General features: G+C 42.8%; 2 protein-coding genes across 5 annotated transcripts in view; one reads left to right on the plus strand and one right to left on the minus strand.

The window, feature by feature from the left end:
• Positions 1-33,223: 33,223 nt before the first annotated feature.
• Positions 33,224-66,864, minus strand: tnfaip2 (TNF alpha induced protein 2). 3 transcript variants are annotated; one of them, XM_033027093.1, is made up of 13 exons: positions 66,565-66,862; positions 59,016-59,122; positions 55,336-55,545; positions 51,905-52,550; positions 50,695-50,806; positions 50,415-50,537; positions 45,236-45,336; positions 42,796-42,894; positions 41,823-41,949; positions 41,365-41,487; positions 39,343-39,498; positions 35,040-35,161; positions 33,224-33,623 (listed from the first exon to the last, which is right to left on the minus strand). In XM_033027093.1, the coding sequence occupies exons 2-13, from the start codon at positions 59,038-59,040 to the stop codon at positions 33,467-33,469; spliced, it is 2,001 nt and encodes a 666-aa protein (XP_032882984.1). In that variant the 5' UTR covers positions 59,041-59,122; positions 66,565-66,862; the 3' UTR covers positions 33,224-33,466. The 3 variants fall into 3 exon arrangements, with proteins under 3 accessions (XP_032882984.1, XP_032882985.1, XP_032882986.1); XM_033027094.1 differs by lacking the exon at positions 35,040-35,161 and having other exon boundaries at positions 66,565-66,864; XM_033027095.1 differs by lacking the exons at positions 59,016-59,122; positions 66,565-66,862 and adding an exon at positions 57,392-57,496.
• Positions 66,865-103,185: 36,321 nt separating this feature from the next.
• The window catches only part of arhgap5 (Rho GTPase activating protein 5), a 44,166-nt gene continuing 3,172 nt past the window's right edge, over positions 103,186-144,179 (plus strand). Inside the window, exons 1-7 of one of the 2 annotated variants that reach the window (XM_033027097.1) lie at positions 103,186-103,944; positions 105,299-109,207; positions 109,978-110,113; positions 130,906-130,983; positions 131,599-131,730; positions 132,161-132,266; positions 141,844-141,973. In XM_033027097.1, the coding sequence (XP_032882988.1) occupies positions 105,482-109,207; positions 109,978-110,113; positions 130,906-130,983; positions 131,599-131,730; positions 132,161-132,266; positions 141,844-141,883 (4,218 nt within the window). In that variant the 5' untranslated portion in view covers positions 103,186-103,944; positions 105,299-105,481 and the 3' untranslated portion in view covers positions 141,884-141,973. The remainder of the gene's footprint in view (positions 103,945-105,298; positions 109,208-109,977; positions 110,114-130,905; positions 130,984-131,598; positions 131,731-132,160; positions 132,267-141,843; positions 141,974-144,179) is intronic. The other variant, XM_033027096.1, reaches the window with a different exon arrangement.

Genomic DNA, 144,179 nt, shown 5'->3' on the forward strand with positions numbered 1-144,179 from the left:
GCCTCTGCAGTCCGTCTGCGTTTTTATTATTTTATGTCTATGTTTTTATGTAGTTTTTGTTATTTTTTGTTGGGGTATGTGTGTGGGGGTGGTGGGGGTGGTGTGGGGGGGAGGGGGTAACTTTTAAATCTCTCCTTGCACGGGAGACCCGACCTTTTCTTTGTCGGGTCTCCGTTGTCATTGGGGCTGCAACGAGGAGCGGCCTCCAACAGGAAGACCGGGGGCTGTGGTGCCGACTACTCACCTCACCGTCGCGGAGCTGGCCGAGTCCAGAGCGGGTGGAGCTGTGGTGGACGCTGCTGCGGCCCGACCTCCGGAGATTCGGTGGCTGCAACTGCGGGTTTGGCGGACTGTGACACCGGGAGCCCGCGGGTCCCTGGAGGGAGACCGCTTTTCGGGGCTTTCGCAACGGCGACTTCTCCCGCCCGAGTTGCGGGGTTGAAAAGCTCCTGGAGCGGGGCCTTACACCATCGCCCCGCGCGGCTTGGAATGGTTGCGGGACTGCGAGCGCCCGCCGGGGGCTCTAACATCTAGAACCCGGTGTGCGGCCTTGCATCACCCGATGTGGCTTTAATGGCCACGGGACAATCGCCATCGCCCGCCGGGGGCTTTGACTATGACTCTGACATCGGGGGGGGGGGGGGAGTGCAGGGGAGAGATAAGTTTTTTTGGCCTTCCATCACAGCAATGTGATGGATGTTTATGTAAATTATGTTGTGTCTTGGGTCTATTTGTTTGTAATGTATGGCTGCAGAATCGGCATTTCGTTTGGACCTCAAGGGGTCCAAATGACAATAAATTGAATTGTATTGTATTGTATTGTATTGTATAGTGGACCGAAGGACCTATTTCCATGCTGTATCTTTAAACTAAACTAAACGAAAATCGGATTTAGATGTACTTGTGGTATCAAATGGCCTGTGTGGAATGTCTTCCTTCTCCTTTCCTACAGTAGAAAATTCCCCATCCACAAACCATAAGAATCCATAAACTAACCACTAGATCATGATTCTCGCCATATCTGTCAGTGTCGTCAACAAACATACAGTTCCATGACTAAGGTCAGCAAATGGCCAATTCGGAATAAGCTACAACTGAATCGTTTTGGACTGCCCTCCATTGTTTAAGTAAATAATTGAATAACCTTGCGTAAAATGTTTAGGCCAAATGAAATAATTCATTTATTATTTGTGCAAACTGAGAATTCAAAATATTTTACTAGACAGCGTTATATGGATTGTTGGTCACTCAATACGAAAGTTCAAACAAAGCTTTGAATAAGCTAAATCCCATTTCTGGAACAAACTGAGCTGACAATAAGCTGACATTCCACATTGTTTTCACAGGCATCATCAGCCCTTTCCTGTCCAAATATTTGAAGAATATGTTTTGCAAGCAGCAAAGTCAATAGTAGTGCTGTGGATCTTAGAACAGATGAAGCTCCAAAATGAGTGAAAAATGAAAATCAACATAGAAATTCACCTTTTTCGTCACTCTAACATAATTTTCAAATAATTTCAAGATTGCCCTATTGCAAATATGAAGGTTATGTGATAGATGCTTGCTAATTTATCATGGTTTAGAATTAAATTATGGAGACACAAGAAACTGTAGATGCTAGAGTCTCAAACAAAATGTAATGTTCTGGGGGAATTCTGCGGTTCAGCATCTTTGTAGAGAATAGACAGACACATTTTCAGGTCGGGATCCTTCTTCAGACTGATTGGAGTAGGGAGGAGGAAGCTGGAAAAGAGAGGCAGGGGGTGGGACGATGCTTGAAAGTGATGGGTGAATACAAGGAGTGGGGGCATGATAGGCAAAGGGGTGGAATGAGTGACAAAGGCTAGAGGTGAAAATGGGGCAAAATTATGTCAGATACATGATGTTCATGTCATCATAGCAGAAGTAGGCCATTTGGCCCATCAAGTCTAGTCCACCATTCAATCATGGCTTATCTAGCTTTCCATCTCAACCATATTCTCCTGCCTTCTCCCCATAATCATTGACCCTTACCAATCAAGTATCTGTCAATCTCCACCTTAAAAATACCCAATGAAGAGGAAAAGGGAGGCATATGGATGGTAGGGGACAGGGAGGAAAAGAGGGTTAATAGAGATCTAATTTCACTTACTCCACAAATCTGATGCATAGGAAGTGTAGCAATGTTACAACATTTTGAGATTTTAAAAATCAAGTCTGCAATTTATCCCATCAGATAAAGCATAAAAAGAAGTTTAATTTGACACCTAATCCACTTTCTTATCTTCAGTATTAAAAAAATTATGGCCATTTTCACACTCGGAAATTAGCATCTTGTTCCCTATTGCTTTTCCATTGACTTAGCACAAAAGCTGTGATCGAGGACAGTCAAAAGCCCATAACTTTCTTAAAAATTAAGAGAACTGAATGAAATTTTCAGTTATTATAGATTGACGCATTCTGAAACAAATATAAAACATCTTACTTGGATGACCTGAAATTAAAGCATATAATTAGTTAGTTACCTAATTGTAGCTAATTACAAAATTGACCGTTGTGATGGAAATAGTAAGCCTTGCCTTGAAAATTCAAAAATGTGATATTCTCAAGATCAGAACTTTAATATTATTGTATTATATGCTGTAAGTCTGTAACAGATAGGTAAATAAATAACAATTTCTAGCAATAGACCAAGTCTTTATGGAGAAGATCAGTTGCTACCTGGTACATTGGCATATCATAATCAATAGCATCACCATACTCCTCAGATTGTAACCAATAAGCAACTCTGTACACCTTGTTTTTCCTCAAGTTTCAATTTTGGCATTGTAAACTACAAGTTTTTGCTCTTCAAACCACGCATGACATGCCTTTCTGCCCACTACTTTCCCATTAAGAATGTCCTGTAGATTCCATTTCTTAAGAAAAGGATAATTGTTTTAAATAGCCTAAGTATCCAAATAATAAACTAATCCCATTCACACAAGAATTCACAGTATAACATGCTTTTTAAATCTCACTGTCATGAACATATGCCAGATGGAAGGAATTTAATGTTTAATTCCCATAGATTAATCTGGAAACATCTACTTTCAATATAATCAAAATTATTATTTTTTGCACAATAAATGTGGCTAAAGCTGTTGTGTATATTTAGCATTAAAATATTGATTATACAATTACACAAAATAAAGACGATTTGGATGTTCTTATGATTGTCCAAAAAAAAGAGAATTTTAATCATCTTGCGAGTGCGTGTTTCTGGATTGGAACGTTGCATTTGTGGTGAATTTGAACGCCATATCGGTAGGAAAGATATTGCCGGTTCGTATAGGGCCCAAATCACATTTTTGCAACGTAAAATTAGATTAAAGCCACCCCAAGAAGCAAGATTATATGTAAAATAAACGACTTACCCTTTGTTTTGTCCCGTTCTTGCGATCCATCACATTGTAGGCATTGAGGGTGTTAGAAGTTGCTTTTTATTTTAATCAAATTATTAAATTGTACAGCGATTTAAAAAAAAAACGGGAACGGAAGTCCGATCGATTTTTCTTCATCGACTCGCAGCCCGAGGAAATCCCTCTCCGAGTAGCAGTACAAAACCGGATTTTAATCCCGCCCCCCCTCCTCAAAGGCGCCAAAGTCGCGCACACGGCCAGTGGCAGAACTGCAGCACCGTTGAAGGTAGGTATTGTAACATCGCTAGGAAGTGTATGATGCAATTTGCAATTATTTGAGTGACATCTTGCAAATTAAGTGTGTGATTACCTATACAAATGGTTCCTAGTTCCAGTCACATTATGACTGGTGGCAAGTTACCTTGTTACGCGGGCGAGGAAAATCACATGGAGAACATAATAGGTCTCGAGGAGAGGGGAGATAGCTGGGAGAAAGAGGTGAGGGGAACTAAGAGCTGGTGAGTACTAGGTGGATCCAAATAGTTAGGGTTTGATTGGCAGATGAGCCAGTTGGGGGAGAAAAATGGGGAGATAATCACAAAGGTTGGAGGCAAAAACACAAATGACTGCAACTGATCTTAATTTCTTTTTTCATTTGTATGCCAATAAACATGGGGTAGACAATAGACAATAGGTGCAGGAGTAGACCATTCGGCCCTTCGAGCCAGCACCGCCATTCAATGTGATCATGGCTGATCATCCCCAATCAGTACCCCGTTCCTGCCTTCTCCCCATATCCCCTATTTTTAAGAGCCCTATCTAGCTCTCCCTTGAAAGTATCCAGAGAACCTGCCTCTGAGGCAGAGAATTCCACAGACTCACCACTCTCTGTGAGAAAAAATGTTTCCTTGTCTCCGTTCTAAATGGCTTACTCCTTATTACATTTGTAAATATTTTTACAATCAATTGAAATTAATTTCAATTTTAATGTTATTTTTCATTGCTCTTACAGAAAATGCAGAACTTCATTGCCAAGACTCAAGAAATTAGCAAGGCACCAGAACAGAAGATTCAAAGGCTTTGAGCTGGTCAACTGAATAACTTCTTGCAGACATCAGAACATTTCTATAATTAAAATTTATAGATCTGTAATTTAGAGTCATAGTGATACAGTGTGAAATCTGGCCCTTTGGTCTGACTTGCCCGCACTGGCCAGCATGTCCTACCTGCCTGCATTTGGCCCATTTCCCTCCAAACCTGTCCCATCCATGTACCTGTCCAACTGTTCCTTAAACGTTGGGATGGTCCCTGCCTCAACTACCTCCTCGGGCAGCTTGTTCCATACACCCACCACCCTTTATGTAACAGAATCCTATTAATATTTTCCCCTTCACCTTAAACCAATTTAATCTGGTCCTCGATTCACCTACTCTGGGCAAGATACTCTGTGCATCTACCTGATCTATTCCTTTCATGAACTTATACACCTCTATAAGATCACCCATCATCCTCCTGCATTCCAAGGAATAGAGTCCCAGCCTACCCTCCCTATAGCTCAGATCATCTAGTCCTGGCAACATCCTCGTATATCTTCTCTGTATCCACTCCAGTTTGACAACATCTTTCCTATAACACGGTGCCCAGAACTGAACACATCTCTAAATGCGGCCTCACCAACGTCTTATACAACTGCAACACGACCTCCCAACTTCTATACTCATATAATTTCATAGAATTATGATTTAGGAATGAATGAAGATTGAGCACAGTTCTGAGATGTGTAAAATATAAATAATAATGTTTAGTTTTAAAGGGACTTTAAGAAGCCTTTGTCCAAAATTAGTGATTAAATAGCAATGAATAGTCAGTGTGAAAATCCCACTTCAGAAGAAAAGATTGTTATTTAACACACATGCTAGGACATTCTGTGTTAATGTGTTATTTAATTTTTTTTTTACCAACTTCTCATTAGAAACCATAATCAGTAGATAGCCTTCTAAAATTGGATTCAAGATTCAAGATAAGAGAGTTTATTGTCATGTGTCCCAGATAGGGCAAATAAATTCTTACTTTGCTTCAGCACAATAGAATATAGTAGGCATGAATACAGAACAGATCAGTGTGTCCATATACCATTATATAAATATATACACACATGAATAAATAAACAGATAAGGTGCAAATAAACAGATAATGGTCCATTCATGTTCAGAGTTTTGTTTCGTTTGAGTTTAATAGCCTGATGACTGTGGGGAAGAAACTGTTCCTGAACCTGGACCGTGCAGTCTTCAGGCTCCTGTACTTTCTACCTGCAGGTAGCAGGGAGATGAGTGTGTGGCCAGGATGGTGTGGGTCCTTGATGATGCTGCCAGCCTTTTTGCAGCGACTGCGATAGATCTCCTCGATGGTAGGGAGGTCAGAGCCGATGATGGACTGGGCAGTGTTTACTACTTTTTGTAGTCTTTTCTGCTCCTGTAGTCTTTTCCGCTCAAGTTGCCGAACCAAGCCACGATGCAACCGGTCAGCATGCTCTCTACTGTGCACCTGTAGAAGTTAGAGAGAGTCCTCCTTGACATACCGACTCTCCGTAATCTTCTCAGGAAGTCGAGGCGCTGATGTGCTTTCTTTATAATTGCATCAGTGTTCTCGGACCAGGATAAATCTTCAGAAATATGCACGCCCAGGAATTTGAAGCTCTTGACCCTCTCTACCATCGACCCGTTTATATAAATGGGACTGTGGGTCCCCATCCTACCCCTTCCAAAGTCCACAATCAGTTCCTTGGTTTTGCTGGTGTTGAGGGGCAGGTTATTGTGCTGGCACCATTTGGTCAGTCGGTTGATCACTCTTCTATACTCTGACTCGTCCCAATCAGTGATACGTCCCACAATAGTGGTGTCATCAGCGAACTTAATGATGGAGTTCGCACTATGACCGGCTACGCAGTCATGAGTATAGAGTGAGTACAGCAGGGGGCTGAGCACGCAGCCTTGAGGTCCTCCCGTGCTGATTGTTATCGAGGCTAACACATTTCCACCAATACGAACAGTCTGTGGTCTGTGAATGAGGAAGTCGAGGATCCAATTGCAGAGGGATGTGCAGAGACCCAGATCTGAGAGCTTGGTAACCAGTTTGGAGGGGTTGATTGTGTTAAATGCCGAGCTGTATTCCACTCATATCAAAATGGTTTAGATAATAATAGTAGTTTTTACACAAAATATGCAATATCTACATCTAATGTTTCCATCTTTGAAGATGATATGGCTAGTAGCACTAGTCACAAAACAGTTTAGCAATTTCTTACAATATTTGAAATGTTATTAAGCCTAAAAGCAGAAATGAATTATTATCATGTGCCCCCAACCACAGCAACATACGTTTTCCATGAAAATATTAATGCAAAGAAAAATCTTGGATTAGGATGTGAAAGTGTAATTGACAATTTGACTGAGTCAAATTCATGTGAGTCATTTATTTTTAGTGAAATTATTCACTGCTTTTTCCAGGCACTGGACTGAATGTTTATGTCACTCAGTAATCTGATAAACACCCATTTTTAAAAAGAATTTAAATGTTTTGTCTTGGAATTTGGGTTCTGATATCTGCTGCAAAAACATCATAAAATAGAAAAAGACATCTCTATACAAATAAGTATAAATTATTGTTTTAAAAGCCACTAATATTTTATATGACAGGATATGGTGATGGAAAAAATGAGTCAAACTTAAAAAAAAAAGTTATTTACATTCTATGACTTTGGAAAAAGTCTTGGGAATTAAAAAAAAGGATATATTGCTTGGAGAGGAAGATGGGCAGTCCCAGAAGGTAGGCTTGTGCTAACAGGAAGCCGGGGAAAGGCATGGGCAAGATTATTTAATCATGTTGGAAATTCCCATTGAGTGTTTTATTAAACTTTTTTTGGCTTATGCTGCATATGTTGCAACAGTATATGTTAAATATAAAAATAGAAGTTAGACACATTAAGCTGGAGTAACTCAGTGGGTCAGACAGCATCTCTGGAGAAAAGGAATTGGTGATGTTTCGGGTCGAGACCCATCTTCAGACTGAGAGTTGGGGGAAAGGGAAACGAGAGATATAAACGGTGATGTAGAGACATATAAAACAAATTAATGAAACATATGCAAAAAAGTAAACAATGATGAAGGCCATTGTTCGCTGTGTGTTAGGTGAAAACAAATACAGACAATGAGACTCAACACAACGACTGCGAAACTGTTATGATTTTGATGGGGAGGGATGGGGAGAGAGGGATGGGGAGAGAGGGATGCAAGAGTTACTTGAAGTTAGAGAAATCAATATTCATACCACTGGGTTATAAGGTGTCCAAGCGAAATATGAGATGCTGTTCCTCCAATTTGCATTTGGCCTCACTCTGACAATAATATACTGTTAATACATTTTGCTATTGAAACTTTCTAGAACAAATTGAGAAATCTGAATGTCTACCCTGCAGCAACAACTTGGAAATGATAATATGTTACATTTACTTCAGCAATAATTTGACATGAATGTCACCCAACAATCTTTACAGTTATAAGATTATCCTAAAGTTTAGCATGTCTTAAGAAAGATGAAAGCAAAGAATATGACTACATATTGGATGAATTTCTCCATGATGCCATGGTTTAGAAACAAAATTTCTTATCAACTATTGATTATTCATTAATTCAGTATATGTTCAGTAATCAGTGTACTGTTCGTACTGTATATTTTACATAGTAAGAGCGTTCAGGGGGGTAATTATCTACTCGTTGTAAATTATTATAAAGTTGGTCAATTTTTTAATCAGCCACCAGGAGGAAACCTTGAGCAGTTTAGCAATGAAAGATAATTGCTTAACTTTTTAAAATCAGCATGAATGTTGTAACTTCCACCCCAGCCCTACATGGACTAATAAAATTGTAATTACTGTCTTTCACCTATAACAGTGCTGAAAGATTCTGGATTCATGTGTTCTAATTCCACAAATTGACCTACAGATAAACTCCAATCTACTCCTCTGCCTTGGTTTTTTAAAGTATATTTTCCTTATACGGTCAGACAGCACAGAAACGGGCCCTTCCGCCCAACTCATTATTGCCGACCAAGATGCCTCCCAGAGCTAGTCCCATTTGCCTGCATTGGGCACAAACTATCCCTCAAAACCCTCCTATCTATGAACATGTCCAAATATCTTTTAAACTTTGTAATTGTAATCACCACCATCACTTCCTCAGGCAGCTTGTTCCACCATATATGCAGCACGTCTTGCATGAAAAAGCTGTCATGATCTGCCATTATCTTATTGAATAGTGGATCAGACATAAAGTCCCAAATACCTACTCCTATTTGTATAAGTTCTGCCAGATCCTGTTCTTCCTCTTGCTTACCAATCCAAGTTTCCCCAGGATTCCCAAACCCTATCCTTAAATTGCATTTTTCTCCCATTTCTCTATTTTCTCAGCGCAAACCTTACCTGATCTCCTCTTATCATGACATTGGCACTGGTTTCTTACACTAATCTTACACTAATCCCATTAAACATCTACTATCCCTTTTTGGCTCGCATGCTATTTTACATTAGAATTGGTTTCCACCCTAAGAGAACTCTTCCAAATTTGCTGCCATTAACCCCTTTCTAAAAAAATAGACCCTTTTTTCTTCTTTCCTTACAGATTACTGTTGCATAGGCAGCTGCTCGTCCATCCCATGGTCTTTGACTGTGATGCCTCCCAAATCTGTGTCTCCCTTCCTGTGACTCCAGATTTCAATTTTCCCAATTCGGTTTTTATCCAAGCCATGGACATTGAAGATGCCCCAGGTGCAGTTGCAAATAATATCCTCCAAGACTGCAACTTTCCAAAAAGAAAAACAAAGCATCAATAGATTTGATCAGCAATCTTTCAATTCTGTGTTATTAATATGTTTCATCTGCATTTTCTCATGGAGAGTGAATAAAATTAGTTTGCAATTTTCTTATATTATTTTGCCACACAACCAAACATGACTGAAAGATCCATAGTTTGTTGATGAATTTCACGGATCAATAAAGATCATAATTAATGCCTACATCAATACAAAGCAGAATACGAATAAATGTATTGGTCAAGTATGTACACGTACAAGGAATTTGACGGTGCTTTGCTCACACATGGTAAAAAAACAATATACAGCAGACAATTAAAAACAACATTGTAATTAAAAAAAAGGTAAAAAATAAAGTGCAAGCGTAAAAAGGGGCAGCTTTGCTCTATATTGCACATGTTGATATCTAAAGTGCCCTCAGAGAGTTCTTAAGTGTTTGGCTTACAGTAGTGGTGTAGTGCGGGAGTTAAGTAGAGCTATTGCTCGTGGGAAGAAGCTGTTTTTGTGTCTGGATGTGAAGGTTTTGATAGTCTGGAGTCGCCTTCCAGAGGGGAGGACTTCAAAGAGTTTGTGGCCAGGGTGAGAGGGATCAGAGATGATCTTACCCGCTCCCTTCTTGGTCCTTGCAGCGTATAGTTTGTTGATGGGGGAAAGGTTGCAACCAATAACTTTCTCAGTTGAGCGAGTGCTGCAGCTGCCGTGTGTCATGTTTGGTGGCTGAGCTGAACCAGACCATGATGGAGGTGGTGAGGACAGACTCTATGATGGCAGTGGAAAACTGGACCATCATTGCCTGTGGCAGGTTGTGTTTTCTCAGCTGCCGCAGGAAGTAATCCTCTGTTGGGCTTTTTTGACTGTGGAGTCGATGGTGGCCTCGATGCTGGAGGATGAAGTGTAGGCCTAGGTTCACTGGGTCATCCACTGAACTGCAGCAGGTCCAGCAGTGGAAGGGTTCTGTTGTCCTTTTCAGGTGGGCCAGCACAAGTCTTTCAAGGGTTTTCATGATTACAGAGGTCAGTGCGAAAGGCCTGTAGTCATTAAGACCAGTAATCATTGGCTTTTTGAGTGCAGGAACAATGGTGGAGACTTTGAAGCAGGCAGGGACAGTGCAGAGTTGCAGGGACTGATTGAAAATGTCTGTGTAGACTGGTGCCAATTGTTCGGCACAGTGCTTGAGTCCTAAAGTGATAAGACTTTAGACTTTAGAGATACAGCATGGAAACAGGCCCTTCAGCCCACCGAGTGGGCCGACCACTGATTCCTCCATACACAAGCACTATCCTACTCAATAAAGGCAATTATACCAAAGCCAATTAACCTACAAACCTGTATGTCTTTGGAGTGTGGGAGTAAACCAGAGCACCCGGAGAAAACCCACGCAGTCACGGGACAAACATATAAACTCTTGGCAGACAGCGGCCATGGTCAGGTTCGAATCCGGATCTCTCGCGCTGTCAGGCAGCAACTGTACTGCTGCACTACCATGCTGCCCCATACAATGAAGGCTTGGAATATACACTCTTTTGATCATAATTCAGGTACGTGGAAGAAGTTGACATGCAATTCACTCTGATGGCAACCTTTGCTAATCAAAAGTTCTAACATTTCTCAATCTCCCCCTGTTTCTGGAGACTCATGTTCATGTGCATTTACTTTCAACCATGTTTTCAGTCAGTGGGGATGACTAGTTTTCTCAGGTCTTCTGCACACTCTGGAAACAGTCACTACTTTCTTCAGTGATGGCCTTCAGGGAATACCTACAGCAGCCTTTCTCAACCCTCGCATAACCCTTGAAATAATTTTCATGTCTCAGGGAACTCTTACATAAAAATTATTTTTATCTTTATTATTCTCTTTCTTTCTCTTTCATAAACTTAAAGTTCATTAGGCAAACATTATATATATTTCTGATAACTGGTTTAAGCAGAAAAATAACACGCTTTTCTCAAGTTTATTGACAATGCAAAAAAAACTGAAATCAAACTGCTTGTACCTCAACTTTTGATAAACTAACAAAAATAAACATAAACATACTTACATTTAAAAAATTCATACAACATCCCTAAATGATGGGTAAAAATTACTAAATAACTTGGGTGAATGAGGGACTGTACCTGCACGCCAGGAAGCCCGTGTCGACCAGCAGAGGCCTTAATGACTGCCGACCCCGACATCCGCCGCACCGGCCTTCTCGTCGATAACCGCACCGACCACCTCGACGACCGGCGCCAGATGCATTACGGATGCCTCCGCTCCGTCGATAAAGGCTCCGGCCGCGTGTTCCTTCGGCCTCCTGGAAGTCGTCTGCTGTCGCGGTTTATTAAAGTCGGTTTATTGAAGGTCTTCACAGGCAGACACAAAATGCTGGAGAAACTCAGCGGGTGAGGCAGCATCTGTGGAGAGAAGGAATTGGCGACGTTTCAGATTGAAACATCGCCTTAAGACTGAAGGCCTTAACAGTGTGCACTGACAAGGACTCTGATTAGCATATTTATTACTATTTCTCTTGGAATCCCTAGTGACGTCTCGCGGAATCCTAGCATTCTGGGGAACCCCGGTTGAGAAACGCTGACCTAGAGAAAGCATTAAAGTTAAGTGCACAAGTAGTGCTCCTTACGTTGGGTAGTGTTGATGAGAGAGGGTGTGTGGCAGATTGTGCGAACATCAGTTTACACTCTGAAGAGTCATTTGGCAGAATGCCAAAACTAAGTGTTTTGACTTCTGGGTTTTTTGTATAACAGATCTCTAGCCTCTTATATACGAGGATCTCTTTAAAAATGCCATGAGTAGCTAAACTGATGCTGTTCCTCTGGGGATGTCAGTTGTAATTTTAAGAGCTTGAGTAATTCTTGGAAACTCTCAGCCATGACTAACTGACTGGAATGTGACTTCATGACTAAAGCGGCTTTTTCACGGGGCGACTTGACACAAGAGTTAACCAGAGTTTAACATCGTGGGAACCTCGTGCGATAACAGTACGGCATTCGTGGACCACCGTGGACCACCGTAGCGCTAACGGCAGGTAATCGTGTAACTTGGTGACTCGGGAGAAAATTCAAGCAAGTTTGAATTTCTCCAAGAGTGACTTGTACACTTGTGGTTGAGTATTGCAACATTATATGAACGTAGTGGCCAGTGCGTTATCCGTGCGATATCCGTGATAACTCTTGCGGTTACCGTGGGAACTCCTGCGAACGGTGAACCCGGAAGCTGGACAGAGGGGACAGAAGGTGAGTAAAAATTGTCTTCTGTGGGATTGAATTTAAAAAATAAAGATTTGCATCCGCATATGGACATCAACTTATTCATGAGTTATGTTAATGAGATTCCAGAAAATAACTATAATCTTTAAAAGGGACTTTAAAAGGGACTTTACTGAAAGGTCCCGCATTTTTATGGTCCGTGAGAAATTTTTCACATGTACTTCTTTGAGAGATACAGCTCGGAGTCCTCGCCGACTAGCGATCGATGCCTTTCCGAAGCAGGGTCCGGAACGCTACCAATCAATGTTCTCCAGAGACCCGTGTAAGGAGTGAACTGCTGGTTTAAACCGAAGACAGACACAAAACGCTGGAGTAACTCAGCGAGTCAAGCAGAATCTCTGGAGAAAAATAGCTGATGTTTCGGGACGAGACACATCTTCAGACTCAATTCCGATTGGGATGTCTGAAGAAGGGTTCCGATTCGAATCGCCACCTACTCTTTTTCTCCAGAGATATCGAGACCCTTCTGATATGCTGCCTGTCCCGCTGAGCTACATGTTGTGTCTATCTTCGTTTTAATCCAGCATCTGCAGTTCCTTCCTGGCCGAACCCGATTGAAAGATGAGAGGCTGGGCGATAGAGCACTGGGTGTGACAAGGATCAGGCTTCAGTAAGCAAAGTAAAGAGAGGTGGCAACGTTATGGAAATGAAGCGGGTAATCCGAGTGATGGCGAGACGGTATCCTCTAATGTGTCGGAAAGAACTGTATATGTTGGTTTGCACCGATGATAGACACAGTAATACTGGAGACAGACATAAAATACTGGACGGGCAGCATCTGGATAAAAGGAATGGGTGACGTTTCGGGACGAGACTCTGAAGAAGGGTCTCGAACCGAAACGTCACACATTCCTTCTCTCCAGAGATGCTGCCCGTCCTGCTGTGTTACTCCAGCATTTCGTGTCTATCTTCCGTATGCTCTGTGATGGTCATCTCGGAGTCAAGTGGCAACTCTGGTCTGTAGACACGAGGAACTGCAGATGCAGGAATCACGAGCAAAACACAGAGCGTCGGACGAGCCTGACCCTTTGAGTTCCTCCATCACTTTGTGTTGAAGTCAGGTCTGGACATTGCTTGGCTCAGTCTCAGGCGCCGGCTAACTAGGAAGGTCGAGTCAAAGTCCAGCACTAACACTCAAGAAATAACGTTTGCGGCCTGATGTTCCCAATATTTAATTGAAATCATTAATAAAGTAAATAAATAGATACCGGTCTAATCAGTATCTACGGGATTGGACAGGCTAAGTGCAGGAAGAATGTTCCCGATGTTGGGGGAGTCCAGAACCAGGGTCACAGTTTTACAGTCTACCGTGGGAACACTTTAACTCAGTAAAGTAAAGTAAAGTAAAGTAAAGTAGCCTTTATTGTCATATCAGCGCACAGGCAGCAGTTGATTGTTGCTCTATTCAGTTTCCCAGGGGGTCGGGACGGGACTGGAGTTGGGAGGGAAAGGTGGGGGAGTCGAGGGAGAGGAGGGGGAGACAGATGGGGGTGTCTTCATTTACTGGCTGCGGGTGTCTGTCACTGAAACAGGCAGGTGAGATTTCACATCCACCTTGTGTGTGCCTCTCTCTCTCTCTCCCTCCCTCTTACACAGGCTGAGAGACTCTGCCTCTGTGAGTGTACGTCTCTTTCTCCCCTCTCCCACACACAGTAAGACCGAGGTACTGTGCTCAGTCCATCTGTGTCTCCCACATACACAGTAAAACATGTCTCCAAATGAGCCAATTCAACCAAGGGAGGATATTTATAGTGTGTGAAAAAAAAAGTTACATCATTTGTGTCACGTGTAGTTCACGATGTTCATTCAAGATTTAACGCGAAAGCTCGGGAGACGGACAAGTCACTCGCACAAATAACAGAAATGCCGAGTACCGTGGGAACTCTTTATCTACCTCCCGTTATATCGTGCGAGACTCGTGCTGGATCACGACCACTTCACTCTGGTGACATCTTGCGTCAACTCGCCCCGTGAAAAAGCCCCATTAAGGATTACCAAGAGTCACCACAGCAGTACTATTCCAACATCTCTACATATCAGGAAGGGGTGAGGAACCTCAACTCCTCAAGATAAATATCATACTAAAGAAGTTTGGGATTAATTTTTGGTAATATCTTTAATCGTTTGCTAATGCTTACAAAGTGCTCATCAGCAGTCCAGCTGAAGTAATAAGCAACGCTTATGTTAATTTTCAACACATATCCCCTTATTTCCTGTCACAGGAAAATAGGAAAAACAGGAAAATAGTTTGAAGCACCAGGGAATGAACCAAAGTTGATCAAATTTCACAAAAGAGTTAATAACATGAGCTGCCTAGGCTTTTCAAAGCAAATCTTCACTAGAAGTAAGAGTGAAAGTTGCTCTGAAAGTATTCATGGTCAAGGGATTAAAGAAATATTAAGTTATAAATATTTCATTTTTATCCTAAATGGAAGCCAGCTTAAATTCCGTTTTGCTTGACATGTGCCCTCTCATGCTGATGCAAGTGATAATTTAATTGTTCTGTTGTCAGTAAATATGACAATGAAACACTATCATGATATCTATTCAACCCATCTTTCATCCATTTGAAGAGACAGGCCCTTCCACTAGACTCTCCCTGCTTTTCTTTGAGGAATTTCCTTATTTTATATTATTTGTATTTTGTTACAACGGAGAAGAAGGCCTAACATCTCTGCCACCTTTCAGAGCATTCCTATCAATTATTTCTCTGCAACCTATTCTCTCTCACAAGCTTGCTAATTGCTCCCAATTGTTTCTCGTCAAGTCAAGTCAAGTTTATTTGCCACATACACATACGAGATGTGCAGTGAAATGAAAAGTGGCGAAGAGAAAGTATTCTTGCCATCTCTTGCCATCTACCCACAGTGGTGGTGATTCACTGTGGTCAATGAGCTTACTGGCCAACACATCTTGGGAGGAAACTGGAGCACCTCGGAGAAAACTGCTCATGGGGAAACGTGCAAACTCCACACAGACAGCACTGACCTGGGCTCAATCCCAACCTTAGATGCTGTCTATGTGGAGTTTGCGCATTCTCCCCGTGACCACATGGGTTTCCTCTGGGTGTTCCGGTTTCCTCCCACATCCCAAAGACTTGTGGGTTTGTAGGGTAAATGGCCTAAATTGTCCCTAATTTGTAGGGAGTTGATGCAGATGTGGGATAACACGGAAGTAGCACAAATGGGTGATCGATGGTGATCGGCGAAGACTTGGTGGGCTGAAGAGCCTGTTTCCATGCTGTATCTCTAAACTAAAACAAATAAAAGATTCCCAATCGCTCTGCGCCATAAAAGCTGAACAATACTTGTTAACCATGCCAGCTACATCCACATCTCCTGAACAAATGAAAATAATAACACAATACTGTTTTTTAGTAAATCTCCATATAGCATAAGGCATGAAAACAGACAACAGGTAATTCGTCCCTGAAGTAATATTACTTCCTGGAACTCTAGAGAAGTACGTGATTTATGTTCTTTGGAATACCCAGAATTTTGCTTGCATGTTTATAGGTTGTGCCTCAGGCTGTGGAATCTGTGTAACTCTTGACCTTCTGCCGGTATGAAATCGGCAAGTCTGGATATGAACTGTGAGGAATTATACATTAACCAATTATTTGGTTTCTCAAAATGCGGATGTGGTTGTTGATGACTCATTGTATATTTGAATTAATATAGTTTTATTTATCTACTGTATGTTATTTATTTAGTCTTTTTGAATTAATAGTTATTTTCAATGGCTTATGCAAAGAAAACCTGCCCAGTATCTTTGTGTGTCTGAAACCAATTGTATTGATCTCCTCAATCTCCAAACATTACATTAAAAATAACTGGACTCTTTAATAGCCACCGTACGTAATTCCTCCGATGTTTCTCGTTTCTTTCATTCTTCCTGCTAATGTCTCCCATAGGAAACCACATATCAGCGAAAAGAAATGCTCATCAAATTGAGGAAAAATGAACATTAACTGAACAGCAAAGTCATTTCTTTAGCAGCGAGAAAAATTGTTGCCAAAGAGCAAATAAATTAAACATATTTTTAAGATATACTGAAATGTAACAAAAGATTAAAGAGCTGCGAAGCTGTGTAAGAGCTCCAATAAATGACTGATTAGTTGAAATAAGTCACGGATATATGCAGTACATCAACATAGAACGGCACAAGAAAAGGTCCTTCGGCCTACAATGTCTGTGCTGAACATGATGCCAAACCCAACTCTTATCTTCCTGCGCATAATCCATATCCCTCCATTCCCTGCATATTTGAAATACCACTATTGTATCTACATCAACCACCACCCCTGGCAGCGCAATCCATACACTCACCACCACCTGTGTAAAAAAACTTGCCCCGGACATTTTGCTTTAAATGTTTAAAGCCATGTTCTCCAGTTTTGATTTTCCATCCTGAGAAAAAGGTTTGGACTGTTTACCGTATCTATGCCTCTCATCATGTCATATATCAGGTCTTCCCACAACCTCTGGTGTGACAGAGAAAAAAAATCTAAATCTGACCAACCTCTGTCTTGCAGCTAATTCCCTCTAATTCAGGCATTATTCTGGTAAACCTCCTCTGAACCCTTTGCAAAGTGTCCACATCTCTCCTGTAATGGGAAGACCTGAACTGCATGTACTACTCAAAATGCAGCCTTACCAATGTCTTATAAAGATGCATCATGACCTCCTGACTCGTATACTCAATATCCTGAGCTATGAAGACAAGCATAATAGGCCTTCTTTACCACTCTAGATAGGGTAGATGGTCAGAATCTTTTTACTACGGTGGAAATATCAAAGACTAGAGGGCATAGCTTTAAAGTTGGACGGGCAAAGTTTAAAGGACATTTACGGGCTAAGTTTATTACACAGAGGGTGGTGGGTGCCTGGAACATGCTACCAGGAGTGGTGGTGGAGGCAAATATGATAGTGATGTCTAAGAGGCTTTTAGGTAAACACATGGGTCAGCAGGGAATGGAGGGATATGGATCATGAGCAGGATTAGTTTATCTTGGTATCATGTTCGGCTTAGACATGTGGGCCGAAGGGTCCGTTCCTGTGATGTTTTAAATACGATGTGTAATTTGTGCTTTTGTGTGTTTCTGAGTCTCTATGCCTGTGATGCTGTTGCAAGCAAGATTTTCATTGTATCTGTACCTCACCATACTTGTACATATCACTTGACTTGAAACTGTTCCCAATAGAAGAAGGGTCAAGGATCTGAGGTGTGGAATGAATGCAATTGGCAAAAGTGATATGAGGAAACATCTTTTCACACGTGGAATGTTTCTAATCTGGAATGCACTGTCTGAAGTGAGGCAAATTGTGAAGGCAGTTTCAGTTGATGCATTTAAAAACAACCTGTTAAATACTTGAAAACAAGATATCTGCAGGGCTGTGGGGAGAGGGCAGGTGAGAGGGACTTATTGAATTGAATTGAATACCTTTATTGTCATTCAGACCTTACGGTCTGAACGAAATTTCGTGCCTGCAGTCATACATACAATCATACAATAATAAACAACAATAAACACAAATTAACACCACCACAGTGTATCCTCCAAGCACCTCCTCACTGTGGTGGAGGCAAAAATCTTAGGGTTACTGTCTCTTCCCTCCTCTTCTCCCTCTGCGCTGAGGCGATTCCCCACCGGGCGATGGCACAACAGTCCCGCGGCTCACCGAACCCCGCAAACGGGCCGGCTCAAACACCGCGGCCCGGGGTGGTCGAAGCTGCCGTCCTCCAGTCCAGCACACGCAGCCGCTGGCCCGCGGCTGAACCCCGGACTCAGGTCACCGCCTCAGAACGCCGTCCCAGCCACCGGAGCACCGTTCCAGCCCCGAGCCGGATCGCCCTCACGTGAGTACCGTTCTCCCTCGGGCTGGGCCACTCCGACGGGAGTGCCGTTCCACCCTCGGGCTGGGCCACTCCGACGGGAGTGCCGTTCTCCCTCGGGCTGGGCCACTCCGACGGGAGTGCCGTTCCACCCTCGGGCTGGGCCACACCAGCCTTTGAAATGAGCTGGCATGGGTGAAAGATTTCTTTACATGCCGTAGCAATTCTGTGATTGTATGATTCTGTGACAATGGAATTGTATATTCCCACAGTAAATTTTATAAATTCTCATTGTAATAATAAGGAACTGCAGATGTGAGTTTATAACAAAGAAGGACACAAAATGCTTGAGTAATGCTGGAGAAAAGGGGAAGTAGTAGGGATTAACAGGTCCCTTTCAGAATGGCAGGCAGTGACTAGCGGGGCGCTGCAAGGCTCGGTGCTGGGACCGCAGCTATTTACAATATACATTAATGGTTTAGATGAAGGAATTAAAAGTAACATTAGCAAGTTTGCAGATGGCACAAAGCTGGGTGATTGTGAACTGTGAAGAGGATGCTATGAGAATGCAGGGTGACTGACCAGCGGCTGGTGGTCCGTTTCAACAGTGACAGGGTTGCCAAAAATAAAGTCATTGAATTTCCTGCAGGCAAAGACCACAGCTAGCAGTTCCTTCTCAATGTGTGCGTAGCGCTGTTCTGTGTCAGTCATGGTGCGGGAGGCATATGCAATGGGTCTGTGGCCTCTACCATCGTTCTGGAGACAGGCTGCTCCCAGTCCGTATAGGGGGGCGTTGCAAGTTAATGTGACAGGTAGCTTGACATCGAAGTAAGCGAGTGTTGGAGCGCAGGACATCTGTTGCTTAAGAGTGTCAAACGCCCTCGTGCCAGGACCAGTCTGTGTCTTTGTGAGCTAGTTGCCTTAGTGGGGCTGAGAGTTAACTGAAGTTCGGGATGAACTTTCCCAAGTAGTTTACCTTGCCAAGAAACCATTGTAATGCAGTCATGTTCGTGGGCACTGGCAGCTCGTTGATAGCGATGGTTTTCGAGGGGTCTGGTTTGAGACTGTCACTGGTGAATACATGACCCACAAAGTTCACTTTGTTGATCCGGAACCTGCATTTTTGGTGGTTAAACTTGTGGTAGATTGCTCTGGCACGGTCCAGAACCAGCTTTATGTTTACATTGTGGTCCTGGACATTCTGTCAGGCGACTAGGATGCCATCTACATTTATAGCACATGGGTATCCGGCAAATAACCTCACTAACCGAGTTTATTCCAAATGGCATGCGTAAAAATCTGTAGCGTCCGAACGATGTGCCAAACGTGGTCAACATGGAGGATTCATGGTCTAGTGGAATCTGCCAGAATGAGTTCTTTGCATCCAGGACTGAGAACCAACAAGAGGAAGTTGGCCTTCCTAACAAGAGGAGTTGAGTATAGGAGGAGAAAGGTCCTTCTGCAGTTGTACAGGGCCCTGATGAGACCACACCTGGAGTACCGTGTGCAGTTTTGGGCTCCTAATTTGAGGAAGGACATTCTTTCTATTGAGGGAGTGCAGCGTAGGTTCACGAGGTTAATTCCCGGGATGGTGGGACTGTCATATGATGAATGAATGGAGCGGCTGGGCTTGTATTCAATGGAATTTAGAAGGATGAGAGAGAATCTTATAGAAACATATAAAAATATTAAGGGATTGGACACGCTAGATGCAGGAAACATGTTCCCGATGTTGGGGGAGTCCAGAACCAGGAGCAACAGTTTAAGAATAAGGGGTAAGCCATTTAGAACTTAGATGATGAACAACTTTTCACCCAGAGAGTTGTGAATTTGTGATATTCTCTGCCTCAGAAGGCAGTGGAGGCCGATTCACTGGATGTATTCAAAAGAGAGTTAGATGGAGCTCTAGGGGCTAGCGGAATCAAGGGGTATGGGGAGAAGGCTTGTGGATGATCAGCCATGATCACTTTGAATGGCGGTACTGGCTTGAAGGGCCGAATGGCCTACTCCTGCACCTATTGTCTATGTATCTATCTATGTAACGCAATGGGTCAGGCAGCATCGCTGGAGAATGTGGATAGTTGACATTTTGGGTAGGGACCTTCCTTCAGATTGATTCAGGAGAGTGGGAGTGAAAGCTGGCAAAGAAGTAGGGGAGGGCAGAGCATGGCCAGTAATAGATGAACACAGGCAAGTGTCTTTATGTGCTAAGCAGAATGTTGGACAAAGGCCAGGGATGAAAAGACAGATGTGAGCCCAAATACGAAAAAGAGTTGCAAACTGTTACGCTCGGGATAGAAAATTAGCAAATTTGCATTGGAAGGGATGAAGTGGTTCGGGGGAGGGGGAGAAAGTGGTGCAAGGTCACCCAGGGTTCCACGTACAAACAATGAGAGTTGCATGCTTTCAAATAGTGAGACCTTTCCTTGGTTGTGTAGGGGTTTTGCGTTTCCCTTTACTCCACAAAAAGGATTCCCCTAGGTTCTAGACCTCGGAATTATGGTGGGATATGATAAAAAGGGTGAATTGACCAGAGTGTGCCGATGAGAGAAAACAGAAACCAAGATGGACTCAAAGCAAGTCTAAAATTTACAGGCTTTATTAAACAATGAGAAATCGAATCTCACCAACACTACACAATACGTGGCTAAACTTATGCTATAAACTAAGACTATGGACGGAAAACTATCGGGCACATCGTAAAACTTACTTTAACAATTTTACTCCCCTTTCTCAACCTCTATCCTAATTCGGGAAGTTCACCAGGTCACCAGGATACTCACAGCTTAGGTCGATGCAGGCTCACGGGCTGTCCAGCAGAGCAGAAAGAGCAGGAAGAGCAGGAAGAGAGAGAAGAGAGAAAGAGTTCTGGCTTGACTCCTGTTTTATACCTGAGATTCCTTTGAAACCCCCAGGTGGTCCTCTGGATAAAAGGGGTTCTTTTGATGTTTCCCAGTTTCGATCTGGCATGAACAATAGGCTTCCAATGATAAGGGGTTTGCTGATGTCATGATCCCTCAGCCTGATCGTTATCATCCCCGATGGTGATTGTGCTTCTGCTGGCCTGTTTACCACCGTCTGCTGAGGCTTGGTTCCTTCCTTTGTGTATCCAAGAGAATCTCGTTATCTCCGTCTCAGCCTTTCCTGTTCACACCGTTGTGTGATGTCCAAGTCCACAGGCCAGATGGGTTTGAAACTTGAAATTGATTCTTTCTGTGGATTGGGGTTTTTTTTCCCGTTGCATCCAGCTAATCTGTCTTTTTAAAATATCCATGTCCTTATCCAAGTTCTTCCATAATTTTGGAGGATTTGCCCCAATAACTTACAGTTGTCATTTTCACAGGATGTACCTCTGACATCTCTACACTGGGCTCAGATTTTCTTTAAAGTTGCATCAGAATAATTATTCTCAATAATTTCCCAGTCAAACTATCAATCTCTAAACCAGCAACACTGATAACAGATTTGTTACCAACCCGCAGTGTGTCATTATCAACACTTATGTGCAATGACTGTAAGTCATCAAGTTATTATTACTGTTTGCTGTTTGTTGGAAGTTGATGATTGGCTGCCAAATTCCTACTTCTTCTTTGACAATCCCTGGTATCAAGAATGACTTTGGTTTTGTAGCTTGAGGTGGAAGATGAGATCAAGGTAAGAACTGTTGACCATTCCAAGATTGGGGCAGGTCTCTTCACATGTGGTTGATAGCTTGTTAGGTGATGGCCTCCCTCCACTTCCTATCCAGAACTTTTGTGTGTTCCTGTTGCATGAGCTCCAGGTTCTCAGTACCAAGTTAAAAGCGGCTTTGAATGATCATGTGCTAGCGGGTTCCAGGAATCAGTGGAGATGTTACATTTTTCAGACAGCACTATGTCTATCCGCCTGATGATCTCTCAATGTGATAGAAATCGATGTTGAATATCTTTTTCGGAAGTCTGTATTGAATAAGCATGGCTTGCCTAATATTATGGACTGAGAATAGCTAGGACCTCGATACTGGGAAGTTGCTGTTTTTTTGTGGAATAGTTTCGTTACCATGTCAGGATATAATGAAGGGCTTGATAGAGTGGATGTGCAGAGGATGTTGCCAGTAGAGGGATGGTCTTGGACCAGCGGGCACAGCCTCAGAATTAAAGGATGTACCTTTAGAATGGAGATGAGGAGGATTTATTTTTTTTAGCCAGAAGATGGTGAATCTTTGGTATTCATTGCCACAGATGGTAGTAGAGGCCTAGTCATTGGGTATTTTAAAGCAGACATTGATAGTTTCTTGATTAATAAGGGTATCAAAGGTTACTAGGAGAAGGCAGGAGAATGGGGTTGAGAAGGAAAAATAGATCAACCATGATGGAATGCCGGAGCAGATTCGATGGTCCGGATGGACTAATTCAGCTCTATTTCTTATGAACTTATGAAACTTTGAAATGTTTTACAGTGGAGCACAGAGCTAGTTTCACTTTGAAGGAAGTGCAATAGATACCCTTGACTCATCAGAAATCCAAGGTTTGATTTTGGGTGAACCTTAGACCTTGAAGGATCTACTAAAATGTTTAGTATTTCAAGTCTCAATTGACTTAAATAAAATGCCAGTCTGAAATTAGGCCCGTCTGCCTGACCTGCTGAGTGTCTGCAGCATTTCTGTTTTTATTTTATGTTCCGGGCATCTGCAGTTTTTTGATTTTCAGTGCAAGTTATACAATTGATTTCTGGAACATTAGATTATTATGTAAGGTCCCATGGAAAAATATACTTCAAGAAATATCCAAAGTGATTAAAAATGTCATATTTGTTTTAAAACTTTAAGTTGTACACCAGGAAATATATTTCCTCCATTTCAGGAAAATTAGAAAATAATATTCTGCCACATTGTGGCATTGAAGAAACCTAATGTTGATGTTCTGTCTGGTTGACCAAGTGTATCTCATCAAAATCAATCAGATATTGCTGAAGTTGGGTGACTCAAAATAATACCCAGCCGTCATTTTGCTGCAATGCATAATTTCTTAAAAAAGTAATAAATAAATAGATGTTATTACCAAAGATTCAGTATTAGTAACTAATGTAGACAACCAGACACTGTTAATGTGGAGAGTGCCATGTTGATTGGAAACTAGATGATAACATTGGGAAGTTCAAATAACAAGAATGCCAACCAGCATTTGTACTTTTCATTGGTGGAGTTAACCATCATAACATCATTACTTCCAACTACAAGATATTACAGATAAGTGAGGGGAAAGCTATTACAAAATCACATTTTTGTAACCTTCTTCCAGATAAATGTATAACATTGTAGAAGTAATATTAGGGCGCATATACTCATGTATACAAGCCTGACATAGTAACTAACTTTACAATATGTTGCCTGTATCATTTTTAGATTTGTTATAAACTATGCAAACATTTTTGATGCAGTAAATTCCGAAACCAGAGTATTTGTGTTGCTATTACTATACGATGAACATGAATGTTATCTAAGCTGAAGATCAGGAAAATGTTTAAAAACCATAACAAGACATTGAATCAAATAGTTTTATTATTCACATTTGCTGACTTGTAATTCGTGTATGCTATTAATTATAATGGCAAACAGCAATGTTTCAAATACAGTATAGTGCTTAGAAAATACTGTTATTGATATCTGTAAATGCTTAGCATTCTCATTTTATATTCTTCTAACTACTATTTTAGTAGAAGCAATCAGCTTCTGCTACAATATTGAACAAAAAAATGTCCCCAGAAAGTGCAAAAAGTTATTCAATGCTTAAAAAAAAGACATTGGTTCAGAATGAAATGAAAGTACGTTTGCTTTTATATTAAAAAAATAGTTATTCCTCATCTATTCCTTTCTCCACGATAGTCACAGATTGGTTCATTCAAGAAGCAATAGATTAATGAAAAATTTAAAAAACACTGTGTAGACTGGAAATCTGAAATAAAAACAGAATCAGTTCAGCCACACAGGCTGGACCTGAAACCTTTACTGCATTTCTCTGCAAGTGTGCCGTCTAACCTTCTGAGTGCAGCATTTGCTGTTTTTGCATTTGGTAACTGTCTTTGTTGTCATACAATATGCCACACAATGTCTGTGAAAAAGCTATGGAATATAATTTGAAGAATTATAACTTCACAAACCAAACTGTTGAGTTAAGTTCTGCTCAGGCACATCCATTATCAAATTAAATCAAGTAACAGAAAGTACAATGTTGGTTAGCAAAGAAATACTAACCTGAGGTCAGTATTACAACAAATCAGAAACATGTTTTTGAAAGAATGTTCAAAATGAATGATGCATCAAAGCAAACAAATAAGTTTTGCTTCATGGTTATAAAGCAGAAACTAGTGTTAAAGGCTTAGTAAAAGAATGAGTAAATTATGTTATTTAAGAGCTTAGCTTCAAAGGAATGTTACGCAAGACCTTTTGAATGTTAATGTGCATTAAATTAGTTGTTTTACTTATAATTAGATGTTTCTCTGTGCCACAACATGTGAAGTAAATGCTTAAAAATAGCTTTAATTACAGAACTGTTAATACTGGTATTGTGTATGCTAAAATAAGCAGAATATACATCAACATGGCCCTGAGTTCAAGATATCTTTTCTGATATAGTTTGCTGTACTGTGCATCATACTAAAGGAGAAATATTGATTTTCACATCTTTTAGAAATGAATGGGATAAACTTTTTCTCAGTTAGTGTTCCACATGTTTGGGTATGTTTGGATATTTTAGTTCCCACTCACAAACATGTGCAGCACTGTGTTTTGCACACAACAAAAACTGACTCCACTTCAAAGAGAATCTATCAATTGTTGCTGCCATTCCGATCTCCATTCTCTTGTTCAATGGGGTCACAGTAACAATGCTGCTTGTGAAATGAGGCAAACATTTGAATGCATATTGTTTAAATCTCATGAAAGGCAGTCTGAGCGAGATCAGGCCAAATGTGAATTATTAAACTGGTTTATTATTTCGCATTTGACCATGGAGTACCCAATGACATCTTAAATAACCACTCCATTCAGCTGCAGCTTCAGCTTTGCTATAGGAAATATCAATGTACTATACTTTCAGCAGTCATAATTGTGCTTTTGGAATATCTTTCTCACCAACAGCTCGTTACAAGAAATTCAATTGTGTGCCTTTCACGTTCAATTCAATGTGGAAGCCCATCTTAGAGACTAATCTAACTTATTTACTCTCTAGTTCAGATGAAGTGTCTTTAGCTGAAATATTAACTTTGTTTCTCTTTTCACAAATGCTACCTGATCATCTGAGTGTTTCCAGTATTTTCTGATCTTATTATTAGTATTATTTCTTGTTTGCCTGCCTCCCTCCCAGTTTTCAATCAAATTGACTACTCTTCCCCCAACTCAAGAACAAATTCAGACAATATAATCTGCCACTCCTTGCTCACCCTCATGAATAGGGTTGCACAGCAGCAAATAAATGTTCATATTCCTTCCATTGTCGGCAACTTACCATCTGAAACATGACCTCCAGCTCCAAGGCTTGTTGTCCAATTAATTTACCTACTGAGAGCCAAAATCAGAACCATACCATTTTTAACATGCATTTCCCAAGCTCACAGTGATAACTTGTCCAAAAATGCATCTTAGTTTAAATCTTTTTATTTGAATTTTGAATTTAACAGCAATTTGCATACATACAATGATAACAGACAGTGATAATCAGGACATAATTGTACAACAGTATGTAAACGACCCTCAAAACCCTTACCCTTACCCTTACCCACCCTCGCCACCCGGGAACAAACAACACTCACATACGTACACATCCACACAAATACGATTAAAAAAAAAAAAATTTTAATTAAAAAAAAAAAGATAAATAAAAATAAAAAAATAAAATAAAAAATAAATAAAATAAATAAACAAATAAATAAATTGTGGGGAGGGAGGGGTTGAGGGGATAGCAGCTGCAATAAGACAGAGCTGTGATAGAGGACACTCAGTCCTCTTCCGAGTCCGGAAACAAGTTAAGAGAGTTAACAAGTTCCAGGAAAGGGTTCCATGTATCTAGGAATGTCTTGGTAGAGCCTTTGAGAGAGAACCTAAGTTTTTCAAGCTTTAAGTTGTAGAGCACCTCCTTGATCCAGCGGGCGTGTGTCGGGGGACAGGTAAGTCTCCAGTTAAGCAAAATCAGTCTCCGGGCTAACAGGGTTGTAAAAGCCAGGACCCGCTTCAATGCAACAGAGAGGTTGGTGTTGGGGGGAATACCAAAAATAGCTGACAGTGGGTTTGGAGGAATAGTCTGGCCATAGGCTCTGCTTAGCACTTCGAAAGCACTCCTCCAAAAGGTTGCTAGCTTAGGGCAAGACCAAAACATATGACTATGGTTGGCAGGGGATTGATTGCATCTGTTGCAGGTGTCTTTAACAGCGGGGTATATTCTAGATAATCTTGCGTTTGTGTAGTGGACTTTGTGAAGGACTTTGCATTGGATTAGGCCATGACGGGCACATATGGAGGAAGAATGGATCAAATCCAAGGCAGAGTCTCATTGCTGGTCTGTTAGTTTCATATTCAGCTCGCCCTCCCACGCAGCTTTTAATGAGGTATGAGGTTTCAATATACCCGACCCTAACAAGTTGTACAAAAAGTTTTTCCTAAATTGACTCCATATCTTGAGCGAGAGGGACGCAATTGGGCCTGCACCCGCAGATGTTATAGAAAGGGGGAGTTGAGAGCATAGGACAGACCGCAACGGGAGATGTGAACTCGCCTTTTCCATGTGTACCCAGGTCGGTAGGTGGTCGCAATCATCATTCATCCAGTACAGGATTTTTTGCAAGTTAGCAGCCCAGTAGTATCGCCTAAAGTCAGGAAGTGCCAAACCGCCGTCACTCTTTGGAGACTGTAGTAGCGTCTTTCGAATTCTGGCCGGTTTGCTACCCCATAAAAATTTAGATATTCTCCTTTCTAATTTATCAAAAAAAGATTTAGTGATAAATATAGGAACATGCTGGAAAAGGTACAGGAATTTGGGTAGGACGACCATCTTGACCAGATTTATCCGGGCCGCGAGGGATAACGGTAAGACTGACCAGCGGTCAAAGTCTCTTTCAGCTTTCTCAACCAGAGGCAGGAAGTTTGTGCGGAACATATCAAATATAGGTATTGTGATAAAAACGCCGAGGTAGCGAAATCCGTCCTCCGCCCATTTGAATGAGGTTAAAGAGCGAGGGAGCTGCTTAGCCAATGAGTTAATCGGTAATAATTCACTTTTTTGGTAGTTAAGTTTATAACCAGAGTACACCCCAAACCGTTCTAAAATATTCATAATCACAGGGAGAGAGCTGACTGGATTCGAGATGTACAGGAGCAGGTCATCCGCATACAATGATACTTTATGAATTGTGTCAAACCGTGTGATACCTTTAAAGCCCTTCTCTGAGCGTAACCAAACCGCCAAGGGTTCTATCGCGACAGCAAACAGAAGTGGTGATAACGGGCAACCCTGCCTGGTACCTCTCCGAAGGGGGAAGTGGGGCGACAGTGTGTCGTTTGTTTGTACTGAGGCCACCGGGGATGAGTATAATAGACTGACCCAATGAATGAAACTATTGCCGAGGCCAAACCTGTCCATCGCCTCGTATAGGTACTTCCACTCGACCCTGTCGAAAGCTTTTTCGGCGTCGAGGGAGACCACTATCTCCGGGGTCTCACTACTTGGTGAATGGATGATGTTAAGGAGACGCCTAGTATTGTGGGAGGACTGTCGGCCTGGCATAAACCCTGTTTGATCTAATGAGATAATAAAGGGCATCACTTGTTGAAGACGGAGCGCAAGAACTTTAGAGAGGATTTTGAGGTCCACATTCAAGAGTGAAATTGGTCTATAGCTACTACAAAGCAGAGGATCTTTCTCCTTTTTAAGAATTAGGGAGATAGTAGCCAACGACAAGGTGGGCGGTAGGCGACGATGTAAAAACGCCTCATTGTACATATCTCTCAGGACTGGTGCGAGGAGAGCAGAGAAAGCTTTGTAATATTCTACAGTGAAGCCGTCAGGGCCGGGCGACTTTCCGCTTTGCAGCGATGTGATGGCTGCTTGGACCTCAGTGACAGTTATGGGACCACCCAAGACTTTCGTGGCTTCATCGTCAATTCGGGGAAACGTCATACTACGGAACATGTCATCTGCAGTGGGAGGACAATCGGAAGCGTATAGCTCAGCGTAAAATTTAGCAAATGCTTCATTAATTCTAAGAGGATCGGTATGAATCTCCCCTAAGCTGGATCTAATGGCTGGAATTAGCCGTGAAGTCGCCTCGGTTCTGGCCTGATGGGCCAAAAGCTTCCCAGCTTTATCCCCAGATTCAAAAAAGTGTTGCCTAGATTTAAGCAGTCGTAACTTGGCTTTATTGGTAGACATGAGGTCAAAGTCTATTTGTAACCTAAAGCGTTCTTTATAAAAATTAGGGTCTGGGTCAGATGCGTATTTATCATCAATGTCCTTTATTTTTCGTAACAGGTCTGCCATTTGGGACGTCTCGGCTCTTTTCAGGTTGGAGACAAAAGAGATAAGTTGGCCCCTAATATAAGCTTTTGAAGCTTCCCAGAGTATACCTCTTGCTATGTCCGGCGAGTCATTCAGCTCAAAATATAAGGTGATTTGGGAGTGCAGGAATTGCTTGTAGTGAGCCTCTGCTAGTAATGAGGAGTTGAACCTCCACTGTTTAAAGGGGTTAGTTCGTTTACGAAAGTGAAGATCGAGGGAAGTCGCAGCGTGATCTGATATCACAATACTATGATACTCGCTGGATTTGATTTTGGAGAGCAGTCTGTTATCTAAGAGGAAGAAGTCTATACGGGTATAGGTACGGTGCACGTGGGAAAAAAATGAAAATAATTTAGTCGTGGGAAATGTATGTCTCCATGGGTCAGTGAGCCCAAGTTGTTTGGTAAAAGCATGCAAAGTCCTACCTGATTTAGTTAAAGTGGAGGCTTTGTTCGAAGATCTGTCCAGTATAGGGTCTTGGACCAGATTAAAATCTCCACCCACAATGATGTGGTAATTTTCAATGTTAGGGAGAGATGTAAAAAATTTGGTTACAAATGAGCTGTCATCCCAGTTGGGACCGTAAATACTGGCCAATATGACAGGTGTGTCTTGCAGTTTGCCAGACACCATGACAAAGCGGCCAGCAGGGTCTTCCACCGTTTTCTGTGGTTCGAACATAACGTTTTTACGAATCAGGATAGCAGTACCCCTAGCCCTATAATTAAATTTTGAATGAAATAAGTGGCTAATCCAGCCTCTCTTAAGCCGTGTTACCTCTCTGTTGCGAAAGTGTGTCTCTTGAATAAAAAATATATCGCCCTTAAGGTATTGCAAGTGGGCCAAGATCTTACCAGTCTTAGTAGGACCCCCCACTCCCCTCACGTTCCACGAGACAAATCTAAGAGTGTCGTTTGTGTTGGCCATATTTAGCTATATCCAAACGAGTGGGCAGAGCGCTGTAATACTGCAGATTGAAATGGAAGAGCGCATCGAAGCCAGCTGCTGAGAGTGGGGGTGTGGGTGGTAAAAGGGGAAAAGAAAAAAAACAAAACAAAAAAAAATACATACATACTCAGTGTGGAGAGGCGGCGCCAACTTTAACAACGGGAGCCTGGGAGCTCCAAACCGGCGCGGCCTTGTCGGCTTCGGCAGCCGCGGGCTCCAACCAGGAAGCGGCCGTTCCAAGTGGCCCAGCCGCCAAAAGGACTCTCCCGACGCCGGGGCAAGACCACCCGGTGAGAACGGCCAGGGACATCGGGCCTCCGTAGAGGCAATTGCGGTGGCCTCAATAGGCCTGACTTTGGGGTGAACATGGGGTGGGGATTGGACATTGTGCCTTCCTCCATAGTGCTATCCACTGTGGGGGGATGATTTTTTTGTCTAATTGTAGTCTTGTAGGTCTGTGTCCAAGATGGCTGCCGTGAAGAGAGAGTGGACGCTGGCACGATTTGGTTGCCGCTGCTCCCTCTTCACACTGTGTTTTTGATTTTCTGTTTTTGGATTGAATCCTGTTTTTAATTTGTGTCTCTGTGATGTCTTTATTACTAGTTATATTCCGATTATATGTTATTCCGATATACTATGTAAGGTGTCCTTGAGATGTTTGAAAGGCGCCCATTAAATAAAATTTATTATTATTATTATTATTATACGTATACGCACAACAAACGGTCGTGACACATATCACTTAACCATCTTTCAAACCTGAGTCCCCGGACCTGAGGTCCCCAATGTCCCAACCGAACCTTGAGTGCCCATTGCACCAAGGTACGTTGTCCTCGCATCCGCATGGAGTAGTCCGATCTTAACTCTCAATATTTCCACATCCCAAAGCAGCAAAGTCGCTCAATATCAGTAAAGTAACATAAAATGAAATAACTATAATAATGATAACAATGATAATAATAATTTGAGAAATGGACAATAGAAAATAGAAATAGAAATAGAAATAAAGTGAAGTAAACCTAAATGAATAGATACAAAGTTAAAATAATAGCCTTGGTAGTTGTACTACCAATGACATTGCTAACACTAATGGTAATAATAGTAGTGATGATAGTAATAATACAACAAGACAAATTAACAAAATTAACAAAATAGTGATACTAAATAAGTAAGCCAACGTATAAGTGAAACAGGAATAGCTTCCTTTGGTATAACATAGTATAACTTAAAGTTGGTAAGGTATAAAGAAAGAGTTAGCATTAGAGAGATTAACAAGTGGCAAACTGGATTCTTGGATTAAGGCGCAGGGCAGAAGAACATCAATTAAGTTTTGTTAAACAAAAACGCTGTAAGAGCTAATTGGTGTAACGCAGCCTTTGAAAAAGCTACTTTCTTAACTACTAAACCAGGTTCGCTTCTTAATAAACAGACACCACACAAACTGTTTGGTAGACCAGTTCAAAACTTTACTTATTATCGGCCGATGGAAGGGAGGGAGAACTCCAGTCAAGTGACCATTACAGACACTTGACCGTCCTCCGTTCACCTCTCTGAACAACAGAATTACATTGCCTTAAATAGGGTTCTTTTGTCCCCTTAGCACATTTCACAGACATTAGTCATGGTCAGAGGTACAGGAAAAGGTTTCCACAGAATGCATCACATCAAAGGCCTTTTGTTTACATAGTACAAGATAACATTGGCCATTTGGTTTACGACATTTTATCTTCACAGAGATCACCCTAGCTCTTTCGCTGCTTCCTCTCTGTCATTTGGTCCTTCATAAACATTGGCCATTTGGTTTATGGCATCTTACTTCAAAGATGTGACTAGCTGTTCCTTTCTCTGTCACTTCCTCACTTGGGAGACAATGTTATAGGATTTATTATCCCACACACCCGCAACCTGAGGCAAGCCTAATTTGAGACTAAATATAAGCTGTAAGCTAGCCCAGAAGCCAATTTAATATCTTCTTATATTTTAACTAAAATTCGGCTTCATCACCTTGACTATAATGAGTTCTTATCAGCCCCAGACAGTCCGCTATTAAGACTAGTATAAACAAACCATTCAAATGCTGGCCAGTTGCTAAAAGCAAGAAGGCAGAGATCAAATCACGAACCACAATGTGGGTCCCTTTAGCCCTATTTTATAGCATGTACAGGGGAAGAGCCTTTCAAGTATGATTACACATAAACATTAAAAGGAAAAGTTGGTAAGACATAGTCATTGATATAACAGCAAGGCCGAGCGCTAGCAGTGGCTAATTGCTAAGGGCAGTCAAGCTAAAGTTAGCCCATAATGTAACCCATAATGTAACCGTAGATTAACTGGATCCCTGTGCCATTCGGATGTAAACGTACCGAGCAGAGTCAGTCATCTGTGGGTCCCGGTCTGCATCAACGGTAAGATGAAATGAAAGCCTGAGCGTCCTCGGGAGATGTTAACCGTCGCCTCTTTCCCTCCCCGGCCATGATGAACAGCTTGGCCGGATAATGAAGGGAAGGTTTGAGACCCAGGTTGTACAGCTCCTTCATGACGTCTCGATATGCAGAACGTTGTTCAACTACCTCGGGACAGTAATCTTCAAAAATGTGAATCGGGATATCTTTGTACTTCAGCTTACCCCTCTGCCTCCGAGCCTCACGCACCACCAACTCGCGGGTCTGGAATCTATGGAAGCAAACCACAACTGCTCTGGGTTTCCCACCAGGGCTTGGTTTGGCTGCTAGCGTGCGATGGGCTCGGTCTAGCTCCGGGGCTGATTCCAGTATGCGTTCGCCAAGTGTCTCGAGCAGGAGTTGAGAGAAAAAAGCTGTTGTTTGGGGGCCTTCGATGTTCTCGGGGAGGCCGACTATCCTTACGTTATTTCGGCGACTCCTGCCTTCCAGGTCGATAAGCTTAGACTTAAACTTGGCGTTCTCTTCGATGACCGTAGTTAGCATTGTCTCCATAGCTCGCATGTCTTGGCTGGTGGTATCGGCAAATGTCTCTAATGACGAAAGACGCTGTTGTTGATCTAGAATAGTGGTCTGGATATTGTCCAGCTTCGTTTCCAGCTTGGTGAACGCTGCGTTAAATTCTGCCAGTAGCGATGCCTTGTGCTCTGTTAACAAGGCTGCTAGCGTAGCCATGATGGTGCTGGTCGACGAGTCTTCAATATTTTGCTCCTCTTTCTTTCTTCTGCCTGCCATCTTTACGATGTGGAGGAGTGCTGTCGATGGTGTTAAATATTTATGGTAGTTTTAAAACTTAGGCTGAGCTGTAATAACAGTTGAAGGTTAACAGATTGGGAGCTTGAAAAAAGTGCGACTACTCCAGCTTGTTGCTCCGCCTCCTCCAAAAATGCATCTTAGTCGAAAAGTTGTAAAGTACATTCAGACATTCAAAAACAAAATCCACGATATATGCCAAAGAAAATGCCTCTATTTCTTGAAAGACGTTCAGCCATAAGGTGTGAGGAAAGTGACAAATTCACAATGCTGTAACTTATGTGGTGATTATTATTCAAATGTGCCACATCAGACATACGACAGGCAATAACATGCATTTGAAACACCATTGCCTTACAAATACATCCTTAAAAATGATGAGACTACAAAATATACAAAGATTATGCTGGTGTCCCAGTTCAGTGAAGTTATGATTCTCAGAGAGTCTTTAGAACAGTAGTAGTGCTAAAAAGTTTAATGTCCTTGGTAGTATCTGCATCAATCAGGGGTTCATTAAGAATGTTCAGAATCTGTTTTTCGTCTGATTTTTTCACATTCCCTTTAATGTACAAGATGGCTCCAATATGCTGTTTTCTGCAGAAAATGGAACATAAGATTAGTGTGAATCCTACAAATAACTTGACTGTAATAATAACCGAGGTACAGTGAAAAGCATCACATAAATGGTAAGTGCAGCCCAAAATAGTATTCTGTGAATCAATTTTAATAGTTACAATGATGAATGATTATTGATGTCAGTGAATGATTGCCTAATGAAGGTGTGAATTGATAGCTTAAACATTCAATATTTGGAAAAACATAACGATAATGAAATCTTGAAAGACAAATGTCAGTTGGAAAGCAGAAATAAAATAAACTGAAATAGGTCAATAGATCAGCCAGCATCTATAGACAGAGAAACAGTTCTTTTAGATTAATAACCTATGATTGGGCATTTTTAATTGTTTCTCTCTTCACATGTGATGGATATTTCCAGCATTTTCAGTTCTTAAAATAAAGAATTTTGACACGTTATGCTTGTATTGAGCATCATAGTAATATGATTTCCTTGATGTTTTTGACATTGATATGTGGCAAGTCTAACACTACATTACAACTAGTTTTCCATGTCCACTGAAGATAGAATTACAATATCATATGTTTCTTTGGAATATCCTAATGTGCTGTTGCTGAGAAAATTTTAATCTCAAATTTCACGTAACAGTTTCATGCTTATGAACACAACTTTGTCAATCTCTTTAAAAATATCTACAATCCTATAGAGGGGTGAGAGGTGATCTTATAGAGGGGAATAGATAGAGTAGATGCACATTTACCAAGGGTAAGGGAATCAAGGACCAGAGGACATAGGTTTAAGGTGAGAGGGGAAAGATTCAATAGGAACCTAAGGGGCAAATTTTTCACACAAAGGGTGATGGGTATATGGAACGAGCTGCCAGAGGAGGTAGTTGAGGCAGGTACTATAACAACATTTATGACATTTGGATAGGTACATGGATTGGAAAGGTTTAGAGGGATATGGGCTAAACACAGGCAGGTGAGACTAGTGTGGTTGGGGCATCTTGGTCGGCATGAGCAAGTTGGGCGGAAGGGCCTGTTTCCATGCTGTACAACTCTATGACTATGTTATTCATTTAATCACACAATCAACTGTGATGTCTGTAACAAAAATAAATGTAAGATACTTTCAATTTATAATCTTCCCTGGGATTGTATAATGAACTCTGAGACCAGCACCAACTCACACCTTTTCCCTTTGCATCAGGTACTCCCCATGAGGAACCTGACTCAAATCTAAAAAAGCGCAACACATGAATTGGTCTTTTGTAAATAATTCACTTACTGAATGGACATTTACTCTTAGCTAATTAAATAATAAGCCCAAATTAATTCTTTATTCGGATTAGATTCCATTCACTCTTCAAGAATCACCTTCAGTTGCATTGACAATTTCAAATGTTGTGACTATAATTTAGTGACTGTTCTTACCTAACATCTGGGAAGTCATGGAAGAGTGCAGCAACTTCCACTGTAATAGCTATGATATCTTTAAGCCTGATGATTTCAGCGATTTTAAGAAGTGCAGACTCCAGAAACGTATCTTCAGACTGCTATAAAAATGAAAATCAAAAACAATCCACCCATTAGATAAATAAAACTGTGAAGCTTTGATTGCAGATTGGAAAAGGCATCAGCATTATCTGGTGAGCATCAGAGAGAGGTTACAGGCCCCTTGGTCCAACGTCCATGAAACCGAGGTGCCCATCTACACCAGTCCAATGTGCTTGGTTTTCACTCATACCCTTCTATACCTTTCGTATCCATATATCTATCCAAATGTATATTTAAATGTTGTTATTGCACCAGCCTCAACAACTTCTTGTGGCAGCTCAGTCCATATAGGCATCATCATCTTTGTAAAAAAAATGTTTCTCTTCGGGTTCCTATATATTCTTTCTCCATTCGCAAACCTATGCCCTGTCGTTCTTGATTGCACTACCTTGGGAAAGGACTGTGCATTCACCTTATCCATGCCCCTCGTGATTTTATACACCATTATAAAATTACCCCTCATTCTCCTAAGCTCCAAGGAATTAAGTTCTAGACTGCCGTAACACATTGCCTCGAGTCCAAACTACATTTAAATATTATTTTCTGCATCCTTATTAAATAAAAGCGGAACGTTAGAAACCCTCCACTATTCTGGCTTTCTGTTTATATGTATGCATGTATTTATGTATGTATGTATGTATGTATGTATGAAACAACAGAGGTCCCAGCACTGATTCTTGCAGAATATCACGTCAGACTCCCAGTCTGTCTTTTATGGCCAAGCCAACTTTGAATCTAATCTACCACGTCTTCATGGATCCCACGTGCCCTATTAGACAATAGACAATAGGTGCAGGAGTTGGCCATTCGGCCCTTCGAGCCAGCACCGCCATTCATTGTGATCATGGCTGATCATCCACAATCAGTACCCCCCCGTTCCTGCCTTCTCTCCATATCCCTTAACTCCGCTATCCCTAAGAGCTCTATCTAACTCTCTCTTGAAAGCATCCAGAGAACCAGCCTCCACCGCCCTCTGAGGCAGAGAATTCCACAGATTCACAACTCTCTGTGTGAAAAAGTTTTTCCTCATCTCTGTTCTAAATGGCTTACCACTTATTCTTAAACTATGGCCCCTGGTTCTGGTCTCCCCCAACATTGGGAACATGTTTCCTGCCTCTAGTGTGCCCAAACCCTTAATAATCTTATATGTTTCAATAAGATCCCCTCTCATCCTTCTAAATTCCAGGGTATACAAGCCCAGCCACTCCAATCTATCAAAATATGACAGTCCCGCCATCCCGGGAATTAACCTCGTGAACCTACGCTGCTCTCCCTCAATAGCAAGAATGTCCTTCCTCAAATTTGGAGACCAAAACTGCACACAATACTCCAGGTGTGGTCTCACTAGGGCCCTGTACAACTGCAGGAGGACCTCTTTGCTCCTATACTCAACCCCTCTTGTTATGAAGGCCAACATGCCATTTGCTTTCTTCATTGCCTGCTGTACCTACATGTTTACTTTCAGTGACTGATGAACAAGGATGGTCAGATCCCGTTGTACTTCCCCTTTTCCCAACGACACCTTTTAGATAATAATCTGTCTTCCTGTTTTTGCCAGCAAAGTGGATAACCTCACATTTATCCACATTAAACTGCATCTGCCATGCATCTGCCCACTCACCCAACCTGTCCAAGTCACCCTGCATCCTCATAGCATCCTCGTCACAGTTCACACTGCCACACAATTTTGTGTCATCTGCAAATTTGCTAATGTTACTTTTAATCTTCATACAAATCATTAATATATATTGTAAATAGTTGCGGTCCCAGCACCGAGCCTTGCGATACACCCACTAGCCACTGCATCTGCCTACCGTGAGAGATCTTGTCAAAAGGTTTACTAAAGTCCATGTATGCAATGTCCACAGCCCTACCCTCATCATCTTTGTCACCTCCTCCAAAAGTCAATAAAAAGTGTAAGACTTGATCTCCCCTGCATGAAGGCACGCTCAATATCCCTAATAAGTCTTAGTTTTCCAGATGAAATAGATTCTGTCCCTCAGAATAATCTCCATTAATTTCCTTAGCACTATATTGCTCAATGGCCTATAACTCCTTGGGTTGCCACTACTGCCCTTCTTAAAAAGAGGAAAAACAGTGGCTATTCTTCAGTCCTTCGTGTCCTTGCCTGTGGCTAACAAGGATACAAAGATATTTTTTCAAGGCCCCGTAAATGTCCTCCCTTGCCTCAATAACCTGGGATAGATCCCATCAGGCTCTGGGGACTTATCCACCACAATGCTCTTCAACACCTCCTCCTTAATATCATCATGCCCCAGAATTCAGCATACCCTTTCTAATCTTGCTATCTTCCATGTCCTCCTGGATGAATACTGATGTGAAGTACTTGTTTAATGCCTCACCGATTTCCTCTTGCTCCAGGCATTAATTCCCCTCTCTTGTCTATAAGTGGTTCCACTCTATCCCAAGTAACCTTCTTGTTTTTAAGGCCTAGGAATTTTCTCTGGGATAATGCCAAGGTATTATAAAATGCCTTGGGATTTTTTAAAATCCTACTCACCAAAGAAATGTATGCCGTTTTATTCCTCATGATTCCCTGTTTAAGTTTTATCTTGCTTCCTTTATATTTCTCAAGAGCCCAAATTCATCTTTGTAAACCTTACATATTCTTCCTTTTTTGAGCATGTGCCATGAAATCGCAAAACACTAAAAATCTGAGATCTATTTTTGCATGTCATGCTTCATCAGGGGAGTTAGTCTAGAATGATAGTCCTCATTTGCTTTCATTCCCCTGAAAGTTTTACAGAATGAGATCTATTAATACACTAATACTTCACCATATCATCCAGCAGCAAATGGTGCAGCAGAGATGAATGAGAGATGAAGAAGTACTGAAGAAACTGGAAAAGTAAGGATGCTCAAATTTAACAATGAGATATTGATATGGCAAACTTCTTGCTAAATCAGAAAATATACATAATGGGTTACTAAGGCACATAAGAGTTGGAACACAATTGAGCTTAGTACGGAAATATCTTGAAGGATAACTGAACGGCGCATCTGTAGAAGTTGGTGAGAGATGTCCCCAACAATTCTCACCAACTTCTACTGATGCGCTGTAGAAAGCATTTTATTGGGATGCATCACAGCACGGTTTGGGAACAGCGCCATCTATCAGCGCAAGAAATTGCATAGAATTGTGGACAAAGCCCAGACCATCACACAAACCAAACTCCCTTCCATTTACTCCATCTCCATCTACACTTCACGCAGCCTCGGCAGCCGCCAGCATAATTTAGGACGAGTTTCACCCCGGACCTCCCACTTCTCCCCCATCCCATCAGGCAAGAGAATAGTTTGTTCCCAGCTGTCATCAGGCAACTGAACCATCCTATCAACAACAAGAGAGCAGTCCTAAACTACCATCTACCTCTTTAGAGACCCTCAGGCTATCTTGAATTGGACTTTACCTTGCACTAAACATTATTCCCTTTATCCCATATCTGTACACAGTGGATGACTTGAATGTAAACATGCATAATCTTTCCGCTGACTGGATAGCGCGCAACAAAAAGATTTTCACTGTACTTTGGTACATGTGGCGATAAACTAAACTAAACTAAGCAACAGAAATAGAATTACTACTCAAGCTGTGGAGTGATAGAATTTGTATTTTAGCATTACCTAGCAAATTTGACTTTCAGAAATGGGATGTCGGAGTGATGGTTGAAATATCCGTAAAAAAGAGAATGTTAAAATGTTACACTGTATTCATTAATGACAGAATACAACATATTAGTTACATTATGAGTATTAATAGGGTAACAATTCAATGAACTGATTAAATTATATTGAATGTATGTAGAGCAATATCACCTGGGTTATACTATAAAACAAGATGTTAGAATAGTTCCTCTGGACATTTCTGACTTACGGATAAATCGGCTTATGGACATTACTCAGCAATGGAATCCTTACAACGGGACTGCCAGTCTTCCGAATAAATGCGCACATGTGCAAAATAGTTGGAGAAAGTGCAAATAACAAAATGCCCCTATTTTAGCAGTTCTCTGTGTGTCTGATTGACACATCATACTCCTAGCACAATGGACAATTCAGAGATAATTGATAAGGACAAAAAAATACACTACATTAACTAATTTCCATCACTTAAGTTATCATACTAAAATTAATAATAGCAAATATCTAGTTTACTTACATAACAAGTAAAGAGTTTCTGTAACTGGACAGCTTCATTCTCTATTTGGTGTGCCACACTTTTCTGCTTATTTTCTGTTTTGCAATATAGCCTTTTCTTCATAATTCTTATTATGTATTCTGTAATGAGCTGCTTATGGATGTCCCTCAATAGATCCTATTTAAAATAAAGCAAACATAAAATTAGAGTAAGTTGTGGATACCAGTCTAAAACAAAAAAAACATATAAGACATGGTTTTCTTCCAATTTTTGTTTAGTGCTACTACTTCAGTTCTCAGGCCACTTTTGAAAATATGAGCGCTAGTATATTTTACAGGCTTTTTAGTATTAATGTCTGTACTTTGATTAAAAAAAGACACAAAGTGCTGGAATAACTCAGCGAGTCAGGCAACATCCTGGGAGAACATGAATTGGTGATGTTTTGGGTCGAAACCTTCCTATGTTCTCCGTGGATGTTGCCTGACCCGCTACATTAATCCAGCACTTTGTGCCTTCTTTTATAAACCAGTCTGCATCTGCAGTTCCTTATTTCTACATCTGTACTTTGGCAATAATTTTGAATATGGAAGCAAAACTCATTTCTGTCCTCACTCAAAATCCATACATGGATGACTTCAGCAAGTCATGAGTCAGGAATCATTATAAGGATTTGGTGTTATGTTGTTACTTCCCTAAATTAAGGAAGTATTCCAAGGACACAAGAAAATAGGAGCAGAATGGGTCAACGACAAGTCTTCCCCGCCATTCAATATGATGGTGGCTAATATATGCTGTCCTCAACTCCTCTCCTCTTTCAGAGATTTAGTGAAGAACATTGCCGTGCTAGATGAAGCTAGTTATGAGAGCCTGAAACTATTCTTGGACTACTGGAGATCAGTGCCAAACCAAATGAGCTATTTATATGTTGACCTTTTTGGTAGCACTGCAGCATTCTGTTGCAGGCTGATTGCAAAAACCTGAAGCAGAGGTTGGTTTAGTTCGGTGAGACACAACTTCAAAAACTTCAAATTCCTGGGTGTGCATATTTCCCAAGATCTTTCCTGGTCCCAGCACACTGATGATAAAGAAGGCACATCAGCGCCTCTACTTCCTGAGAAGATTACAGAGAGTCGGTATGTCAAGGAGGACTCTCTCGAACTTCTACAGGTGCACAGTAAAGAGCATTCTGACTGGTTGCATCATGGCCTGGTTCGGCAACTTGAATGTCCAGGAGCGGAAAAGACTGCAGAAAGTTGTGACCACTGCCCAGTCCATCACCGACTTTGACCTCCCCACCATCGAAGGGATCTATCGCAGTCGCTGCCTCAAAAAGGCTGCCAACATCATCAAAGACCCACACCATCCTGGCCACACACTCATCTCACCATTGCCATCGGGAAGAAGGTATAGGAGCCTGTAACATCCAGGTTCTGGTACAGCTTCTTCTCCACAGCCATAAGGCTATTAAACACAACATCAAATAAGCTCTGAACACTAACAGTCTATTATTATTATTGCACTACATCTGTTTATTTATTGTGTATATATGGTCTATGGTCTATAGACACACTGAACTTTTTATCTTCCGTTTTGTATTATGTTTACATATTCTGTTGTGCTGCAGCAAGTAAGAATTTCATTGTCCTATCTGGGACACATGACAATAAAACTCTCTGGATTCTTGAAACAGTCCGTTCAGCTCACTGAGCCCACACCAACCATTGATCAGCCGTGTACATTATATCTAAGTTATCCCACTTTCTCATCTACTCCCTACACATAAGGGGCAAATTACTGAGGCAAATTAATCTACAGACACGCACGTCTTTGAGATTTGTGAGGAAACCCACCCACACAGGAGGAACATGCAAATTACACACAGACAACACCCGAGGTCAGGATCGAACCCGGGTCTCTGATGCCGCGAGGCAGCAACTCTACCAGCTGTGTCACTGTGCCACTGTGCCACACATCTTTACGTAGATTTGATAACCCTGGTTATCGCAATATGTCATATCACTGGTTAGATTGTTTGTTCCATACCTGATACAGTGGAGCTTTTAATTTCAATAATCTTGTAAGATGCTCCTCCAATAATTCAAATATTTTGTCGATAGGATCTGAGGACTCGAACCATTTTTCTGTCACCAGCTTTTTACAGTGAGGCTACGAAATAACATAAAGGACTTAGTGATGACAAAAATTATTTCAGTGCAAGTATCTACTTCTAACAAAATTCAACCCTGAGGAAAACTATAAACCACGTTTAACTAAATCGAATGCTTTTTTTCGCTTTTTTCAAAAACAGTGCATTAAATAGTTGTTTTAAAAGAATATGTCAGCGATTGACCTCATTGATGTTAAGTATTTATGCATCATGCACCAAAGAAAATGAAAAATCTTACTCAACATTTTGAAATATGGTAAGAAACAGGTTACTGCTACAGTTCTGCAAAAGCCTTTTTTTATGAGATATCTGTCTGACTGGGTCTTCAACATACCTTTAAGTTACAAAACAAGGTCTTTAGCAAAATGTCTTTTCTCTTCTTTTGCATTTCATTCAAAATTGATAGAACTTTCTCCTTTATCTCTACATTAGCGATTTTCTCATTTGTATCAATGTAATTCCTGAAAAAAAACATTAAAAACAATAATTCTGTTAGATGTAAATATAACGGTGCTTTGAGACATTTACCAAGGTAACCATATTGTAGATCATTTTATTTTTGGATAATAATGTATAAAGGAGAAAATACCATGTATCATCGTGTATCTTTATTAATTTTCATTATTCTAACCCCAAGAATTAATAGTATACTTTAAATCTCGGACAGCTGCCAACAGAAATTGATTTTGCTCTAATTTTGAATTAAAAAGGCCCAAATTCTCCCAAAATGGAATGTAGTCAAGATGTCAGTCCCTGTCACTTCTCAAATATACCTTCTACAAAATCAGCTGTGAAATTTGAGCTAGCTACATTACTGCTATTCGCCTTATGGCAAGACTTTGGCTAGGTTGGGGAGAGGGGAGAACATGATAACAAATCATATGTGGGACATTCCTCCATGGAATACTCTTAATCAACGGGGAAGAAGGGGAAAAATAATAAATTACATTTTAGCATTGGATATATTTCATGTGTTATTGGGATGTTGGGTTTAGTTCTATAAAATTAAGGATTCTCTTTCCACTTTCACTGTAATAATGATTTCAATGAAAGCTGATTTCTACATTATGTTAGTTCTACCTCTTGAGTGGGGTCACAGAGCGTGGTCTTATTTGACTAGCACTTGCACAGCCAGGCAACTTTGTCAGAATGGATGAGTTTGGCTGAAGTGTCTGTTTCTGTGTTGCATAGCTCTATGACTCAATGATTCTTGTACTTTATTTGTCCACAGATCAATCAATGAACAAAAGATTTACAGTCATGCCTTTTATATGGATGACATCATGTTGCTCTGCTTAACAACTTACCTGATAACTTCACAACAGTTGGCGATTAAAATTGTAATGGAAATGAAATTTGCATTGTTGAAATTGGATTTTTCAAAATTCTCTGCTGATCGCTGGAAGCTGAAAAACATTTTGAAATTCACTTCTTATTAAGCACATCACAAAAACGAATCACTGAAATATAAACACATTTACTGTATATCACCACACAATACTCAAACAATAGCGTTTTTTGATTTAATCCTAACTCATCAAGGTTAGTTACTGGATTTCTCTGTTTTATTAAGTTCATTTAGAGTAGAAATTTAAAGGGTGATTGAATGTTAAAATATTAAAAAGATTTAATCCAGAGATCCAGGTTCGATCCTGACCTCGGGTGCTGGCTGTGCGGAATTTGCATGTTCCCCCACATCCTAAGAAAGTGAAGATTTGTAGATTAACTGGCCTGTTTATATTGCCTGCAGTGTGTAGGGAGTGGGTGAGAAAGTGGGATAACAGAAGTAGTGTGAACAGGTGATCGATGGTTGGCATGGGCTCAGTGGATCTAAATGATTATTTCCATTCTGTATAAAACTAATACAAAACTAAAAACATTTTAAAATATCGGGCGGTGGAAATATAGGGTGGTGCTTTCTGTCACTCTTCTAAATGCAAAACAATTCAGGCCTAAACTGTTTCATTTCCTCTTATGACAAACATACCATTCCAGTAATCATTCCGCTGACTGGGGTATCCATTTTTTGTACTGTTAAGTGTGTCCCCTTCCTTTCTGGGTATGTTTTTAAAAGATTTGCTACATCTTAGATCAGCAGAGATTCATTTTATAACTTTATTTTAGAGTCATAAAATGATCTTAGTGTAGATTATTCTATTAGTCAATAAAGTCAATGAACCTTGAGGTTTAATGTCAAAGAATGATGGACTAAACTCCAGTAGATGGGAAGAGGTTCTTGCAAACTAGTTTAAAATTAATTCTTGACAGTTTATAATTTTGCATGTATCTTTTTACACAAATATATATATATTTTCTTCTTGTTGATCTACAATCTCAAGGCATTCCAGCGGCAGTTCTCATTTAACATGATGTAATATTCTGAATGGGAACGTGGCATGACTTGGCATCATTTTCAAAATATTACAGCTTTCCAGTGAAATAAACATTATCTTTGCCAGTACATATTTCCCTAAACCGCATTTGTTTTCAATTAGAAGCAGCTGGAAAAAAAGCTCATATTTCAACTGCCTCTCATCAGAACACATTCCTGTAGTTGGATTAAATTAGGCAGGAGAGCTCTTTTTTCAATTATACTAAATAAAGACTTCTAAGTTCGAGCACATGACAAATATGCATCCCATAAAATGCCTTCATTTTATTTCATCACAAATTTGTGTTATGATAGCATGATATGAACAATTCAGTCAAATTAAAAAAAAAAATTTGTTCATGGATTCAATCTCGCCTATAACTTTCACAATCAGGATTACTCCATGTTCCAAATTTCCAATGAGTATGGAAGATTGTAACCCCTCTTTTATTATTCCAGGCTGCACACTCCTCAGCTCCTCATTGTAGTCTACCTGATAAAGATTGAGGCCGGCAGGGTGAAAGTCCTTTTGGGTCTCCTCCTGGACAATCAATAAATCGAAGTTAGATGTGGCACGTTTAGATCCTGCTTCTCATTGTTGCGCTGTTGCTTGGCTCTGGCTGATCCCAGGTGATTCTAGAGCAGCTACTGCTGGTCCATTTAAGGACCTTTGTGATCAATGATACCAACAACACTGGACTATGTTGTGAGAGTGGTGAATCTCTGGAATTCTCTGCCACAGAATGTAGTTGAGGCCAGTTCATTGGCTATATTTAAGAGCGAGTTAGATGTGGCCCTTGTGGCTAAAGGGATCAGGGGGTATGGAGAGAAGGCAGGTACAGGATACTGAGTTGGATGATCAGCCATGATCATATTGAATGGCGGTGCAGGCTCGAAGGGCCGAATGGCCTACTCCTGCACCTATTTTCTATGTTTCCATGTTAGTATTCTTATTTATGCTGGTAAATTTGAGCCTTAGACTTTTTTCTTCAACCATTTAGAAAAGTATGTTCAAAACCTATAGGAACAGAATTAGGCCATTCGGACCATCTTCCAACTTCTTCCCATTATCCCTGACACCCATTACTGATCAAGAAATCACGACTAGCACTAAGGATACCTTCTTATACCAATCTAAAAACTATGCATCTCATTTTGAAGAGACCTATTGTTTTGTTAGTTTCAAATGTACATAAGGTCTGCAATACAATTATATAAGATTGAAAAAACCCCATATTCAAATACGTTGCTCAGAGATCAGGAAATGTAAAATGTCTCTTGATTTTTATTATTCTCAATAAACCTCGGTAGTTTTGAAGTCATGAGTTAAATATGAGAAGAATTTTGATGTAATCTATATTACTGTACTGCTTTACCATTCTAGGAAGGAATGTGCTTCCTGTAGCATGATGTCTACTGCTCTGTCTGACATTTCATTAGTAAGAGTTCTGGTGTCCTGGAAAGCCCCCTCAATTATCTGAAAAACACAAAATAAGAAAAACATACTCAATTATTAGTGGGTAAAGGGTAGTAATTACCTTATTTATTTGGAATCAATGGATCAATATGCTAAAATTATCTCAGCATGTAAAGATAATAGTCATTCCTTGTCTTAAGACGGTGCGGGCAGTACACACTGGGAGTAAATAAACAGCAGGAAAAATAGTGTATAGAAAGTAATGTCTACCATTGCAACAATTTGTATCTTTGTAGTGTGACGGGGACATACAGATGTCCAGCCAGGAATAACATAGGATGCAAGGTTTGTGCAAGCAATCGATGTTTATTCTTCATTAGTACAGCTCCTTAATCCTATCCCGGGGCACGGGCGTTGCCTGACCTTATATACTCCCCGGGGAGCTCCGTGACCTGCACCTCCCGTCATCGTGACACTTTACTCCTCCCTCCAGAGCCGAGGGTTCGCACTGCGCATGGCTCACCACCAGGTGCCGCCACATGACCCACCCCCCAGAACCAGAGGCACCGAAACGGACGTGAAGCCGAACGAGGCGGCCAGACCTCGTAAATACGTCCCCATGTACAGGGGACCCGTCCGGTTTGGAAGAATCCGGGGGAACCCGGGACAGCGGACGCCCCCGACAGGAAGGTTGAGCCACCTGTACTGGCTCGCTCAGGCCCAAATGGGCCGGCTTCAGTCGAGCCACAGACACAGTTTCTTGCCAACCACCAAAACAAAACAAAAGTCGTGGGCCCGTGCAGCAGCACCAGAAATGGATCCTCATATGGGCGCTGCAAGGGCGACCTGTGAGCGTTGCAGCACAGAAAGACGTAAGGATTGTCAGCGAGCGCCGGGGGCACATGGAATGGAGTCACCTCACGACGAGATGTCGGGACGGGAGCCAGGGCACCGACCCTTTCCCGCAAGCGCACCAACACAGATGACAACGGCTCCCGGGACCCATCAGTGGCCGGGATAAATTCCTGGGGAACGGTGAGTGCCAGAAACCAACTCCGCCGAGGATGATGACAATCCTCCTTCGGGGCAGTCCGAATTCCCACCAGGACCCACGACAACTCGTCCATCCAGTCAGGGTCCGTAAGGCGAGCCTTCAAGGCGTCCTTGAGATGGTGGTGGAACCGCTCCACCAACCCATTCGACTGGGGATTGTACGCTGTTGAATGGTGGAGCTGCGTCCCCGGCACGCGGGACATTGCAGACCACAGTTCGGATGTGAACTGGGCACCCCGGTCGGAAGTCAGGGACAGTATAAAAATAAAAGAGAAGAAGTACAACATAGCAAAGATGAGCGGGAAGCAAGAGGATTGGGTAATGTTTGAAGAGCAACAGAAGATAACTAAAAAGGCAATTCAGGGAGAAAAGATGAAGTACGAAGGTAAGCTAGCCAAGAATATAAAGGAGGATAGTAAAAGCTTCTTTAGGTATGTCAAGAGGAAAAAATTAGTTAAGACCAAAGTTGGACCCTTGAAGACTGAAAAAGGTGAATTTATTATGGGGAACAAGGAAATGGCAGATGAGTTAAACAGGTGCTATGGATCCGTCTTCACTAAGGAGGACACAAACAATTTTCCTGATGTACTAGTGGCCAGAGGATCTGGGGTGACAGAGGAACTGAAGGAAATCCACATTAGGCAGGAAATGGTGTTGGGTAGACTGATGAGACTGAAGGCTGATAAATCCCCAGGACCTGATGGTCTGCATCCCAGGGTACTTAAGGAAGTGGCTCTAGAAATTGTGGATGCATTGGTGATAATTTTCCAATGTTCTATAGACTCAGGATCAGTTCCTGTGGATTGGAGGGTAGCTAATGTTATCCCACTTTTTAAGAAAGGCGGGAGAGAGAAAACAGGGAATTATAGACCAGTTAGCCTGCCATCGGTGGTGGGGAAGATGCTGGAATGAATTATAAAAGATGAAATAGCAGCATAGTTGGATAGCAGTAACAGGATCGGTCCGAGTCAGCATGGATTTACGAAGAGGAAATCATGCTTGACGAATCTTCTGGAATTTTTTGAGGATGTAACTAGGAAAATGGACAAGGGAGAGCCAGTGGATGTTGTGTACCTGGTCTTTCAGAGAGCATTTGATAAGGTCCCACATGGGAGATTAGTGGACAAAATTAGGGCACATGGTATTGGGGGTGGAGTGCTGATATGGATAGAAAATTGGTTGGCAGACAGGAAACAAAGAGTAGGGATTAACGGGTCCCTTTCAGAATGACAGGCAGTGATTAGTGGGGTACCACAAGGCTCGGTGCTGGGACCGCAGCTATTTACAATATACATCAATGATTTAGATGAAGGGATTCAAAGTAACATTAGCAGATTTGCAGATGACACAAATCTGGGTGGCAGTGTGAACTGTGAGGAGGATGCTATGAGAATGCAGGGTGACTTGGACAGGTTGGGTGAGTGAGCAGATGCATGGCAGATGCAGTTTAATGTGGATAAATGTGAGGTTATCCACATTGGTAGCAAAAACAGGAAGGCTGGTCATTATCCAAATGGTGTCAAGTTGGGAAAATGGGAAGTATAACGGGATCTGGGGTTCCTTGTTCATCAGTCAATTAAAGTAAGCATTCAGGTACAGCAGGCAGTGAAGAAAGCGAATGGCATGTTGGCCTTCATAACAAGAGGAGTTGAGTATAGGAGCAAAGTGGTCCTTCTGCAGTTGTACAGGGCCCTAGTGAGACTACACCTGGAGTATTGTGTGCAGTTTTGGTCCCCTAATTTGAGGAAGGACAATCTTGCTATTGAGGGAGTGCAGCGTAGGTTCACAAGGTTAATTCCCGGGATGGCGGGATTGTCATATGCTGAGAGAATGGAGCAGCTGGGCTTGTATACTGGAATTTAGAAGGATTAGAGGGGATCTTATTGAAACATATAGGATTATTAAGGGTTTGGACACGCTAGAGGCAGGAAACATGTTCCCGATGTTGGGGCAGTCCAGAACCAGGATCCACAGTTTAAGAATAAGGCGTAAGCCATTTAGAACGGAGATGAGGAAACACCTTTTCACACAGAGTTGTGAGTCTATGGAATTCTCTGCCTCAGAGGGCGGTTGAGGCCGGTTCTCTGGATACTTTCAAGAGAGAGCTTAATAGGGCTCTTAAAGATAGCGGAGTCAGGGGATATGTGGAGAAGGCAGGAACGGGGTACTGAATATGGATGATCAGCCTCATGAAATGTGAAGTGAAGCAGTTTATTTTGTCGATGCGGTTAATGTGATTAATAATCTGTGAAAATGTTTGCACTAGCGCGAGGCGTTTTGAGGAAGGTAGAAATACACACACACACACACACACACGCATACACACATATATACAAAATGTGACTTTTATATGTATAGAGATAGATAGATAAATATCATTTCACCAATGATAGACACAAAATGCTGGAGTAACTCAGTGGGTCAGGCAGCATCTCTGGAGAAAAGGAATAGGTGACGTTTCAGGTTGAGACCTTTCTTCAGACTGACAGTAAGGGGAGAGGGAAACTAGAGGTATGAAAAGGTACAAAGAACAAATGAATGAAAGGTCTGAAAAGAACAAATCAAAGCCGCAACGATAATCAAACAAAGGTGAAGCCCACTTTGGTCAATTGTTGGGTGTTGAGAAGGAGATAACGAGTGGATACAAACAGTGAAACTAAGCAGGACGACAGTGAAGTTAGTGGGACGACTATGGTGGGGGAGGGACGGAGAAAGTGGGAATGTAAGGGTTACTTGAAATTAGAGAAATCATTAGTCCACTGGGTTTGTAAGCTGCCCAAGCGAAATATGAGGTGCTGTTCCTCCAATTTGCATTTGGCCTCACTCTGACAATGAAGGAGGCCCAGGACAGAAAGGTCAGTATGGGAATGGGAAAGAGAGTCAAAGTGTTTGATAACCGGGAGATTGCGTAGGCCACTCCTCAGCCTCCTTCGCTCCAACCAAGACAAACCCAGCCTCTCCAATCTTTCCCCATAACTACAGTCATCCAAACCAGGCAACAACTTAATGGATCTCCTCCAATGCAATCATATCCTTCCTTCAGCCCACACTTCGGCTTTAATTAATACTCAAAAAAGTGAGTTGTTACAGCGTATAAATATAGATGCTGAATGGGGACGAGGGAAATGGAATACTAATGCTGGCAGTTTGGGAAACAGATCAGATTTGAATTACGGAGACACAAGCAACTGCAGACTTTGATACTACAAAGAACTGGAGTAACTCAGTGTGTTGGGCAGCATTTCTGCAGGACATGGATAGGTGACATTTTGGGTTGAGATCGTTCTTCAGGCTAGAAAAAAGTCTGAAGAAGGGTCCTGACCCGAAACATCGCCTGTCCATATCTTCCAGAGATACTGTCTGACCCACCGAGTTACTCCAGCACTGGATTTCAGTTATGTTGTGGAAACTTGGAAAAGGGAATTTTATTTTACTTTTAGTTATGTTGCTTCAAGAATATGTGTTTCCTTCAGTTCTGAACACTCCATATTAGTAACTGATGAAGAGGAGCTGAGGAATGTGCAGCCAGGATAAAAGAGGAGCTATAGTCAACCACACTCTTTGGAAATACATGATTGTAATCATGTTGTCTTTTCATTGACTGAATAGCACACAACAAAAAGCTTTTCATTGTACCTTGGTAGATGTGCCAATAATAAACTAAATATGCAGCATGGACTAAACTAGGCTGTAAATGTTACTAATTGATTTTTAATAGTAATTGGTTGTCCCAAGGTTTTGATGAAATAAAATCAAAGCATTTTATTGGATGCGTAGTAGAAACAAAGAACTGTAAATTCTGGTTTAAAATGAAGGGTCTCTGAACGAAACATCAACTAAACATGTTCTCGAGAGGTGCTGCCTGACTGACAGAGTAATTCCAGCACTTTGTGTCCTTTTTCATGGATGCTTGGTCTTTGAAGCTATTATTTAGTTGCATGTAAAAATATTTCACCTAGCTACAGGTTTCGAGGCGAAAGCTCGCTGAAATAAGAAGATTTTTCCTAGTTTCTCATAATAAAAACATATCCAGTTTCATGAGATATGTATTGGCAATGTTTGTTCATGGGTTTTATTCGGTGTACCTGGATTATGTCGATAGGTAATTCGCTGTGATAATGCTCATTCAGCACAATGGGCTCCTCTTCACGTCTCCAATTCTCCTCTTCTATATGGAGACTGTTTGCCATGTGCATTCTAACATCTGCCTGCAAATCAAAAAAGCAACTGAATAAAGGGTATCACACATTGTGCAATGATTTAATGTTAATAAAAGGTCATCTACAAAGAATTGCAACAGTAGTTGTTGGAACTTTAGTGATAGTACGACCATTTTGTAATGCAAGGATGTGATTAACTTTTTACCTGTAAAGCAGAAAAGTATTCACTTTTCAAATGACTGATCACGCTTTCTGGGAGCAAGGTACTTGACAGTTCCTGACTTGTTTCTTCAGATTGTGTGATGGTATTCATAAGCCTGAACAAGGAATAGAAACTTTCAAATTGACTAATTCGACGTCTTTCACAACCATGTTTTAAAATTTGAAATCACGTCAATCTTCAATTATTATTTATCAATACCATGCATTCCATGAAAAGTTGTACTGCATTCACACACTAGAAGCTACTTTTACTCAAATATGCTTCTTATGTGCCAGAACCTCTCACAAAAAAAAATTGGTACTACATTACGTAAGGAGATAGCAAGGTAGATGATCATAACTTAGGGCGGCCACGGTGGTGCAACGGTAGAGTTGCTGCCTTACAGTGCTTGCAGCGCCGGTGCCCTGGGTTCGATCCCGACTATGGGTGCTGTCTGTACGGAGTTTGTACGTTCTCCCTGTGACCGCGTAGGTTTTCTCCGAGATTTTGGTTTCCTCCCACACTCCAAAGACCTACAGGTACAGTATGTAGGTTAATTGGCTTGGTGTATGTGTAAATTGTCCCTAGTGTGTGTAGGGACAGGTGGGATTAGCGCAGATGAGGCACCTTTGTCAGCATGGGTAAATTGGGCCAAAGGGTCTTTTCTATGCTGCATAACTTTATGACTGGTGACTAGTGGTGTGCCTCAGGGTTGGGCCCATTATTGTTTGTCATCTATATCAATGATTTGGATGAGAACATACACGGTAAGATTAGCAAGTTTGCAGATGATACAAAAGTGGATGGTTTTGCAGATAGTGAAGGTGGTTGTGGAATATTGGTTGTGAAGATGGTTGTGAAAAAATCATTGATAGTGGAGAAATTTTATAGCGGATTTTTTTTTTTTTCCCCGAATTTCAAAATCCTTTGTGCGCACATAAATTTTCTTTGTGTACTGGTTTCAAAACTTGTGTGCGCGCGCACAGGCGCACAGCTTAGAGGGAACACTGAGGTACATGGATGGGAATGATTTAGAGGGATATGGACCAAATGCAGACAAATAGGACTAGCTCAGGTGGGCAACTTAGTTGGCATGGAAGAGTTTGGCTGAAGAACCTATTTTTGTGCTGTAAAAAAATCTTGATCTTAAATTACAATAGTTAACAGAAATATAGATTAAAAAAACATTTTTATGAGTCTGTGTCCAACTTACTTTGGATAACAAGTGTAAATCCAGTGCAGAATGGGATAAACTTCTTTTCCTTTAGGTCCACTTTCTATGATTAATTCCATATGGGAGGAACATTTTTTATGATAATATTCCACATACTTTTCACATATATTGTACTCTTGGGGATAACATGGCTTGATGCAGTTCACAATGGTATCAAAATCCTCTTTCAGTTTTTTGTGATGTTCCACTAAACACTCAATGGACGATTTGGCTTTGTCAACATCAGAAACATTGGGTAGTAGTTCACCTAATCTTTGATTCACAGATTGCTCTAAAGCATCCAGCCATTTAGCTTCCCATCCTCTTGGCCTAACTTTTGCGATACCTCCACATGTCCCTTTCTCCTCCAGACACATCTGATCTAACTTTTCCTCTTGGGTTTTCACTTGCACTGCCATTTTCAACAGATTTGGATTTTCCTTGGAAATGTTCATTGAGTTTTTCGCAACTGTGAAAATTTCAACACTAAGCAGCTCATACAATGATTCAACTTTTTTTTTCTCTTCGATGAAACCTTCATCAATTTCCGTACTGTCATGAGTATATCGATCATGTTCCAATTTGATGAGGTGGCAGTCAGCCTTAAAATATTGCTTTTGTTCGATAAGTACTTTGATGTCTTTTTCTAGACAAAAGAAAGTTACTATTACTATTTCAGTAAGGTACACAAAAACCTGTTTGTATGACAACTACAATTTCTCAATTTTGGTTAATGTAAGGTTTGTTTTCCATCAACAGAAAATGCTGGAGTCAGTCAGCAGCTCAAGCGGCATTGGGAATAGAGAAACAATATCGGCAAAGGGTCTATAATCAGAAATGTTTACTCTGTCTTGCCACAGATGCGGCCTGACCTGAAGAAAGAGATAAACATCAGTTTTTCAATTTTTATTTCAAATTTCCAGCATCTGCATATGTGTTCACATTGTTTTCAATAATCTTTGCTGAAAAAACATTCATCACTTACATAGTCTTTAGATCAACCTGGTTAAATTGTGAACAAATATATTCTTCATATTTTAAAGTATATCCTTATCCATCAAAATCAATTATCATAATTATTAATTAGCAAAGAAAGAAGTATTCATTATTTAATTGAGAAAACATTTTGAAACATTTGCAGTTTCAGGCAGTTTAGAAAATATATTCTTATTTTCTACAAAGTCAACTACAGTATTAAATATGATTAAAAGTAGAATAAACAATAGACAATAGACAATAGGTGCAGGAGTAGGCCATTCGGCCCTTCAAGCCAGCACCGCCATTCAATGTGATCATGGCTGATCATTCCCAATCAGTTCCTGCCTTTTCCCCATATCCCCTGACTCCGCTATCTTTAAGAGCCCTATCTAGCTCTCTCTTGAAAGCATCCAGAGAACCTGCCTCTGAGGCAGAGAATTCCACACTCACCACTCTCTGTGAGAAAAAGTTCCTCGTCTCCATTCTAAATGGCGTACTCCTTTATCTTTAATCCATTTGCAACCTCCCCTCAAAAGTCTTTGTTTGCATTGTACAGTTCTAAATTTATGCCCATCTGTAATATACTGAAACAACTCTGACCAGAGCCATTAATAGCATGCTAAGTGCTAATTACAAAAGCATCCATGCCTGCTCATTCTCAATCTGTCTGTACCCTGTGACATAATTGACCAAAACAACCTCCTCCAATGTTTCTGTACCCTGTAGGATGGAACTGTATTTTGCTCTTCTCATACAGTCTTAACAAAACTTTAACCGATAATACTTTATTCGCCCCACCCCTCCATCTATAACATTACATTTCTGTTTATTATTATCAGGTGAACCGAGGTACAGTGAAAAGCTTTGTTTAGCAAGCTGTCCAATTAGATCAGATAATACCAAACATCAGTACAAAGAAGTCAAACTCAAGTACAACAGAAAGAGGAAAGGAAAAGATACAGATTGTAGAATATAATTCACAGCATTGTCGTGCTTCAGTTCCATTGATAGAATCTAATGTCTGCAGTGTGGTGGAGATTAATTGGACAGTACCCTAGCTTATGAAAGGACTGATCAGAAGTCTGATGGCAGAGGGGATGAAGTCATTCCTAAATCTGATGGTGCTCCCTTTTGAGCTAATGTAGTTTTGCCTGATGAGAGCAGGGGAGGAGAAGGCAAGACCAGGGTGAGACAAGTCTTTGATTGTGTTGGCTGCTTTTCCAAGGCAGCATGAAGTGTTGATGGGAGTCAGTGGCAGGGAGTCTAGTCTGTGTAATGGACTGGGCTACATCTACAACTTCTGTCATTTCTTGCGGTCTCTGGTAAAGTTGACTCAAACTAAGCTGTGATGCAACGCGACAATATGCTTTCTGTGATGCATCTGTAGAAGTTTGGTGTAGAATCTGTGGAACATTTTGTGTCCTTAAATTAAATATCAAGAAAACTGAAGTCATCAGTTTACATGTATGACTGCAAGGTTTCTCTAATCTTAAAATGATGATGCCAATCTCCCTAATGTTGTTTGAAGAAGGTTATTAAAAAGTGGTGACAAATTGCGTTAGCACCAGTTCCGATATCCTGTGAGTACTTGCTTGTGTACTCTGATTCTGAATTGTGGGCATAAGGATTGTATTTCCCACGATAACACCAGCTTTTAGCATGTTACTTGTTAATGATTACATGCTGCAATGAAAGAACCATGTCTGATAGGGGTTGGAGGGTTGGATGTAGGCAGAACCCTTCCAGTGGGGTGAAAGGACCTGCACAGACCTTTAAACATTGGAAACTGCCTCTTACAAAATGCATGCATAGAAGGAGGGAGCTTCCAAAAGGTCTCATGTGCTCTTTGTGAATTGCTGGACTTTTAAAATCAAATTCTCCTACCTGAATTGACTAAAAATAAAGAGTCACCATTTTGCTAATAGATTTTTTTTTACTTCCGCAATCAAAAGCAAGCGGTGGGTTATGTAAACAAACAACTTTCACCAGCAATTGGTGTTAATGCGTGTTAGCAATTAGAGTTAATGCTGTCAGACGCTGTCACAAAATTGATAAGATCCATGGTAACATGATTTTCATTTGCACGATCATGGCATTAATAAGTTTCTAGACTATGGGGGAGGGGGAACCTTCAAAACCTTCATAACTTTTGTACTATTTCACCTATTGGAACAAAACTTATTTGACTTGCAGCAGAAGAGAATGGTGAGTAAGGTGGCGAAAAATCGTAGCGCTATGGGGGATAACTTTTGCGCAAATTTAATTACAACGTAGACAGGAAGTGGTCAAGATGAGAGTTTTAGTAATATATAGATATTCATCAATAAGCCGAAGATAGACACAAAATGCTGGAGTAACTCAGCAGGACAGGCAGCATCTCTGGACAGAAGGAGCGAGTGACATTTTGGGTCGAGATTAAGCCCTTCTTTACACATTAACTAAGAAAATCCTACCTGATAGTATTTTTATATTTTCTCCATTGATCTCTTCAGTATCTGCAATGTTGTCTGTTGAAATCAGTGTTGTTTCCTTCTTGTGGGAAAATGGTGAGAAAATGGCCCATTTCTTATTGTGTTTCTTCTCCACATTTAGTTTTGGGCTTATTCCTGAACAGTCAGTTTTCGGTGAAAAGTTATTCTGTGTGATGGCTTTCTTGTCTCCCACTGTAAAATAATGGTAAAAAGTTCTAGTGACCCAGCATTACTCAGGCTATTGGTATTGGTTTAATACTGTCCTGTGTATTGAGATATATCAGGAAAGCAGCCAACGTGATCATTAGCCATTTACACCCCAGTTACTCTCTCTCTTCCCCTGTCCCATTCGGCAGAAGATACAAAAGCTTGATAGCATATATCACCAGATTCAGAATGGGATCAGCCCCATTATCAAGCTTTTCAATCAACCTCTAGTATGCTAGAAATGAGTTCCCAATCTTCCTTGTTGTGGCCCTCACATCTTTACATCTGCACTTTCTCTATGACATTATATTTTGCACTTTGTTTAATTACTCTTTTAAATTATCTGACATACTTATGTATGGTATGATTTGCCTGGTTAGCACACATGGATAAGATTTTCACCGTGTCGCTGTACATGTGAAAATAATAAACCAATACTTCACTTTGTTGCATGTTATAGCGTGCAAGCCTTGCTACAATCAACTGGCATTTGAGTGGTTGGTCTGGGACTCTAGTTTGATCTGGTATTGTCCCCTGGCATCCCTGAAGACTTTACAAAGGTCATACCGAGATATCCTGTACAGATCAGGGTTACCTGACTCGATCATTTTAGACTTGGACTCCAATAAGAAGTGGTTCTCATGCTTCACCCAGATTTCTGGTTGAGAAACACAGATTGTTGTCTTTGGCATGTTGTCCTCCACACTCGTTGATAAACGTCTGTGACAGCAATGGCATGCTCATCTAGGTTGGCTGCCGAGTGATTGAATAGGGACCAGTCCATTGCTCAAAGCAGTCATGTAAGAACTCATCTTTCCTCAGATCAGCCTTGTATGTGCTTTTTATAACCGGAACCTCAAGTCATAATGCTGGTAATCATGATATTTACATTTATTTCCAAGGAATTGGGTTTTATAGCATACCTTGTAAATGAAATAAATTCTAACTTAATTATATATAATTATTCCATGAACAATATATTTAGGCAGTTAAAATTATGCAATTTAAAGTAAAATTACCAATAACAACATATTGAAAATAAATGTGTGGATAAAAATACATTCAATATAGTTCTCTTTAATTAGGAATGTACCAATGAATAGTGTGTAGATTTACTTGATTTCAATGTTGAAGTGCTTCAGAATACACTACATTTATTTCTATTGAAGCTGATGTAAAATTGTATAGTTGTCATGTCCAACTCTGGAGCTGATCATGGGCGAAACATTTGGTTTAAGAACAACATCTTTTGTTGATTGGCCAGGTACCTTGTTAATGCATATAACAAAAGTAAGTTGAACAGGGAACTGAAGTCATGTCAATTAACACGCAACTTTTCCCCTAGTACCATCAGGCTATTAAACACTACAATCTCCAAACAGGTTCCGAACTATAGAGACTTGGGGGCATCATTTTTTGGCTTTGCATTATTATTGTTTGTTTACTTGTCTGTTTGTTTTATACATATGTAAGTACTGAATTGATTTGTGTTCATTATGGGCTTTACAGAGTACTATGTTTACATATCTGTTGTGCTGCTGCAAGTAAGAATTTCATTGTTCTGTTTTGAGACATATGACAATGAGACACTCTTGAATCTTGAAAATGATAAATCAGATGGGATAATTGGCATTCAAGGGTTGAACACATTTTCCCCAACATCATTATCGGTCATTATTGTAGCCACAATTACACGTATAGAGTAATAGTGTTATACAGTGTGGAAACGGGCCCTTCAACCTAACTTGCCCATCCAGCTACACTACTCCCACCTGCCCGCATTTGGTCAATATCCCTCCAAACCTGTCCTATCCATGTAACTGTCTAGTACCTTCAAGTGTAATATTTCAAGTGGAATATTTTTTAAACTCATAATCTTGTGCAGTTGCATGGTATTGGTGGATCCAAATTCCTGAGCAGCATGATTGGCGTTCCTTCTTTTAGTTCAAGGTGAGGTCAAGGTCGTTCATGTCGCAACGCTGTTTCCACCAATCTTTCCACCACCACGCACAAGAAGCACAAGAAGCGACAAGACAGACACCATTGTATGGCAGATGACGAAAAGTGTGTTCAGCTCTGGCTGAACAACTTCTCATCTTGTGTGTGTACTCGATAAGAAGAAGTTCAAGATCCTGTGATGGTATGCCAAATAACGAGAGAGAGAGAGAGAGAGTTTAGCAACTAAACAGAATATATATATAGCCTTATCAACATCTGTCACACTGCCAACAGATTCACATTATACAGTCTGTTACATTCTGTTTGTAGTTTGTTTGGTTGTTTGTTTGTTTGTCTAATTGCACAAAGTCCGCGAGCATTACCACTTTTCATTTCACTGCACATCTTGTATGTGTATGTGACGAATAGACTTGACTTGACTTGTCCAGCAGCTTTGAAGGAAGATCTTTATTTATGACCTGCACTGCACCAATTTTTGCTGCTAAAATTGATCTTTCATGCAACCATTGGCAATTCAAATGGTGTTTAGTGGCATTTGGAAAAGCAGATCATAAAGTGATATAACAAAATGGCTCAAGTTTTTCACAGTCATTCTTGTTGAGTCTTCATGTTTAATTGCCCCATTTCCTAATTTGAGTTCATTCAAAGCACTCTTTTACTGATGGATCACCCTTCAAATCCACTTGCATGTTGGTTTTCAAGTGTAATCATTCAATATTTCCCCAAGTATATAATGTTTTAAGACTGGCTTTCAATTAATCTGTTTTTATACTTTGTGGTATTGCTGGTACTGTTTGATGAAAATCTCCTGCTAGCACTAAATTTATTTTTGTGTCTAACATCCTACAAAGTTCAATCTAATGGTTCACTGGCTGCTCTGTGACCCATTGGCCATTCATTCCAGACAATAAGTTTAAAATATTTTAGAATGTTTTCATTTGCAGTTCTCTGACATCGATACATGTTGTTGTTTCCACATTTATTAAATTTAAAATCAGTTTAAGGATCAAAGGTGCAGTTTCTCGACCTGCCAAAAATGTGGAATCGATGCCAGATGTTTATAGGGCAACTTAGCCAAAGGGAAAGTTTTTCTAACTCCAGTAGAACCATTAAAACAAAAGCAGCCAAAACAAATATGTTTTTTCTTCATTGTAAATGGCCACTGTAATAGTATCTATGGCATTTCTTTCTTATCTCACTGAACTTGGTTCTTTCTCTTGGATAGATTTGTAAAAATGGTTTAACTCATTGGTGGTCGCCTGCAGAAATTTGGTGCAATGTGGGAAAGTATCAGAAGGAGCAACTATTCATACCTTCAAACTTAGTTGACACAGAAGCAGTTGAACAAGCCAAATCTACGCTATAATATAAGCCACTGTGTATTTATTTTAACTCATAATTCTTGTTACTCTGGGTATCTAGGGCTAACGACAATGATGTACATTTGTGAAATTAACTTCAAAAATCAGAGATAACCTATCAGTCCAAAGGCTTACCGAGGTGACTCTTGAATTTCTTCATGATTGACAGCACCGTGATGCCAAATGGTTCCAAATTCCTTCTTGATTCAACCACAAAAACAGCTTCTAAGATTACTTCGAGCCTAAAATGCCAAACATATAGACACCTTTCATTTCTAGAATAAATTTCAGTGTTTACTATATTATAAAGATAGTTTTACCATCTGCTAAATTCCACTAAACATTTGTAGTAGTAACATCATGCTCAGCAAAGTGAAGGTGATAACTAATTCATCGGCGTCACTATGTGTTTGCTGCTTGTTTCTCACATTTTGTTAATTTTTTATCTGTGGTGTGTGGTGTGTGGTGTGTGGTGTGTGGTGTGTGGTGTGTGTGTGGTGTGTGGTGTGTGGTGTGTGGTGTGTGGTGTGTGGTGTGTGTGTGTGTGTGTGTGTGTGTGTGTGTGTGTGTGTGTGTGTGTGTGTGTTTGTGTGTTTGTGTGTGTGTGTGTGTGTGACGTGGCGCCGATGGACGAGAAGCCAAAGCAAAGAAGTGGAAGCCAAATAACCAAATGGAAACAAAGCTGAAACGCCAAATAACCAAAAGCGTACGAAGCTGAAACGCCAAATAACCAAAAATGTGGGACACCTAAAAGCAAACTCACTGAATGGCCGCTCTGCCGAAATGCCACCTACCCGAAAGGCGGCATTGCCTACAAGCCAACGAACCGAATGCCGCTCAACAGAAAAGTCAAATAATGGACATGACGTTGCTGGGGGGCAGGACTTGACAGCGATTGGTCCAGACCCCCGCGTCCATCACATCACTGATGAGGGATGAACATTGTCCCACAACTCCGCTCCATCCAACCCACAGCCCTTCACACTGCGGCCGCACGGGGGAGACGAGGCACAGGGTGGCCATGGGAGAGTGGGGGATGTCCCGAGGGATGCGACCTTCGGCCACTTACAACTTGGTGCTTGGGTTCAGATTGCTCAGTCACCTATGGCTTGTGTGGGAAAATGACCCCCACTCTCCCATGGCCACCCTGTGCCTCGTCTCCCCTGTGCGGCCGCAGTGTGACGGGCTGTGGGTTGGATGGAGCGGAGTTGTGGGACAATGTTCATCCCTCCACATTGATGTGATGGACGCGGGGGTCTGGACCAATCGCTGTCAAGTCCCGTCCCCCGGCAACGTCATGTCCGTTATTTGACTTTTCTGTTGAGCGGCATTCGGTTCGTTGGCTTGTAGGCGATGCCGCCTTTCGGGTAGGCGGCGTTTCGGCAGAAGGGCCATTCAGTGAGTTTGGATTTTGGCAACGCAGCCTTTCGGTTACTTGCCGTTTCGGCTTCATACGCTTTCGGATATTTGGCGTTTCGGCTTTGTTTCCATTTGGATATTTGGCTTCCACTTCTTTGCTTCGGCTTCTCGTCCGTTGCCGCCATGTCCGGGTACTACCAGATTAAAGATAAATATATATATATATGTGTGTGTGTGTGTGTGTGTGTGTGTGTGTGTGTGTGTGTGTGTGTGTTACATACAAGCATAAATGAGGAGAGAAAAGAATACTGTGCCAAAGGATTCAGTGCTCCAATCCCACCTTTGCTAAGGAGATGTCTCTGGTATTAGTTATCCTTTTCACATACATTTGGTGGATTTTGTATTGGCTTGAGAGTCTCGTACAGGTAGTCCATGTCTTAAAATGTACAGGGTGGTCACTGCTCCCCAGTACATTATACGCCATTGTGTAAAAACAAGGAACTGCAGGTGTTGGTTTACAAAAGAAGACACAAAGTACTGGTGCAACTCAGTGGGTCAGGCAGCATCTCTGGAGAACATGGATAGGTGCTGTTTCGGGTTGGGACACTTCTTCAGCCGGTCTGAAGACCAGAGATGCTGCCTGACCCGCTGAGTTATTCCAGCACTTTGTGTCTACTAGATCATAAGTCATGTCAGATTTGAAGTCATGATCTTCAAATATATTTTTCCTCAGATGGACAAAGGTTGTCCTAGTCTACTCAAAGGATTGTTGAATTTAATCACAATGTCTCTTTGGTGAATGGAGTATTTCAACATAGGAGAAGAATAGTACATGTGTAAGAAGGAACTGCAGATGATGGTTGAAACTGAAGATAGGCACAAAATGCTGGAGTAACTCAGCGGGACAGGCAGCATCTCTGGAGAGAAGGAATGGATGACGTTTCGGGTCAAGACCTTTCTTCAGACTGGTTAGGGTTAAGGGAAATGAGAGATATAGATGCTGATGTGAAGAGATAAAGAACAATGAATGAAAGATAGGCAAAAAAGTAATGATGATAATGAAAACAGGCCATTGTAAGCTGTCTGTGAAAATGAGAAGCTAATGTGACTTGGGTGGGGGAGGGATAGAGAGAGAGGGAATGCCGGGGCTACCTGAAGTGAGAGAAATCAATATTCATACCACTGGGCTGTAAGCTGCCCAAGCAAAATATGAGATGCTTCAATTTGCGTTTAGCCTCACTGACAATGGAGGAGACCAAGGACAGAAAGGTCTGTGTAGGAATGGGAAGGAGAATTAAAGTGTCCAGCAACCGGGAGATCAGGTTGGCAGGGCCGGCCTTAAGCCGATTGGACCTATTGCTCCCAATTGGGCCCCGCGAGTAAGGGGGCCCCGCGAATAAGGAGGCCCCGTGCCAGAGTAATCTACTCTCGGCTCGGGTAGATCTACTCCGGGTGGAGGGGGGAGAGAGGGATGGAGAGAGAGTAGAGGGGTGGAGGGGGAAGAAAGGGGTAGACGGGGAGGGGGGTGTGAGGGGGAATGGAGAAGGGGAAGAGGGGGAGGTGGGTCATTCCCTCACGGTTCCGTGGCAGCGCTCCCGCCCCTCCAGTCGCCGTGCTTCACGCACACAGCCCCGGCTCCACCCCTCTCTCTCCCCGGGGAGACGCGGTGAACAATAGAAGGAGGGCCGGGCCGGGGGTTGGAGCAACGTTTACAAACCTCGCCCTCAGCTCACACCCGTCCGCCCGGACCCCGGCATCCGCTCCCGCCGCCGGCCCTCTCCCTCCCTTCTCTCCTTCCCTTCTTCCCTCCCTACCTCCCTCCTTCCTCTTTCTTTTCCCTTCTCTCATTCGGTCCATCCCTCCTTTCTCTACTTCCCTTCCTCCCGTCCTTCCTCCCTTCTCTCCCTCCCTTCTCTCCCTCCCTTCTCTCCTTCCCTCCCACATACACATCACGCACAGACAACTAACACACACACACATCATGCAGACAACTAACACACACAACTAAGTTAGGATGGGGTAGAATGTCAAAGGGTAGGATGGGGCTGAAGCCCAAAATTTAATGCCTGGACTGGTTTTTCACCAATTGGTTTTCCAGGATCTATTTAATTTAAAAAAAAAATTCATTCCAGTCACTAAAACAAGTGGTATTGTAACTATGTACTTTTCAGAGGTGATCTACACATTTTGTTTGTTACTTGTAGGCTTACATGTATGCAATTTTATATTAAAATGTAGCTTAGATCAGTTTGGTCCATTAACTCACAGGCACATTTTAAGTGCACATTTTGATTACTTTCCACTCTACCATAGAAATATAAAGTATATAATAGACTTTAATTATATTTCTATGAATCTACAGACCTTGGCTGGGAACCTGGGGCTCATCAAAATTGTTCCCAATTGGGCCCCGCACTTCCTAAGGCCGGCGCTGCAGGTTGGTTCATGCGGGCTGAGCGAATGTGTCATCAAAATGACCGCACAGTCTGCTTTTGGCTTCCCCAATGTATAAGAATCCACATGGTGAACAACGGACATAGTAGATGAGGTTGGAGGATGTGCAAGTGAACCTCTGCCTAACCTGAAAGGACTATCGGGGTCCCTGGACATAGTCGAGGTTGGAGCTATCGGGACAGGTGTTGCATCTTCTGCGGTTGCAGGGGAAGGAAGGCTTGTTTCCTTTATCATCGTTACTCTTTTGCATATATTTCATTCATTGTTCTTTATCTCTCCATATCTCTCGTTCCCCTCATCCCTAACTAGTCTGAAGAAGGGTCTCGACCCGAAACGTCACCCATTCCTTCTCTCCAGAGATGCTGCCTGTCCCGCTGAGTTACTCCAGCTTTTTGTGTCTATCTTCGAAGAACGGTACATGTTATCCAAGGTCATGTCATGCATATTATTGCCAGAGAAAGGTGTTGGGTGGGAAAGTTAGCGGATGACTTTGGCGAATGTTTAACGCTAGACCCGTTTCATTGAACGCTTCAATTAACAAATTAATGATGATTTGAAACTCAACCTTTGGTGTTATTTTGGAAAAAAATTATCCCGGGGAGAGGCGATTTATTGTAAGCAGCATGCAAGAAATTGGCGGCAGAGTGACGCAGCGGTAGAGTTGCTGCCAGAGACACGGGTTCGATCCTGACTGCGGGTGGTGTCTGTAAAGAAGTTTGTACCTTCTCCCTGGCTGCTCGGGTGCTCCGGTTCATCCCCCCCTCTTCCAAACACACCTCACTCTCCATTCCAAATACGTAAAGGTTTGTAGGTTAATTGGCTTCTGTAAATCGTTCCTAGTGTGTTGGATAGATCGCACGAGTAATGGCTAGTCTAGGCGCAGACTCGATGGCCGAAAAGCCTGTTTCCACGCTGTGTCTTTCTAACGTCTAAAGATAACACGTCCATTCACATTCTGACCTTTAAAAGCTGGAATCTATAACCAGACATACTGCAGTAACAATAGGCATTTAAACCGTTTATTTGCACTGCGATCGCCCGGCTAATTCTACAGACCAGACAGCCCCGAATGCAAGCACCGCATCTGGAAGTGAGGGAGGCCAGCCAGCATTGTGCTGTGAAACGTGATCACTCCGGAGGCTGAAGCGGCGGACCATGTCCTCAAGCATCCTCACCTCAGATGTGGGAGACACGGATTAAAAAATATTTAATTCCTTTCTGACACATTTTAGAACTTCAAATCAGAAGGATATCTGCCACTGAATTTGTGTTCCTTTACTATTAACGGACAGCGTTGTCGCCGTGGTAGGCGAGTGAGTGAAGGCACAAGTAGTAGGAATATGTGACGTCACGGGTCGAGAGCCTTCCCCGTACAACGCCGCCTATTCCATCTCTCCAGTGCTGCCTGGTGGTCGCCCCTGTCCCACTTAGGAAACCTGAGCGGAAACCTCTGGAGACTTTACGCCCCACCCAAGGTTTCCGTGCAGTTCCCGGAGGTTGCAGGTAGTTGAAACAGGTAGGGAGACTGACAAAAACCTCCGGGAACCGCACGGAAACCTTGGGTGGGGCACAAAGTCTCCAGAGGTTTCGGTTCAGGTTGCCTAAGTGGGACAGGGGACTCCACCATGTTGTGTCTATCTTCGGTGTAAACCTGCAACTGCAGTTCCTTCCGACGCGCAGTGATTGGCACTTATTGCGTGTAAGTTCCCCTCCTTCTTACACATCAAGCACAATGGATGGCTGCTGAGGGCTAAAGTATGTGGGCATGTTTCCCATGGATAATAGATTGGATTAATTCACTGCACTCATCCATTGACACGGACGCTCTCTTGTCACCCACTTATTTAAACTCAACCATCCTCATTCATTTTCTTCCCGTCATTTTCACTGACTCTTAGATTCACTCTTTCACTTTCACTTCGTCATCCATGCATTCTTACCCGTTGTTTCACGCATTCTAATTCCTGCCGTCTCTCGTTCTTATCGACTTTAGAGATACAGCGCGGAAACACACTAGCATTACACTCTAAGGACAATTCACAAATTTTTGCCGAAACCAATTAACATACAAACCATGCCTTTGTGGGGGACCCAGATAAACTCCACGCGGTCACAGGGGGGGGGGGGGGGGGAACATGCAAACTCTGTACAGACAGCTGTGGTCAGGATCGAACCCGGGTCTCTGGGTCTGTAAAGGCAGCAACTCTACCGCTGAACCACTGTGCTGTAGTAAATGCTCTCATTCACTCATTATAGTTCCTCGTCCGTTTTTCCCCCCATTTATCCACTATCCACTAATCCTGGCCGGCAGGGGTTGTCTCCCTGCTCCTGGCGGAAGTGGTATTGTATATATTTCACGTTGACAAGTTATAGGAGTAGAATTAGGCCATTCGGCCCATCGAGTCTACTCCGCCATTCAATCATGGCTGCTCTCTGCCTCCTAATCCAATTTTCCTGCCTTCTCCCCATAACCCTTGACGCCCGTTCTAATCAAGAATTTACCCCTGCCATAAAATATCCAGTGACTTGGCCTCCACAGCCCTCTGTGACAATGAGTTTCACAGATTAACTACCCTCTGACGAAAGAAGTTCATCCTCACCTCCTTTCCAAAAGTGCGTTCTTTAATTCTGAAGCTATGACTCTCCCACCAGTGGAAACATCCTTTTCATATCCACTCTCTCTATGCCTTTCAATATTCTGTAAGTTGCAATGATGTGTCCCCCCCCCCCCCCCCCCCCCCCCCCCCCTCTCAACCTTCTAAACTCAAGCGAGTAGAGAGAAGCCCAGTGCTGTCAAACGCTCTTCCTCTGTCTCGCTCAGTTGGGAGTTCCCTCGCCAACCCTTTTCCACTATATGGATCCCCCGCCGCAACACAAAGTGCCCTTTACTTATTCGCCTCTACAGAAGGCCATTCGGTCCATGCCAGCTCCGGAGGAGCGGTGTTATTCCTCCCACTCGTTCACTCCCACCTTATTCGCTGTCCTCCAGTGTATTCTATTTTTTTTTTCAATTGACGGCTGATATCGTTTCACCAATAACAAAAGAGACATTGCGATTGCCAGAAATCCTACATAAACGTTAGCAATTCGGCGGTTTACGTTTAGATTTAGAGATACAGTGCGAAAACAGACCCTTCGCCGCCCAAGTCCCTACCGACCAGTGATCCCCGTACATTAACATTATCCCACACTCTTGGGACAATTTGCAATCTTTACCGAAGCCTACTAACCTGTACGTCTTTGGAGTGTGGGAGGAAACCAGAGTACCGGAGAAAACCCACGCGGTCACATGGAGAACGTACAGACATCACCCGTCGTCAGGATCAAAGCGTATTTGTGGAGAGAATATGAGTAATTTCAAAATAGACGTCGCATGTAATTCTCTTTCACAAATGGTATCCAAACTGCCTGGCTCGTTCACAATTTATTTCCTCTTCACCTCCATTTCGCTTTAATCTCTCGGGAGTTCTGCTGAACGGTTGCGGGCATGAGACATTAACTCTGTTTCTTTCTTTTCCGACAAATGCCATCCGACCTGCTGAGTATTCCAGCATTATTCCCTTTCATATTTCCAACATCAGTGCTTTCACATTTGCTCTTGCATCTACCCATCTGCCTTCATTTTTTTGTGTTTAACAGAAAGTGATGTCTATTTTGAAATTGCGATGTCTATTTTGAAATTACTCATGTTCTCTTCACAAAACACCGCCTGGAATTGGAACCCGATTTTTAAATCATTTTTAAACTCGGATTTCCATAATTCCTATTTCCTTCTTCCTTGACTAACTCCCGTAAACTCCCGCACGGTTAAAACGAAGAACCAGGATAAATCAAAAAGTTGAAGCGCAACGCAGCGAATTTCTCAACTTACCGATTATCCACCCGTTCCGTTAGTTAAACATTTGCTCTGGGAAAATTGAAATGGGACAAAGATTATGAAAATATTTGATTCCGTAAAGCAGCCGGCCGTCGCAACCACTTGCAGCTTCGATGTAGGCTGTGCCTATTTATACTTGGGGGTGGGATCGGAAAATGATTTGACATGTGATGGGGAATTACGTGGAAAAGCCCAACTGTGACTGACTGGCGGTCCCAAAAAAGGGCTCTACCCACAAGCAGTGGAAGAATGGGGTTCAATAAGCGAAGGGCCGTTTAGATTGAATAGCATAAATTCCCTGGCAACTCCGGCTGTCGTGATATCATTGCAAGCAGCGTTTATCATCCAGACCAACCAAACGCGGGGATCCGCATCACAAAGACGAACGACTTTCATTCGGTCATTAAAGGGTAGCATTCTGAAGTCAGTAGATAATTGAAATCACACATTGTATTGATTTAAGTCAGGCATTCCTAAAAGCTGCCAACAGCTTACTTCCTCCAAAATATGCTAACGTGCTGACGTGCAAAAAACTTTGTACGGTTATACCCCACTGACTGTTATGTACAAAGACAGATTCTTCACTTCGATTAGATACACACGTACAAAGCAGCACAAAGACTAGCATGCTTGTGCCAACTGATTGCCCCCTCCCCTTGCTTTCCTCACAGGCTTCCAAATGTTTATTCTTCCTGTCAAGTATATATTAAATTATCTTTCAATATTATTGTTGGGTCTGCTTCCAACAATCTTTCAGGAAATTGATTCCAAATCATTAAAGAAAAACCCCACGCAAGGAAAACCCACCTCCTTGATTCTTTTGCCAATCACTGTAAGGACGGTGAAAGCCCGGTGAAAAGATTCCAAATGTTAAAAGCACCAATGCGCCCGAGATTAATGGGTCAAAGGGCATTTGTTTCCGAGAAAGAAAGGAGCCTTAATGTTAAAACGAATTCCTACAATTCATCATTTTTTTATTGTGATAAAACGGGGATGTAAATGATTAATACATTGGCTGGACCGTCTAAACAATAATTACACAATGAGCGGCAGGTTGCCAGAGTGGACCAAGTGGTTCTGCCACTAGCGTCGCCAACAGACCTTCATATTCTGCCTATGACCACATGGCTTTCCCCATAGTTCTGTTTCCTTCTATTGGTAAGTTAACTGGCCATTATAACTTGCCCTGAAGTATGTTTAGTTTAATAATATAGCATGAAACAGGCCCTTCGGCTCACCGGGTCCGTGTCGACTCGCTCGTCATTGATGTCTGGGAGGAACCCGGAGAAAACCCACGCGGTCACTGGGAGAACGTGCAAACTCCGTTCAGACAGCCCCCGAAATCGAACCCGGGCCACCCATTCCTTCTCTCCGGGAATGCTGCTTGTCCCGCTGAGTTACTTCAGCATTTTGTGTCTCTCTTGCACGCTACCTCTGCGCCACCCTGCCGGCGTCCTTTCTAACACACAAGCAGTAAAATAACCCCCAAAAGATATATATTTCATGAAATAGACAATAGATGATCTGCCACTAGCCATCTGCCACTGCCATCTAGACAATAGATGAGGCTCGCACCAGGGTCTCTTCCATACCCCGCAGCACTTCTCTCTCTCACCATCCCCGCACTCGCAACAAGGGCAGAGTCCCCCTAGTCCTCACCTTTCACCCCACCAGCCGTCACATACAACAAATAATCCTACGTCATTTTCGCCACCTCCAACGTGACCCCACCACTCGCCACATCTTCCCATCTCCCCCAATGTCTGCCTTCCGCAAAGACCGCTCCCTCTGCAACTCCCTTGTCAATTCTTCCCTTCCCTCCCGTACCACCCCCTCCCCGGGCACTTTCCGTTGCAACCGCAAGAAATGCAACACCTGTCCCTTTACCTCCGCCCTCGACTCCATTCAAGGACCCAAGCAGTCGTTCCAGGTGCGACAGAGGTTCACCTGTATCTCCTCCAACCTCATCTACTGCATCCGCTGCTCTAGATGTCAACTGATCTACATCGGTGAGACTAAGCGGAGGTTGGGCGATCGTTTCGCCGAACACCTCCGCTCGGTCCGCAAGAACCTACCTGACCTCCCGGTGGCTCAGCACTTCAACTCCCCCTCCCATTCCCAATCCGACCTCTCTGTCCTGGGTCTCCTCCATTGCCAGAGTGAGCAACACTGGAAATTGGAGGAACAGCACCTCATATTCTGCTTGGGGAGTCTGCATCCAGCGGGCATGAACATTGAATTCTCCCAATTTTGTTAGCCCTTGCTGTCTCTTCCCCTTCCTTAGCCCTCGAGCTGTCTCCTCCCATCCCCCAGTCCTCGGGCTCCTCCTCCTCCTTTTTCCTTCCTTCTCCCCGCCACCCCCTATCAGTCTGAAGAAGGGTTTCGGCCCGAAACGTTACCTATTTCCTTCACTCCATAGATGCTGCTGCACCCGCTGAGTTTCTCCAGCATTTTTGTGTACAATAGATGATCATCTACTGATGATCTATGATCATCCACAATCAGTACCACATTCCTGCCTTCTCCCCATATCCCTTGACTCTGCTATCTTTAAGAGCTCTATCTATCTCTCTCTTGAAAGCCTCCAGAGAATTGGCCTCCACTGCCAATCCAATCTTGAAGGTTGCGGAGTCAGGGGATATGAGGAGAAGGTAGGAACGGGGTACTGATTGTTGATGATCAGCCATGATCACATTGAATGGCAGTGCTGGCGAAGGGCTGAATGGCCTACTCCTGCACCTATTGTCTATTGTCTATTCACAACTCTCTGTGTGAAAAAATATTACCTCATCTCTGTTCTAAATGGCCTACCCATTGTTCTTAAACTGTGGCCCCTGGTTCTGGACTCTCCCAGCAGTGCAAACATGTTTCCTGCCTCTAGCGTGTCCAAACCCTTAATAATCTTATATGTTTGAATAAATAGCCTCACACAGCTGAAAAAATCCTTCCAAAATATATGTTATCTGAAATGTCTCTTTGCCTAGCACTGATGAGAAAAAACGTTTCACCCAAAGTTGCGAATTTATGGAATTCTCTGCCACAGAAGGCAGTGGTCTCGTCTTCTTCACCAGCTCCTCGGTCTTCCTTCCTGGGCTCAGACACCCACTTCTCCTCACCTCACCTACGCACACTTCTCCTTACCTACACCTCAACTAATCCCCTCGCCTCGACGATACCTCACTACCAAACTTCTCCTCACACCTAAACCTCCAGCACTTTGTGTTTTGTTCAAGTTTCCATCATCTGCAGTTCATTGTGTGTCCAAGGAGGAGGATTTAATTACTGTACATGTAAAGGAACTGACACTTCATCAGTACTAATTTGGAAACTAAAAAGAATCCCTAAAATGAGTCTGTTGTACACTAGAATGTCATCAGAATATGAGTTGAAAACCTTCTGTGAGGCCCTCTCTCACTGCTCCCCCTCTGTAATCCGTGCTGCTGCTAGTTCTATGGACCTGGACTCGCACATCTCTGCCCTGTGTCCAACCATCTGCCTATCATTCTCCCACTCCCACCCTCGCCTGTGTGCGAAGACTGTGGCTGGGGTGTTAAGAACCCATATGGCACATAAGGTACTGGCCAGTCAGCACTGAAATAAGAATGAATATCATCATTCAGAGACTGCTCAATAGTTGAAGACAGACACAAAAAGCTGGAGCAACTCAGCGGGGCAGGCAGCATCTCTGGAGAAAAGGAAGAGACAATGTTTCAGGTCGAGACCCTTCTTCAGACTGAGTCTGGGGAAGGGGGAATGAGAGATATGGACGGTACTTAGGACAAATGAATGGAAAATATGCAGAAAGCAATGATAATCAATGGGATGTGTAGCCCATAATGGTCCATTGTTGGCTGTGGGATAGGTGATAACAAGTTAATACAGACAGTGGAACTCAACAGAACGACAATAAAACTAGTACGACGACTAGGGTGTGGGTGCGACAGAGCAAGGGGATACCAGGGTTACTTGAAGTTAGAGAAATCAATATTCTTACCACTGGGTTGTAAACTGCCCAAACAAAATATGAGGTGGTGTTCCTCCAATTTATGTTTGACCTCACTGTCAATGGAGCAGGCCAGGACAGAGAGGTCAGTATGGGAATGGAAAGGGGAGTTAAAATGTTTAGCAACTGGGAGATCACGGGCCGAGGCAGGCTGCACTGAAGTGTTCAGCAAAATGATCGGCAAGTCTGCGCTTGGTCTTGCCGATATATTTGGATTTCTGTACCAATAGTGCAGTGGTGCCTCTCGCACAAAATATATGCAGTACAGAGGAGAATAGATGTTAAAATTTTAAGGGAATCAAGGAATATGGGGATTTTGCAGGAAAGTGGTGCTACCACATTTATTGATCAGCAGAGCCAGGGGACGGACAGAATGGTCTACTCCTGCCTCAGTCTCTTAAGTTCTTATATGGTGTCTGTCTTGTCACCTTTTTGTTGTGCCTTGTTTCTGTTTGATTTTCAGATTAAATATGCAAAGGTTTCATTGCTGAGGCAATGTTATCCAGCACTGGTATCATTGTCAATTAAAGTACATCAGCCTGATCAACTCACTGAAGGAGATTGTGGGCTGGACCACTGGAAATCTGGCCAATGTTTTAAAACAGGTTTAAAATGTTTCCCTAACAAAGAGACCCAGAGTGGGTATCCATAACTCATTTTCTGGGGGAAATGGGTCAGTTCATTGTTTCCCCTTGAATCTGTGGTTGGGTTTTCTTGGCCTTTAGTGAGGTTAGTGGGATATGTTTCCAAGAAATCCCAGACTAATGTTTCAACTCTTTCATTCTTCAACTAAACTTAAAGAAAGGTGAGTTTGAGGGTATGAGACGTGAATTGGCCAAGATAGACTGGCAATTGATTCTTAAAGGGTTGACGGTGGATATGCAATGGAAGGCATTTAAAGACTGCATGGATGAACTACAACAATTGTTCATCCCAGTTTGGCAAAAGAATAAATCAGGGAAGGTAGTGCATCCGTGGATAACAAGGGAAATCAGGGAAAGTATCAAAACAAAAGATGAAGCATACAAATTAGCCAGAAAAAGCAGCCTACCAGGGGACTGGGAGAAATTCAGAGTCCAACAGAGGAGGACAAAGGGCTTAATTAGGAAAGGGGAAATAGATTATGAAAGAAAACTGGCAGGGAACATAAAAACTGACTGCAAAAGTTTTTATAGATATGTGAAGAGAAAAAGATTAGTTAAAACAAATGTAGATCCCTTGCAGTCAGAAACAGGCGAATTGATCATGGGGAACAAGGACATGGCAGACCAATTGAATAACTACTTTGGTTCTGTCTTCACTAAGGAAGACATAAATAATCTGCTGGAAATAGCAGGGGACTGGGGGTCAAATGAGATGGAGGAACTGAGTGAAATCCAGGTTAGCCGGGAAGTGGTGTTAGGTAAATTGAATGGATTAAAGGCCGATAAATCCCCAGGGCAAGATAAATTGCATCCCAGAGTACTTAAGGAAGTAGCCCCAGAAATAGTAGATGCATTGGTGATAATTTTTTAAACTCTTTAGATTCTGGATTTGTTCCTGAGGATTGGAGGGAGGCTAATGTAACCCCACTTTTTAAAAAGGGAGGGAGAGAGAAAGCGGGGAATTACAGACCAGTTAGTCCAACATCGATAGTGGGGAAAATGCTAGAGTCAGTTATTAAAGATGGGATAGCAGCACTATTGGAAAGTGGTGAAATCATTGGACAAAGTCAGCATGGATTTATGAAAGGTAAATCATGTCTGACGAATATTATAGAATTTTTCGAGGATGTAACTAGAAGAGTGGATAAAGGAGAACCAGTGGATGAGTTGTATCTGGACTTTCAGAAGGCTTTCGACAACGTCCCACATAAGAGATTAGTATGCAAACTTAAAGCACACGGTATTGGGGGTTCAGTATTGATGTGGATAGAGAACTGGCTGGCAGTCAGGAAGCAAAGAGTAGGAGTAAACGGGTCCTTTTCAGAATGGCAGGCAGTGACTAGTGGGGTACCGCAAGGCTCAGTGCTGGGACCCCAGCTATTTACAATATATATTAATGATCTGGATGAGGGAATTGAATGCAACATCTCCAAGTTTGCGGATGACACGAAGCTGGGGGGCAGTGTTAGCTGTGAGGAGGATGCTAGGAGGCTGCAAGGTGACTTGGATAGGTTGGGTGAGTGGTCAAATGCATGGCAGATGCAGTATAATGTGGATAAATGTGAGGTTATCCACTTTGGTAGAAAAACAGGAAAGTAGACTATTATCTGAATGGTGGCCGATTAGGAAAAGGGGAGATGCAACGAGACCTGGGTGCCATGGTACACCAGTCATTGAAAGTAGGCATGCAGGTGCAGCAGGCAGTGAAGAAAGCGAATGGTATGTTAGCATTCATAGCAAAAGGATTAGAGTATAGGAGCATGGAGGTTCTACTGCAGTTGTACAGGGTCTTGGTGAGACCACACCTGGAGTATTGCGTACAGTTTTGGTCTCCAAATCTGAGGAAAGACATTCTTGCCTTAGAGGGAGTACAGAGAAGGTTCACCAGACTGATTCCTGGGATGGCAGGACTTTCATATGAAGAAAGACTGGATAGACTCGGCTTGTACTTGCTAGATTTTAGAAAATTGAGGGGGGGATCGTATAGAAACTTTAAAAATTCTTAAGGGGTTGGACAGGCTAGATGCAGGAAGATTGTACCCGATGTTGGGGAAGTCCAGGACAAGGGGTCACAGTTTAAGGATAAAGGGGAAATCCTTTAGGACCAAGATGAGAAGTGGTGAATCTCTGGAACTCTCTGCCACAGAAGGTAGTTGAGGCCAGTTCATTGGCTATATTTAAGAGGGAGTTGGATGTGGCCCTTGTGGCTAAAGGGATCAGGGGGTATGGAGAGAAGGCAGGTACGGGATACTGAGTTGGATGATCAGCCATGATCATATTGAATGGCGGTGCAGGCTCGAAGGGCCGAATGGCCTACTCCTGTACCTATTTTCTATGTTTCTGTGTTTCTAAATCAATTAGGAAATGAAACTAGATAACTCAAAAAATTCAAAATACTGTTACTTATTTAAAATATTTCACAAACTATTTTGGAATGGTTCTACTTTTTAATTTCACATTCAATGATATTTCTGCAAATATATTTTGTGCTGCCACTTCTTCTTTTCATCTTATTCACACCACCAAGCAATTTTCACATCCCTAGGCATTAGTAACAAATGGGTAATCAGGGAGAAGACAGGATTACGCAAGGAGAAAGGAGAATTTCCGCTTGAAGTATGAGGATGTAGGCAAGGTTGGAAATTAGTACTTTGTATGGGAATTCACCAAGGAGAAGGGCATGGAGGACTGTGAGATCAGTATGGCGAATTCTAATATGCCGGGGCAGTTTGAGTTCAAGGAGGAGGTGGTATTGGGGCATATTGGAGAGCATTAAGGTTGGTAAATCTCCAGGACCTTGTGTGATTCATTTTGGGAAAAGTGATATGCATAACATTTGAACAGAAGGAATCATATGAATTTCTCACAACAACCAAAAGTCATAAAACCTATCTGAAATATAAGTCTGCATTCAATGCTCTCAATTTAATTGTACAATTTAGGTCCAAATCATATTGTTGACCCCAAAGTACCTAACCACATTCAACATTTCCAGATTTAATATAGTGAGTGATGCACAACATTGATCAACAGTTTGGGGCAATTGTTGTTTCCATTTGACTTTAAACCAGGTTAACTTTCTGACTTTTAAAATGCATCTTAACCCTAAATTCCAATAGTTAATTTAAAGAAAGACAAGAATGGTGGGAGCAATGGGTGGTGATGGAGGCAGATACAATTGGACATCCAGTGGCGCTGTCATGGCTGACTCTGCTTTCAGTCCGGTATCTTTTTTGTTATGTTTGAAATGCGTTTTTTTCTTTTTCTTTTGTCTTTTACGTTGGGGGAAGAGGGTACGGTAAGGGGGATACCGTCCTTCCGTCGCTTCCTGGAGAGGATGCGACTATTGTTCGAGTCGCGTCATCGCCCCCCTCCCGCGGCCTACCTACTGGATTGGCGCGGCCTTTCCTGCCGGGACCGACCAGAGCTCCAGCAGCGACTGCGCAGTGCTGGATACATCGCGGGGTGGGCGATGCCTTACCGGGGATTGCCGTTTGGAGCTCCAGAGTGCTGGGCCTGCTGCACCGACATCGCGGAGCTGTGGTTCGCGGAGCTCCCAACGCGGGCGGCGCTGATCAACATCGCAGAGTCCTGCGACCCTTTGTCGGGGGTCTTTGCCCGGCTCGTCCTGTGGACTTCGGGAGCCGCGGACTCCGGTGGGAGGTGGCTGATTTGGAGGTCCGGGCCGCTGAGGACTTTCTCCGTCGGGGTTCTCCGTCGGGGTTCCATCATTCCCGGCGAGAGGGCCTGAACATCGGGCCACCCGTGGCGGCGACTATGGGGTGCTCAGGAGGCCCCGACCACGGGTGAACATCTGGGAAGATCAGCGAGGAGGCTGACTGGACTTTGGTTCCTTCCCTAACTCTGGTGCCACTGTGGGGATGTTGTGTTGTGGACTTCTGTGTTTGTGCTTTTTTTTTTATGACTGTAAGGAAAATCCATTTTGTTGTCTCTTATGAGACAATGACAATAAATTGAATCCAATCCAATCCAATAGTGGAGTTTAAGAGGCTTTTCAATCGGCACGTGGAAGTGCAGGGATTCGAGAGATATGGATCATATACAGGCAGATGAGATCGGTTTACTTGGCATCATGTTCGGCACAAACATTGTGAGACGAAGGGCCCATTCCTGTGCTATACTGTTCTATGTTCTGTGTAATAATTAACATAAATGCATAGTAACCATTTGACTAATAACATTGGATCTAATTTGTAACCTTTTATGGTTACAAATGCAACTGGCCAGGTTTTCTGGACAAATGCTTACAGGCTCAAGAGGAACTGGGCGAGTATGACTTCTTCATGATGGCACCATGGATCTGAATCCAGCAAAAGCATGCATAGTCATGGAAGTTCCCAAGTTCACCTGTAAACTGTATTCTTTATACATTTCCTGAGATAACCGGACCTACTCAGGGATGATTCGGTAGTCTGACTCACTCAATAAGAACTATTTGAACTAAATCTACTTCAATGTTTAAAATTGTTTTAAGTGTTTTGATTTTTTTAATGGTTGGAGTAACTCAATATTTTTAATAATAATTTCACAAATTTTTTACTCATTCAGAAGCTTTGCTTTGACAGCTAGCTGCACATTGTGCAATTTATGCTCGGAAGGCTTTGTCAACCAGCTAGATATTGAAGAAGTTCTGTTGAGGAAGTTGCTGATTGAAGGTCACTTTGAAGGAATTTTACAGTCATTTAATTATGTAGTTTGGTCACTCTCGTTATTTATTGGGTTGGTACAGCAGAATGTTTTTGTGCCCTGCATGAAAGAAATTGATCAAAAACCATTATGTGTAAGAACTGCAGATGCTGGTTTAAATCGAAGGTAGACACAAAATGCTGGAGTAACTCAGCGGGTCAGGCAGCATCTCTGGAGAGAAGGAATGGGTGATGTTTCAGGTCGAGACACTTCCTCAGACTGATGTCAGGGGAGTGGGCGGGACAAAGATACAATGTAGTCAGAGACAGTAAAGGGCCTGTCCCACTTTCACAACTTAATTCACGACCTCTGCCGAGTTTGCCCTCGACTCATACTCGCAGCATGGTCATCATGAGGTCGTAGGAGGTCGTAGGTAGGTCGTAGCAGGCCGTGATGCTAGTCGTAGGTACTCGTGGCATCAAGTAGGTCGGGGCATTTTTCTAGCCTGATGAAAAATGTCCACAAGTAAAAAAGGTTGTGAATTAGGTTGTGAAAGTGGGACAGGCCCTTAAGACTGGTGGGAGACCTGGGAAGGGAGAGGGAATGGAGAGAGAGAGAAAGCAAGGGCTATTTGAAGTAAGAGAAGCCAATATTCATACTGCTGGAGTGTAAGCTACCCAAGCAAAATATGAGGTGCTGTTCCTTCAATTTGCTCTGGGCCTCATTCTGACAATGGAGGAGGCCCAGGCCAGAAATATCAGATTAGGAATGGGAGGGGGAGTTAAAATGTTGAGCAATCGGGAGATCAGGTAGGTTACGGCGGACTGAGCGGAAGTGTTCAATGAAACGATCGCCGAGCCTGCGCTTGGTCTGGCCGATATACAGGAGACATACTCAGCGATCGTTTTGGCGAAATGCCACCCATTCCTCTCTCTAGAGATGCTGCCTGGCCGGCTGAGTTACTCCAGCATTTTGTGTCTACCTTAATCAAAAATCAGATTGTTAAACATGACTTTCTTTTTGTCCTAGCCTCAGGCACATTAGAAAATTTATTCTGGGTTCTCTGCACATGTAATACTCAAAACTACAATGAAGCCTGAAATTTATAGGTACATCAGTTTAAGAAGAAGAAAATGAATAAGTTTATTGGCCAAGCATTCACATACAAGGAATTTGCCTTGGTGCTCTGCCCGCAAGTGACAACATGACATACAGTAACAGTTAGGAATGACACATAAAACATTATGGCAGATGCAGTATAATATAGATAAATGTGAGGTTATCCACTTTGGCGCAAAACCAAGGGGGGCAGATTATTATCTCAATGGGGTTAGGTTAGGTAAGGGGGAGGTACAGCGAGACCTGGGTGTCCTTGTGCACCAGTCACTGAAAGTTGGCGTGCAGGTACAGCAGGCAGTGAAGAAAGCTAATGGAATGTTGGCCTTCATAACAAGAGGATTTCAGTATAGGAGTAAAGAGGTTCTTCTGAAGTTGTATAGGGCTTTGGTAAGACCACATCTGGAGTATTGTGTACAGTTTTGGTCTCCTAATTTGAAGAAAGACATCCTTGTGATTGATGCAGTGCAGCGTGGGTTCACGAGATTGATCCCTGGGATTGCGGGACTGTCATATGAGGAAAGATTGAAAAGACTAGGCTTGTATTTACTGGAGTTTAGAAGGACGAGGGGGGATCTTATAGAAACATATACAATTATAAAAGGACTGGCCAAGCTAGATGCAGGAAAAATGTTCCCAATGTTGGGCGAGTCCAGAACCAGGGGCCACAGTCTTAGAATAAAGGGGAGGCCATTTAAGACTGAGGTGAGAAAAAACTTTTTCACCCAGAGAATTGTGAATTTGTGGAATTCCCTGCCACAGAGGGCAGTGGAGGCCAAATCACTGGATGGATTTAAGCGAGAGTTAGATAGAGCTCTAGAGGCTAGTGGAGTTAAAGGATATGGGGAGAAGGCAGGCACGGGTTATTGATTGGGGACGATCAGCCATGATCACAATGAATGACGGTGCTGGCTCGAAGGGCCGAATGGCCTCCTCCTGCCCCTATTTTCTATGTTTCTATTAAACATTAATAATAAAACATTGATTAAATATGTGAATTAAATAAAATACCAGAGCAAAAGGAGGCTACAGATTTTTGGTAATTGAGTAGAGCGTGGAAAATGGCTGTTTTTATGTCTGGCTGTGGCAGCTTTGACAGTCCGGAGTTGTCTTCCAGAGGGAAGTGATTCAAAGAGTTTGTGTCCAGGGTGAGAGGGGTCAGAGATTATCTTACCCGCTCGCTTCCTGGCCCTTGCAGTTTACAGTTCGTCAATGAAGGGAAGGCTGCAGCCAATAATCTTCTCAGCTGACCGGACGATTCGCTGCAGCCTCCGGATGCCGTGCTTGGTGGCTGAGCCAAACCAGACCATGATAGAGAAGAAGAGGACAGACTCTACGGTGGCCGTGTAGAATTGGACCATCATTGCCTGTGGCAGATTGTGCTTCCTCAGCTGCCGCAGGAAGTACATCCTCTGTTGTGCCTTTTTGTCTGTGGAGTCGACGGTAGCCCTCCATTTAAGGTCCTTGGAGATGATGGTTCCCAGGAACTAAAAAGACTCCACAGATGTGACTGTGGTGTTGTTGATGGTGAGTGGGGTGAAGGGAGGGGGAGCTCTCCTAAAGTCTACTATTAATTCCACTGTCTTAAAAGCATTGAGCTCCAGGTTGTTGCTATGGCATCAGGACGCCAGCTGTGACACTTCCTGTCTGTAGGCAGATTCCTCTCCATCCTGGATCCGTCCAATCAAGGTTGTGTCGTCCGCAAACTTGAGAAGCTTGACAGAGGAGTCAGTGGAGGTGCAGTCATTGGTGTAGAGAGAGTGGAGGAGAGGGGAGAGTACGCAGCCTTGCAGTGCTCCTATGCTGAGGGTTTGCGGGTCCGAGATGTGCTTTCCTAGCCTCACATGCTGCTTCCTGTCTGTCAAAGCTGATGATCCACCGACAGAGGGGTTTAGGCGCAGTCAACTCGGAAAGTTTGGAGTGTAGTAGCTCTGGCGCAATGGTGTTGAATGCAGAGCTAAAATCAACAAACAAAATACTCGCATAGGTCCCCTGGTGGTCTAGGTGCTGTAGGATGAAGTGCAGGCCCAGGTTGACGGCGTCATCCACAGATCTATTGGCCCGATATGCAAACTGCAGAGGGTCCAGCAGGGGGTTTGTGATATTTTTCAGCTGGGCCAGCACAAGTCTTTCTTCACGACTACAGAGGTCAGTGCGACAAGCCTGGTCATTAAGACCAGTAATCCTTGCCTTTTTGGATAAAGGGACAATAGTGGAAACTTTGAAGCAGGCAGGGACAGTACAGTATGCAGGGACTGGTTGAAAATGTCTGTGTAGACCGGTGCCAATTGTTCGGCACAGAGCTTGAGAGTAGAGGGAGAAACATTGTCCGGTCCTGGAGACTTCCGGCTTTTCTGTCTTCTGAACAGCGTCTCCACCTCCTCTATTTCTATTGTTTAGGATGGAGAAGTGATGTTGTGCAGCAAGGAGGGGGTGGGTAATTGGGTGTGAAGTGGTGATTGAAGAGAGGTGGGTGGGAAATGGTCCAGTCTATTAAGACTGGAGTCTTGAAGTAGGTGTGAAGTGGTAAATGGGGAGGAGTGGGTGTAGAAGGGTCCAATCTTTACAGATTGGGGTCTGGCTGTTTTTGTTGGGGAGGGGGGGGGTACCAGGGTTACGCTTCTGCTTGTCAAACCTGCAGTAGAACTCATTCAGGTCGTTGGTCAGCTGACGAATGTCCAAAGAGCGGGGGGCTTTCCTCTTGTAGCTGGTGATTTTTTGCAACCCCTTCCAAACTGAAGAAGAGTTACTTGCTAAGAACCTGCTCCTCAACTTCTCAGAGTACCTTTCCTTGGCAGCTCTGTTTCCTCTTCTCAGCTTGTACTTTGCCTGCCTGTAGAGGTCTGGATCCCCGCTCCTGTAGGCTTCCTCTTTAGACTGTCGGAGCTGTCTGAGCTGCAGTGAACCAGGGCTTGTCGTTGTTGAACCAGGTCCGGGTCCTAGTAGGAATGCAACTGTCCTCACAAAAGCTGACATATGATGATACAGTGTCTGTATACTCATCGAGGCTTGTGGTTGCTTCCCTGAACACATTCCAATCCGTGCAGTCGAAGCAGGATTGTAGGTTCTCAATGCACTCGCTTGTCCACCTTTTCGTTGTTCTGATCACAGGCTTAGCAGCTTTTAGTTTCTGCCTGTAGGTCGGAATAAGGTGAACTAGACAATGATCAGAGAGACCCAGACCCGCCTGGGGAACAAAGCAATATGCGTTCTTCATTGATGTGTAACAATGCTCAAGTGTTCTCTCCCCTCTGGTGGGGCAGGTAACATGAAGTCTGTACTTTGGAAGGTCATGGCTGAGGTTAGCTTTGTTAAAGTCCCCCCAAAACAATGACCATGGAGTCCGGGAAGTCATTACCTGGTCAGCGAGTTGCGTTTGCGCCTCACGCACGCAGGCATGGGGAGGGATGTAAACTCCAGTGAGACTAAAGGAGTTAAATTCCCTCGGAGAGTAGAAGGGTTTGCAGTTTATAACGAAGGATTCTAGGTTGAGAGAGCAGACGTTTGACATTACCGAGATGACAAGACCTTGAACACTTCTTAAGGGGTTGGACAGGCTAAATGCAGGAAGATTGTTCCCGATGTTGGGGAAGTCCAGAACAAGGGGGTCACAGTTTAAGGATAAGGGGGAAGTCTTTTAGGACCGAGATGAGAAAAACATTTTTCACACAGAGAGTGGTGAATCTCTGGAATTCTTTGCCACAGAAGGTAGTTGAGGCCAGTTCATTGGCTATATTTAAGAGGGAGTTAGATGTGGCCCTTGTGGCTAAAGGGATCAGGGGGTATGGAGAGAAGGCAGGTACAGGATACTGAGTTGGATGATCAGCCATGATCATATTGAATGGCGGTGCAGGCTCGAAGGGCCGAATGGCCTACTCCTGCACCTATTTTCTATGTAACACAGCCACAGCCCCGCCGATGAGTATGTCCAAATAATCCAGCGAGTGAGAGAAATCCGGAATGATGTTTGGAGGTACTGTATGTCCGATGTTAATGAGTACCTCTCTCGTGAAAGTAATCTTTGTAGCGTATTCACAGACGACACAAACGAACAAACACGTACAAAACAGCACGGAGCAGTACACCATGGCAGCTATCGCCGGCAGCAGCAGCAGCTACACCGCAAGCAACTACACCGCAAGCAGCTGTTGGCTTTGATATCACTAATGGAAATGCATAGTGACGTATCAAATTGGGTTTGCATCTGGTATATCGTAAAGAGTCTGAGATATAAATCTTCTTGTAAACAGATAGTTTCTGCAAAGTTTGTTTCCCATTTGCTCCCATTCCTAAATGCCTAACTTGATGCACCTTATCCATCATCCACCCTGCATTCTGGGCTGAACCTGTGCCCAAACTACTCCAAAGAGACCCAGTTTAATTGTGAGTCTGAACTCCCCACCTCCCTCAATGTTCTCCTCCCCCTTGATGTTGTCCCTCTGAAGATGTCTCGAAGCTTGACCTCAGCTACTCCAACTTCACTCACTTCCGTAACTCATCGCTGACTTCCTCCCTGCTATCCAGTCATCTAGCTGATCCCCTTTGCTACCTTCAGCACTGTGAAGACAGTAGTCATAGTGTCAGGCAACATGGAAACAAGCCTTTCGACTCAACTTCCCCACGCCGACCAACATGCCCCATCTAGTCCCACCTGCCTGCATTTGGCCCATATCCCTCTAAATCTACCATATCCGTTTACCTGTCTCAATGTTTCTTAAATATCCCGCTAGTAACTGCTACCTGTCTTAGTAGATAAAACACTTTGCAGCTCCACCAACCTGACACTAGTCTCGCACAGGTTGTTTTGGCACCGGACTTTCTAGGCTTTTATACATCTTGTGTTACCTCTGGTGAGAACCCCCCTAAGAGCTGATGAGAATGGAGAGCTGATTATGTGAATGGTATGTACTTACCATTTATACTTGGGAGATGATGTAATTTTAGTTGGAAAATTTCAGATGATACTTTAGCTCAATAGATATTGGCAGAAATTAGTCAAGAATGGAAATTTCACAGAAGTTATAATCTGTAACGATCTAGGTAGTTTATCATTGCCACGTGTACCGAGTACAGTGAAAGGTTTTTGTCGTTGCATGCTATCCAGTCAGTGAAGAGACTATACATGAATCAAGTCATCCACAGTACAGGATAAAGGGTACAATGTTTAGTGCAAGGTAAAGTCCAGTAAAGTCTAATTAAAGATAGTTCAAAGGCCTCCGATGAGGTAGGTGGGAGGTCAGGACCGCTCTGTAATTGGTGGAGGATGGTTCAGTTGCTGTAACGGGTATAGCTTGGACCCAATAGCAGCACAGAATCAGGCAGGTATAGTTGGTAACAAACTTTATTACGATACTGTAACACAGAGTAGTAACACAGGAATGGGTACACCGTACTCACACAGAGGCTCAGGATTGAGCGAGGGTTCCGAAGAGGGGCAGGCAGGAGACGTAGTCGGGGTAGCGGAAGGTCCGGTAACCAGGAGATCCAACACACGATGCAAACAAACCAGCGAGGGACAGACGAAAGGAGAGTCGAAGCCAGGCAGGAAGTCGGGAAATCGCTGGAGAGTCTTGCATGAATGCTGAGAACAATCTGGCACTGTGTGAACAGTGAGGAGAGTCTATATACCGGGTTAATAGGTGATCAGAGGCAACTGAGTGCAACAGGTGAGGAGAGTTGGGCTGATGAGAGGGGAGTGGCAGGCGAGGAGAAGGAGGGACCGGTGGAAAAGTACTGGGAGGTGAAGTGGATGAGAATGAGGAGAGGGCAGACTGTGACAGTTGCCTGATAGCAGCTGGGAAGAAACTGTCCCTGAATCTGGCTCTCCAAATTATTTGAAGAATAATGTCAAAAGACTTGTTTAAATGAAGCTTGTATTGAGACTATTATAAATGGCAAACATAGAAACATAGAAAATAGGTGCAGGAGTAGGCCATTCAGCCCTTCGAGCTTGCACCGCCATTCAATATGATCATGGCTGATTATCCAACTCAGTATCCTGTACCTGCCTTCTCTCCATACCCCCTGATACCTTTAGCCACAAGGGCCACGTCTAACTCCCTCTTAAATATAGCCAATGAACTGGCCTCAACTACCTTCTGTGACAGAGAATTCCAGAGGTTCACCACTGTGTGAAAAATGTTTTTCTCATCTCGCTCCTAAAAGATTTCCCCCTTATCCTTAAACTGTGACCCCTAGTTCTGGACTTCCCCAACATCGGGAACAATCTTCCTGCATCTAGCCTGTCCAACCCCTTAATAATTTTGTAAGTTTCTATAAGATCCCCCCTCATTCTTCTAAATTCTAGCGAGTACAAGCCAGTCTTTCCTCATATGAAAGTCCTGACATCCCAGGAATCAGTCTGGTGAACCTTCTCTGTACTCCACTCTATGGCAAGAATGTCTTTCCTCAGATTAGGAGACCAAAACTGTACGCAATACTCCAGGTGTGGTCTCACCAAGACCCTGTACAACTGCAGTAGAACCTCCCTGCTCCTATACTCAAATCCTTTTGCTATGAATGCTAAAATATCATTCGCTTTCTTCACTGCCTGCTGCACCTGCATGCCTACTTTCAATGACTGGTGTACCATGGCACCCAGGTCTCGTTGCATCTCCCCTTTTCCTAATCGGCCACCATTCAGATAATAGACTGTCTGCCAGCCAGTTCTCTATCCATATCAATACTGAACCCCCAATACCGTGTGGTTTAAGTTTGTATACTAATCTCTTATGTGGGACCTTGTCGAAAGCCTTCTGAAAGTCCAGATATAACACATCCACTGGTTCTCCCTTATCCACTCTACTAGTTACATCCTCGAAAAATTCTATAAGATTCGTCAGACATGATTTACCTTTCATAAACCATGCTGACTTTGTCCAATGATTTCACCACTTTCCAAATGTGCTGCTACCCCATCTTTAATAACTGACTCTAGCAGTTTCCCCACTACCGATGTTAGACTAACTGGTCTGTAATTCCCCGTTTTCTCTCTCCCTCACTTTGTAAAAAGTGAGGTTACATTAGCTACCCTCCAATCCTCAGGAAAGTTTTGTGTACATGAGAGAGAGAAAAAGAGAGAAAAAAAAATATTACGATGTCCAAAATTGCTAGGCCATAGCCTTCTCATTTCCCCACATGGGTTTTTCGTTGGACCAGATAAATATCTTCCGGTCGCATTTCAACCTATATTTCACAAGTTACTAACTTTTAAAAACAGCTTCAAAATATAAAAGTTTTCAATGTTCTTATTTGGAAGAAAAAAATTCCGACTGACGTCACAATCAACTCGCAAGGCATGGCGGGACACTCAGCATGGGAGGGGGACTCAAGCGCTTTTACTACAAAAAAAATAAAATCACGTCAGATTGGGACTCTCCGCACGGGAGGGGCACTCAAGCGCTCTAAACACAAAAAAAATCAATCCACTTGCAAGTCGGGTCTTAGGGTCGACGCCCGCCCGCGGCCACGCCTGGGTCCTCGGGTCGACACCCACCTGCAGCCTCGCTCGGGGTCCTCGGGTAGACACCCGCCCGTGGCCCGGTGCCTGGTGGGGAAGCTGCTGCCGCGGCCCGGGCCCGGCGACTGTGTCTGAGCTAGAACAGAGCCTGGAGCTGGAGTGAGGGCCGAGCTCAGGCCTTGGGATGGGGCTGTGACCGGCGCCGAAAATGAAGCCGCCGGTGGAACCAAGGATGAGCCCTGGAGATGAGGTCAGGGCTTGGACTGGAGGCCATGCGGCAGCCAAGCTGACGGCTGCAGTCTACAGCCAGGGCCGCCGGGCTGAGTACGAGAACCAGGCTGAATTCCAGGCCCTGGCGCTGCTCTACGACCTGGGTAGGTGCTGCGGCAGGGAATGGGAGTGAGGGGAGGAGGATGAGGGAAATGAGGAGGAGAGAGATGGTGTGGGGTCTCTACCCCCTCCCTCTCTGCCCCTCTCCCTCTCCCCTCCTTCTCCCTCACTACCCTCCATCTCCCTCTTTACCCTCTCCCTCTCTAACCCCCTCCCCACCCTCTCTTCCCCTCCCCCTCTCTACCCCCCTCCCTCTCATGGGTCCCACTTGGTCCAGTATATATATCATATTATCACATCATATCTATCTATATACTATTAAAACTCTGTGTGTGCGTGTGTGTTTATTTGTGGGTGTCAGATTCGGCCTGTGATTCCTTGGTCCGCCAAAACCACACGGAAAAACGCCGCGATTTTTTCTATTTCGCTAGCGAATTCACTTTTACATTCACTCATGCACTCCTCAAAACATTTGGACATTTTTATGTACACATTTTAAAATAAAATCCTACCCCCCCCCATTCACTCATTTTGTCGCCGCGTACTGGTCAGCCACCATAACTCAGTACTCGGGGTCTGAAGCATTTTGTCGCCTCCTGCTGGCCAGCCACCTTAACGGCTGCTGACGCCCGGCTCTGCTTGAAAAACGGCTTTCCCAACCGGGGTCTGAAGCACGTGTGTGTGTGTGTGTGTGTGTGTGTGTGTGTGTGTGTGTGTGTGTGTGTGTGTGTGTGTGTGTGTGTGTGTGTGTGTGTGTGTGTGTGTGTGTGTGTGTGTGTGTGTGTGTGTGTGTGTGTGTGTGTGTGTGTGTCATTTTGCCTTTGAAACATATCTCGTCGAAAACCAGATGCGGAGACGGGGAACTGTCACATATTTCAGTAGAGAATTCCCTTGTGATTTTAGAAATCCCCTCCTCTGTAGATTTGGTCACTTACTAAAATGTATCACCAGACTGACATTAAAAAAAAAAAGACACGGTTGCCCAGCTGTTGACCACACAATGCCTTTGCACCTGGCCCACTTGCCTCCTGGCCCCGCCCTCCCCCCAGCCTGCCTACTGCCCCCCCCCCCCACCTCCCCACCCCCCCGCTGTGGATTAAAGCATTGTTTATTTCTTTTTTCATTGCATTGAATTTTATTGTTTCTCATTTAACTCCACTAATTATTGTTCATTCCATTGTTTTTCAATCGAATTTAATTTAATTATTTCTCACTTAACATCACTAATTCTTAACATTAACTTTTAATTTCAAAGACGGTTTAAAAAAAAATTTGCTGTCTTCATTGACAGCTTAGATCGGACCCGCTGTGTGTGTATGTGTGTGTGTTTGGGGGGGGGGGGGGGGGGTGGTTGGAGTGTGTGTGGCATGGCAGGCTCCTCCTCTGAATTCCATAGAGCTGCCGACAGCTTTCGTGCATGAGATGCTCACGCTTCATTTCCAGAACTTTCTGAACGCGTGACGCACACGGTTGAATTTCGCTCTCTCTGTCTCTCCCCCTCTCTCTCTCTCCACCTCATCTCCTTCTCTCCCCCATCACTCTCTATCCCTTTTTTTTTTTTTTTAATTCCAAGACTTTATTCGACACAACAAATGATACAACAGATCAAGTCATAAACAAAAAAAGAAATTATACTATATCGAGTGTCATTATAATACAACATTGCAATCATTGTTCACAATACTCTCAACCCCACGCGGTGACCAGCGCCCACGGAAGACTTCCAAAGTCCCCGTGGACACCGCGTGATCCCTCTCCAGCGACACACGTGCACGGACGTAGGCCCGAGAGAGGGGCAGGCATCCGACTCTAGCCTGACCATCGACCGCCTGCTGCCTGGACCCGCGAATGGCCATCTTGGCCAGGCCCAGGAGCAAACCGACAGGTAAGTCCCACCACCCCACTCGGCTCTCCCCACACCCTGCCTTGTGTCCAAACACAAGAATCGTAGGACTAAAATGCAACCAGAACTTTAGGAACAACCCCTTCAGATATAGGTACAGGGGCAGTAGCCTCTCACACTCCATATAAGCGTGGAACACGGTCTCTTCCTCGCCACAGAAAATACAGGCAGCGGACGAGCCCGTGAACCAACTCAAAAGTTTATTACATGCCACCACTCTGTGCAGCACTCTCCACCCCAGGTCCCCAATGTAAAGGGGGACAACTTCACTCTCTATCCCATCTCTCTCTCTCTCTTTCTCTCTCTCTCCCTCTCCCTCTCTCTCTCTCCCCTCTCTCTCTCTCCCCCCTATCTCTCTCCCCCCTATCTCTCTCCCCCCTATCTCTCTCTCTCTCCCCCCCTTTCTCTCTCAGATGGGGGCAGAAGACTATTGAGTACATGGTTGTTGTTGTTGGCTAGCCTGTGGCCAAATGATTGGCACTATACTTCATAATATCCTGGCCGACTGCTTTCCTTGTGAAAGCAGATCTGACCTCTGCTGCAGAGATGTATGAGACTAACATAGTGGGGATCCATCCTGATGGAACTTTGTTTTTCTGTTCAAAATGGGCAGAAAATGCTCATCTTGTAGAAATTGAGTCGATGCCAGAGATCGCCTTTGATTTCGGCTTGTAGTCTGTGATGTATTCAGGCCCTGCTGCAGTCGCCTGACATTCGCTTGATTGAAATGACCCTGCAGCTTGCTTCAGAAGTCTCTCTTTGCATCCCCGATACCCTTGTGGCCATCTTAAATGACCCTCTTTCACAGTGCTCGAACGGAGGCAGGGTCAACACTGCAGAGGTCAAATTGAGTGAACGCTCTTCCTGGTAAAACAACATTTACAGTTCCTTGTTCCTACATTCTCCCATAAGTATTTGCCTCTTTTTGGATACAACTTTGAAACATTAACTTTAGTTAACCTGATCACATTTTTCGTCTTCTTCTGAGGCAGCTCCATAGAGTTAAGCTCCTTAGCTTCCACTCCAGCTTTGCAAAAGCTGGGAAGGTATCCAGTGTAGGGGAATCGAGAAACACAGGACATGGGTTTAAGGTGAGGAAGGAAAGACTAATAGGAACAAGAAGGATAACTTTTTTATACAAACGGGGGTTGGTGTATGGAACAAACTGCTGGAGGAGGTAGTTGAGGCAGGTACTATCGCCACGGTTAAGAAACATTTAGATGGGTACATGGATAGGACAGGTTTAGAGGGATTTAGGCCAAACACAGGCAGGTGGGACAAGGAAAGATGTGACATGTTGGCCAGTTTGGGCAAGTTGAACCGAAAGGCCTATTTCCACGCTGTAAGACTGATTCTATGACTGTTGTCATAGAATCAGTTGTCATAGACTCTGATTCTATGACTGTTGTCATTTATTGCAGGAGATATCTGTGACTCTTTCGAGACCTGCATTTGAATTTCTTGGAGCTTATCTACCTGCTCATCCTGTAAGTGGCCCAGAGTTCGCCCCTAACAACTGCGCCTTTGTCTGCCAAATTTTTCTTAGAAATGCAGCATGTTCTTAGAAATGGAGGGAATGCTTGGCACATGAGTCACCTTACCTTCTGCAGCAAAGAGAATTGTGGCTATAGTTTAGATTAGTTTAGTTTATATTTGTCATGTGTACCGAGGTACAGTGAAAATCTTTTGATTGCCTGCTATCCAGTCAAGAAAAAACTGTGTGTGATTACAATCAAGCTGTCCACAGTATACAGATAAAGGATAAAGGGTACAACATTTAGTGCAAGGTAAAGTCCGATAAAATCCAATTTAAGATACTTCAAGGATTTCCATTGGGAGTTCAGGAATGCACTCTTGCTGATGAGAGAACCATTTGGTTTGCTGGTTATAGCTGGGAAGAAACTACAAGTTGGCAGTTATTTATTTATGATTAAACATAGCAGCTACATTCCACATTGTTTGTTTATAATAATTACAAACATTTGAGGAAATAGTATTGTGCAATGAACAGACATTTCCATGATCCTACTAATGTGATTGCCGCTATGCCAGAGTTTTGCCATTGATTTACTGATTCTCACTAGTGAATCTGTTGGTATTAGACTGACCCCTGTCTGAAACTGATGGAAGTAGGTGGCCAGGGCTGAAATAGTTACAAAGAATTACATGTCTGTAACGTTCCTGCAGAAGGTTGGTAATTCCGAACTATTTGAATAACTGGGATGTGAACATGAGGCAGATACCAAGTATGTATGTATGTATGTACAGTAGGTATGAATGTATGTATGTATGAATGTACGTATGTTTGTATGCTTTTATTTTCTGGTGCTGAGTCACCTACAACTGAGTGGTCTGCTGGGCCACTTCAGAGGGTAGTCAGAACAGCCATATGAGTTGGGACACAAGCCACATATGCCAGATTTCATCCCTTGAAGGGCAATAGTTTTTTTTGACAAATCAGTAGTTTTCATGTTCAACATTAGTCATAGAATCATAGAGTTATATAGTGTGAAAACAGGCCCTTCGGCCCAACTTTCCAACTGACCAACATGTCCCATCTACACCAGTCCCACTTGTCTGCGTTTGGCCCATATCCCCCTAAACCTATTCTATCATATAACAATATAACCATATAACAATTACAGCACGGAAACAGGCCATCTCGACCCTTCTAGTCCGTGCCGAACACGTTTTCTCCCCATGTCCAATATACCTGCGCTCACACCATAACCCTCCATTCCTTTCCCGTCCATATAACTATCCAATTTATTTTTAAATGATAAAAACGAACCTGCCTCCACCACCTTCACTGGAAGCTCATTCCACACAGCCACCACTCTCTGAGTAAAGAAGTTCCCCCTCATGTTACCCCTAAACTTCTGTCCCTTAATTCTCAAGTCATGTCCCCTTGTTTGAATCTTCCCTACTCTCAGTGGGAAAAGCTTATCCACGTCAACTCTGTCTATCCCTCTCATCATTTTAAAGACCTCTATCAAGTCCCCCCTTAACCTTCTGCGCTCCAAAGAATAAAGCCCTAACTTGTTCAACCTTTCTCTGTAACTTAGTTGCTGAAACCCAGGCAACATTCTAGTAAATCTCCTCTGTACTCGCTCTATTTTGTTGACATCCTTCCTATAATTAGGCGACCAAAATTGTACACCATACTCCAGAATTGGCCTCACCAATGCCTTGTACAATTTTAACATTACATCCCAACTTCTATATTCAATGCTCTGATTTATAAAGGCCAGCACACCAAAAACTTTCTTTACCACCCTATCTACATGAGATTCCACTTTCAGGGAACTGTGCACAGTTATTCCCAGATCCCTCTGTTCACCTGCATTCTTCCATTCCCTACCATTTACCATGTACGTCCTATTTTGATTTGTCCTGCCAAATCAGGCATTTGTCCTGTAGCACCTCACACTTATCAGCATTAAACTCCATCTGCCATCTTTCAGCCCACTCTTCCAACTGGCATAAATCTCTCTGTAGACTTTGAAAATCTACTTCATTATCCACAACCCCACCTATCTTAGTATCATCTGCATACTTACTAATCCAATTTACCACACCATCATCCAGATCATTGATGTACATGACAAACAACAGTGGACCCAACACAGATCCCTGTGGCACCCCACTAGTCACTGGCCTCCAACCTGACAAACAACCATCCACCATTACTCTCTGGCATCTCCCATTCAGCCACTGTTGAATCCATCTTGCTACTCCACCATTAATACCCAACAATTGAACCTTCTTAACCAACCTTCCATGAGGAACCTTGTCAAAGGCCTTACTGAAGTCCATATATACAACATCCACTGCTTTACCCTCATCAATTTCCCGAGTAACCTCTTCAAAAAATTCAAGATTAGTCAAACATGACCTTCCAGGCACAAATCCATGTTGACTGTTCCTAATCAGACCCTGTTTATCCAGATGCTTATATATATTATCTCTAAGTATCCTTTCCATTAATTTGCCCACCACTGACGTCAAACTAACAGGTCTATAATTGCTAGGTTTACTCTTAGACCCCTTTTTAAACAATGGAACAACATGCGCAGTACGCCAATCCTCCGGCACTATTCCCGTTTCTAATGACATTTGAAATATTTCTGTCATAGCCCCTGCTATTTCTACACTAACTTCCCTCAATGTCCTAGGGAATATCCTGTCCGGACCTGGAGACTGATCCACTTTTATATTTCTCAAAAGTGTCAGTACTTCCTCTTCTTTGAATCTCATAGTTTCCATAGCTACTCTACTTGTTTCCCTTACCTCACATAATTCAATATCCTTCTCCTTGGTGAATACCGAAGAAAAGAAATTGTTCAATATCTCCCCCATCTCTTTTGGCTCTGCAGATAGCTGTCCACTCTGACTCTCTAATGGACCAATTTTATCCCTCGTTATCCCTTTGCTATTAATATATCTGTAGAAACCCTTTGGATTTACTTTCACCTTACTTGCCAAAGCAACCTCATATCTTCTTTTAGCTTTTCTAATTTCTTTCTTAAGATTCTTTTTACATTCTTTATACTCCTAAAGCACCTCATTTACTCCATGCTGCCTATAATTATTGTAGATCTCTCTTTTTTTCCGAACCAAGTGTCCAATTTCTCTTGAAAACCATGGCTCTTTCCAATTTTTACTATTTCCTTTCAACCGAACAGGGACATAAAGATTCTGTACTTAAAATTTCACCTTTAAATGTCCTCCATTTCTCTTCCACATCTTTCCCATAAAACAAACTGTCCCAATTTACTCCTTTTAAATCCTTTCGCATCTCCTCAGTTAGCCTTTCTCCAATCAAAAATCTCAACCCTAGGTCCAGTTCTGACCCTCTCCATAATCATATTGAAACTAATGGTATTGTGATCACTGGTCCCGAACTGTTCCCCAACGCATACCTTTGCCACCTGACCCGTCTCATTTCCTAACAGGAGGTCCAGCACCGCCCCTTCTCTAGTAGGTACTTCTATGTATTGCTGCAAAAAACTATCCTGCACACATTTTACAAACTCCAACCCATCCAGCCCATTTACAGAATGTGTTTCCCAGTCTATGTGTGGAAAATTGAAATCTCCCACAATCACTACCTTGTGCTTACTACTAATATCTGCAATCTCCTTACATATTTGCTCTTCCAATTCTCGCTCCCCATTTGGCGGTCTATAATACACCCCTATAAGTGTTGCTACCCCTTTCCCATTTCTCAGTTCCACCCAAATAGCCTCCCTAGACGAGCCCTCTAATCTATCCTGCCAAAGCACAGCTGTAATATCTTCCCTGATAAGCAATGCAATACCTCCACCTCTTGCCCCTCCAATTCTATCACACCTGAAGCAACGAAATCCTGGAATATTTAGTTTCCAATCACAGCCCTCTTGCAACCATGTTTCACTGATCGCCACAACATCATACTTCCAGGTGTCAATCCAGGCTCTAAGTTCATCCACCTTTCTTACAATGCTCCGAGCATTAAAATATACACATTTAAGAAACCTACCCTCTCTTATTCTCTGTTTATTGTCTTTTTCTTCTCTCTCCCCTACATTTTGGGTCAGAGTGCTACCATTCTCTGCCTCCTGCCTCACACACTGACTGCTAGCTTTCCCAATTTGAGTCCCTCCCCCCAACCATACTAGTTTAAAGTCTCCCCAGTAGCCTTTGCAAATCTCCCCGCCAGGATATTGGTCCCCCTCGAGTTCAAGTGCAACCCGCCCTTTCTGTACAGGTCGCATCTTCCCCAAAAGAGGTCCCAATGATCCAGAAACTTGAATCCATACCCACTGCACCAGTCCCTCATCCACTCATTTATCCTCCACCTCGCTCCATTCCTACTCTCACTGTCGCGTGGCACAGGCAGTAATCCTGAGATTGTTACCTTTGCAGTCCTTCTCCTTAACTCTCTACCTAACTCCCTAAATTCTTCTTTCAGGACCTCTTCTCTTTTTTTACCTATGTCGTTGGTACCTATATGTACCACAACCTCAGGCTCCTCTCCCTCCCATTTCAGGATTTCCTGGACACGTTCAGACACATCCCTGACCCTGGCACCAGGGAGGCAAACTACCAACCGGGTCTCCTGTCTGCGTCCACAGAATCGCCTATCCGACCCCCTGACTATAGAGTCCCCTATTACAATTGCCCTCCTCTTCTTTTCCTTACCCTTCTGAGCAACAGGACCGGTCTTTGTGCCAGAGGCCCGGCCGCTGTCGCTGCCCCCAGGTAGGCTGTCTCCCCCACCCTTACTCAAACATGAGTACTTATTTTCAAGCTGTACAGCCACCGGGGTACTCACCAGTCCCTGCCTCTGCCCATTGCCCTTCCTAACTGTGACCCAGTTTTCTGTCTCCCGTGGTCTTGGAGTGACCACCTCCCTGTAACTCCTATCTGTGACCTCCTCGCTCACCCTGAGCAGACAGAGGTCATCGAGTTGCTGCTCCAGGTTCCTAACACGGTCCCTTAGGAGCCCCATCTCGATGCACCTGGCGCAGATGTGGACGTCTGGAGGGCACTCAGACTCCATGACCTCCTACATCTGACATCCAGAACAGTAAACTGCCCTGGCCCTCATTCTCCCCCTTATCCGAGTACAATAAAGCCTTACCCGGGATACAAGCCAATCTACAAGGGATACTATCCATGTACCTGACGAAATGTTTCTTAAACGTTGCGATAGTCCCTGCCTCAACTACCTCCTCTGGCAGCTCGTTCTAAACACCCACCACCCATTGTTTGAAAAAGTTACCCTTCAGGTTCGTATTAAATCTTTTCCCTGCACCTTAAATATTTGCCCTCTGGTTTTTGATTCCCCTACTCTGGGCAAGAGACTTTGTGCATTTCCCGATCTATTTCTCGTTTGATTTTTATACTATAAGATTATTCCTCATCCTCCTGTACTCCAGAGAATACAGTCCCAGCCAGTTCAACTGTAGCCCTGTAGCTCAGGACCTCGCGTCCTGGCAAAATCCTTGTAAATCTTCTCTGCACCCTTTCCAATTTGGCAACATCTTTCCTATAACATAGTGTCCTGAACTGACCACAATACTCTAAATGTGGCCCAAATCGAGCTAATTACTAACATATGTTTTTCTAAATCATTAACAAATGATGAATTTCCACAGGCTGGTATGGATACAAATCGTGTCTCTGGATCGTTAGTGCTTCCATCTAGTTTGCAACAATAGTCTGCTCGAGGAACTCAGTAGGGCGAGCAGGATTAGTGGGGGGAGAGAAATGGTCAAGGTTTGGAATCAAAATCCTGCATCAGGACTGAGATTGGAGAGGGGAGCCAACCAGTCTAAAGGGGAGAGGGGGAGAGGCGCTGCATAAATGAGAGATAATTGGTGGTGTGAGGCAGATTGAGGGTGAAGGGTACACTGAGCCAGGTAGAGGAGGAGGAGGGCTGGAGGGAGAGGCAGATGGATGATGGATGGAGACAGACAAAGAGTAAATAAAACTAAAAAGAGAGGCAGATAAAGTCAGGGCAGGGTCAAAATGGAGTGTTGCTGGAACTATAGATATTCCTTTTCAACCACAGATTCCGTCCGACCCACTGAGCTCCTCCAGCAAACTGGAGAAACAAGGAACTGCAGATGCTGGTTTACAGAGGAAACACAAAGTCACAGCGCAGCAGATTCTTTGTTGTTCCAGACTTCAGCATCTGCAGTGTTTGTGTCTCCATCTGCAATTACAATTCTGGTAACTTCATGTTTGTGCCATCACCAGGTTAAAGGATTCAGAAGCCAGTTCTGATGTGACTTGCTTTCTCTCTCTCTCCACAAATGCCACCTGATGCTGAGTATTTCCACCATTTTATCTGTTTAATTCAAACCAGAGGTTTGTGGTTATTCTACCTCCGTAAAAGCATCTGAACAAAGACCATTGGGAACTGAATGGCATGATATGTTTCAGGATCCCTAGGGACCTTGTGCAAGAAGAGAACATAGCCAGTGCATGGAATAAGTTTACTTCTGTCTGTGGACACCGCAAATAATCTGTGTTTCACAGTGTGCTCTGCAGATTCTCTGCTCACTAAGAGGTGATTTCAATATTAATTTGATCTCCTTGTTTCAAATACTAATATCTCAATAATGGCATGGTTTATAAGCTGACCCAATACAAACATGAAATCATTTATGTATATCAGGCTTATATTAATAAGAATTGATACACGTAATTTGCTTGGCCACAAAGCAATGAAGATGTTCTTCTCATACCATAATATGTACAAAAATGTATCTCATGAAGCCGAATCGACTGTGGCCATTTATTTGATTGTGGCAACTTGACCTGAAAAGTTATTACAAGATGGGTGGGACTAGTGTAGATGGGACACGTTGGCCAGCATGGGCAAGTTGGGCCAAAGGGCCTGTTTCCACGCTGTAAGACTCTATGTATGGAAGGGAATGCTGCTTGATGCAAACCGACTAATTCAGTGATTTCAAAGCTGTAGGGTTACTTTCCATACATCAGCCTCTAACATGTAGTTAGTAATGATTTATTGTAAACTAACTCTTCTGATGTATCTCATGAAGCTGAATTAATTGGAGTCAGTTTTGTATTGCCCTGAAAAGATATTGCAAGATTCATGGAAGTGAATGCTGCTTGCAGCAAAAACACCAAATCAGTGATTCTGAAGCTGCAGTGTTATTTTCCATACAACGGCCTCTAACATGTAATTAGTAATCACGTGTTGTAAACTAACTTTTCTGATATCTTATGAAGCTGTATTGATTGGAGTCGTTTCTTTGTTTGTAACACCTGAAAAGTTCTGAAAAGTTCTTGCAAGATTCATAGAAGTGAATGCTGCTTGCTGGAAACAGTCCAATTCAGTTTCCAAATCTCTAGTTGTTTTCCAAACATCGGCCTCTAACTAGCATCTAATTAGTGGTAAACTAACTTTTCTGATGTATCTCGTGAAGCTGAATCGATTGTAGTGATCGATTTGATTGTTGCAGCTTGCCTTGAAAAGTTACTACACAATTTATGGAAGGGAATGCTGCCTGATGCAAACCGAAAATTAAGTGATTCCAAAGCTGTAATGTTATTTTCCATACATTAACCTCCAACATGCAGTTAGCAATAACGTGTTGTAAAATCACATTTCTGATGTATCCCATGAAGCTGAGTCGATTGAAGTCATTTATTTGATTGTAGCACCTCACCCTGGAAAGTTTATTGCACGTTTCAAGCAAATGAATGCTGCTTGCAGGAATCGGTCCAATTCAGTTTCCAAATCTAGAGTTATTTTCCATACATTGGCCTCTAACTAACATATAGTTAGTTAACGTGTTAGAAACTAACTTTTCTGATGTATCCCATGAAGCTGAATCAATTGGAGTGATTTATTTCATTGTAGCAACTTGCCCTGATAAGTTATTGCAAGATTCATGGAAATGAATGTGGCTTGAAGCAAACAGACTAATTCAGTGTTTCCAAAGCTGTAGTGTTATTTTCCATACATCAGCCTCTAACGATATGCAGTTAGTAATAACGTGTTGGAAAATTACATTTCTGATGTATCCCTTGAATCTGAATCGATTTAAGTTATTTATTTGATTGTAGCACCTCACCCTGGAACATTATTGCAGGTTTCATGGAAATGAATGCTGCTTGCTGCAAACGGACCAATAGTGGGGTTGCACGTAAGGCCACTGGGTCATAGGGCTTGACGCACGGAGCCGCTCAATCCATCTGGAGGACATCCGTAACATCCGGTATATGTTATTAATGCAAGAAACGCGTACTTTCCTACCTGTTAAAAACCACCAAAATGTTGAATTTTTGCGCTGAAAATAATTGTGGAAGTCGGGGTAAGTGTGGGAGACATGTACCCTTTAGAATTCCAAAAGTGAAGCGAAATTAAGGTAAAGAGAAGCGAGAGCTGAAGGGACAACAGCAGCTAAAGTGCTTGGTAAACATTGGCTGTGCAGATATCGGAATTGAAAATAGTGGGAATTATCGCGTTTGCTCACTGCATTTCATCAACTAAGGCATTATTTGTGTTTTTTCTTGATTCCTTTGGTATCTAAAAAGTTTCAGAAGTGATAAATCTGGCTGTAAAATTTTCTTCAGATGCGTTTTCATTTTGTATGTAAAAACCCACTTGAGAACCATGGGTGATTTAAAAAATTTACAGCCAGATTTATCACTTCTGAAACTTTTTAGATGCCAAAGGAATCAAGAAAAAACACAAATAATGCCTTAGTTGATGAAATGCAGTGAGCAAACGGCCAATGTTCGCTAAGCACTCTGGCTGTTGTTGTCCCTTCAGCTCTCGCTTCTATCTACAGTCATTTCTCCTCACTTTTGGAATTCTGAAGTAGGCTAAATGTCTTGCACGCTTATCCAGATTAACATAATTATTTATAGCGCAAAAATTGACAATTTCGGCGGGTTTTAACGGGCCCGCTACGCTGGAAACAATGGTAAGTGCCTATCTGCAGTTCATCGCGTGTACTCCATTTGGAATAGCGTAGCAACAGTACGGGTCATGGGTCGTGACCCGACTGCCGTGAAACCTCCCTATAAGCAAATTCGGTACTCCGACTGCGCTTGCCCAAGTCATAGATCACTCGCGATAAACATTCTCGGCAGCTGTGCTGCTGTATGTATACAGACCAGCGTTTCATCCATAGTCAGGATTTTACTAATGCTTTTGATAAGGTCCCTCATGGTAGGCTGATCCAGATGCTTAAGATGTATGGGATTCACAATAACTTGGTCGTATGAATTTATAACTGACTTATTCATAAAAGACATAGGGTTGTGGAGGAAGGTAGATATTTTGGCTGAAGGTCTGAGACTAGTGGAGTTCTGTGCTGGGACCTGCTGGTTGTAACATATGTAAATGACCTAGATGCAAATGTAGATAGGTTGGTGGGTAAGTTTGCTGACACCAAAATTGGAGGAGCGGCAGACAGTGGGAAATGTCAGAAGATACAACAGAATATAGATCATCTGTAGAAATGGGTAGAGAAATGGCAGGTGTTTAACCCGATCAAGTGTGAGATGTTGTACTTTGGGAGATTGAATAGAAGCATCCAGTCACACAGCACAGAAACAAGCCCTTTGGGCCAAACTGTCCATGCTGACCAAGATGCCCCATTTACAGAGGTCCCACCTGTCCATGTTTGGCCCATATCCATCTGAATCTTTCCTATCCCATCCATGTACCTGTCCAAATACACCTGTTCATTTGAAGGGGCGGTGTGGTAGAGTTGCTGCCTTACAGCACCTTGGTTCGATCCTGACCACGAGTCCTGGCCGCAGTTTGTACATTCTCCCTGTAACCATGTGGGTTTTCTCTGGGTGCTCTGGTTTCCTCTCACACTCCAAAGACATTCAGGATTGTACGTTAATTAACTTTGTAAAGTTGTAAATTTCCCCTGGTATATCGGATAGTGCTAATGTTATGGGTGATCACTGGTCGGCGTAGACCCGGTGGGCAGAAGGGTCTGTTTCCGTGTTGTATCTCTAAACTAAGCTGTTGGAAAAAAGATCACTTTCAAATCTTCTGTACTTCCAAAAATAAAGATGACAAGCTTTGTTATCCCTTCTTCTATCTCTTCCTTGCTATTGCATATAACCTTTTGTGTTTATACCGTTAAGTGACTATACTAAAGGCATTACAAAATATGTAATTGTTGTTATATGGCTCCAGTGGATATGAAAAGTTCTGGCACTTAATCTTATTGGCCAATAATATTCCTAACATGTGAAACTGGAAACATCAATGTGCAATCGTAACATGAAGATAGACACAAAAAGCTGGGGTAACTCAGCGGGATAGGCATCTCTGCAGACAAGGAATGGGTGACGTTACGGGTCAGGACCCTTCTTCAGACTTCGACCCGAAACGTCACTCATTCCTTCTCTCCAGAGATGCTGCCTGCCCCGCTGAGTTACTCCAGCTTTTTGTGTCTATCTTTGGTTTAAACCAGCATCTGCAGTTCATTTCCACACAGCAATCTTATGATATTGGACTTGAGCAAATTATCTAGCTTACTTGGTCTGTGTGCTCTTCGCCATATTCTTCATTTCAATATTGTTTCTTCAGCTTTGGGATTTTTTTAAACATTTCTATTTTTGGATTGGTGATGGGATATAAAAAAAGTGATCTGACTTTAAATTGCTCTTTTTTTCCTCCCATCTGATCTTTTTGTTTTCCTTCTCAGACATTTTACAGATGTAACAACTAGAATGGATAAGGGAGAGCCAGAGCATAAGGTGTATCTGGACTTTCCAAAAGACTTTGACAAGGTCTCACGCAAGAGATTAGTGTGCAAAATTAGAGTACATGGTATTGGCATGGATAGAGAACAGGTTTGGCAGACAGGAAGCAAAGAGTAGGAATTAACGGGTCCTTTTCAGAATGGCAGACAGTGACTAGTGGGGTGCCGCAAGGCTCAGTGCTAAGACCCCAGTTATTTACTATATATATATTAACGATTTATCAAAGGAATTAAATGTAACATCTCCAAGTTTGTGGATGATACAAAGCTGGGTGACAGTGTGAGCTGCGAGGAGGATGCTATGAAGCTGCTGGGTGACTTGGATAGGTTGGGTGAGTGGACAGATGCATGGCAGATGCAGTATGATGTGGATACATATGAGGTTATCCACTTTGGTGGCAAGAACAAGAAGGCAGATTATTATCTGAATGGTGTCAGATTAGGAAAAGGGGAGGTGCAACAAGACCTGGATGTCCTTGTCGGTCACTGAAAGTAAGCATGCAGGTAGAGCAGGCAGTGAAGAAAGCAAATGGCATGTTGGCCTTCATAACAAGAGCATTTATCGGAGCAAGGAGGTCCTACTGCAGTTGTATTCTGCCCTGGTGAGACCAGCACCAGAAGTATTGTATGCTGTTTTGGTCTTGAAGAAACAGAATGTGTGTGACAAAAGGATTGAAGAGTGGCAAATTTTGAAGCTAGAGGGAAAATTATCTCTCTCTGTACCTCTATAAGATCACCCTCATCCTCCTGCGCTCCAATGAGCAAGGGAAAGGGGAGATATAGGTCTGAATTCAGGTGAGCACAGGAGGGGGGGGGGGGGGGGTTATATTTGGGGAATAGAGAGAGGGGGAGAGTTACAGTTATCTAAAATTGTATGGGACAGGCAGCATCTCTGGAGAGAAGGAATGGGCAACGTTTCGGGTCGAGACCTTTCTTCAGACTAATTAGTCTGAAGAAGGGTCTCGACCCGAAACGCCACCCATCTCTCCAGAGATGCTGCCTGTCCCGCTGAGTTACTCCAGCATTTTGTGTCTACCTTTGATTTAAACCAGCATCTGTAGTTCTTTCCTATATCTAAAATGTAGTGGTCGTGACAGACAAATCTTCATTGTTTTACCACAAATTTGGACACCAAAAACGTGACATTAAAAACTCTGCCACATTTAGTCATGAACATTTTATTAATAAATAAGCTTCATATGGCCCTTCATACGTGTTGATAATGATCGAGGGAAATATCTTCATCAATACCAGGCGAAGAATACAGTAACATAAAGATAATACAGTACAGTTAAAATCCCGTAACGGTCGTTGTGCTTGGTGTCCATTGTCACAACGACCGTTATCGGGGTCGGTACCTCCGTAAGTTAAATCACGGAGGCTCCAAACCTCTAATGCTTTTCATAAACCCAACGAGGTATCCTACGGTAGCAGCAAATTTTGGGCGCGTTATTTTTTCTTGTTTTCCAATATATCAAAAACACCATAGTGTCAAAAACGCAATGACCGCTTACGATATATTTTCCGACTTTTAAAAATCAATTAAAAAAAATTTTTGGACATAATTTGGTCATCAAAACTAAGAAACTGAGCCAATCTTCAATTTGGCAACACACTGCCTCTTGTTTTCCTTTCGTACGGACCAAGTCGCTAACTTCATTCCTTCATGTCAACTTCGGGAAGCTCCGCAACGACCGTTACGGAGACATTTTACTTACTAAAAAATCAGCCCAAATCAAACGTTCTGACGAATCATTGGCCATCGATATAGCTCAATGTAACTAGTTTTCTGGGACACAAAACCCTGAGTGTCCACCGCAACGTACGTTTGTGTGTATGATGTGTAACGCGCGTTGCGGTGTCCACTCAGATGGATGCAGTATTCTTCTACATGATCAGGTGAATGAAGTGGAAACGGTGTTTGCAATTTTATTGTTCCATGTGGTATTCATAAACATAGAAAGGAATAAGAAATACATGCACTTACTGTGCCAACCAAGTCACTGGTGGACACCACGCGACAACCTTTACACAAAATGTATTTGTGTGTTCGGACGCCATTTTTGGAAACTTGCCAAGAAGGGTCTCGACCAGAAACGTTGCCTATTTCCTTCGCTCCATAGATGCTGCCTCATCCGCTGAGTTTCTCCAGCATTTTTGTCTACCTTCGACTTTCCAGCATCTGCAGTTCCTTCTTAAACATGTTATCTTTTCTTATATTTTTGTTGATACTATGTTAGTCATGAACCCAATAAAATGCTTGTAAACTTTTTTGAAGGAATTTGAAATTTGACCCCCATTGTCACATTTTTGTGTGCAGTAATGTAAAAAGACACAGATGAAACAAGTCGGTCGGTGTGGGCAAGTTGGGCTGGAGGGATGTTTCCACGCTGTAAAACTCTGAGATTAGTCAAGGTGCGTGTGTAACCTGTCTCATCTGGAAGGACTGTTGGGATCCCTGGATAGAGGCAAGGGGGGAGGTTAGGGATAGGTGTTAAAGCTCCTGCGGTTTATTGCCTGGGGAAGGAGCGTTTTGGGTGGGGAGGGATGAGTGAACTAAGGAGTTACAGAGGGAGCAGTCTCCACAGGGATGGATAGGTGCGAAGATGGATAGATTAGTGGCGAGATGACGTTGGAGTTGACGGAAATGTCGGAGAATGACGTGTCGGTTGCAGAGGTAGGTGGGGTGAAAGGTGAGGACCAGGTGAACTCTATCCTTGTTCCATCTGGGGGGTGGAGGAGCGGGTGAAAAATAATGGGATCTCCTGGTTTCTTACCATTTTAACACCTCTTCCCATTCCCACTGACCTTTCTGACCAGGGGCTCTTCCGTTGACAGAGAGAGGCCCCACACAAACTGGAGGAACAATACCTCATATTCCACTTGGGTAGCTTACAACCAAATGGTATGAACATTTATGGGCCTGTCCCACTTAGACCATTTTTTCGGCGACTGTCATAGTCGTGGCAGGTCGCCAAAAAAGCGGCGACTGGACCCCCCTACGACAATGTCAACGACAGTGGTTCATAACCTGGGGGTTGGGACCCCCATGGGGTGTCGTTTGGGACTTTACCGGGGGACATGAAGGAGTCATAAATAACATATCCATTTGTTGAGCCCATTTTTAGGAACCTAACAAAGGTACATACCACATACAGTATTTTGTTCGTGTATGCCAAAAAGGTTAAGAACGACTGGTCTACAACAATGTCTACAACAACCTACCACCTATTCGACGTCAAGCTGCGGCAAGCTACCGACAACCGGCGACCCATTAGGATGTCCACCTACGACAACCTACGTCCACCCGTGACAAGCTACGACAAGGTAAGACAATTCAGTCGCCGGTACCTGTCGCCGGTTGACGTAGGTAGTCGCCAATGGAATTCACCGGTCAGCACCGACGACAACCATCGGCGTCAAGCCAACTGTCGCCGAAAAGTTTTGAACATTTTTAAATCCAGCAGCGACCAGGAAAACGCTACGATTCTTTGGGCGACCGAGACTACTACTCACGATCATACAGGCGACACCCTGGCATGTGGCGACAGCTTACACCTTGGTGCTCGGGTTCAGAGCAAAGATACTAAAACATTTGGCTCAGAGCGCTCAGTCACCCTATGCAATTATTTACAATGCAAAAATTGACCATTTCGGCAGTTTTTAACAGGTAAGAAAGTACACATTTCGTGTGTTAACAGCGTATGCCGGTGGCTGCCATGTCCTCCAGGAAGATTGAGCTGCTCCGTGCGTCACGCCCTTTGACCAGATGACCTTACGTGCAACCCCCCTATAGACACAAATAGCTGGAGTAACTCAGTGGGTCAGACAGCATCTCTGGAGAAAATGAATAGGTGACGATTCAGGTCATAAGTGATAGGAGAAGAATTAGGCCATTCGGCCCACCAAATCTACACCATTCAATCATAGCTGATCTATCTCTCCCTCCTAATCCCATTCTCCAGCCTTCTCATCATAACCCCTGACATCCGTACTAATGTTCTCCACATATGCTGCCCGACCCGCTTAGGTGCTCCAAAACTTTATTTGATTTTTATTTGGTAAACCAGCATCTGCAGTTCCTTGTTTCTACGTAACGTCTGCAAATCTACGGCAGGCAAAAAAAAGGAGGATCACCAACTGTTAAAAATAACACCAAGGAGCTGCCTCCCCATCTTTCTCTTGCTTGTAACGGCGTGCACAGCCGTACCTTGGCTCCCGTACATTCCTCGAGCCATTCCTCCATGGGGGCGGACTTCGAAGGATTTCTCGCATTTTTGAGTGCGCCGCAAGAATCCTCCTGAACACTGGCCCGCGGACTCGCACCTACACCATCGCGCCCGCCTCCCTTCCTCTCCCTGAGCGCGGTGAGAGCGGGAGGAGGCGCCGCAGCTTCCGCTCTTCCTGCAATCGCCGGCACCTCCCGCCGTTACGGCCGTTGTGAGGCGCAAGAACGTCTCGCGGATCGTGCCCGTCTCGTGCGTGGGGTCGCGAATGTGCGCGAGGCGGGTTGCCGTTGGAAGAGCGTCGTGTCCGTCACTGCAGCGGTGCCGCGGCTGCTCCTCCTGTCGTTGTTCGCGGGGGGAGGGAGCGACGAGACGAGTTTGCTGGAGGAGCCCAAATAGCTGGAAAAGTTGTGCCCGTTCGGTATCCGCCATTTCACTTCATACGCCACTTTGGTTTGGCCGCTCGGCCGGGAAGAGCAAAGAAGAAAGGGGGGAGTGCGGGCGAGAGCAACTTGTTCCGTGCGCTGTGTGTTGCAGATGCCGGGCGTTTGGTCAAAAAAAAATAAATCGAAGCATCAAAAATATATTTGAAGGAGAAATGTGCCATGGGAGGAGGAGAGCTGAAAAAAATATGGTAGAGGCAGTGGCGGCTGACCACGTCAGTTGCAGTCACAACGAAAGGCTGTGTTAATCCCGGTGCGAGAAGGCGGGGGAAGGAGTCGGGCCGGGCCGGGCCGGGCCGGCGGAGGCCGCGGAGGGGAGTGGAGCGCAGCTTGGCAGCGACCATGTTGGGTAAGGGGAAAATCCGGATACAATGGAAACGACGGTGATCCCGGGCCAGCGAGTGGGAATGTAACGTCAGGCTTCCATTCAGCCTCGCTCTTCGACCGCTGCGATTGTTCAATGGCAGTGATTATTTTTGTTGTTGTATAATTTCTCGTTCTTTTGGAAGGGGAGGAGGCGGGGTAATTTATTTTGGGGAGATGGTGGTTGGTCATGAGAGCTAATTTTTCCCTGACCAGTTCTGGAACCAGTTTTAAACGAATTCCTAAAATATGTAATGGCAGCGTGATGATGTAACCGAATTGGTGTTTATTCGATTCCGACAAGTATTTATATATACATGTATATAAAATGTACAGATTCCGGATTTCTGCTCGGAGTGGGGGAGGGTATTAAATCCTTTGAAGATGTCTGTAGGAGATGACATTGGAGTGCCCATTACTCGCTAAATGATTTTTTTGCGTGTTTTAAAAGTGTCTTGAAAAGGGAAGCTCTGGAAATTGTCACTGCTAATTTATGTACCATGTTCAATTCAATTTTTTAATTGGTCGCGTTGAGTCACAAATCCGACATAGTAAGTTCCATGGAATGCTGTGAGATTTTATAATAAATGTATGTACAACAGAATAGTACTTTATAAACCTGCCATAACGCACTGAGTGAGGCTCGGCAATCCATACGTTTTGGCTGCGGTGAAATTGCCGCAGCTGTGCGTGTAATTTATAACCTGAGACTTCGTAAATGTAGCGTTTCTTTCCTCTTATGTTTGACCACCTGAATCTATCAGATAAACAGAATTTGAATGAATTTTTGTGATGTATTTTATTGCAAAATTAAAAGGAAAAAATTATAACTACGTAACTGAAAATATTGCGAGAATCCAATACTGAAGGACCATATGAGGTGGCCATTACCAAGTAATGAAACGAACTGTATTTAAGTCAACTTGTTAACACCTCAAACATTCTGATAAAACAAACATTAATAAAATATTTTAGTTTTTAACATTTCCCCAATTACATTGAGTAATTTGCCTTTGAGTAATTAAACAATCACCTGCTGTTATGTATTTTGGGTATAAATCTACATTTTCTTTTCCGCTATTATGCCTCATAATGTTATATGAAGTTCTATTTCCTTATCGCTTCCAAATTTCAGCTATGCATTTTGTACTTGATGTAATATTTAATTAATTTCATGTAGATTGTTGAAGTAGATCAAACTTTTCCCTGGATTGTCTGTTCATCTTCACTTGTATTTGTTACAATTGAATGAAAGTTACCAGTTAATGATCCATTTGATATTTGGGATATTTTTTTCTAAGTATTTGAACCTTTCAACTGATTTTGTTTGTTTTAAACAGAACTTAAATGTTGAGGAACAATGGATAGAACTAAAATTCAGAAGAAAAATGCATTTTCAATGGAAATGGACCAGTATGAATTGCCTCAAATCGAAGCAGTGACCCTTTATGTGTGAGTTTACTACAAAATAAAGCAGCACATTCCAATGTTGTGTTCAAATCTAAAGGGATGACTGACAAAATATGATGGCAAAAAACAAAGAACTGCGTCCCCCAACATACAGCATTAGTGTGGTGGGATTATCAGGGACAGAGAAGGACAAAGGTACAAGTGGTGTTGGAAAGTCCTGTTTGTGCAATCGATATGTGCACCCAAAAGCTGATGATTATTACCCAGAGCATACCTCAGTACTCAGCACGATTGATTTTGGAGGCCGTGTTGTCAATAATGACCATTTTCTGTTCTGGGGTGACGTAAACCCCACAAGTGAGGAAGGAACTGAATATAAAGTACAAGTCATTGAACAAACTGAGTTTATTGATGACCAAACATTTCTGCCTCATCGGAGCACAAACCTACAACTATATATAAAACGAGCAGCTGTATCAAGGTTGCAATCAGCTGAAAAGTTAATGTACATCTGCACTGATCAGCTGGGTTTGGAGCAAGACTTTGAGCAGAAGCAGATGCCAGATGGTAAGCTTACCATCGATGGCTTCCTCTTGTGCATTGATGTGAGCAAAGGGTGCAATAGGAAATTTGATGATCAGCTGAAGTTTGTAAATAACCTTGTAGCTCAGCTGGCTAAAACAAAAAAACCAGTTGTTATAGCAGCAACAAAATGTGATGAATGTGTCGATCACTATCTGCGTGAAGTGCAGGCTTTTGCAACCAACAAAAAAACCATTCCTGTTATAGAAACTTCAGCACGGTTTCATGTGAATGTGGACTTGTGCTTTGCTACTTTAATTCAGTTGTTGGATAAAACGCGGGGAAAGCCGAAGATTATTCCATATTTGGATGCTTACAAGCAACAAAGGCAACTTGTTGCTTCAGCAACAGACAAGTTTGAAAAGTTAATTGTCCATGCTGTAAAAGATTATCATGCAGATTGGAAAATGATTAGTAATAAATTGAAAAATCACCCTGATTATGAAGAGTATGTAACGCTGGAGGGAACGAAGAAGGCAAAAAACACATTTTCTAAGCACAAAGAACAGCTCAAACAGGAACATGTTAGAAAGCGATGGGAGGAATATATCGCATTGTTACCAAAAGCTCTAAATATACTTCTTCCTGAGCTTGAAGAGATTGAAAAGTTGAACTGGTCAGAAGCTCAAAGTATTTTGGAACAGAGCCCTGACTTTCCTCTCTGGTTTGTTGTGTTGGAAAAAACACCCTGGGATGAAACTGACCACATTGATAATATGAATGATAAAAGACTTCCCTTTGACCTCCTCAGCACATCGGAGGGAGAAAAGGTTTATAATAACCACGTGCAACATTTGATTTCTGAGAGGCGAAGGTTTGAAATGAAAGAAAGGTTTAAGAAGCACCTTGAAAAGGTACAGTTCATAACACCTGGGAAGCCCTGGGAAGATGTATTATGTTTTGTCATGGACAACGAAGCTTGCAAGTTTATAATTGATGCTGATCGTCGAGAGGTTTACAGTGGACATCAACGAGAAATAGTTGAAAAAGCAAAAGAGGAATTCCAGGAAATGCTTTTTGAACATTCAGAACTTTTTTATGATCTAGATCTCAATGCAACACCCAAAATGAATGAAATTAATACAGTTCTAAGTGAAGAACCAAGATATAGAGCTTTACAAAAACTTGCACCAGATCGGGAATCTCTTCTATTAAAACACATAGGATTTGTCTACCACCCAACTAAAGAAACATGTCTGAGTAGTCATAATTGCATGGACGTAAAGGTGGAACAATTACTTTCTACCAGCCTAATACAGTTTGATAACAATCGGCCACAGATGTATCAGGATTGTGCCAATATTGATAAGCTTATCCTTGTTCTCTTAGGCAGGGATGGGCTTGCACAGGAACTAGCCAATGAAATCAGAGTGCAATGTACTGATGATGAGTACACTTTGGATGGTAAGATTTATGAACTGGATCTTCAACCAGTGGATCTCAACACTTTTGTATCATCTGGTCTGACAACAGTACATCAACCTCATGGCTATTTCTGTGTTTATAACACTACAGAGTCACTTGGTTCTATGGCAGATTGCATAGAACGGATCAGAAGTGAAACTACCCCAAATAGGAAAGGCAAGTTTACAGCCAATCTTTCATTTACAGTTATATTAGCAAACCAGAGAGACATTGGTAGCAAGAACTTGCCAATTTTAAGACTTCAAGGACAGCAACTTGCCAATAAGTTGCAATGTCCATTTGTTGATGTACCATCTGGAACCTATACTCGCAAATTTCATGAATTCCAAATAAAGCAAGCTCTTAGAGGACTCCTGGAAGCGTTGAAAAACAACTTGAATATTGTTAGTCCTTTGCCCAGTATTAAAGATCTGTCAGAAGCTGACTTGAGAATTGTAATGTGTGCCATGTGTGGGGACCCATTCAATGTTGACTTAATTCTTTCGCCATTCTTGGAATCTCAGTTTTGCAGTGCTGCTCAGCCTGGTCACAATAATTCACTACTGCTTGAGAAAATCATTGGTGAAAAGCGTAAAAGAATCCAGATTTCAATACTTTCATACCACTCATCTATTTGTGTACGAAAGGATGAGTTAGTCCATGGGTATATTCTGGTTTATTCAGCAAAAAGAAAAGCCTCCATGGCAATGCTCCGTGCTTTTTTGGCAGAAGTGCAGGATGTCATTCCAGTCCAGCTTGTGGCAGTTACTGATAGTCAAGCTGATTTTTTTGAAAATGAAGCAATTAAAGAGTTGATGACTGAGGGTGAGCACATAGCGACTGAGATAGCTGCAAAATTCACTGCTATTTATTCTCTATCACAATATCATAGACAAACTGAGGTATTCACACCATTCTTCAGTGAAGTTCTGGAGAAGAAAAATTGCATTGAAAATTCATATGTATTTGACAGTACCAGAGAATCCACTAATGCAAGTGAGGACTTTTCCATGTCTCCTCGAGCAAGCTCTCCAGCTTGCAATTATTATCCTGATTCAGAAGATGACAATGAAGCACCCCCACCATACAGCCCTATTGGGGATGAGGTGCAGTTGCTTCCATCATCCAATGATCGTTCCAAACATCGATCAGATTTTGAAGGGTCCGAATATCCAGTTCATAGCAGTCCAATTGTTAATCATGACAACCATAAAGTGCCTCCACCCATCAAACCCAAACCTGTTGTTACGAGGCATGATGTGAGAAAACTTGATCCAAATCTGGTGAAAACCATTGAACAGGTAATTGGTAAGAATCCAAAGAGAAACAATCGAGCACCATTTGGCCATCCAGATGACCTAGATCCAACTGACAATTACTCAGTCCCAAGAGATTCTTTGTTAAAACCTAGAGTGGACGATGAAATATATGCCATCCCCCAAGATTCAAAAACTTCTAAGATCATAAAAAAGTCAACTTTGACCGGAGGAAATAATTCTCAAGGTGAAGAAGAAAATGGCTTAATTGATCGATTGTCAAAGCAACCAATAATACGGAAGCCTTCAAAGTACAAATACAAATCCAAGACTCTATTTCGAAAGGCTAGATTATACTATAGAAGGCGAGAACGCTTTGATGCTTATGACGATGAAACTGTGCCATCTTCACGCAAGCCAAAGAAAGGAAAAAACCATCGTGGGAGTGAGGAAGATCCTTTACTGTCCCCAGATAGTTGTGGGAAAGCAGGGATTGATAACCCTGCTATTGCTTCTGATCCAGAAGTTGATGATGTAAGGAGGCCTAAGAAAGATAAGAAATCAGCAAAACCAAAGCCACAAAAGCCAAACAAAAAGGTAAGTATTTAATTTGAAATGTATTTTGGTTACCAAGTTGTTCTAAGTTGCAGACTGCTCTGATTCAAACCAAATGACTAACTTTCATGATCAGTGAAATGCACTCTAAATTGGTTTTATTAAGCAAAGCAGTCTGATATTTAAGAAGTAATTATAAAAAAAGATCCAAAGCCTGTTAATCAATGTTGTACTGTGGATCGCTTTACCAGTGGACTTGTATGAACATTCCTTTTGGTAAAGTGAGTTCTGTTTTTTCAGTCCTACCACCTCTAGGAGCATAAAAATGGTCTGACTTTGATTTGGGTACCAAAATGTTATTTTGTGTCAGTCTTTTTATATTAATTTCATTGCATAGTTTGGTAATTTCTCTGTAAATTGTTTTTAACTATTTCCAAAAAAAATTGAGGATTGATTAGTATGTTAAATATGTAAGTCTTTGGATCTTAAAGGTCATATCTAAGGTGTCCTTGAGACTTGAAAGTCTCATCAAAGGTGTCCTTGAGACTCTTGAAAGGCGCCCATAAATAAAATTTATTATTATATCTAAAAGTGAAAAGCTGCTGATGTCAGCCTGATTTGACTAATATTTCTGCATATTCTTCAAATTTGTTTATATGAAAAGCCCAATAAATGTCTGGAAATTTCTTATCCAGTAGTAATATTGTTGTAGTGCCACAGTAATATAAATGCTAAGAATGAAAGCTTGTAAAATTCTACTTTGATTTATACTGAATGCAAATATGCAAACATAATTGAATTACCTTTCAAAGGGGCAGAGGCCTGCACTACCCGCAAGAAGAAATTGGGAGAGTAATTACTTTGGGGTTCCCCTTGAAGAAGTGGTTACTCCTGATAATCCTGTACCAGCTTTTATTGAACGATGTGTGGAGTACATTGAATCGACAGGTAGGAATGCATATTATACTGGAACTGAAATCTCATGGCACCTACAAAGTGTTTGTAAATGATATCCAGTGTAAATGATAGTAAAACTTACAACTAATCTTGGACAGCTTTTCAACACATAAAATCAATTTGTGCTGCATAGTTTAATTAAAACAAATTAATTTCTATCTTTTTCATTAAAATGACCACAATGTATGGAAATTAAACTGCAAAAGTTTAGTTTAGTATTTTGACATGCAGCATAGCAAAAGGCCCTTTGGCCCTCCGAGTCCACACGCCAGTGATCATCTGTTCACATTAAATCTATCTTATCCCACTTTCTCATCTGCACCTCACACACAAAGGACAATTTAGAAGTCAATTAACTGACAATGTGGGTGGAAACTGGCATGAATCCATGCAGTCACGGGAGAACGTGCAAACTCCACACAGACAGCACCTGAGGTCAGGATCAGACCCTGGTCTCTGTTGTGAGGCAACAGCTCTGAGCTGCGTCAAAAGGTAAAGTTTAAAAGTACATTGGCATATTAGATTGAGACTGAGAGATGAAACTAATTTCCAGGCCATTTTGGTCCGAGTTTTCTTAATGGAAAGGAGTGGTGCATTACTGGGAAGTTTACAAGCTACACTCTGGAGTTTCTCTGCAGGGCTCGAAATTAGCAGTTGCCCGGGTGCCAATGGCCACCTAAAGTCCCGCCAGGCAACCTAAAAGCCGTGTCATTTTGCCCGGCTTGGCATGCACCCGGGGACACCTGCCGTTCAACTCTGAGCGGGACCCCCTCTATCTCTCTCTCTCTCTCTCTGAAATTCTCCGTCTCCGCCCGCAGTCCGGGTCTCCGCTCTCCGGCCACTCCTCAATCGCCGGCACGGCCAGCCGCCTTGCACATGCGCACTGCCACGGCCTGCACATCCTCCTCCTGCACATGCGCACAACCACGGCCAGCACATCATCGGCCGCCCTGCACATGCGCACTGCCACGGCAACTGGTCGGCGCCGGGCACTTTTCCCTCCCCGCGACCGCTGAAAACCAACGCAGAATCACTCCCTGGGGCTGGAGTAACTCCCTGGAGTAACTCTTGCTTCTTGGTTTCCTGGTCCTGCAAAAATATTCCAAATGGAATTTAAACTGGAGGTGATGGAGTGTTCACCACCAAACTCTGAACAATAACAGCCTTTTGCACTTTATCTGTTTATTTATTGTGTATATATATATGGTCTATGGTATATAGACACACTGAACTTTTATCTCCTGTTGAGTATTACGGTTACATATTCTGTTGTGCTGCAGCAAGCAAGAATTTCATTGTCCTATCTGGGACACATGTCAATAAAACTCTCTTAACTCTTGACTTGGACTTAAGCAAAAAAGGGTTCTAGGGGGAATAAAGAGCTACCTTAAATTTAATTGCGTCTGGTTGGGTAACTGAAGACTATTCCATGCTTTAGTTGTGCGGGGGAACTCCATGGAGCAGCCAGCGTCTCTGGATAGAAGAAATTGGGTGACGTTTTGGGTAGAGACCCTTCTTTAGACTCCCTCTGGTTTTAGTGTTTTTAGTTTAATTTAAAGATACAACGTGGAAACATGGCATATAATGTATATATATATATGTGTGTGTGTGTATAATATATATACCCACACACACAATTTCCCTCCTGGGATTAATAAAGTTCTATCGTATAGTATTGTGTGTGTGTAGGAAAGAACTGCAGATGCTGGTTTAAACTGAAGATAGACACAAAAAGCTGGAGTAACTCAACAGGTCAGACAGAATCTCTGGACGAAAGGAAAACATTATGTTTTGGGTTGGGTCTGAAAAAGGTTCCTTCACACCTTTGGAATGTGGAAGGTAACCAGGAACACCCAGAGAAAACCCATGCGATCAAGGGGAAAAGGAGCAAATTCCATACAGACAGCACCCATATTCAGGATCAATTCCGGGTCTCTGGCACTTTATGTCCAATGTACTATCCCATAGTCTTGAACTGAATTAAAACATACAGTAGCTGTAAAGGGGGACATAGCATCACTTGGAGATTTAAGACTGAAAATGGATAGTTTCTTTTTTTTTTAGTAACCAAAGTTATCAACGTATGATTTTTTTTTGTGCGTTGGAAAACAAAATATAGTGGCACAGCTGGTAGACTTGCTGCCTCACACGCCAGAGATCTGTGTTCGATCCTGTCCTCGGGCAGTGTCTGTGTTGAATTTGCACATTCTCCCTGCAAGCGAGTGGGTTTCCTCCCACATCCCAAAGACACATTGGTTTTGTAGGTTAACTTGTCTCTGTAAAATTACTCCTAATGTGTAGGGAGTGGGCGAGGAAAGTGGGACAACAGAACGTGTGAATGGGTGGACAAAAATGCTGGAGAAACTCAGCGGGTGAGGCAGCATCTGTGGAGCGAAGGAAATAGGCGACGTTTCAGGTCGAGACCCTTCTTAAGACTGATGTGAGGGTGGGGGCGGGAAGAAGAAAGGAAGAGGCGGAGACAGTGGGTTGAGGGAGAGCTGGGGAGGGGAGGAGAAAGCAGTTGGGGGTCAATATTCATACCGCTGGGGTGTAAACTGCCCAGCGAAATATGCGGTGCTGCTCTTCCAATTTACGGTGGGCCTCACTCTGGCCATGGAGGAGGCCCAGGACAGAAAGGTCGGATTCGGAATGGGAGGGGGAGTTGAAGTGCGGGAGATCAGGTTGGTTATTGCGAACTGAGTGGAGGTGTTGTGTGAAGCGATCGCCAAGCCTGCACTTGGTCTAACCGAGGTTGATCATACGCTGAATAATCCAACCACATTTTTGTTTGGAAGTGGAAAGAAATAATAGAAATTGCATTCATTGCAACGTAAAAAGAGTTGAGATACTGTATTATGATTTTGCTGCATGTCATTGTGGTATATATCATGTCTTGATTGGTGAATATGTTTAGTTTGTGACTTTATTTGAAGCAGAAATAATATGTGAATGCTTCATTGAGCATAATTCCGACGTAGCTACGCACTTCGTCTGAGCACATTATCGCACGCGTCATGCAAGCTGTCTTAAATGACCACCTAAACTGTCAATTGGCAACCTAAAAAGCTGCCCAGGTTGCCCGGCTGGAAACAGAAAAAAAGTTGTGAGAGCTGTGCTCTGTCCACTATATTGCACTGACCCAGACTTTGACATATGTCAGAGTCCTATTTAATGCTAAATTTCCAATGGCTTCTTAGTTGAATTGTTGGTCAGGTACCTGCCTGCTTTCCCCTGGACTGATCACATGGGCCTACTGAAGCAGGATGTTGCTGGAGCATTAATCTTTTGCAGCAAATGTTTTGGCCTTGTATAGATGGGTACTATTGAGAATTAGAAGGAAATGGAGCTGTAGCTTTGTCTTATAAAGTATTAAAAAATTGAAGTACTTTTGAGCATTCAAATAATTTCAAAATGCTAACTGATTGAGTTGAGAGGGAGAAATGGATCAGCCATGGTCTAATGGCAGAGTAGACTCAGTGGGCCGAATGGCCTAATTCTGCTTCTATGTCTAAGGGTGTTATGACCAATCTCCTATTCTGAAAATGCAACCACTGGTTTAGAGGAAGGAAACATCAAAATCGCAACTTCTCTCTCAAATTCCGTAGGTTTTACCTGTCAATAAGAGGAAGAAAGATTCTATGGGGAGTAAGGGGTGACCATGGCTGACAAGGGAAGTCAATGACCGCATAAACATAAAAGAGAAGTATAACATAGCAAAGATGAGCGGGAAGCCAGAGGATTGGGAAACTTTTAAAGGCAATACGGGGAGAAAGTAAGCTAGCCAAGAATATAAAGGAGGATAGTAAAAGCTTCTTTAGGTATGTAGAGAGGAAAAAATGTGTTGACCAAAGTTGGACCCTTGAAGAAAGAAACAGGTGAATTTATTGTGTGGAACAAGGAGATGGCAGAGGAGTTGAACAGTTACTTTGGATCTGTCTTCACCAAGGAAGATAAACATTCTCCCGGATGTACCTGTGGCCAGACGACCTAGGGCAGGGGTGGGGAACCTGCGGCCTTAATGCGGCATGCGGCCTTCTACCCCATTAAGTGCGGCCTTTTGAATGAATCCAAATTTTGTAGAACAAATCCTTTTATTTTTATTATGTTTTTGTTCGTCTTTTATTATTTTTATTTTAATCTTAAAATTAACGTATTATAGAGGGGGCTCACAGGAGTCCAGCCAAAAACTAAGCGGACACAAGTTGTGTGCTTGAGACGTCTTTTAATCGGTAAGATACAGCTCGCTACTCAAATGGGCATGGGTGTTGCCCGACCTTAAATACCCCTAAGGGTCAACCCCGTGACCTGTGCCTCCCACACCGAGACCCCTAACTCCTCACCCCAGAGCCGAGGGTTCGCTCTGCCCGTGGCTTACCACCAGGTGCTGCCACATTACCCCCCCCCCCCCAGAACCAGAGGCACCGAAACGGACGGGATTGCGTAGATACGTCCCCTCGCACAGGGGACTTGCCCGGTCTGGAATAATTCAAGGGGACCCGGGGCGACGGGGAGGTTGAGCCACCTGTACTGGCTCGCTCAGGTCCAGATGGGCTGGTTTTAAACAAGCCACGGATACAGTTTCCTGCAAGCCCCTCATGTCCAAGACTAATTTCGTGTGTCCATGCTGCAGCACCCGAAAGGGACCTTCATAAGGGCGCTGCAAGGGCGACCTGTGGGCGTCATGGCGCAGAAAGTCATACGTCGGGACGGGAGATAGGGCGCCAACCCTCTCCCACAAGTGCACCAACACAGATGACGGCGGTTACCGAGACCCATAAGCGGCCGGGACAAATTCCCCGGGGACAGTGAGTGGAGCGCCATACACCAGTTCTGCCGAGGATGATGACAAATCCTCCTTGGGGGGGCAGTCCGAATCCTCAACCGGACCCATGGCAACTCGTCCATCCACTCGGGGCCTGTGAACCCATTCGACTGGGGATGGTACGCTGCCGAATGGTGGAGCTGCGTCCCCAGCAGGCAGGCCATCACGGACCACAGTTCAGAAATGAACTGGGCACGCCGGTCTGATGTGATGTCCAGAGGAACCCCGAAGCGGGCCACCCTATTAGCCACAAGGGCATGAGCGCACGACTGGGCGGAAGTGCCCATTAGCGAGATGGCCTCCGGCTATCGTGTAAAACTGTCCACCACCGTCAGCAGGTGTGAAACACCCCGGGACGGAGGCAGCGGCCCCACGATGTTCACGTGCATGTGATTGAACCGCCGGCGTGGCACCGCAGAATCTTGAACCGGCTCACGGATGTTTCGATGTACCTTAGATGTTTGGCACGAATGCACGCTCCGGGCCCAGCGTCCGACTTGCTTCCGCAGCCCGTGTCATATAAATCTCGCAGCCACCATGGCAACCGTGGGCCAGAGAGACAGGTGAGCCAGCCCGTGGATGACATCGATCACGCGACCACGCCAGGCCGCCGGAACATCAGGCCGCAGCTGGCCCGTGGACACGTCACACAGGTTGGATGTACCCGAGGGACCCAACGGCATAACATAACAGAAGATTTTCGAGCCATAACAGAAGATTTTCTTTAGTACGAAGAGTTACTCACTTTGGGCACTCTTACGGGCAGAACACAAGGAATAGATTTCTTCAAAAACTTTCAAAATAAATGTCGTGCAGTTGGACTGGATTTAGTTAATTTAGTGCACCTTCCATGACAGGAAAATGTGAAGGGTTTATTGCACAGATAAAAAAGGTATCAGATCCAGATGCTCTCATTTCTTTTCACTGTATCTTACATCAGCAAAATCTCTGTGCTAAATCTACTATTTTAAGTGCCACTTTGCAACAAGTTATAAGTATGGTTAACTATATTTGTGCAAATGCAACACGGCATCGTCAGTTTTGTAATATGCTACAGTTGGACGATGAGGCATTCAGTGTGGATTTGCTGTATCATTGTAAAGTGCGTTGGCTATCGCAGGGACAGGTGTTAGCAAAATTTTTATCGTTGCGAGAACAGGTAGTTTAATTTCATGAAGAACAGAATCAGAAAGAAGATTTCTGTAGAAATACTGCATTTCTGTGTGATATCATGTCAAAGCAAAATGACTTGAATGTTTCTTTGCAAGGTAAGCTATCTTTTTTCAAAACTCCTCTTCAAAATGAAATTTCGGATGAACATTTTCCCCAGTTAGCGAAGGTCATTGATGAGTAGGAGGATTCATGCGAATCATTTGAAGAATCGCAGCTGTTATATTTGTATTAATTGAAGAATACAATGAAAGGTTCACTGACTGAGAATCATGACATCACACTCAAATTAGCATTTCAACCTCACCTAGTTGATATCCCCAAAGCTAGGCTCCTAAAGAACTAAAGATGTAATTGATTGAGCTCTCAGAAGATGACATTTTAAAGTCTTTATTTGACGCTAAGAAAGATCCGATTGAAATATGGAAAAATGCAATAGAATACCCATGTCTTCGGCAACATGCACGAAAAATGCTTTCTTGCTTTTCAAGCACTTATTGCTGTGAGTCTACATTCTCCTACCTAATCCAAATCAATACGCTCTTAAGGTCACAAATGACGGATACCCATCTAGAAGATCAGTTGAAACTGCGTACCTCCATGTTGCAACCAAATATTCACATGCTTTCCCACAAAGCAGTCGCAACAAAGTAATTAAAAGGTTGGTTACCTTGAGAATTAACAAAATGTTTTCATTTTCTTGAAGTTAGTACATAGTAGTCCGATTTTTACAAATAATGTACAGTCTAATTGAAGTTTCTTGGATGCGGCCTTATTAGATTACAGCTAATTTAATGCGGCCTTCCAACATGAAAAGGTTCCCCACCCTGACCTAGGGTGATGGAGGAACTGAAGGAAATTCACATTAGGCAGGAAATGGTGTTGGGTAGACTGATGGGACTGAAGGCTGATAAATCCCCAGGGCCTGATGGTCTGCATCCCAGGGTACTTAAGGAAGTGGCTCTAGAAATTGTGGACACATTGATGATCATTTCCCAATGTTCTATAGATTCAGGATCAGTTCCTGTTGATTGGAGGGTAGCTAATGTTATCCCACTTTTTAAGAAAGGCGGGAGAGAGAAAACGTAGTTATAGACCAGTTAGCCTGACATTGGTAGTGGGGTAGATATTGGAGTTAATTATAAAAGATGAAATAGCGGCACATTTTTATAGCAGTAACAGGATTGGTCCAAGTTAGCATGGATTTACGAAGGGGAAATTGTGCTTGACTAATCTTCTGGAATTTTTTGAGGATGTAACTAGGAAAATGGACAAGGGAGAGTCAGTGAATGTAGTGTACCTGGACTTTCAGAAAGCATTTGATAAGGTCCCACATAGGAGATTAGTGGGCAAAATTAGAACACATGGTATTGGGGGTAGGGTACTGACATGGATAGAAAATTGGTTGGCAGACAGGAAACTGAGTAGGGATTAACAGGTCCCTTTCAGAATGCCAGGCAGTGATAAGTGGGGGTACCGCAAGGCTCGGTGCTGGGACCGCAGCTATTTACAATATACATTAATGATTTAGATGAAGGGATTAAAAGTAAAATTAGCAAATTTGCAGATGGCACAAAGCTGGGTGGCAGTGTGAACTGAGGAGGATGCTATGAGGATGCAGGGTAACTTGGACAGGTTGGGTGAGTGGGCAGATGCATGGCAGATGCAGTTTAATGTGGATAAATGTGAGGTTATCCTCTTTGGTCGCAAAAACAGGAAGGCAGATTATTATCTGAATAGTGTCAAGTTGGGAAAAGGGGAAGTACAAAGAGATCTGGGGATCCTTGTTCATCAGTCACTGAAAGTAACCATGAAATAACAGGCAGTGAAGAAAGCTAATGGCATGTTGGCCTTCATAATAAGAGGAGTTGAGTATAGCCTTCTGCAGTTGTACAGGGCCCTAGTGAGACCACACCTGGAGTATTGTGTGCAGTTTTGGTCTCCAAATATGAGGAAGGACATTCTTGCTATTGAGGGAGTGCAGCGTAGGTTCACAAGGTTAATTCCCGGGATGGCTGGACTGTCATATGTTGATAGATTAGAGCGACTGGGCTTGTATACACTGGAATTTAGAAGGATGAGAGGGTATCTTATTGAAACATATAAGATTATTAAGGGATTGGACATGCTAGAGGCAGGAGACATTTCTAATGTTGGGGGAGTCCAGAACCAGGGGCCACAGTTTAAGAATAATGGGTTGGGCATTAGAGCGGAGATGAAGAAAAACTTTTTCACCCATAGAGTTGTGAATCTGTGGTATTCCCTGCCTCAGAGGGCAGTGGAGGCCAATTCTCTGGATGCTTTCAAGAGAGAGTTAGATAGAGCTCTTAAAGAAAGTGGAGTCAAGGGATATGGGGAGAAGGCAGGAGCGGGGTACTGACTGTGGATGATCACAGTGAACGGCGGTGCTGGCACGAAGGGCTGAATGGCCTACTCCTGCACCTATTGTCTATTGTTTTAAAATAATTGACCCACCTATCTCCTTTAAACTTTGCCCCTCTCACCTTAAGCTATGCCCTGTAGTATTTGATTTTTCCATCCTGGGAAAAAGGTTCTGCCAACCCTATCTGTGCCCCTCATAATTTTATATACTTTTGTCAGTTCTCCCCAAAAGCTCTGGAGTTCGAGAGAGAACAATGCATGTCTGTCCAATCTCTCCTGATAGCGAGTAGCCCCTATTCTGATAAACCTCCTCTGATAGGGTTATGTGGAAGAACAAAATATTTCACTATTTCCAAAGTCTCCACATCCTGTGATGGGATGACCTGAACTGCACGACATACTCCAAATGCAGTCTAACCAAAGTCCGATTAAGCAGCTTCATGACTTCCTTGTATGCAATGCCATGACATATGAAACCAAGCGTATCATGTCCTTCTTTAGCATTCTGTTTGCTTGTGTTGCCATTTTCGGGGAGTTATGGATTTGGACCCCAAAATCCCTCCGTACATCGATGCTGTCAAGGGTCATGCCATTAATTGTACATTTTCCCTTTAATACTTGACCTCCCAAAGTGCAACACCTCACACTTGCTCGGATTAAACTGCATCTTCCATTTCTCCACCCATATCTATAGCTGATCTATATGCCACTGTATTCCCTGGGTATCCTCACAGTTCGTAACCCCAGCAATCTTGTGGCAACGTCCAAGTAATATAATATTACTACTGGAGTGTGGCGGCGCCTAACGGCAGCGGCTCGATTGCAGTCCGTCTGTCTTTTTTATTTTTGTCCCATTAGATGTATGTTTTTGGTTCTATTTTTTAACTCTGTATGTATATGTGGGGGGGGGGGGGGGGGGGCGTTTAATCTCTTCTCTGTACGGGGACCCGACTTTTTCCCTCTTGGGTCTCCGGTGTCGTTGGGCCTAACATCGTGGTGCCGGCGGCGGCCTCCAACCGGAACCAACCTGAGGGCTCCAGTCGCGGAGCCTGTCGACTCGCCATCGTGGAGGTGGGCGACCGGAGCGGGGGAACTGTGGTGGCATGCGGCTGCAACCCGACTTCGGATCCTCGGAGGCTCCGGCCGCAAGCCGGACTGGAACATCGGGAGCTCGCAGGTCCCCGGTGGGAGACCGCTTTTTGGAGCTCCTGCAACGGCAACTTCTCCCGCCGGAACCGCGCGGCTTAAACGGGCGCGGAACTTACCATCGCCCGCCGGGGGCTTTAACATCGTGAGCCCCAGTCGCCTCGAAGCTGCAGTTGAACGGCTGGACCGTGGGAGAAGAACAAAGGGAAGAGATAAGACTTTTGCCTTCCATCACAGTGAGGAGTTGGAGTGTTGGAGATTCACTGTGATGGATGTTTGTGTTAAGTGTGTGTCTTGGTTTTTTTTTTGTAATGACATGACTGCAGGAATGAAATTTCGTTCAAACCTGTTTGAATGACAATAAAAGGCATTTTATTATATATAACATATATATATATATATTTATTTATTACTTGGACGTTGGTTAGTAAATTTGCAGATGTCACCAAGAATGCTGAGGTTACGAACTGTGAGGATATATCATAGCAGAGGTCCCAGCATAGATTCTTGTAACTCCAGCCTGATTATTGTCCTTCACCACAACCCTCTGTTTTCGATCAGTAAGCAAGTTCTGAATTCATATGACTGTCACTATTAAACCCGTGCAACTTAATCTTCACAGTTCTTAATTCAGCTCAGTACAGAATTTTGCTTTAGATATATCAAAATAAAAGCTGATTGAAGGGATAGTGTAATGTTGGCTAAAGGACAGGAAGGAAAGTTAATGGCAAATTATTCATTTTTCAGATATTGGTAGATATTGCAGTGTAACATGCTGGTCTGTTTTGGTCGGCAGACATGGTAGATGAGATTTAACAAAACTGTGAAATGAACTACTTTTTTCAGAGAGGATTAGGATTGGGCCACGTGAACTAACAAGTAAAGTAGGTGCACGAATTGCGTTCATTGAGACTGCACGCACACCACTGTTTAAAGATAACAGCACAAATTGAAGAACCTGTTTAAAAACACGAATAATACATTGAAAAGAATAGATTACTAAAACTTTGTTGAGTCTAGGATGAAGCCATGTGTTCACTTCCACATATTGCAGTTTAATAAGAATGTTAATCTTCAGAAATATGCAGGATTTAAGGTCTCTGGCAAAATAAAGGAAGACGTGATTGTTTTAAAGAGATTGCGGAAATTGATGGAGGTTTTCAAATGCGCACGTAACTTTGACTTGATTACGATGCCTCTTATTTCACCGACAGACAGATGTCAGTAGCAGGACACATTTCAGCTTTTTGTCAAAAACTTAGTGCATTTGCTGTGACCAATTTTATGATGGACTGTGAAATACTTTTATCATCTTTGAATGTTGTGTGGCTCAAGGAACCTGTACATAAGAGATGAGATGAAGGAGGAGGAGCCATTGAGCAAATTTGCAATGATTACTTTTGAGAATGAAATTTGCATATGATTTCCTCATGGTCTTGAGCATCCCTAAATTAATTGTGCACTTCTGACTGAAGGTTGTGGATTCATTCAGTGACAACATTAAATCATACAGACATTGTCCAACATAGCAATGAGAAAGTGTAATATTGTTAGATATACCATCATTTAGAAAATTGGTGAAATGAAGCATTCAACACACAAATCCCATGGCAACATAAAAGTTGAGCAGGTGAAAACATTTCGGTTATTGTCACACTGAAATTGGTTAATAACCAAAAAGGTTGGATAGATCAAAGTTGGTAACTAACAAGGTTGATGAGGGCAAAGCCATCAAATTGTCTAATTGGATTTCAGCAAGACATTTGATAAGGTTAGATTGCATGGTATCTAGGAACTGCTTGCTGACTGTATAGAGAATTGGCTTCATGGAACAAAGCAGAGGGTGATTGTAGAAAGTTGTTAGACTGAAGACCTCCAAATTAAGCGAAACCTGTGACACGAGGTGTGCTCATTGCGGTTGTGGTTTATATCAACAATATGTGGATTGGAGGTTTATATCAACAATCCTGTGGATTGGAGGGTAGCTAATGTTATCCCACTTTTTAAGAAAACAGGGAATTATAGACCAGTTAGCCTGGTGGGGAAATTGCTGGAGAATTATAAAAGATGAAATAGCGGCACATTTGGATAGCAGTTACAGGATCGATCCGAGTGAGCATGGATTTACGAAGGGGAAATCGTGCTTAACTAATCTTCTGGAATTTTTTGAGGATGTAACTAGGAAAATGGACAAGGAAGAGCCAGTGGATGTAGTGTACCTGGACTTTCAGGAAGCATTTGATAAGGTCCCACATTGGAGATTAGTGGGCAAAATTAGAGCACATGGTATTGGGGGTAGGGTATCGACATGGATAGAAAATTGGTTGGCAGACAGGAAACAAAGAGTAGGGATAAACGGGTTCCATTAAGAATGGCAGGCGGTGACTAGTGGGGTACTGCAAGGTTAGGTGCTGGGACCGCAGCTATTTACAATATACATTAATGATTTAGATGAAGGGATTAAAAGTAACATTAGCAGATTTGCAGATGACACACAGCTGGGTGGCAGTGTGAACTGTGAGGAGGATGCTATGAGGATGCAGCGTGACTTGGAGAGGTTGGGTGAGTGGGCAGATGCATGGCAAATGCAGTTTAATGTGAATAAATGTGAGGTTATCCACTTTGGTGGCAAAAACAGGACGGCAGATTATTTACTGAATGGTGTCAAGTTGGGGAAAAAGGGAAGTACAACGAGATCTGGTGGTCACTGAAAGTAAGCATACAGGTACAGCAGGCAGTGAAGAAAGCGAATGGCATGTTGGCCTTCATAACAAGAGGAGTTGAGTATAGGAGCAAAGAGGTCCTTCTGCAGTTGTACAGGGCCCTAGTGAGACCGCATCTGGAGTATTGTGTGCAGTTTTGATCTGCAAATTTGAGGAAGGACATTCGTGCTATGGAGGGAGTGCAATGCAAGTTCACAGGGTTAATTCCCAGGATGACAGGACTGTTATTTGTCGATAGAATGGAGTAGCTGGGCTTGTATGCTCTGGAATTTAAAAGGATGAGAGGGAATCTTATTGAAACATATAAGATTATTAAGGGTTTGGACCCGCTAGAGGCAGGAAACATGTTCCTGATGTTGGGGGAGTCCAGAACCAGGGGCCACAGTTTAAGAATAAGGGGTAAGCCATTTAGAATGGAGATGAGGAAAATCTTTTTCACACAGAAGGTTGTGAATCTGGAATTCTCTGCCTCAGAAGTCAGTGGAGGCCAATTCTCTGGATGCTTTCAAGAGAGAGTTAGGTAGAGCTCTTAAAGATAGTGGAGTCAGGGGATATGGCGAGAAGGCAGGAACGGGGTACTGATTGTGGATGATCAGCCAAGATCATATTGAATGGCGGTGCTGGCTCAAAGGGCTACTCCTGCACCAATTGTCTATTGGAAGAGAATGTAGAAGGCGTGATTACTAAGTTTGCAGATGACAGTAAAGTGGGTGGTATCGTAAATAGCGAAGATGATTATAGCAGGATAATCAGTTTTGCAAGTCGGCTGAGGAATGGTTAAGAAGGCTTAATGCAGATAGGTGTGAGTTCAAGTGAATGGCAGAGTCTATGGAGTGTTTTAGAGCAGAGAGATCTGGGAATGTGGGTGCATAGGTCCTCAAAGTGGTGTCGCAAGCAGATCGGTATTTAAGAAGTCTTTCAGTACATTGGCCATCATCAGGGTATTGAGTGTAAGGCAAGGCAAGGCAACTTTATTTATATAGCACATTTCATACACGAGGCAGACTCAAAGTGCTTCACATAAAAACATGTCATACAATAAATGAAATAATAAAATGAAATAAAATAGAAGAACTAAAAGAAAAGAAAAACAAAATTAAAAATGCATTATAAAAAGTGCAAAAGTTAAAAGTGCAATGTAGTTAAGATTTAGCTGAAAGCTAAAGTAAACATAAAAGTTTTCAGTCTTGTTTTAAAAGTGGTCAAAGTTGAGGCAAGTCTTAAATCTTCAGGAAGTTTATTCCAGCTATTTGTTGCATAGTAACTAAATCCTGCTTTCCCATGTTTTGTATTTACTCTGGGAATCACTAGCAGATTGGTTTCAGAAGATCTTAGCGGTCTAGAAGGCTTATATAGTGGAAGCATGTCAGTGATATACTTTGGCCCTAAACCATGTAGTGATTTATAGGTGAGCAGCAGGATTTTAAAATCAATTCTCTGACATACAGGGAGCCAATGTAAGGATTTAAGAATTGGTGTAATATGCTCAAATTTTTTGGTCTTTGTTAGAACTCTAGCAACAGCGTTCTGAAAAGCTGTAGCTGCCTGACAGTTTTTTTTGGAAGACCTGCAAGGAGACCGTTGCAATAATCTAGCCTACTATTAATAAAGGCATGTACAAGTTTTTCTAAATCTTGAGCTGACATGAGTCCTCTTAATCTTGCTATGTTTTTGAGGTGATAGTAGGCCGATTTTGTTACTGATTTGATGTGACTGTCGAAATTTAAATCTGAATCCATAATGACCCCAAGATTTCTGGCTTTGTTTGAAGTTTTCAGGGACAGAGAGTGAAGGTGTTGGGTTACTTTAAGCCTTTCTTTTTTAGCACCAAAAACAATTATCTCCGTAGTGTAGAAGTTGAGATGTTGTGTTGCAGGTGTACAAGACGTCGGTGAGGCTGTGTTCAGTTTTGGCCACTCTGCTATAGGACAGACGTTAAGCTGGAAATAGTGCATTGAAGTTTTACGAAGATGTTGCCAGGATTTGACATTGGGCAGGCTCGGACTTTATTCCTTGGAACGAAGGAGAATGAGGGGCGATCTTACAGTGGTGTATTAGATGATGGATGGGATAGGGTGATTAATAATAATAATAATACATTTTATTTATGGGCGCCTTTCAAAAGTCTCAAGGACACCTTACAGAATTTAACAAGAGTAAAAAACATATAATCGGAGTAAAATAAATAATAAAGACATCACCAATACACAAATTAAAGACAAAATTCGATCCAAAGACAAAAAAATCAAAAACACAATGTGAAGAGAGAGCAGCGGCAGCTAAACCGCGCCAGCGTACACTCTCCCTTCCAACAGCCATCTTGGACACAAACTAAAATAATCACTTACACACAAAAAACATCCCGCCACAATGGTTACCACTGTGGAGGAAGGCACAATGTCCAGTCCCCATCCCCAGTTCTCCCAAAGTCAGGCCTTTTGAGGCCTCCACTATTGCCTCTACGGAGACCCGATGTTCCTGGCCGTTCTCGCCGGGTGCTGTTGCCCCGGCGTCGGGAGAGTCCTCTCAGCGGCTGGGCCACCTGGAACGGCCGCTTCCTTACCGGAGAGACCGCAGCTTCCGAAGCCGACAAGGCCGCCGGTTTGTAGCTCCCAGGCTCCCGATGTTGAAGTCGGCGCCGCCCGCTCCGCTCCGCTCCGCAGACCCGCAGCCCGGAGGTGTTGAACTCGGCGGTCACAGCTCACCGGAGCTCCAGCGCGGCGACCCAGGCAAGGCATCGCCCGCTCCGCTCCACGATAGCGCTTCAGCGCTGTGCCGCCACCGAAGCCGAGGTGCTGGGCAGTCCCCGCCAGGAAACGGCGCTCCACGCCCACTGGTAGGCCACGAGGACGGGTCGACGGGGCAGCCCGGAGAAAAAGCTGCCTCACCGACCAGGTAGGGACCTAGAAATATAGTTACCCCCTTCCCTCCACATTAAAAAGTCTATTTCTCCCACAAACAAAACACAGGACTCACTAGAACTACAAAAAAAAAAGTGAATTAAACGGACGGCTGCTGGTTAGCAGCTGTTCCCCAAGATGGCTTTTACCCAGAGTAAGGGAATCAAGAACCAGGGGACACAAGGTAATGGGGGAAAGATTTAACGTAAAATACTAATATGCAAGGGCAGTAGAGATGCCCCCCTACCCTTATTTCAAGCACAATCTACTGCCCTAGTTATGCGGTTTGCCATAATACCAGCATGAACCCTGATACCAGCACAGTTCAACAACCACTTTTGTGTCTTCTGCAAACTTGCTAACCATGTCATGTATGTTCTCATCCCAATCATTGATATAGATGACAAACATCAGTGGTCCCAGCACCAAACCTTGTCACAGGCCTCCAGTCTGAAAAGCAACTTTCTACCATCACTGCACTTCCTTCCAAGAAGCCAATTTTCTATCCATTTTGGTTCTGTTTTTCAATCTAGTCCTTGGCTTCTCAAATTATCTCAACAAAACCTCTTTCCTTGTTCTACCTATGTCATTGGTACCCACATGGACCACGAGAACTGGATCTTTCCCTTAACATAGAAAGTAGGTGCGAGAGTAGACCACCAGGTCCGTCGAGCCCGCACCGCCATTCGCTCATGGCTGAACACTAAACAGACACACTTACCCACAAACAGTAGACACAAGACACAGAACACAAGACACTACCCTGCCCTTTATACCGCTATCACCCCTCTCCACCCCAAAAACCTCGTGATCTCCTGGGGGAGGCAAAAAACCGGATAAAAACCCAGGTCCAATTCGGGAAAAAAATCCGGGAAATTCCTCTCCGACCCCAATCCAGGCGATCGACACTTGTCCAGGAGATCACTCAGGTCTTACTATACTAACCATACCTAGGTCCATATCCCTGCCCTCTCCCCGTAGCCCCTTATCCCCTTGGCAGCTAAAAAACCATCTATTTTAGTCTTAAATATATTTAAAGTTTCTGCTTCCACTGCTCCCTGGGGCAGTGAATTCCATAAATTAACCACCCTCTGGGTGAAGAAGTTCTTCCTCATCTCAGTTTTAAAAGAGCCCCCCCTTATTCTGCAACTATGTCCCCTAGTTCTAGTTTCCCCGATCATTGGGAACATCCTCGGTGCATCCACCCGATCAAGGCCCCTCACGATCTTATATGTTTCAATGAGATCGCCTCTCATTCTTCTAAACTCCAAAGAGTAGAGTTCCAGCCTACTTAACCTTTCCTCATATGTCAATCCCCTCATTGCAGGAATTAATCTTGTAAACCTTCGCTGCACTGCCTCCAGGGCTAGTACATCCTTTCTTAAGTATGGACCCCAGAACTGTACACAGTATTCCAAATGTGGTCTCACTAATACTGTGTACAGCTGCAGCAAGACCTCCGTGTTTTTATACTCAATCCCCCTAGCAATAAAGGCCAAAACTCCATTGGCCTTCCTGATAGCTTGCTGCACCTGCATACTAACTTTTAGTGATTCATGTACTAATACCCCTAGATCCCTTTGCGTTGCATTACAACGCAGCTCCTCCTCATTTAGAAAATAACTTGCCCTATCATTTTTTTTCCCAAAGTGAATAACTTCACATTTATTAGTATTAAACTTCATCTGCCAAGTTGTTGCCCACTCACCTAGCTTATCTATATCCTTTTGCAGACTCTTCCTATCCTCCTCATCCCCTACTTTTCCTCCCATTTTTGTATCGTCCGCAAATTTTGATATATTACACTTGGTTCCCTCCTCCAAATCATTTATATAAATTGTGAACAACTGGGGTCCCAGCACCGACCCTTGCGGAACCCCGCTAGTTACCGGTTGCCATCCCGAGTATGAACCATTTATCCCCACTCTCTGCTTCCTATTTGTTAGCCAATCCTCTACCCATGCTAATATATTACCCCCAATCCCATAATTTTTTATTTTTAGCAATAGTCTCTTATGTGGCACCTTGTCAAAAGCCTTTTGGAAGTCCAAGTATACCACATCCACCGGTTCCCCTTTATCCACCCGGGTTGTTACTTCCTCAAAGAATTCGATCAGATTCGTTAAACAGGACTTCCCCTTCACAAAACCATGCTGGTTCTGTCCGATGAAGTCATGTTTATCCAAGTGCCCCGTTAGTGTTTCTTTAATAATTGTCTCTAACATTTTACCCACCACCGATGTTAGACTAACCGGTCTATAGTTACCCGCCTTCTGTTTACTTCCTTTTTTAAATATAGGTGTTACATTGGCCATTTTCCAATCCACTGGGACCGTTCCTGCCTCCAGGGAGTTTTGGAAAATTATCACCAATGCATCCACAATCCCCACCGCTATCTCCCTCAAGACCCTTGGATGTAATCCATCAGGCCCAGGGGATTTATCCTCCTTCAGTCTCATTAATTTCCCTAATACCACCTCCTTGGTGATCTTAATAGTATTTAGCTCCTCCATTCCTACCGCCCCCTGTTTATCCAGCGTTGGAATATTTTTTGTGTCTTCTATGGTGAAGACTGATACAAAATACTCGTTTAATGCCTTTGCCATTTCCATGTTCCCCACCAACAACTCTCCAGTCTCACCCTCCAATGGACCAACGTTCACCTTAGCCACCCTTTTTCTTTTTATATAGCTATAAAAACTCTTACTATTAGTTTTTATGTTGTTTGCTAAATTCCTTTCATAGTCTATTTTCCCCGTCTTAATTAATCTCTTAGTTATTTTTTGCTGACCTTTAAATGCTTCCCAATCCTCTACCCTCCCACTATCTCTGGCTACCTTATATGCCCTTGCCTTCAGCCGAATACTATCCTTTATAGTTTTACTGAGCCATGGCTGACTGTTCTTACCCTTACCCCTTTTTTTCTTCATAGGAATAAATTTTTCTTGAAGGTTATACAGTAGACCCTTAAACGTACACCACTGCTCATGTACCGTCTTATTCTTGAGTCTGCTATCCCAGTCAACTTTGATCAGCTCAGTCCTCATACCTTCATAATCCCCCTTATTTAGACTAAGCACCCTAGCCTGAGTTTCAACCTGCTCCCCTTCTATTTGAATATGGAATTCGACCATATTGTGGTCACTTGTTCCCAACGAGTCCCTAACTATGACATTTTTAATTAATCCTGCTTCATTACACAGGACCAGATCCAAGATTGCCTCCCCCCTTGTCGGTTCTGTGACATACTGTTCTAGGAACCCGTCTCTAATACATTCTATAAACTCTTCCTCTAGTCTACCCTGCCCAGTTTGGTTTGCCCAATTAATATGAAAATTGAAGTCCCCCATGATTACAGCAGTTCCCTTTTTACATGCGTCAACTATTTGCAGATTTATGTTCTGACTAACAGCGTCACAGCTATTTGGAGGTCTATAAATTACACCCACTAGTGTTTTTTTCCCCTTGTTATTCTCTATCTGTACCCAAGCTGTTTCACTATCCTGATCCTTCAACGCAATATCCTTCCTCTCTATTGCCGTTATTCCCTCCCTTATTAAAAGGGCCACCCCTCCTCCCTTTCTTTCCTGTCTATCTTTCCTAATTGTCGAGTACCCCTCTATATTTAACTCCCAGTCCTGATCCCCTTGCAGCCATGTCTCCGTAATGGCCACGATATCATAACTATATATACTTAATTGCACCGTTAATTCATTTATCTTATTACGAATACTCCGTGCATTTAGATAAAGCACTTTCAGATGATTTTTACTACCCTTCCTTTCCGTTTTTGCCCCTTTTACATCTAGAGCTTTATCTTCACACATTCTGTCTCCTGTCACATTTTGACTTTCCGCTTCCCCACTGATACCCTGCTCTATTTCCTCTACCCCTGCCGTTATTACCCCCCTTGATACCTCCCCCCTGCTACTTAGTTTAAAGACCTCTCTACTGCCCTAGTTATATGATTTGCCAGGACCCCAGTCCCAGCACCGTTCAGGTGAAGTCCGTCCTTACAGAACAGATCCCCCCTGTCCCAGTACTGGTGCCAGTGGCCCAAGAAACCAAACCCATTATTCCCACACCAGTCTTTGAGCCAATTTCTTCCACTCCAAATTCCTCTGAAGATGGACACAAAAAGCAGTAACTCAGCCAGTCTATTTTCTTCAAAGATGCTGCCCTGTCCACTGTTACATTTTGTGCCCATCTTTGGTATAGCCAGCATCTGCAGTTTTTTAATTAACTTCTTCTGAAAGTCATACGGGATGTCCCAAACTCGGTCTCCAGGCAGACACTAAAGGCTTGGGAACTCTCAATCCTTGTGGCAGACAATTGTGTCTATTCCCCCGACTATACTATCCCAAATGACAACTACTTGTCTCTTCTCCCCTCTTGAATAGTTCACTGATCCATGGTGGCATGGTTAAGCTGCTCATCCTTCCTTCAGCCCTCATACTCGTCTGCACAGGAAGTAAGAATCTCAGACCTGCTTGACAACCTCAAAGGCTGAGTTTCCTCTAGCACTGCCTCTACCTCTATCCCCCTTCCTGCTTCACTTGCAGTCACACCCTCCTCTTGAACACGTACCAAATTGGAAGCGGTTAATCTCACAGGTGTGACTCTCTCCAGAAGCACAGCGTCCAGGTAATTTTCCCCTTCGCTGATGTGCCACAGCGTTTGAATCTCGGACTCCAGGTCATCAACTTTGAGCCCGAGTTCCTCGATCATCCAGCACTTGCTGCAGATGTGATCACCAGGAACCAACAAGGGGTCCACCAGCTCTTACATCATGCATATAAATGCTCAACGTGTCATATGTTTGACTGCATTCTTCTGTGTTAGTTTCAGCACTCCAATTTGGTATATTCTACAAATTTTGACCTTGAGCTATTTATTCACGTGTTAAACTTATTAGGATGAGAATAATGGACAAATTGATGAAGACAATGGAGGAAAAGATAGTAGAACAGCAGAGGGATTGATGAAAAGAATTGAGGCAGCAGGTTTACTTACCACCCAATTTGTCTTTGGAATATGAAAGCAAAACCCCAAGTTTCCTCACACACTAACTAATCACAGATTTGTGAAATTACTGTGGTGGCTTCATAGGAACCAGATATTTAGGCCATTAAATCTTTCTGCTGAAAGCAGCTGATAGCTTAATTCTGAATATTTGTTGTCACCACGTAACCCTCAGGTTTTGTTAACTTCAAAGAGTATCAGTGTCAGATTTAAGATTAATAATTTGTTTGTCGAAGCATACACCCCAGCAAATTTGTACATATGTAACCCCTGAAAAGTCGGTTGCAAGCTATTATCATTGGTCCTTCTGCTTCACTGGCTAAGTTTTCATTTCCACTATCTTTTTATTATTTTTATCTTGGAAATCTAACCTAATTCCTTTGGTATGTAATCTTCATCTTGTGCATTCGTGTAATTTAGTCACTTGAAGAGAATGGGCTAATTAGGTAAAGTTTGCATGGCTTTGTCCATGGCAGGTCATGTCTCACTAACTTGCTTGAGTTTTTTGAGGAGACGACAAAGGAGATTGATGAAAGTAGGGCGGTGAATGTTGTATACATGGATTTTAGTAAGACTTTTGATATGGTCCCTTATGACAAGCTTTTATTTGCACTTTAGGTTTGAACAATGAAGGACTTTATCGTGTAAGTGGAAACAGGACTGATCAAGATAATATTCAAAGGCAGTTTGATCAAGGTACTACTATTTAGTAGTGTATTCTAAATTAGTGGAATGACTGTTTATAGTAATTATGATATTGCCATCTTTCTTTAATTATGTACATTGTTAAAAGGCCAATGTGCGAGCTTGTTTCAGTGCTAAAAAAAATATTATGTACAACACCAGGTGTCACGCAGATAACTCATTTTGGATGACTAGAATTTATTTGTTCTTATTTAATTGTTTTCTTTAATTTTAGTATTCTGAGCCAAAAAATAATAATTCAGTTGTGCTTTGGCAAATTCATATGAAGGTTATTGTGTTCGATTCCTGTATGTTCCTTTTTGTGTTGCACTTCTGAGTAGACAATATGATTTCTATTTCTGTATTATGCCATCTATTAATTTATATTTGTGTATTTTTGAACATTGACAGTTTCAATTTTCAATTAGGCACCTGTCTTAGCTCAACCCACAGCCTAGTGATGATCATACTCCAGTCTCCAGGAAGTACTTTTTTAAACTTGCAGTACATTTCATGAAGATGTTTATTTGATATGTTACATGATAATGAGAAATATGCATTTTTGTTACCAATTAACCCATGTACGATACTACGTATAATAACCTTCTGTTATTAACTATCTTTTAGATCACAATATTGACCTTGTCGCAATGGATGTCACTGTTAATGCTGTAGCAGGAGCCCTTAAAGCTTTCTTTTCTGATTTGCCTGAACCACTAATTCCTTACAATTTACATTCAGAACTGTTGGAAGCTACCAGTAAGTAGCATACTATTTTTTTAAATTTACTCTTTTAAGTATATTAAGTTAACTAATTGCAGCATTGTCACCTTTGTTTGTTTCCTTGGACAGTAAAGAATTTTAGAATTTGCCTTGAGATTCAGGATTGGCTGGATATTAGCATGATTGAAGGTTCCTGTGATATTTCCCCGATCCACATCATGCACATAAATTAGTGCATAGATTGCTGGAGTAAATGTACTAGATGGCACAGAGCTGCCTTGCTGGGTGACAACCTGCATTTTGCCTGAAATGTCAAAGCACTTTCACAATTTGACGCTAGAATCAGCTAGTTGGTACAACTAGTTACAGTTTCTTGTTCAGTTCCATGTGTCTGGATATTTATTGTTTGTTGCAAAAAGGCAGTAAATGGTAAAGGTGGAAGAAACAAATATTTTTTATCTTGCAGGACTGATTGACATGTCAGAAAAGCTGAATGCCTTTAAGGAATTGTTGAAAAAGTTTCCTGTTGTGAACTACGATGTTTTCAAATATATCATTACCCATCTCAACAGGCAAGTCAAAAATCTACTGAAATAGTGATCAAGAAGTAAAATTTTGCAGTATAGTTGTCAGAATTTCCTTTGACATACGAACCTTCAAGTACGTAATTTATCTGTGTTGCTGATTTAAAATGTGTCCTTATCTTTGGGGCAGGATAAGAATTGTCTCTGCAGTTACATTCTAGGTGTAAATAAACCTAAGATTAAATATTTTTAAAGAAATTGTAAAGACAATGGACTCATGGCTTATGACATATAATGGAACTGATCAGACATTTGATTGGAGGATCTGAACAATTGTCCCATAAACAATATAATGTAACAAGGATACAGTTCCACAGTGTTCTGGATCAATCTTGTCTATGATTTGATGATGAATAGTTGGCTAATGTGACAGAATTTGGCAGTTGGCAGGAAATATTCCAGCGGTTTTGGAGCACGAGGTGTTAAGTGTGTAGTTCAGCAAAGATGCAGACTAGCTCTGAACATCCCCAGGCACTTTATTCCAAAGCAGATTCTTTAAAAAAAAAAAAAAAAAAAAATGTTATTATTGTAATGTAAGCATTTGTGCGCATAATGATGAGCAGTCCAAATAATCACTTTGCATTTTTGGTTGACTCTTACTGAGCAAAATGCTCATATTATAACCACAGGATCATTTACATCCATCCATAGAACAAAATGTCTTGTGTTTTCATCTCATTAGAAGGATATCTCCTTCATTTGTGCAGGGTGTGCTTGGCACTGCAGTAAAGTGTAAACTCAAATTGAAATGCTTTAGTGAAGAAAGCAAAGCAGCTGGAGGAACTCATTTGGGTCAGGCAGCATCTGTGGAGGGAAATGGACAGTTGAATTTTTAAGTGGCGACGCATCATCTAGACTGAAAGGCTAGAGGGGAAGTAGGCAGTGTGAGAATAGGGGTGGGGTGAGAGCTAGCAAGTAATAGGTGGATACAGGTGAGGAGGGGTTAATTGGCAGATGTCATCGTGGGGAGGGAAGAATGGAGACGGCCACAAAGGCAGGAGACAGCAATAGAAGCAAGGAAATGATAAGCAGTCTGGCACAGCTGGTAGAGCCGCTGCCTCTCAGTGCCAGAGATCCGGTTTAGATCCTGATGTCAGGTGCTCTCTGTGTGGAGTTTGCATGTTCTCCTTTTGATCGTGTGGGTTTCACGTGGGTGTTTGGATTTCTTCTGTGCTCCAGTTTCCTCCCACATCCCAAAGACGTGCGGGTTTATGGGTTAATTGGCTTCTAAAATTGCCCCAAGTGTGCGGGAAGTGGATGAGAAGTGGAATAATGTAGAACTCGGTGTGAATGAGTAATCAATGGTCAAAGTCGACTCGGGCACAAGTGTCTGTTTCCACACTGTATCTCTAAACTAAGTCGGGCGGTCACGGTGGTGTTGCTGCCTTACAGCGAATGCAGCGGCAGAAACCCGGGTTCGATCCCAACTACGGGTGCTGTCTGTACGGAGTTTGTATGTTCTCCCCGTAACCTGCATGGGTTTTCTCCGAGATCTTCGGTTTCCTCCTCCACTTCAAAGACGTACAGGTTTGCAGGTTAATTGGCTTGGTAAATGTAAAAATTGTCCCTAGTGGGTGTGGGATAGTGTTAATGTGCGGGGATCACCGGTCGGCGCAGACCCAGTGGGCCGAAAGGCCTGTTTCCGCCCTGTATCTCTAAACTCTAAACTAATGTGGAGAACAATCGGCTGCAGATTCTGGAATCTGATAAGAAAAGGTGAAGAATGGAACTGAATGAGGTGGGTGGAAGATGGGAACAACAGGAAAGGAGTTGATGAGATTGGGGAGAAGAGGAGCCAGTGGTAAGATATATGGGGTGGACCTAGCTTTAAGGTAAAAGGGGCAAAGTTTAAAGAAGACGTGCGGGGCAAGTTTTATTTTTACATACAGGATGGTGAGTGCCTGGAACGTGCTGCTTTATTCGAACGATTCGGTGGTGGTTGGAGCCGATATGTTAGTGGCATTCAAAAGACTTTTGGATAAGCATATGGACATACCTTGGGGCCTGTCTTGTACTGTACGGTTGTATGATTACTTTGCTTCACAGATTCTGCGTGACCCACTGTGTTTCTCCAGCTGCTTTCCTTTTCGGTACAGATTCCAGAAACTAGTCTCTTGTGCCTTTATTTGTGTGCTTTAATCTCTGAACTGAACAATAGTCTATGAGCACATTGAATCAGATGAAACTACTACCATTCTCCAAGATTTATCTGATTATTGAAATTAAAAGAAAAAAATTGCGAATGCTAGAAATCTAGAAAAGAGGGTTTTAGATAGGCACGTGGAAGTGCGGGGAATAGAGGGATATTGATCATGTACAGGCAGATGAGATCACTTTAACTTGGTATCATGTTTAGCACAAACATTGTGGGCAGAAGGACCCAATCCTGTGATATATACACAGTAATATACATGTATATACTGTTCTACATTTGATCTAGTTTTTTTATTTTACACATAGCACTGTGAGAGGCAGCAGTGATGTTCCCTGCTAAGTGAAAGCTATTGGAATCCCTTGCTGGAAAAGGGTCATGTAAATGTATTGAAATATGGGTTTTACTTGGGGATGAGAAACATTAGGAGTATTCCTCTGGACACTGTAATGACCGTAGGGCATTCATATTTTGTGCTTTTAATCCCCTCAGATTAATATCTAAATGGCATCAAGTTGGGAAAAGGGGAAGTAAAACGGGATCTGGGGGTCCTTGTACATCAGTCTATGAAAGTAAGCATGCAGGTACAGCAGGCAGTGAAGAAAGCGAATGGCATGTTGGCCTTTATAACAAGAGGAATCTAATATAGGAGCAAAGAGGTCCTTCTGCAGTTGTACAGAGCCCTAGTGAGACCACACCTGGAGTATTGTGTACAGTTTTGGTCCCCTAATTTGAGGAAGGACATTCTTGCTATTGGGGGAGTGCAGCGTAAGTTTACAAGGTTAGTCCCGGGACTGTCATATGCTGAGAGAATGGAGCAGCTGGGCTTGTACACTCTGGAGTTTAGAAGGGTGAGAGGGGATCTCATTGAAACATAAGATTGTTAAGGGTTAGGACATGCCATAGGCAGGAAACATGTTCCTGATGTTGGGGGAGTCCAAAACCAGCGTCCACAGTTTAAGAATAAGGAGTAAGCCATTTAGAACTGAGACGAGGAAACACTTTTTCTCACAGAGAGTGGTGAGTCTGTGGAATTCTCTGCCTCAGGGCAGTGGAGGCGGGTTCTCTGGATGCTTTCAAGAGAGAGCTAGATAGGGCTCTTAAAAATAGCGGAGTCAGGGGATATGGGGAGAAGGCAGGAACGGGGTACTGATTGGGGATGATCAGCCATGACCACATTGAATGGCAGTGTTGGCTCGAAGGGCCGAATGGCCTACTCCTGCACCTATTGTCTATTGTCTCTCCTCACTGCATTTTCCTGCCCAAAACTAGCCAGTGGTTGGGATCATTTGTCCACTGGTGGTAACAGTCAGTCCACTTTTACATGTAATTTTGGCTGCTAAGGTTTTATTGAGGTTTTCATGAGAATCTCCATCTATTGCTGGATAAGACAACTGTTCATAAGATGCCTCCCAATTTAAGACTAAAAGTCAATACAGAACTTAACATCCAAACAATATTTAAATTATTGAAGCTGGTTAATTAGTTAAGCCCATAAAGACCACTTTCTTCTTGTCAAGTTGAAAAAAATATAATCGTTTCAAGATAACAAAATTCTTCTACGAGAAGGCGGTAACATCTGAGGTTGTAATAAAACACATTTGGAAGTAGTAGTGATGGGATGTCAAGATTCTGCTCCATTATGTATTGTAGATACTGTACATTTATACAATCCAATAAGGCATTCAATCCCTTTTTAAATTTGAGCCTGTAGTTTTGAATGGTTGCAGATATTCAAGTGTAATTTGATTTTTTTTCAGGAAAGTAACAAATCTTGTAATAAATGTTTAAATGAATATAGAACAAAAACAATTCAATTTCATCACATTGAGGATCTGCCAATAGGTTAAGTCAGTTTGCCTAAATTTGGAAAAGGAGTTAATCCTAATGGTTGGTATTGTGTGACAAGGAGGTGTTTGAAATCCATGCTTGAAGTCCATTCAAGGGGAACTATCCTCTCGCCTTGAGTGCCAAAGCAGAAAACCAAGCCACTGGCTGAATTAGCTTACCTCGCATGCCAAGACATTATTCTTTTTACAATTGACAGAACTGGTTTAATTTGTGATTTAGATGAACATATAATGTCTATCTAGATTTTAGGCTCTCAACCAGGATGCAAGAAGCCCGTAATCTATATAGCAGGTACTCTCAGAGAATCTGTTACTTCAGCACGAACTTGAGTCCTTTGAGGTGCCAATGGTTGTTTTCTATTCCACAACAACAAATTTTTTTTTTTCCCCAACTCAAATTATATAATTTGTTTGGGTGCCAATACTGAATGGGCAGAGACCCCAAGAGGATAGTATATTCTGGACACAGTCCCCCATAACTCATGATTCCTTCCAAGCTGCACTTCCTCCCTAGCCTTAAAAAAAAAAAAAAATATGGCATCCAATCTGCCATGTATCTTGAAACTTGCCATTATCCTCTTATTGCTTGTTGTTTTAACTTCCACAGAAAATGAAATTATTTAACTGTGAAATAATGGAAACAAACTTGTTCCAGTACTGGACATGACAAGGTTTAAAATACAGGTACTCTCTGACTTTTGCAATAGGAGAGTTATGTAAACTCGTACTTTCGTGATCAATTCACAATAGGTGGCCCTGTTTCCTGAATGACCTGTTTTATTACAATGGGAGGATGGCATGGACCTTATCCGCTTTATATAGATATAAAAATGTCATCTGGGTTCGCTTCTCCTTCAGTTTTGGTGTGATACTGGGAAGGCGCGTGATAACGAGGGAGGTAGTGGAGAACAATTCTCAGCTGAGTTGCCAGTATCTTCCACAAGGTGCACTAGCAAGTTCTTCTTATCAGCTACCGCACTGTCGAGTTGACGGGGCACTTCAGGCTGCTGCCTCCAACAGGATACACTCAGTCACTGTGGGGGTCCTTCCCCTCTCACCAACTGCTGGTTCTACCTGTCGGCTGTTACTTTGTCTACTCTGGTGGCCCCCTTCCACCATTGTCCCCTCCCCCCTTGCGCTGATACCTTCCACCTTGACTCCGGAGAGGAAGAGGCCGAACGGACAAAGCGACGGTCGACAGGAAGAAGAGGCAGCTGGTCTGAGGGGAGGGTGCCCAACTGTGACTGAGTGCGTCCTGTCGGTGGTGGCGGCCTGAAGAAGACATTTATGACCAGAGGCTACAATGTGAGCTGCAACGACAGTCACGTCAACCGGACGGTGTGGTGGCTGGTGAAGAAGGGCTCACTGGTGCAGACAAGTGGCATCTGTGACTAGTTTGAAGATGAAACAACACAAAGTTCTAGAGTAACTCAGCAGAATGAATCAGTTTGAAGAAGGGTTCTAACCCATACTGTCACCTGTCAATGTTCTCCAGAAGATGCTGCCTTATCTGCTGAATTACTCCGGTACTTTGTGTTGTTTTGTGTGTTAACCAGCATTAAGAATTCTTTGTTTCTACCTAGGTTTAGGTGATTCTGACGCGTAAAATCTGAATTGCATAAAGGTCAATGGAACACAACTCTTATGAATTTAATCCAAGCAAGTGTGAGGTGCTGCACTTTGGGAGGTTGAATGCAAGGAGGGAGTGGTATACTATTGATGGCAATACTCTTAACAGCATTGAAGTGCAGAGGGATCTTTGAGTCCAAGTTCATAGCTTATTAAAAGTGGCAGCACAAGTAAATTGGGTGAGAGTATAAGGTGTATGGTATACATGCCTTCATTTGTAGGGGGATTGAATACAGGAGTCAGGAAGTCATGATGCAGCTCTCTAGGACTTTGGTTAGGCCGCATTGAGAGTATTGTGTGCTGCCCTATTTTGGGAAAGATATGGAGGCTTTAGAGAATGTGCAGAGGAGTATTCCCAGAATGCTGCTTTAATTAGAGAGTTTCAGCTACAGGGAGAGAGGATTGACTTGGATTGTTTTCTCCTGAACGTCGGAGATTAAGGGAGACCTAATATGTAAGTATATAAAATTGAGGCATGGATAGTGTGGACCATCACAACCTTTCTTCCCAGGCTGGAAATGTCCAATACTAGACGGCATTACTATAAAGTGAGAGTGGGAAAGTTTAATGGAGATGTACGGAGCAAGTTTAAAAAAAAAAAAAAAATCCCCCACAGAGAGAGGTGGGGGCATGGAATGCAATGCCAGGGGTGGTGGTGAAGGCAGATACGACCGTGGCGTTTGAGCCTTTTAGATAGGCACATGGAAGTGCAGGGAATAGAGGGATGTTTGGATCATATATAGGCAGTTGAAATCAGTTTAACTAGGCATCATGCTTGGCACAAACATTGTGGGCTGAAGGGCCCATTCCTGTGCAGTACTGTTCTCTGTACATAAGACTATTGCAGTGCAAGAGGCATGACATTCCTCCTTGATGTTTTCATTAAATTCTCATTTTGGGGTCCAATTTTACATTCCACCTGACCCAAATATTGCACGTGGTGAGGGCAATGGAAGTCCCAGGTAATGTTCAATTAGTAGTATGCCCGTTAACAAACTGCATCAGCAAAGTGTGTTCCTTGATCCGAGTCAATACGATTTGGAACTCCCATTGAGAAATATAATCTTTGCTCATGGCCTTGACGTTTGGATGGACGTAGCTCTTTTGTTTGCAACAGCCTGCGCCCACTGGGAGAATATGTCAATGATAACAATGATGTCAATATACCCCTGGCATTTGGGAGAGAAATAACCTGTTGGTGTTAGAATAGGTCGGCTGGAGCTATCATATGATGAGCATTTGACAACGCTGGGCCTGTACTCGCTGGAATTTAGAAGAATGAGGGGGGACCTTAGTGAAACTTATCGAATAGTGAAAGGCTTGGATGGAGTGGATGTTTCCACTAGCGGGAAAGTCCCGAACTAGAGGTCATAGCCTCAGAATTAAATGAAGTTCCTTTAAGAAGGTGATGAGGAGAAATGTCTTTAGTCGGAGGGTGGTGAATCTGTGGCATCCTTTGTGGATGCCATGTCAATGAATGTTAAGGCATAGATAAATAGAATCTTGATTAGTACGGATGTCAAGGATTATGGGGAGAAGGCTGGAGAATGGGGTTTGGAGGGAGAGATAGATCAGCCATGATTGAACGGCCGAGTAGAATTGATCGGCTGAATGTCCTAATTCTGCTCCTATCACTTATGACCTTATGGAGGTTAAAGATCCCGAATTGTTTTTCTGGCAGGTCACACATCGGTCGGCCACCTGTTAACATGGTTCCCAAAACCTCATCACCACTTACTTTTATGGAATAAAAGCTGTCATATGCTGAGGTGAGGGATGTCCCCACGAGTGGATTTGTTGGGCAAGGAATGACATTAATGCTGTGGTGCGACTAGCTTGTTGGTGTCCGACTCTAAATGGCATCCTCACATGGCTTAGTACCTGCTTCAATCCGTATCTAATTTTATTTTTTAATTCACTGTCTTCTGTAGGTCTCGTTCCATATTACTTGCATTCGGGGTGTACTTGTGGTTCATTGCTAATGTTTGTGCCTTTTGACGTCTCTTCCTTAGCTGTCTTGCCATCTAGTGCATTCCCATGTGTCTTACATGTGTCTTCTTTAATTTGGGCTTTGCACTGTAAAATTGCCACTTCTTGTCTTGAACTGTTTTTTCTGTTCCGAATGGAATGCCAGTGGCAGTAAGAAATGCTCTTTCTCCACAGCTGCCCAAACTTATGGGTCACCCCAAAGGCATATCTGGAGTCCATATAGATGTTAGCTGACTGTCCCTCTGCTATTCGGCATGCTTCGGACAGAGCCCTCAACTCTGCCTTTTGGGCTGACATTCCAGGGGACAGATAACCCTTTGCTATGATCTCACGGAGGCTGGCTATGGCCAATCTTGCTTTCCTAATGCAGTTATCAACAAAGGGAGAGCAGTTCATAAAAAGGATGAGGTCAGGATTCTGCTGTGAGTGTTTCTGCCGCAAGGCTTAATTCTTCTATTACCTCAAATTTCCACACAGTCTTGTTGCTTTTCCTCTCCACTCTCTTTCTCAGGCAGAGCCCTCAATGAATTTCGGGCTGTCATTCCTGGGGACAGACAACACTTTGACATGATCTCATGTAGGCTAGCAATGGCCCATCTTTTCCTCTCCTCTTTCTTCCTCAAGAAATGGCCTTAGTGAAAAGGTTAACGGCTGACCTTTTGATTGGGTGCTTCCAAAACAGTTGTCCATCTGGCTGCAGTCACCTGGGAAACTATTCCTTGTTGGGCATGGACAGAGTGCGGGCACTTCATCTTAAGTTTTTGATCCAATATTAGGTTAGTAGTGGCCATTATGGTGCATTGCATGCACTGCATGTAAACAGATTCTCAATTAGAGTACGACAGGCTCAAATTTTTCCAAATAGTAGCCGATGAGTCTGTTGATCCCTGTGTTCATGTGTCAGGATTGCTGTGATGCATCCCTCTTTTTTTTTTGTGGACAAAAAGAGTAAACTGTTTCCAGTTGTCGGGGATTCCCAGGGCTGATGCTAAACACAAAGCTTTCTTCTAAGAATTGAAAAAAAATTGTTGCTCTTGGGTGAGAGTGATTTTCTCTTTATAGTCCCTTTTTCCATTCAGATGATCATTCAGTGACTGGACCAGCTGTGTGCAAGAGTCAATCCACTGTCTGTTAAAGTTACACAAGCCTAAAGAGGATCTGAGCTCTTTGACAGTAGTGGGTGTTTAGCGGTCTGGATGGTTGTAGTCCAGTCTTGGGGTGAGCTCCATCTTTCCCAGAGAAATTTTCTGCAAGTACACAACCTTTTTGTGGGTAATTTGTGCTCGTCAATGCTCACCCTGAGGTCCCCCTGATGGAGGTGGTTTAGCAGGTAACGAAGATCCTGTTTGTGTTCTTCTGCCAATAAGACATTGTCCACCAACTGGATGATTGCTGAATGCTTCGGAGGCTGTTTTTACAAATGGCTTTGCAGGGCCATTTGGAAAACTAGACTGTTGTGGAATCCCTATGGGAGTTGGGTCCAGGGGTATTGCTGCTGGTTCTCCATAAAGTGAAACATGGACAGAATTTTGGTGTTCGTGGCAGTGACCAGAACCCATTAATCATGTCCATAACTGAGAACCATTGGTGTGCTGGCATTAAGGAAGTAAATATCGTGGTGGGGTCTGAGACCAGTAGAGCCTTTTGATCAATACTTCCGATAGCCTTCCGATAGTCAATGGTAAACCGCCCAGTTCCGTACAATTTCCATGCTGGCCACAGAACTGTTAGAGGCGCTGTGTGTTTTAACTGTGTGTCTTTCTTCCAGTTGTTCAATCACTGGTAAGATTCCTACAATAGAAGCATAGCTGATAGGGTATTATTTAGTACATGGCAGTGCGTTACCGTGAATGTTGCTGGTTCCATTCGCAAAAGCCCACAGTTGTTCTTATCTTTGGCTCAGATTGGGTGGTGCTGTAATTCTTCCTTTTCAATCTTCTAATAGACCATATCACATGACCATTTTCAAAACAAAGATGAATTAACCTGAGTAAGGAGATCCATTCCCAGAAGGGCTTGATCCATGGGGCCTATCCAGACCGGTGTTATTAATTCATGGGGTCCGAGACCAACAGGTACCAGCTTTGTTTTCTTTATTAAGAGACCATGTCCTCCTGCACCATGGGCAGTCGTCGCCTGTCCATCCAGGGGAGGAATGTCTCCAAATTTAGTAGATGTCAGGTCAGTTCTAAAGCACCCAAGTTGCTTCTGCATCCTGAAGAAGGCCTTCAAGTCGGCTGCCAACCCTCACTGTTACATATAGTCTGTCCCAAAGTTCATAAGACAAAGGAACGGAATTAGGTCATTCGGCTTTTTGAGTCTGCTCCGCCATTCAATCATTGCTGATCGATCTTTCTTTCTCCCCCCCCCCCCCCCCCCCCCCCCCCCCCCCTTGCGACACCCATACCAATCAAAATCTATCAATATCTTCTTTAAAAATACCCGATAACGGCCACCACAGGTGTCCGTGGCAATGAATTCCACAGATTCACCTCTCTGACTAAAAAAAAAAATGCTCCTCACCTACTTTCCAAAGGTGTGCTCTTTTATTCTAAGGCTGAATCCTCGGGTCCTAAACTCCCACTAGTGGAAACATCCTCTCCACATCCATTCTATCCAGGCCTTTCACTATTTGGTAAGTTTCAATGAGGTCACCCCTCATCCTTCTAAACTTCAGTGAATACTGGCCCCGTGCCATCAAACGCTCATCAACGAACGCTCGTTAACCCAGTCAACCCCGGGATCATTTTCGTAAACCACCTCTGGACCCACTAAAATGCCAGCACATCCCTCCACAGATATAGGGCCAAAAACAGTTCACAATACTCCAAATGTGGTCTGACCAGCATCTTTTACATCCTTGTTTTTATATTATTGTTCTCTTGAAATAAATGCTAGCATTGCATTTGCCTTCCTTATTATTGATTCAACGTGCAAATTAACCTTTTGGGAATCCTGCACCAGCACTCCCAAGTCCCTTTGCACCTCAGATCTTTGAATCCGCTTTCCATTTAGCATGACTACACACTTTGCTATGCTGCAAGCCATCTGCCACTTTGCCCACTCTCTCAACCTGTCGAAGTCTTTCGACAAGGTCCCTGCTTCCTCCACACTACCTGCCCACCTATCTTCGTAACATCCGTAAACGTGGCTACAAAGCTTTCAATTTCCCATCCATATTATTGATATGCAATGTGAAGAGTAATGGCCCCAACACCGACCCCTGCAGATCACCACTAGTCACTTGCAGCCAACCAGAAAAGGCCCCACTCTTTATTCCCACTCTTTGCATTCTGTCATTCAGCCAACCTTCTATCCATGCTAATACCATGGGCTTTCATCTTGTTTAGCAAACTCGCATGTGGCACCTTATTGAAGGCCTTCTGAAAATCCAAGTAAAGAACATCCACTGACTCTCAAATGTCTATCCTGCTATTTACTTCCTCAAAGTTGTCTAACAAGTGCTAGGGGGAGGGGGAACTGGAGGTACGAGATGGACTCCATTAGTTTTGTTTGCAGCATCTCAGAGCTCTTTCATTTGCTTGGGGACAAGTGGCATAAATCTTTGCAATTCCTACAATCGGCAGTCATTTTTTCAGACTTGGTCTTTACTTGTTTCGGATTCAAGGGGCTTTAGTGAAGAGTGTCATCTTCACTTAAGTTGCTACTGCTGGAAGATTCAGCAGATCTGAGCTCTATTTTCAAATGTTTCTTGTTGTAAGATTTTCAAATCAGAGTACAAACTTGGTGACCCCTGTTTAGTCCCATTCTCCTCCTCGTTTTCTTTTTTTTGTTAATTTTAATTTCATGTTTTAGTTTCCTATTCTCAGTTTCTAATTTTTCAGATTCGTGGTTCCTTTTGCAACGTATCGTGCTATCTGTCCCGAGACTTTCACTTCCCGATCACGTTGACAACTTTCCATTATGATATGCCTTTGCCAAACTTCTCCCATAACTGTAGAAACAAGGAACTGCAGATGTTCTATAACAGGTTTAAAGAAGTGTCCCGACCTGAAACAGCATCTATCCATGTTCTCCAGGGATGCTGTCTGACCTGTGTTATTCCAGCATATTTTTTTTTTTAACCATTATTGCCAAGGACCATGCAATTTGTTTTTTGATGTTTAAACATGTTGTCTTTCTGCAGTTCCTTTTAAAATCTTCCAAAGACCATTGTCCTTCGGAGAATCCATACTTTTTCTTGAATTCTGCATGTGTTTATTTCAGGTCGAGTTGTTACTCTGTAAATTTACTTCACAGCATGGAAACAGGCCCTTCAGC

The sequence above is a fragment of the Amblyraja radiata genome, chromosome 9 (assembly GCF_010909765.2).
Source record: "Amblyraja radiata isolate CabotCenter1 chromosome 9, sAmbRad1.1.pri, whole genome shotgun sequence".
Lineage (NCBI taxonomy): Eukaryota > Metazoa > Chordata > Chondrichthyes > Rajiformes > Rajidae > Amblyraja > Amblyraja radiata.

Bases quoted from the DNA above. Each gene is read 5' to 3' on its own strand.
- tnfaip2 (XM_033027093.1), bottom strand. From the start codon at position 59,040: ATGAAGAAATTCAAGAGTCACCTCG. The intron at 50,538-50,694 runs GTAAAAAGTTAA...TTTGATTTGCAG, and splicing joins AATACTTTTCTGCTTTACAG to GCAGATGTTAGAATGCACAT. The intron at 41,488-41,822 runs GTATGTTGAAGA...GTTATTTCGTAG, and splicing joins CCTTGTTTTGTAACTTAAAG to CCTCACTGTAAAAAGCTGGT.